This window comes from Amphiprion ocellaris, chromosome 8 (genome assembly GCF_022539595.1).
Source record: "Amphiprion ocellaris isolate individual 3 ecotype Okinawa chromosome 8, ASM2253959v1, whole genome shotgun sequence".
NCBI lineage: Eukaryota > Metazoa > Chordata > Actinopteri > Pomacentridae > Amphiprion > Amphiprion ocellaris.
This window is the reverse complement of record NC_072773.1, coordinates 7,886,134-8,030,312: the sequence shown is the minus strand read 5'-3', so window position 1 is coordinate 8,030,312 and position 144,179 is coordinate 7,886,134. Positions and strand designations below refer to the sequence as shown.

Below are 144,179 nucleotides of genomic sequence, written 5' to 3'. Positions count from 1 at the left end.
TAAAGAAAATAGGGTGCAGTGTTTTGGGAAATGTGTGCTATTTTTCAGGAACAGTGTCTTCTGCATTATAGAATTAATCTGCTGGTCAAACTTTATTTTTGAGTGAACAGATTCCTGGCGTGGGGATGTCAACGGATAGACAGTGGTCCTATATGGCTGCAGATGACTGTTGTTCTGTACAGGGGACCAAACACAATCACCTCTGTCTGATTTTCATTTAATTGAAGGTAGTTTTTGCCATCCAGCACATCACCTCCTGTATCCAATAATCAGATGGAGGATTGTGCTGGAAAATTTGTTCATTCTAAGTATAAACAACAAATAAAAAATTAAGAGACAAATGGGCAGTTTCTTTAAAACTTTGTTTGATTAGTTGAAAAGTAAGTTATGTTACAAAGAAACATAAGAAAGTTTTCTTTATGTAGAATATGTGGAAAGACAAATTTGTAGATGATTCTACAAAAAAGTTTCTCAGAGTTTTCTTTTTATTACATTGATCATTCTAATCACAAACTGTATTTCGTCAGGTAATTGCAGATATTTACAATCAACAACTTGGCTTCTCCTGTCTTGTTGCTTAGTGTTGCTTTATTTGTTGCTGTAATTAGTGGTTCGTAATGCAAAAATTAAAATTTCCTCAGAAATATTCAGACATGTTGAGGACAACAAAGTCTCTTGATTTTTCTGACAAGATTTACATACATTTACATCTGATATATCCCATTATTGCAGATAATATTTCAGGAAAATTTATCTTTTAACACTTTGGACATTAAGGGCATAAATTAAATGACGGTTAAAGTGTAACTGACAGGAAAAGTCAACCTGAATGATTTTGGTGGGATCAACTTTAAAACTTAGTCAATACTTAAAATACCGTTAAAAAGGACATTGGGAGAATAATTCAGGTGCATAAAGACTCTCTCCCTCTTACTAAAATGTATGGCTCTGCCTTTGATATCTGCCAGGATCCATATCCAAAATCAAATGTCCGATTAAGCACATGCAAACCTTTTCCACAGACAGCTAAGCAGACAAATTGGATCATTCTGTACTTAACTACAAAGAAATAACACATCCAGGCATCAGACAGAAACTGTTAAAGTAAGGTTTATTCATGTCATTTGACACATATACGATTGGAAATACCAAGTCAGAAATAAAGAACTTTAAATGTAACTTTAAGAAATAACAACAAAAGCTAAGATCTTTAAAATGTATAAAACTGTATGTCAAATAGTCAATAGCCTGATTTAAAGCACAATTACAGTATTACAGAAAAGAAGGTGCAAAATTAGGTTCTATCGTAATGTATCTACATTTCATTAGTATTTAAACCAGCTCTGTAAAATGATCATCTTCATGGTAATTTTTTTAAAACAGGTGATTGACTGCATATAATTAACATCCTGCACGATTTTAATTCATTAGAACTGGGCTCAGCAGCCATGAAAAGGTTAAAGTTGAATGGAATTTCAAACGAAACTAGAATTGTTCGGTAGAAGTGCATCTGTTTTTTTGCCATATTGCATGCCTTAAAGGTGAGGTAGCTTTAAGGCATGTTTTATATTTTTTGATGTCATTAGGCAAAAAAATCTACGATAAACTTCCTAAAACAATATTGGAAGCGTTTTCAGTTTGTAGGACTTTCGCACCCATCAGAGGCGCTTTCAGATCAGGTAACACAGAATAAAGAGCAACAAAGTCGACATCTGAACTAATTCAGCATTTTTTGTTTGGATTTTCCCTTTTCCTAGATTTTCAGCTATTGTTGCTTTATTTAAATGAAATCACACTGAATTCAAAAGATGGGCTTTAGCCCATTTGTTAAGGCACTAGCCTCAAGTAACATTTGACTCTTATGTACTGATTATTTCAATTTCTTTAGTAGCATTTAGGGATGCCCCGATCATTTTTCCCGGCAATCCAATCCAATGCATTAAATATTGAGCATTTGTAGATACTGCGTCCCAATCCAATCTGATATCATTTTCCTCAATAATACACATTTCAAGCACAGTAAAGTGATTCAAATCAAGTGTATGACGTGGTTTCAAAAGTTTCAGAAGATGGTGCTTCTCTACAACAGCAATGGCCTGCTCATCCAGTGAGACGAATTCAACTATCCTTCCTGTAATTCTTTCTGGTTTATTTTTGCAGCTCTTTAACTACTGCCTCTATATTTGGCTGTTGGATTTTTTTAATTGTGCTCTCACTCAACAGCAGCTTACATAAAAAGATGATCAGGCTTAATTCTAATTTGTGTTCAATAAAGCCGATAGTGATTTAATAATGCCTTGATCAACCCCAATACATATCTCTCAGATCAGATCAGGACATGCCTTGTAGCGACCTCACTGTCTGCCAGCCTTCTTTGCTGTTTTAAGTGTAATTCTGAATAGGCTCACTTATTTTAATGCGGAGCCAGTAAATAGACCAGCCAAAACTAGCGACACACAGAATCACAAGCACCGTCCAGATGGCATATATTGCTCCATGTTCCCTTGCATCCTCCCAAGTACAACCCTGTATAAAAGACAGAAATATCTACATTATTATTGAACTACAAACATGTTTTTGTCATGTAAAAGATCACATGCTCTCTTTGACCAACATATGTAACACGACACACTTTTCCCCCTCCCTATCTCCACAAAAAAGTTGCCAAAGTTTTCCTTACATTCTAAATTACAGTAATCCCCATCCATGCCCTTGGAAAATCTAGGTTGGACTTTTGTGATTACAACCTCACTACGGTCCTACAAAGAACTTAACTGACTTGAATTACTAAGTATTCATGATGTATGTATTTATGATGCAGTGTAGAGCAAGTACATGCCTGCTGCAGTCTAGAAACAGAAATTAACACAAAACATCATACTTTTGCAATGCCAAAATTAGATTATATTACATATACAGTTTATGTTTTAAATCCATGGTCATACAAGTATTTTTAAAAAGGCCATGAATGTGTTAAGACATCACATGCTGCTAAAACTAACAAGATCCAGAAGATTTTAAGCTAGTAGGAAATATGCATGATAATGTCTGGAGGATGGAAAAGGAAAGAAAGTTTAATCCATAATGATTTTTAGACTCACCGCCAGTATTCCAGTGATGGCAGCAAAGAACATGCCAATCAAGAAAAAGTGAATAAAGCGTCGCCAGGGGTACCTGCGTCCAACAAATGACCTAAGAGCAAAATGTACAGAAGAGACAGTTTTAGATCCCATTCATGCCTCATATCAAACACACATTAGAGCGCAGTGAACAGACAAAGGAGATGATTTAGAATTTGGGGACCCGTGTTGGGGACTATAGCCTGTTTATGGGTTGCCCATTCAGCCAGTTGGGCTATCTGGGGACCCACCAAACATTCGGTATGTTTCTAACCATGAGCTTTGACTCTTAGTTTTTTTGCAGCTGCTATTTTTTTAATGCAATTATGCCATCCTGTCCCTGTGCTCCTGAACAACTCACGTTCATTGACATGCCATCTTGCGGCCACTCTCTCTCCGTCCTTCTCCTGGTGTGGCACACTTGCCCTGTAGCTACCTCAAAGTCTACACAAGTATTACTTTCTTTCTGCTAAACTGGTGAATTCAGAAATTATAAGTGGCTTCTCAAATCCAAAGTGGTTCTAACTTGATCACGGCTCTGCCAACTGCTTCTAGTGACGATAAAACGCCACCATTCATCTCATTTCTGCACATATTCATTCACTGTCTGTTGTGCCATTGTTATATTTATTACATTCTTATGTGGTCACTATTGCCCTTACTACCTCTGCAGCAAACATTCAACCACTCAACAGCTGTTATATTACTGGCAGCAGACCTGCCAGACCACCTTTTTTGTGTTTTTTCTTTCTCTTGCTCTTTTTTAATGTGCCGCTTTTTGCCTACCTAATTGCACCTTGGGGATAAATAAAGTTTTTTCTGTTTCTGATTGTTGTCTTACTATTTGTAGCAATAGGTAACAAATGTTTTCGGTGTAATTAGCGTCAGCGTTGACATGCATTTCTTTGTTTGGGAATGGGAGTTCAATGAATTCAGAGTTCATGACTTCTGATTATGAAACTGATAAATATAAGAAGATTTAATCGTTTATTAATATTCAAGCTGAAAAATGAGTAGTGTCCAGAACATGTCTGGTGTTACTCATGATTTTGAAACAACTGCAAAAAGAGGTGCCCTAGAGACGTAGAAAAGGCGGTCTTACACTTTTCGGCAATGGGGACATCTTGCTTGTTTCTTATTGGTCAAGTCAGTCCACTGAAAAACAGAGAATTGTTAGTGTAAATCAGGTAAAAAAAACACACAACCCAAAGATCCAAGTGGGTTACGAGATTATAAGTATTCACAGTGACTTTTTCAACAGCTTCTGTAAAATACCTGGAAAGGCAGATTTGAATTCAACAAGTCAGTGACTATAGTTTGTGAATTTAATGGCATGTTTTAAGTGCCTTGCTGGGTTTTTCCCTACAGTCCTTTACTGCCGCTATTGCTCAATCCTACCAAAGTTTCCTTTATTTATGCAGGTGAGTTTTTATTTATTATCATGATTATTTTTATTATTATTATTGTTATTGGCATCATTTAAAATAATAACATAATCATTATAAACAAAACATAGTCCAACCACAACCATTAGCTCAGACTATCAATCTTTTGAAGTTCTGTCAGCTTTAATTTTAACTTCAATTTCAATTAATTTTAAATTAGCAAAATGAAAAGGTAAGAGAGCAGATGACAACTTAGGAGAGAAGAAAAACAGCAGCAGAGACTCTCACACTGCTAAAATGAAACGAGTGTATAGAACTTGGGACGACAAGATGAGATATATAAGTCCTCCAAGCGAATGACAAATAAAATAACTGGATTTTAAGTTCTTTGGGTTTGGGGAATGGCACATTCGCTTTTATGGTGTAGGTGGTCTCTATAAGTGTGAAGAAGGCTGATTCTGCAGCACACAACGGTCTGGATGCACCTCATTATCATCCCTCTATAGAGGCTAAAAATACTCACATGCTACAGGCGGTCAGTGGTTAGCACTGTTGCCTCAAAGCTGAAGATCCCTGGTTCACATCCTGGCCTGAGTTTTTTCTTTTTTTATTTATTTATTTCCTGTGTGGGGTTTGTATGTTCTCACTGTGCAGTGTTACTCTGACTTCCTCCCACAATCCAGAAACATACTGAGGTTAATTGGTAATTCTAAATAGTCCGTAGGTGTGAATGTGAGTGTGCTTGTTTGTCTCTATATAGCCCTGTGATAGATGGTGACCTGTCCAGGGTGTCCCCTGCCTTCACCCTAAGTCAACTGGGATAGATTCCAGCTCCCTATGATCTAATGAGGATTAAGCAGTGTATTGATAATGGATGGACAATCAGATAGGGGAATTGTTTTGGCAGAACACTTAAATGCAGGGAGGTGAACGCTGTCTTTAAAATGGCTAATTCACTGAAAACAACTAGAAGGGCTTTTTTACTGCATGATATAATGCTAAGCAAAGCATAATGAAGAGGATTTTGAAAACTTCCATTATTTATATGAGAGTGGTTATAAAAGAGAAAGCCATGTAAAATGCGTGGTCAATGACAGGATCATACAGTACCACAGCAGACATCTAATGAGTCAGACTAAACATGCACTAATGTGACTTCATTCTATGACAGCAACACCATACCCCCTTTATATCTTTACATTCCACACACTTGCTTGGTACTATATTAATAATATATTAATGTTCAAAATCTCATTTATAGAACCTTCAGCAATACCAGCTCAATTGTACTAAAAAGTACAAATGAGTAACAAGGGTGTTTAGTTAAACCCAAAGGCAGCCAATGTTCGTTGTGTCCCTTCATCTTGCTTAATATCCCATAAGCTTCCAACCAATGTGTTTAAGTAGCTAATTAATTGTCTACATGGTTGACTTAAAATAGTAAGAATTTTCCACCCCTTGGGCTAGTAGTTCTTAGTATTACTCTACAGTACAGTTCATGTGACTAATATTATTATGTTTAAGAGAAAATGGATGAGTTGTACCAGGAATATCTGACAGCAATGTCCACAGCTCACTCTTGACCCACATGGCTGCAGTTGAGCGCTGACAAGACTTGATCCAGATGCCCCTGCGCCAAGCTCGATAATTCGCTTACTGAGAGAGAGAAATCCAACAAAGTTACAACGGGGATTTTAGCCAACAATGTGAGTCAACATTCTGAAAACCACCCCTTTTTCAATACAATACCACAGGAAATCCTACAGATAATATTGAAGACAATTCTATGTAGCTGTTGCTACAGTTTTTCCGTCTTTCACATTCTGTGTTCGGAATGCCCCAATTCAGTGATCTCTTGAAGGTCATCTTAACCTTAACGCAACAGTTTTCTTAGCTAAACCAACTTTGATAATTCTGCAACCAGACAGCTCAAAAGAACTTGCTCACTCGTGTTTCCTCAGAACCCTGACAGTCCAAAAGTACAGCTACAGTACCTTTGCGACAATAATAGCACCCTGGATGTGAGATTGTTTCTATATGGGTCTGAGAACTCATAGCTAGAGTTAATTGGGATTAGCAACACTTTCATTTCTCTTCTGCTAATGTCAGATGACAAATTAGGCTCTAATTTAAGTTTCCCTGGATTATCAGTTCATGCAATCTCTCTTGCTGTTTTGGAGTCATTATTTTTAATGAAATGACAGTTATTAACAAGCAAAATCTGATTAAATAATATTTAAGAGAGCTGACCAAAAGCCTTTCTTGCTCAAACTGATTAAGACAAATAACAAAGGTTGTACAAGGGAAGTAGAGAACAAATTGAGCAAGATTTTTCTCTCAAATATGTGGAAACAATTCTCCTGTAATAAAACAGTATTTTTCTCAATTAACAACTTTACTCTAAAACGTGTGTGCATTGTAAGGCAAATACACAAAATTTTCTCTTCTTTTTCACCACCTCATCACCTTACCCTCTGCAATATGTTCCCAGCGTGTTCCTCAGTTCCTATTCTTTTTCCCTCCCTCTACTAAACACTACATTGTCAAACTGTCTCTCACCAGGAGGGACGGGGGCAGGCCACTCGCTGGGATGTTGCCTTGCAGATCAGGAGACAGTTGCAAGGACAGCGTATGTACTTCTTCCCCACAGGAGGGTTCCGAACAGGCTGTTAGTGCCATGGAGTTGTTGAACAGAGAGGACAAAAATTAGAGAGATTGTTCTGTAGTATCTTCCTGCAAGGTTTAATACAATAGCACAGACAAAACAAATAATTTTCTCATCAATTTTTCCTACTGTTTACTGTCGTTGGTTGTATCAGTTTGGGTCAGGGTTAGTTTTTGATCTGAGACAAAACAACATGTTTCAAAACTTTGCTACAGTGAAAACAGTAAAAAAAAAAAAGTAAAAAACACACACATACAGGTTTCTAATACACCATCTTAAGTTCTGTTTCTTTTTTTTCTTCTTAATATGTCTGTCTACAAACCTATGTGAAGATCTGCAAAAAGGTCTCAGCTACAAACAACATTTTGAGACAGATTTATTAAGCAAGAAAAATTTGAGTGAAGCCAAAATAGAAAAAAAGCACTGGGATGGGATTGGTCATTTGTGTTGCTGCTTCGTAACAATATGCACATTCTTATGCATGTCTTGCATGACAGCACCAACCAAGTAAAAACTGTCGAAGGAAATTTTTTTTGTGATAGAATCGGAGGTGTCAATGCAGGACTGTAACAATTTCATTAATACACTTCAAAACTGCAATGTCCAATCTGCTTGTACAAGGGAACTCTTAGGGGGAGTAGGACAGGTGTGTTCCAGAGAAATTAAATGATTACATGACCTAAGGAGACTCACATAGGACGTCACATTTGTTGTCTGTCATAGCACTGAATACTTACCAGCAGCCTACATTTATTCTGCTAAAGCCTTGCTTATACTCCTTTGTTGAGACGCACATGAAGAGCTGTGTACACCAAAAATACAAAGTGTTGCTATTAAACTACTTTTTGAAAAGTTTATTTAGTTTATTAAAAGGATTATTAAAGAGATTTTTGCCTTCTTGAAAAGAACAAGAATCCAAGAAGTGAAGGGATGCCAATAGGGATGTTAATGACTGATGGTCAATCAATCAATCAGTCAATTTCTGTGAATGATTTAACTGATTAAAAATATATTATTTAATAAGTACAGTAAAAAAAAAAAAAAAAAAAAGAAGACAGAGGATATACCTGGTTATTCAACCAGGTGGTGTATGTGACTGTTTCATACAGTAGTGACCCACAACAGACAGTTCTTATGTATCTAAGAGAAACCATTGATCAATTAAACTGGCATTTTCAAATCCCAGGAGCATTTGTAATACAACCACCTTTGCAATCCAAATCAGGTATCTGTTGACCAAAACAGCAATAAATGCACACAACTGTCCATTGTGCTTGATCTGTGTTAATTATTTAAAGATGTGATTGATATTTATTGACGAAGATTTCTGTGGTGCTTAATGGCCTCCACCAGAGCTCACCAGGCTGAAATGACAAGTAGCCCAATATCGCAGCCATCTTAAAGTCCAGTGACATCAAATGCCCATTACCAAAAACAGAAATATTGGTATAAAAGGGAAAATGTCAACTGTATTTCTTTTCTGTTAGTGATTAAATGATTAGTGTTTCAGAATGTTGAATTAAAAAGAACTTATGGGTCACTCATCCATCATCAGTAGGGTGGTGACTGGTTCATTTAGGTTCAGTTTTATTTTCAATATATTCTTTTCCTCTTCAAATTATCCATCAGCACAATGTATAATTTGATTTCTATACAGACAATACACATATATACCTTCCACTGAGAGCTGGTGACCGGTCAAGTCTAGGTGTTGCTTTAAACTGTCTCAGAGATGTCAATTGTTGAAATGCTGCAGAATATTTTTTTTTTTTTGAAACAGTTCAAAATTGGGAACCATTTTGTTCGGTCGCACAAACATTACTCTCAGCAATAATGACCTTGGTCCTTTGTCAACTAACATAAAACACACCACCAGAAATCTTGGAGTTCTTATTGTTTCCGATTTAACCTTTGAATCACACAACCAAAAAGTCATCCAGTCCGGCTTTAGAGTCTGCAGATGGTCCTTTACAGAAGGACCATCTGCAGACTCAAACCATTTATCTCACATTCAGATCTAGGAAAAAGTAATTTACATAATTTTGTCATGACTTGACTACTGCAACTCCTCCTCTTAGATGTCAATCACAATTCACTTTCAGGTCTCCAACTAGATCACAATACAGCAGTTAAGCAACATCACATTACCCCAATCCTAGCTTCTCTGTTCATTTTAAAATTGATCTAAAAATCTATTGATCACATTAAAAGATGGTCAGGGTCTGCCCCCACTCTATAATCAATGTTGACCCCATATGAGCCTGTTCACAGCCTTAGATCCTCAGGTGGGGCCCTTCTTAAATCTAAGGGTGACCATGCTTTTGCCATCAGGGCCCCTCAATTTTGGAATTACCTACTTCAAGAGGTATGGCTTGACAATTCGGGGTCTTCTTTAAAATCACTTCTTAAAACCTACTTTTATTGACTTAATTTTATGTGATGTCTATTTTATACATGTATTTTAGTCTCTTCTAAAGAAAAGTTTAATTACTTATATTATCATTATGATTATCCTTGTTTTTATGATTTTACCCTTATTTCTTTGTATCTATTGTTGTTTGTTGTACTGACTTAGCTCGTAAATCTTTCATTTTGTTTAACTCAATTCTTTTTGACCCAACTGGCATTCTGTTGTCTATTCCTGAGTGTTCCATTTTTGGCTTATCTTTGAAGCACTTCGTAAACTCTGCTTCTAAAAGGTACGACATACATAAAGGCATATTATTATTATTGTTCTTATTAATTATCAGGTAAGAAAACTGTTCAAAATTTGCATCTCTAGTTGCAAGATGTTTTTGTAAAGCTGGTATTGTGCGACTCCTTGTTGGAGGTTCCATGCTATCTTTTATTACCTCCAACAAATTAAGTATATTGCGTGTTGGCAATCAATATGTTCTGCTAACACCTTCCTCTGGGATTCCAAATAAACTAGCAGAAGGGAAGAGATTCCCTCTCTTCTACCACCTGCTCTCCATTCTTGGTGACACATTTGCTAGCAGCAAAAATGCCACCCATGTCAAGGCGTGCTTTTTTCCAATGAGCAATAAGATGACGGCAGCAAACTTAAGGAAATCACATGGTATGATTCATTCCTTAGTACTCTTCTCCCCAAACTTTGCAGTCTGATGGAGAAATTCCTATTAATACATATGCATAAAGCTAGCTGCAAAAATAACTGTGACCACACATTTCCCATGCATTTTTTTTGCTGAGAGCCTTTAGAAAATCCTTACAGTAGGTTTATACACTTTTTATTTCTATTTTTTAGCAGTAAGTGTTGGTTTAGTAAATGTGGCCCTCAATACTTTTGCTCGAGAGAAGTCTTGAGAAAAATCAGACGGCAAATTCTGGTGTCAAGATATATCATAGGGATTTAGGGTTTGAACAAAGGTTGTGCCGCACATTGGAACAAACGTGTAAAGATTTTAAGAAATTCATGCAGGAACTTAGACACAAATTGTTAGTGCCCACCGTTGCTTCATGGCAGGATGAACACTTCACAAGGTGCTGGTTGCTGTGTTTGTTCACGCTGATTTGACACCGGCACACTCCACAGTTCACCCATGAACAATCTGCTCCCAACACTGAGTAGGGCGGGGGCTCCTCCTGAAGTGGAGGAGCTGAGGCAATGGCTGAAAAGAAAGAAAACCAGGGCGAAAACATGGCTAAGTTGTTTTATCATCTTCATGGTAACTGTCAGAGTACAGTAGAGCGTCAAACCACCACATTCCATCTTATCAAATTAGTTTGTTGCTTTCAGCTGTTTAGGACCATTTCCTCTGAGTTAATTAAATATTTGGATTTCAGACAGAAGTGAGATCCATGAGCATCTCTAAAGAGAGAGAGTTACAGGTAATTTCATTAAATTCTTACATTATAAATGATCCCTGACATGGAGAATGGATCCATTAAGATTTAATGGCAGGTCACACTATGTACTTTTCTTTGCCATAAACAGGTGAATTGAATCAGAACTGTAGTTAAATATTTGGTTACATCGTGATCATCTCAGCTTGTTTACGAAATCAATCTAAACATTAACCCTAACCCCATACAGATGCTTTCATCTAGATCAAACAGCCATAATGTGTAATGTATAATTAAACATAACTGTGTTTGCAGTGATAGCAGTGATATTATTTTCTGCTGTTTCTTACATAATGACAGTAAACTGAATATCTTTGGGCTATGGACATAACATAAGATTTGTCATGTTGGTCTTTAAAAAAACCACGCATGGTTTTGGGCTACCTGGTTAATCCTGCCAGTAGTATATGCTTGTCTAAAAAAAAAAAAAAAAAAAAAAAAAAACCCTCTTTGAAAAAAAAAAACATTTTCGGACCCTTTCTCGAGCTAACAACTAATGGAGTAATCCAGCAAATAATCAACAGATAAAGAAACTAAAAATGATCGTTAGCTGTGTGTGTTTTGGTATATGTTTGGTCTGTATAATATCCTTCTCTAGACTGCAATCAACATGTTTTACAGACGGTTTGTATATAAAATAAAGACATGATCTATTTTGCAATTATCCTGTGGGCCATAATCTTTAAAATATAACCCTTGTGAATTAAATCTATTCATGTTGATGCCTTAGTAACATTTCACTCACAATGAAGGAGCGGCAACCAATTTTGGGAGGTTGGAAAAATGCGTTGTATGAGTTGAAATGGTCCTTTACAGCTTTTCCAACCAGTAACAACAACTGGATTTTGGCAAGACTTTTAACACGCAGTTTAACTTATTTTTAGCTACAATACTCATCGGCTGAATATGTAGGTGATCATTTGCACTTTTATCTAGTCATAAACGACTTGAGAAAAACTTTCAAAATTAGTATAAAAGACTTCAAAGTTCTTCGGCTTTGTGTCCACATCATACATTATATTCCAACCGTCGACACACATTGTAGAAGAAACAAAACTTATGTGCGTCACACTAACACGCTTCCTACTGCGCACGTCTGCTGTCTGTAAAAACAGGTAGTTTAATATCAGTTTATCAATTTATCGAGCGGCGACAGACCTGAAGTTGCGTTCACCTCTAAGCTACTTCCATCCGCCGCCACACCACAGAGAAGTGGGGTCTTCTCCTCTTCCGCCATGTCCGTAAAGCCACTAGCTCACATTCCGTATCAAAACACAACAATGACAAGGAAGTAAACTCAGACGATCATGTGAGCCTGACTCAGGACTCACCGCCTGGTTACATGTGCGCATGCTCCGCGCAGACCACGTTCACCAGGTTGAAGGAAAACGATAACTTCAAATCGCTACAATTTAAGTCAAAAAGACACTTTTGCTGCTGTCAAAAGCTGGCATAACTATGGGGGTGTTCCTGTAGCAAAACTATTTGTAAATGAGTATGGAGAGGTGTGTGTCTGTACCTCAATCTGTGTCTGCAGTGAGCTTTGTAAATGAAATCTGCAAATGTATTTTCAAAATTTCTTTCTGTAATTAGGTTTCCAAAAGTGTTAAATAAATAAATAAATCTGCTAATCTGTATAAAAATTTGTACCTGCTGTAAGATTTGTATGAAAGCCAGTTTCTGCCATTTGACAACAAGTCACATGCTGTCTCATGATTATGAGATAGCAAGTCATGATGACGTGACTTTTTTCAAGTAGCGGAAACGGGCTTCCGTAGCTTTGTCAAAGACGTTAATAGATAAAAAGTCTAAGTATCTGGCTACAAGTGCTGGAAATACAGACAAATCACTAGGTACATGTGTAGTGGCCTTCACAATCGGTTGTCTGTACATAGATTTGCATCTGTAACATCTAGGTTTCTGTGCCCTGAGCTCAGGCTCACAGGCTCATTCATCTTCCACTGCTCTGTACCTCAGTAGATATGCCACCTGCAGCCATCAGGGGGCGCTATCCCACAGAGTCTTTAAGGGGCGCAAGACACTGTGGGGCAGGCTGGTGCATGTGCCCTTGTACCAAAAGCTGAATTTAGCTCCTAAAAGCAATTGTCATCATGTCTGCATAATTTTACCTCCTCTGTGTTCTCCATGAACCAATTCATATTTGTTTTTTACCAGCTGAAATAGCTTTAAAGGATAACTTCAACTCAATTTGTCATTTTCCACTTACCAAGAAGTGACTGTACCACCTACACTGTGACTGACATGCTGATCATGCGTCAAAATAACCTGATTTGATTCATTATTTCCATTGTGGATTAATCTGTTGATTATTTTCTGGCTAAATTCATTCGTCCTTTGTTTACTAAAATCTCCCAAAATGGTAAAATAGGTCAAACAGAGTTTCTCAGAGCTCCGGATGACGTCCTCATATGTCTTGTTTTCTCCACAACCCAAAGAGATTCAGTTTACTGTCATAAAGAATCAAAGAAACTATACAATATTATCCACATTTAAAAGCTGAAATCAGAGAATTATGAATTTTTGCTCAAAAAATTACTCTAACCCATTAATCAATGATCAAATAGTTGGTGATAAATAGTTGACAAACTGACTGATTATTCATTGCCACTATAGTATAATCCTAGATATCAGGCCTGATTATAACTGCATCCGTTTCTTTGGTCACAATTATTCAGACACTACAACTCATGACCTTGAGGGTTAGAAAGTAGATGGACTGACAAATCAAGAGCTTTGCCTTGCTGCTCAGCTCCCTCTTCACCATGTCAGTTTGGTGCAATGTCCGCATTATTGGCCACTCCAATTCAACCAGTGATGCCAACTCCTCATTATGGAAAATCGCTACTGGCTGTCCGAAAAGTCGCTAGAAGTTGCTAAATGATGTCATTGCCTAATTTACATAATTTTTCCATTTGCATGTAATTGTAATAAACGGACAGAGCGCTCACATTAGTCTATTTTTCAATCAACATTGATATCTTATTTTAATACTTTGCTTTATTGTAAGAATGTGGTGCATGTTTTAAACAATATCTGGCAATGTAGTATAATGGGGTCCCAAATGAGGTTTTATGGACACTAACATTCTCATCTCATCTTTTTATGTTTTCTATGTTAATAACTGATCTTAAATGAAGAATTTTGATGGCATGAAGGCAGTAAGTAGAATTTGCCTGCTAAAATATGGTCAGCTGGTTTCTGTATGGCTGTTGTTTGCCTTGAAATGTGTTGGTCACAAAAACAATTCCAATCTCACAATTTAACTGCCAGTAACCCTTGAATACATCTTAACAGATGTATTGAAAGTGTTACTTTGATTTGCGCTACTTGAAAAAATCTCAGTGAACTGAGATTTGTGCCTTGTAAATGTATTCAATCCACAACTCAACAGTATCAGGATCAGCACTCCTGAGCTCCACCTCACTGGACACTGACTCCATCATTCTGGTGGTGAACATGAGTTTCAATTCAATTTTATTTATATAACACCAATTACAGGTCAGATTGTCTCAAGACGCTTTACAGAACCCTTTTCAGACTGACATCAGATCGAAATGGATCACAGCTTTATCTGGGTGTGGACTTCTACACTAGGTCTGGAAAATGAGCTCTTAGTAACACAGGCAAAAACCAAAGGCCCACAATTGAAACCAACTGCTGACCCCTGTACTGTTTGGTGAATTTCCACGATCTTGCTGTAGGAAGTTGATTTATGTCTGCATTTACATGTATTAGGAAAAATGACATAAATCTTTGGTTTGTCATACATTTTATTCTCTAATACACTGGGCATTGAACCTGTAGGACCCACCAGTTTCAACAAGTACAAATCACAGAACAGTTCATTAATTTTGTAAAAAAACCCCAAAGTCTTCTGGAATTGATACTTCTTAGCCATTACATGGAGACTGGAATTGAACAACTATGGCAATTCATGCAATGAATGCGTCATTGATTTTAAAATATAAAATATTAAGCCTTCTATAAATATATATTTGAATAAATGGGGTGTTCATTGTGGGACTACAATAAAAATACAAATGCAACTGTGAAAATAACAAAAGTAAGGGGGATTCTGACTCTAGTAGGTCTAATAATCATAATCATAGACATGTTGGCTTGAGTATATGGCTTTCAAACGCTTAGACAACACTCTAGGACCTGTGCATTCCTTTAATTTGTAGCCCATCTATAACAGAAACATACACAGAAGTAATAGCAATGAAAACCAAAAATTAACTAAATTATTTAAGTTATAATTCAAACAAGAAGTCATACACCCAAACTGTTTACCAGAAGCAAAACACCTTGTATAACAGGAAGGTGAAATTGTGCCTGTCTGAGTTCCAGCTAAATAGTCTGTGTTGTCAAGCAAACACAGCAGATACACTCAGCATACACGTGATTGGCATGTATGTTGCCAGCTCACTTTAGTAAATTAACCAGTGTTAATTCTGTACAATGGCCGCAAGGTACAAAAGTCTTAATTAACCAGCAGACAAATTCATATCTGAAGAAGGTAAAAATTCACTTGGTGTTCACTCTGGGCATGTGAACATTTGAAAAAAGTAAGTCAAACTTTCAAGTAAGTCTTTATCAGATAAGGTGCAAATTTTCATAACATTTTCAGAAACTGGCAAAGATGAATGTGTATTTTCATGTACTGGCAAAAAAACAGAACACAAAAATAACAATTAATTGAAAAGAAATGATGAAAATCTGCAATTTCTGTTTGTTTCATTCACCAATGTAAGGAGGGTCACAGTCTCCTCAAAAGTCTAGTCTTGATGCACTAAAAGAGTCAGCTCAGTCTTGCTGCCAAGTTGTCCCAGTGGTCTCTTGTGGAATTGCCAAGGAAAAATTCCCCTCCAGCTGGAAAAAGTAATGTCTCAACAGACCACCGTTATAATTTCATCGACATGGTATTATGTCAGAGACAACTTGGTTTGCTTGTGTTGATTTTAAGGAGGTTTTGTATTTGAGAGCTTTGAAAAATGTGTTTTATTTTCATGACTTTCATGACTATGCCAACATACAGTTTATGGACTGACTGACGCAGCAAGTGAAACACTGACGTGCATGTTTGGGGTGGATGTACTCATACACACACACATATATATATATATATATATATATATATATACACGTATACACTATATTGCCAAAAGTATTCGCTCACCTGCCTTGACTCGCATATGAACGTAAGTGACATCCCATTTCTAATCCATAGGGTTCAATATGACGTTGGTCCACCCTTTGCAGCTATAACAGCTTCAACTCTTCTGGAAAGGCTGTCCTCAAGGTTTAGGAGTGTGTTTATGGGAATTTTTGACCATTCTTCCAGAAGCACATTTGTGAGGTCACACACTGATGTTGGACCAGAAGGCCTGGCTCTCAGTCTCTGCTCTAATTCATCCCAAAGGTGTTCTATTGGGTTGAGGTCAGGACTCTGTGCAGGCCAGTCAAGTTCATCCACACCAGACTCTGTCATCCATGTCTTTATGGACCTTGCTTTGTGCACTGGTGCACAGTCATGTTGGAAGAGGAAGGGACCAGCTCCAAACTGTTCCCACAAAGTTGGGAGCATGGAATTGTCCAAAATGTCTTGGTATGCTGAAGCATTCAGAGTTCCTTTCACTGGAACTAAGGGGCCAAGCCCAGCTCCTGAAAAACAACCCCACACCATAATACCCCCTCTACCAAACTTTACACTTGGCATAATGCAGTCCGACAAGTATCGTTCTCCTGGCAACCGCCAAACCCAGACTCGTCCATCAGATTGCCAGATGGACAAGCGCAATTCGTCACTCCAGAGAACGTGTCTCCACTGCTCTAGAGTCCAGTGGTGGCGTGCTTTACACCATTGCATCCAACGCTTTGCATTGCACTTGGTGATGTATGGCTTGGATGCAGCTGCTCGACCATGGAAACCCATTCCATGAAACTCTCTGCTGAAGCACTGTTCTTGAGCTAATCTGAAAGCCACATGAAGTTTGAAGGTCTGTAGCGACTGACTCTGCAGAAAGTTGGTGACCTCTTGGCACTATGCGCCTCAGCATCTGCTGACCCCACTCCATCAGTTTACGTGGCCTACCACTTGGTGGCTGAGTTGCTGTCGTTCCCACACACTTCCACTTTCTTATAATACAGCTGTCACGACTGGATTTGTTGCACAGGTGGCATCCTATCACAGTTCCACGCTGGAATTCACTGAGCTCCTGAGAGCGACCCATTCTTTCACAAATGTTTGTAAAAGCAGTCTGCATGCCTAGGTGCTTGATTTTATACACCTGTGGCCATGGAAGTGATTGGAACACCTGATTCTGATTATTTGGATAGGTGAGCGAATACTTTTTTTAATATACACACACACACGCACACATATATGTGTGTGTGTATATATATATATATATATATATATATATATATATATATATATATATATATATATATATATGTATGTATATATATATATATATACATACATATATATATATATATATATACATATATATATATATATATATATGTATATATATATATATATACACACACACATATATGTGTGTGTGTGTATATATATATATATATACATATATATATATATATATATATATATATATATATGTATATATATATATATATATATATATATATATATATATATATATATATACTAAAAAAGACAAATAACCCAATGGTTTAATTTTTTTTTTTTAGTTTGGAATAACAAAGTTACTGCCAAATACATGCATACTAAATCTATCCTGTTTTTTATGCTGCAGCACAGCACTCTCAGTTTAGTCACTTGCTTCATTTTAGAAGTCAACTGGATGCCATTATTATCAATATGGTAAGCACTGAAAACAAACAAGTGTTGATGTCCTCTGTCAGGTTATGTGTCTTCATTTTTTTACAGTTTGTATTAAGACTAAACCTCATAATAATAATACTAATAATAATGTAATGTAGCAGCTTTCAAAGGTCTGGGTCATCACCCCTGAGGGTGCTAAACTCTTCGGGAGCTGAGTATTTGTCAGAACCTGCACCAGCAGACTGGCGGAAACTTGCTGCAATTTCATCAAAGGTGCGGCCCTTGGTTTCTGGCACCTTGAAGTAGGTAAAGACGAAGAAGCCAAGCAGCAGGACAATGAAGATGATGAAGACGTAAGGGCCACAGAGTTGCTGCATCAAAGACAAAGGTTCAGTTTCTTCACATTGTTTGCACAAGCTACACTATGTACAAGGCTTGAATAAAAGCCTTCAAGACAGTGTGCTGTGTACGTGATGAACGGTCACCTTTTTCACACAGTTTAAGAATGGAACATGTGTGTGACGTGCAAGCGGTAACTGTCATGAGTCAAGAAGTCACAAACACTGAACTATCAACAGTGATATACACCGATGAGGCATCCCATAGATGCTCAACGAGATTTGGATCTGGGGAGTGTGAAACCTGAGTGAACAGTTTACTCCTGAGCAGTTTTTGTGGTGTGTGGGGTGCATTGTCTTGCTGAGGGTGGCAACTGGCATCAAGGATTGCTATTGCCATGAGGGGTGGGGGGTTGCTTGACCTGCTATGTTTAGGTGGGTGGTACATGTCAAACATTCACATGAATGTCAGGACTCAAGGTTTCCCAGCAGAACATTACATTATAACAAGCTGATCGATGTTATTCACTTAACTAGTCAGTGGACATAATGTTGTGGCTGATTGGTGTATATGTCAAGTATCAAGTGTCACATTTCTTAAACTGTGTGAAAAAGGCAACTCTTCATCTTGAATTTTATTTTGGGGAAGAGGAAGAAGTCACAGGGAGCTAAATTTCTCTTGCCACCATTCACCTCGGAAGTTACTGTATAGTCATTGCCCAAATCAGACTTTCTGTGTTCACAGACTTACATCTCTAGAAAATGGAGACCAAAGCAATGAAAACAGATTTATATCAAAGTGGTCTTACCTCAACATACTGGAAGCACATCCCCACTAAAAAGTTGGCGGACCAATTTGAGAAACCAGCAACTGCAATGGCAGCAGGCCGAGGTCCCTGACTGAAGAGCTCAGCCACTATGAACCAGGGGATGGGGCCGGGGCCTATTTCAAAAAAGGCTACAAAACTGAAGATGGCTGCAATGCTGACATAGGACATCCATCTAAGCTGGTCCTGTAGAGCACAGTACATTGCAGAGGTTTTCATGCACTTTATTTGAAAAGCCTGATTCAGTGAAGGTGATTGCAAACACTTACCAACAATGCCATGGCAATGGTCAAAAAAACCGCTGAAACTGCCATTCCCATCAAACCGATGAGGTGAAGGGGTCTCCTGCCCATACGCTCCACCACAAACAACTGCACAGAAGCAGAGAAAATATTTCATTTCAAAATAATGTAATAGCACTTTTTTTTTTTTTTTTTTTTTTTTTAAATTAATTTTTTTCCCAATGGTTCTTTTGCAACTTACAGAAACTACTGTGAAGACAGTGTTGACCACTCCTGCACCTATGGTTGCATAGACAGGCTGGGACACACCTGCTCGCTCAAAGATCCCAGTCGAATAGTAAAACACCTACAGAGGATGACAAATACAGGGAAAAGTTACTTCAGTATCTACTGTGTTCCAATCAAATATCATTTTCTGATACCCACTTCAAGTACATCAAAGTTATCAAAATCAAAAAATGTCCAATGTATATGCTTGACATCGGAAATTGGCTGCACTGCGTTAAGTATTCAGTAATTTGGACTACGGGTTGTTTCGTGTTGGGGTGCATTGGGGTTTGACAAAGACCTCTGTGATGGTTCATGGACTCCAGCCAGAGCTCAAACCAGGATCAACTGGATTTCTATATTCCAATGGCATGTGTAACACAGTCACCTTTGCGGCACAAACCGGCACAGGACAACTGCCCACTGTACTTAATTTGTGTTAAAAAAAATATTTATTGATGTTATATTGTATCACATTATTTATGAAAATCTTAAATAAATTTAAGAAAATTTTAAAATATCATCGCTACACAAAGTGTGCTGTCCTTTTATGACACCTGTCAGACAGCGGATGTAAACAAGGATCGTACTTAGGTTTGTGCTGAAAAAGTCAATACTGATTGGCTGATTGGGCCAATCCTCATCACTGAGATTGAGTCAGAACATTGCGAGTCACAACAGTTTCCCTTTGATCTGTTGACTTACAGCATTGATACCAGAGAGCTGCTGTGACAGCTGCAGCATTATGGCAACGAAGATGGGATGGCGGTAGGTGGGGGAGCGAAACAAATCAGGGATTGTGACCTTCTTCTCCCTCATCATCTTCTGGCTCTCCTCCCTCATCTCCTGCATGTCCTCACTCACCTCTTCAGTGCCCCGTAGCTTCATTAAGACTGGAAGACAGTATTCCACGTTACAAACATCTATGATAGTTTATAAGCTGCCACATAGTCAAAATATCTGTGGATATGTGTGGTCAAAAGATGATGAACTTCTTTAACATTTTAACTACATGCCATGAAACAACAGCCAATTATTCAATGCTAGTGGAGTTGTCATTGTGGTAACAATGACAAGGGAGGAGAAGGTTGTTGCACAGAAAGAAATTGTATAACATCATAAACATTGTGAAAGGGTTTGTTTTTGCCCAAACTGTGCTATTTTCCTAAATCTGAAGTAGATTGATCTCCCAAATGCCACTGAAAATCAGAACAGAAAAGCAAGCACTTGAAAATTTAGTGAACAACAATGGTCCACCATGGGGAACAAACTCATTTCTTACTACTTCTTCAGCCTTTGAAGGAGGACTTTGTTGGTCTTTATACTACCAGACCAGCCCACATTTAAAAATGACACTAAGGGAGTAACCAGTGTGTCAGAAATACACACCACATTGTGATAAAGTGTTCATATGTGACGAGTTGGGATTGAGAATGTATTGACTGGTCTTACTTGAGTTGATAATAATATATTATTTTGAGCACAGTCAACAAACTGTTTGCTTATAACCCTGCCAGAATTATTTTGTTTTTGATGATGTGTGTGTCTGTGTGTGTTTCTGTGTGTCTGCATGGGTGTGTGTAATTTTGAAGAAACCTTAATTGCTTTCCAGTTTGCTGAACCTGTATGTGCACGAATGCCTGCACCTTTTATCAGCTCCATTCCTGTAAACCTGTTGCTTTTGAATCATATTAAAGTGAATATCATGTAACATTTCCGCCTGCCTGGACATATGCATTTGGTCTTTGTATTCCAACACCTTTCGACATTATGTGTATCTCACCACTACGGGCTTTGCTCTCTTCGTTGCAGTTGATGAGGAGGTATCGGGGGCTCTCAGGACAGAAGGGCAGCAGGGCACACTGCAGCACGGCTGGCAGCAGAGTAAAACCCAACAGCAGGGGCCACAGGGAGGCATTCCCCATAATAGACTCAATCCCAAAAATCTACACAACATAAACAATGCATTGTTTACAAATACTGCATACAGTGCATAAAGCACAAACACATAGGACATTATATTTGTCAAAAGTGATAACCAAACTAACAGGTAGGCTCTTTAATACTGCTGTAGTAACTTTATGTTTCTGCCAATAGTTTCAGCATTCACAGATTATGACATAATTTACAGCTGGTCATCGGCTTGAAATAGCAAAGATGAAACCAAGTAACTCCAAAATGAGCAAATGAGAATTGTTCTTAGATTGCTGTTCATTGTCCATCCATGCATCTATCCATTCTCTTCCACTTTACCAGTGATAAAAAAAATAGTACATCCCAATGTTAGATGTGATTCAGATTATTTACTCCGCCAAGGAACGGGCGGAGTTATGTGAGGATCGGCGTATGTTTGTCTGTGAATCTGTGTGTCTGTGTGAAACATTACTGAAAAACGGAGCAACAGATTTGGATGAAATTTTCAGAGAAGGTCAGAAATGACACAAGGACCAAGTGATTAGATTTTGCCAGTGATGCGGCTCATAGTCTGGATCTACAGCTTTGTTAAATAAAGGAGATATAGCAGCTGGCACGGTGTCACTGTAACCACGATGTGAACACTGTGTCAGTTACCCAGTGACGATCACGATTGCAATCCTACTACAAATTGACTGTGATTTATCAGTTGGAAATCATACAAGGAACAAATGATTAAACTGTGGGCTGTTTCTGGTCCCATCAATTCCTGCCGCCCGCTACATATTTAGGTCACGCAATGTAGCAAACCCCAGCCAGATACGTTAAGTTCAGCCGTCAGCCTTATTTTGAACACAAATTCACCTTTCTGTCCTTCACTCATTTCTTCACCATAAGAGCTTGTTCCCATTGCAGCTAAGTGCTTCTAAGTTTAGACACCTTTGCTAGACAGCAACAGCGTGTAACCGTTGTCTTTCATCTTTATGTGAATTTTCTGACTTTTCGGCAGCATCTTCGTCATGTCAAGAACCCGCTTCTTAGAGAATCACTTCCTGTGCTGCTAGAATGGTGACAAAATAAAAGCCCGCAACATTAGAAATACGTCTTCAAAATAAAAGCATGGAAGGAACGGTTATTTTAATGGTAGCAAAACAAAGGTTTGCCAAAAGTGATGAACTGATCAACAGACTTTTATAAGAGTAATTTACACGCAATTTTGTATTCATACATAACATGCACATGCATAACACATGCTTGTGCTCAGCGCAAGGTCATTTTTTATTAAAGATTTCATCTGTCGGAAATGATACGTCAACTGAACAGCCTTGGCGGAGAACTGCGCTCTCTGAGTGCTTTTCTAGTTCTTCGCGTTTTTTTTTCAGTCAAAAACAAATGTTTGAAATGTTTCATTTACACTAAAAATCTTAATTTTAAGAAACCTGCTTCTTTTTGCAAGTCATTAGTTATTAGTTTGTGTACTATGATCGTGGCCATCTACCCATGAGTATCAGTAAAATTAACAGCGTTTTACTCTAATGAGTGAAGTGATCTTCATGGTGGGGATCATGAGCATCACAAAAGCAGCAGTTAAAATGATTGTTCTTTTCTTCTTTTGCATTAACAAGCATAAAAGCATCTGTAAGCAGTATTGATCCTCAGTCAGATTCTACCTCATATCAACACCTGGTTTTCATGTGAGGCCTTGATTACTGTCAATCAAGTGATCAATTAATCAGCTCATCATTTCAGCTGGTCTCCTCAAGCTCAACGAGTGAGTAATTAAAAATAAAAAAACAATAAATATTAAAATATATTAAAATTTTGCAATAAAACAAACATTGTGTTTAACAAAGTCATTTGTGAGTGCAAAAACTTCAATTAGTAAAGTAGCTAAAGTTGTCATAAATATAGTGGAACGTAGAAAAAAGTATCATAAATTGGAAACACTGTAGAAAAATGCAACTACTTCGTAGAAAATTACAGATTAACACTATTTCAGTAAATGTTGTAGGTTACTTTCCAGCACTGGTTCTAAGTTAATAACTCCTGCAAGTGGTAAAATACAACAAGACAGGTTAGAATCACTGGCAAATTCTGAACATTGTAATGTTTTTCTAACCACATTATAAACCTGCATTAAATCTAAATGCTGACAGCTGCAGAGTGTTGTAAAAGTTGTCCTTTCTGATGTACTGAGACAACGTTTGGAATTGTTTTGGTTCATCAAACAGTCCGTGGACGATGATGACCGGTTTGTACCCATCAATGCAAACACCTGCTACCATCAGTAGCAGCAGCAGTGAACCTCAGAGAACCTGCAAGTGTCTTCATCATCTCTACCTGGCCTCAGCTGAGGCACACTGGAGGGACCAGAGGAGTTACCAGGGACAGACATTGCCCCGAGGAGAGCACTGTTGGGTAATTATCGACCTTCTACTGCTTGTTTGCAGATTTGAAAAACATGAGCACTCCTGCTTCTTTTTATACTGTATAGAAGCTGGTTTTGGGGTGTTGTTTAGGACCACTTCCTCTTTCTGTGTTAACTTTTGACATCCTCATCTCACTTAGTCACTGTGGTGGACATATGTAAATGAAGCTATGAGAAAAATTTACGTGACCTGTCACTTTATCGGGATGATGACACCACATGTTGCTTGTATTCTTTCACTTGTTTAATCATTCATTAATCATTTAATATCTGTAGGCACGCCTTAGTGTCTCTTTTTGACTTTTATTATTGATAACTTTCTGCCATTCCCTTGTTGTCTTACCTTTTCTTGTCTTCCAGATGACTCTGTAACATTTTGATAGCCCTTGTTCTTTTACCTTTTGTCATTAATTAGCACCTATATACAAACTAACCACTGATTACTATTGTACTTACATACTGTCCCCTCCCTACCCGTTAACAATCTGTATAAAATGTTGTACTCTGCCAATGGTCTGTGTTGACTTACCTTCAAAGACCCACACTCTGCGTTGGTAAGCCCACCGTATGCCAGAATCCCATAAAACACTTCACTAGAGCAAACTTTCCTAATTCCTAAATTTTGGACATTCTCTGCATCCCTCTCCCCAGCAACATTTTCAGTTTCTCCTGGAGGATCTCAAAGTATACCCAGGTCAGAAAGATATATATTCCCTGAGATATTTGGACTTCAGTTGCACATCTCAGGGGGTATATGGACTCTACCGGGCATCTTGCTCCTGAGGAACTTTCTGTCATATTCTGTTGTTTATTTTTTGTAATCTCTTGGATTTTGTTTTCTGTTTTCCTGGATTAGTAATCTTTTGGACTTTTAGTTTGTCTTTTGTCTCTAACCCTAACCCTAACCCTACCTGCTGTGTGAGAGTGGTCTGCATTTGGGATCTTATCTAATCATCCTCTTTACAATATGAACTGACCACTAAAATGGAGTCAGCAGATACTAGCAACAATCTAACAGTATCTCATGGAGGCAAAAGTTGCTGCAGAGAGTTTTTTATGTGTTTAAATGAAGGGCCACAGATATTAGGAGAAAATTAGGGGCCAAAACAGAACTAGAAATAAAAAATGTTTTCCACAAACCTGGCTTTCAGAGTGTTCCTGGAGTAGCTGAACTGTTTTTGGTGATGGATCTTAAAAAGACCATGCATGCATCCCTGAAATCCTCCGATTGTTCCCAAGCTAAGCTTAGATTGCGCCTGCAATTTAGTAACCAGTTGCAAAGTCTTTCACCCACCCACCCTCACCAACCTCTAGGTCAAGGTACCCAATGAGGTAGAGGCTCCTCTTCTTTCTCCTAGAACTTGCTCTAGGGCTAGACAGCCACTGTTCCACTAACCTTCAGCTTGTTGACCAAACACCCAGCGTTGAACCACCAACCTACCCACCTCAGAGGTGCCATCAGGATGGGGCTGAGCAGGCCTGTTGCCACCCCTGAAAAATCATTGGACTCCATGTGGCCACCCCATCTCTGATTGACCAAGTTCATATACTGAAACTATGTAATGTTGCATTCTGTAAATATAACTAAATTGTCAGAGTGCCAGTGAAAGCATCACTGTAGCAGTGAAAGCCCATGCATAGAGCACTGCCAGATGACAGTCTGCCTAATGGATGGCAGCAGGTGAATCAACCCTTGCGTTTCTCATGGCAGCTGCTGAGATGACCAGAGTACCAACAGGTCAGCAAGTCATTGACTTTTACTTTTACTTTCAGAAAAAAAAGTACATGTTCTGTAAACTTTGTGTCAAATCACCTAGCTGGCTGACTGTCAGGCCAGCAGCCTTTGCTTCTGCTCCCCCCCTCCCCCTTCTGGGCATGTTCACAAATGGAAGGGCAAAAGTTTGCTCCTTTTCCATAATGTTTCATTTCATATGCTTTTAAAACCTTGTGACTCTCAGGCTCTGCAGGAGGGGGGTCATGCTTGGTCAGATCATTCCAGAGCATCACTCGAGCAGAGTCACTGCCAAACACAAATGCATGTCATTCTAAAATTAATGGTTAAATCTGACAAAGTGTTCAGTTTAGGTCTGTGAATTAATTAATGCACTTCAGCCCTATTTTGTCCTCTGGAAATTTTTCCACAGAATAAAATTCGATCAGTGCAACAACAAAACATGTCATACATTCCTCTCTGCAATGTGCAAACATCTTCTCTGTTTAACTACATTCTTCTAATGAACTTTTATCACCTCCTGTTCTTATCTTGGGACTCAGATGAATCTGAGGGATCGTGTTTAATTTGCTCTGGCAGAAAACATCCTTGTACTCCTTCCATTCAAGCAGATTTGAACCCAGCATTACCTGTGCTAAGTCAGTTCCAATGGTTTGGAAAAATGGTCCACAGTGATAAAGTGCTTTTTTTTAAACTTTACATTTCAAAGCACTTTACAATGTGTGTCCATCACTACACACTTGCACACCAGTGGTGGCTTTCATCTAATATGGTGGAGGTTTGATGTGATGACTGTTTAGAGAAGCACTACTGAAGCACTCGCTATTGTTTGTCACTCTGATGTCTTTGTTACTCTTGCGGGTTTTCATCTGTGCAGGAAGAAATGGGGTTCCTAATGTTGCAGAAAAACAATTTAATTTGGCTATCTGTCAGTGTCCCTGTCTGACCCTGCCTTCTGTCTGTTTCTCTCTCTGCCTCTCTCCTCCTCTTTCTCCCTTTCCTTCTCTCCTCTCGCCTTCTCTCTCTGATCTGTCTCTCATCCTCTCGCTCTCATCATCCTCTTGCTCCCTCATCTGCCCGATCCGCCCCTCGAGTTTCTCTCTCTTCCTCCCTTTCTTCATTCTACCCCTGGTCATGCTTTTAATCCTAGCGCATGCGGCACACATGTGAAGACGGCGCACCTGCGTCTCATCTATCATTGGCTCCCAAAAAAGCCCAGCTCATCCCTGCACTCCAGGCCGGATCGTAAACTCAGCTTTCACATTCCGGCTGGTCCGCTCAGTTCTCAGCCTGCTCTGCCAGCTCCCCTGGACATCCAGAAAGGACTGGGATCCCAGCTTGGCCTGCACAGTCTGGAAGCCATTGCTTTCCACTGCACATCTCTGCTGTGTTGGTGTGCAGCTCCTGGTCCTCCGAACCTGCCTGCCTACTTCCCTCCCTGCTGAGAACTTTTAGTTGTGAGTTGAGACTTTTTGTTGAATTCGAGTATTAGTCCGTGCAGTTGGTTTGTTTAGATATTATCCGTTTGTTAGTTTGGAGTTCAGTCTGGTTTTTGTCAAATCCTTAGTTCATTATCTGTAGTTTGCTTTGCTTGGTTTCCTGCTTAGTTGGCACTGCTATGTTTGTATGATTTGTTGTTTTAGTTGTAAAATCCTTGGTAATTTGACCAGTCCTGCCTGTCCCTGTGTGTCTGAACATTGGGTTCAAACCTCAGCCCTGACGCTATCATTAAGACTTGTCCATTAAATGAATGCCAGCAATGGTAACTTGAATATTTTCATTTGAGCAGCCCTAAAATAGAATATCTATTTAGTGCGAAACTTTTAAAGTTGATTCTGTCATATTATTTATTTCTTACCTAAAACAACTAAATATGTGAAATGTTGGAGGGGATTCAGGGGTTAAGGATCTCACCTGTGCCATTAGAATGCCAATCACTACACCAAGCTGATGCAGAGTGCCCAATGCTCCCCGGACAGATGTGGGTGAGATTTCCTCAACATACATGGGCACAAAGCCAGTGGAGAGACCAGAGTAGAGACCCACAATGAAACGTCCAATGATGAGCATCTCAAAGGAAGCAGCCAGCTTGGAGAAGCCCATAAATGTGGCAGCAATGAAGGCCAAGACATTGGCCATGAGCATGGAGTTCCTCCTTTAGAGATCATATGAGTTGTAGCATTTAGGATCTATTTGTAATTTATGAGAAAATGTGTCATGATAACTACTGTTGTCACAAAAATCATACCTGCCAAACCGATTGACGAAGAGGCCAACTGAGAACGAGCCGAACATTCCTCCCACAGAGAAGATGGCCACGGAGAGTGACCACAGAGCTGTTAAAGTGGTTTGAGAAATGGGTTCTGAAAATCTGTTGCTCCATGTCTCATTGTAGAATCCCTCAATGATCTAAAACACAAAACAACACACAGTAGGTCTTGTGTGTAAGTTTAATACAGATAGATTAAATGTTATTTCAAATTTATGTAACTCTTGATATTGTTGGTCATGGTCAGTCAGCTAGACTGTCACTATATACCACTATAATACGGACTTTAGTGATCCACTCACATTTCCCATCATTGCAGTGTTCATTTGTCAACAAAAACTATGATGAAAATAGTGATTCACTGACAACCTATTTTTCATGACCATAAAAAACTAAAACTAAATAAACAGTAATACTTCATAATGGAAACTATGACAAATTGTTTCACACTTTATGTCCATGTTCACCAGCTACACAATAATGGTGAAGATGGAGTAATAGACAAGTGAACTAATCACTGATTTATTGCAAAAAAAAAAAAAAATCCCCTTGTTCAGTAAATTTCTGAGTTTGGCCTGATGTGCCACAATCAGTTAAGCTCCTTACAGTTGATAATTGTATGTGTCAGTGAATTATGTTATCTGGAGGCTATTGAAAGAAACAGACTTATGGAATAAACTAATCCTCCATGTCAATGTAAAGCAGCAACAAGGTTTTTGCAGTTTGTTTTGTTTTGATGTTTATTTCCAGGGAAACTAAAAATCATTACAAGAAATGAAGAGCATAAATTTGATAAATTCATGAAAGAACTCTGAATATAATCTTCTTTTACTTGACAAAGATTCTTTTAGAGAAAAAAAATCTTTCAGCCTACTTTGCAAATTTAGACAAACATTCAACTGGCACAAAATGGTGCGACACAACAGTTAATTATCATCCTCTTGTTGCTGATTGGCTGATGGCAGACAGTGAGGCCAGTGTGAGATGATAGCAATGTTTAGCAGATATATTAATATATCCCTAGAAAATAGTGAATGTGGCAGAGGGACACCAGTTCACTGTGGAATATTCTACACTGTCACCTTGTTTTTGATTTTCACTACACAGTCACCACACTTGTATACCTGGAAGCACAACATGTAACTGATAAGATAAGATAGAGCTGCTTAATCCTTAATCCTTCTAACAAACAGTTGCATTATCTCATTAACCTGCTACTCTCACTGCACGAATCTATCAGACCACCGTAAAACAAAACTGACAAGTTCAGAAGCTTATTAGCTGTCTTAGAGATTTAGCTTAATATGCACAAACACAAAGGCCCCAGGATAGACTCATATTGGCGACATCAAGCACTGTTACCATTATAAATCCCAAAAAGCAAGAATTCTCCTTTCACTCTTCTTTTAAAAGCATAATCTGGTTCCTGTCACTTTAATAGTAGATTATTCCTCTCCATTGTAAATGAATCATAAATGTGTTAGTAGTAATATGTAAGTGTTAATTTTCCTGTAATTAGTCACCACACAAAAAACATCTTTAATATCTTAAAAAAAAAAAAAAAAACTATTCTGCAAAGAAGACTGAGTCAAAATTCCTCCATGGCGATGTAAAAGACTGATCTGAAGCTATGGCAATAGTTTAACTGCAGTTGTTGCTAAGGGCAATTACTCTTTCACAGGGGTGATACAGGTTTTCAATAATTTTTAATAAATAATCATTCCAAAACTGCATTTTGTGGGTTATCTCTGTATAATATACAATAAGTCTAAATAATAGTTTGATGATCTGGAGCATTTAAGTGCGAGAAATATGCAAATAAAGGGGGGTGGGGTGGGGGTGGGGGGCGGTATTTTTTCATGGCCTGTAGCTAGTGTAATTGGCCCTCCGTGGTTTTTCAAAAATTCTGCCTTTGCCCTGATCACTTTTACAGTTACATTTGGATTCATTCACTAAACAAACACTAAACCAAATTGTTTAACCTCCAAATTTCACAGTTGGGTGAAGCTCTGAATAGATCAAACTTACTCTTTAAGTAAGTGTTATCTCCTACCTTTTGGTTTTGCTTTTTTGCTTTTCTCACATACAAACCAAGTACTTACATTCTGAGGAGCATTGATGACACCGGTGTTGTAACCAAACTGGAGAGAGCCAATTACAGCTGTCCCAACAGCCATCATGAGCTGGGGTGTCACCTGTTGTTATGACACAGAAAAGGATAAAACAACAAAAACAAACAAAAACAAAACATAAGTGGGTTCTTCAGTTCAAACACTGCTCGCTGGGAGAGGGTACAAACCACCTTTTGTCATGTTGGAGTTTAGTTGTTGTTTAGTTTTTTTGGTATAAAACGGACATGTTTCTCAGTCTCAGCTCTTGACATGTAAACTGGAGTCTGGTGGCTCACATCTCTGCTTGGGAGAAATTTGAAAAGTAAAAAATGTTTTTTTTTTGTACTTCAAATGAACTCTGCATCAACAGAGTTTTCAGTGTTGTATTAATGTTATCAGATTAATTAAAATAGATAGATGTATAAGCACATGTTCCTCAAGGTTCAGCTTTTGTCATCTTCAGGTTGAACTTTTTAACCTACTGCCACGTGGAAATATCATCAGAAGGCATCATATTCCATAGCTATGCTGATGACACGTTGCTTTACATCACCATGCTGCCTGATGACCCAGGGTCAATCAATGGCCTTTTTTTGAGACTGTATTTTAGATATGAAGCTATTTTTGGCAGAAAAAAATCTACAGCTCAAACAGGGGGAAGCTGATGTTTTGGTTATTTGTACTGAGTCTCACTTTTGAGCCTCAAATTAGAAACATAATTAAGAACGCATTTTATCATCTGAAAAACTCTGCCAGAGTCTGGTCATTTCTTTCACAAGCGAATACTGACACTCTTCTTCATGCTTTATTGTAATGCTTTGCAATCTGATCTCCTCAAGAGGAAGTATCTCAGGATCTTCAAAACTCAGTTGCACATGTGTTGACTAAGACGTGAAAGGGAGTAGAGATTACACCATGTTTAATGTCTCTGGTCTGACTACTGGTCTGTTTTAGATTTTAAGATCCTTTTATTGGTTCATAAAGCTCTTAATAGTCTTGGTTCTATCTATTTATTGGATTTGCTTTTATCCCATGAACTCACTTGAACCCTCAGGTCTTTGGGGAGTGGCTTTAAATTTAAATTAATTTAATTAAATTAAATTTCAACTTTAATTTAAACAAAGTCTGAACAAAAACCTATGGGAAGGCAGCAACTTGTTATTATGGTCCATTTATGTGGAACACCCTTTCTTAAGACCTTAGAGCAGCATTTTAAAAGCAAACTGAAGACCCACAGTCATGCACTAAAGTTTACATACACTTGTAAAGACCGTATGTATCATGGCAGTCTTATGTTTTCAATGACTCCTGTAACTCAGAATTTTTTTATGATGTAATCATTGAAATACATGAGTCTTTGCCAGGAACACCAATCACGTATTTTTGTTCTTCTGGAAAAATATACATACAACAATGTTAATATTTAGTGAAATATTCCTTTGGCTCTTTTTAACATCACTTAGGTGCTTATGGTAGCTGTCTGCAAGCTCCTAGTTCTATCTTTTACCACTGCTCTTGATAGAATTGCTACAATTAAACTAAATTTGTTGGTGTTTTGACACAGATTTATTTCTTCATCACACTATCATCACACTGTGCTGTGAAGCAATAACTGCTAAAGCTGTGACCAGCACCTGATTTTTATTTATATATATATATATGGTGGGACACGATTAAAAAATGTAATATAATTAATTACAGGCTTTGTAATTAATTAATCGCAATTAATTACAGTTTTGTCAAATAGCAATATCTGACACAATAAGTGAAGTTTTTCAATTCAAATAAAATTGTGGTTGACAGTTGAATCAATGAATAGACATATACGTGTTTATAATTTAAAATTTATTTTACAAAAGGAAAATGGGACATATAGAAAAAAGTGATTTTGATAACTTAAAGCCTGAATTTTGTTGTTTTTTCCACTGTATGGCACATAAAATCAGCATAAGTAGTTCAAGGAGCTTCAGAAAGTTGAAAATCCAGAGATTCATTCTGTTTTCATCTTTTCTGGGTCTGATAAATGGTGTAATTTTGATGGTTCTTTTTATAGAAATATGAATTTTTATTTATGTAATTTTTTTAATAAACAAAAGTTTATAATTAAGTTATTAAAAGAGATATTTTTGTTGTTTAGGTTATTCCTCCTTAACTTAAACCTGTCTGCTACAGTCACAGATTACTGCAAATCTAAGTGCAATTATAGCGATTTTATTCAACATTTTAAGACTTTCTGTAAACTCAAGCACTGTCTAGAAAAGTGGTCTATTATGGGATGGCTACACCGTTAGCCGTTAGCAGGACTCGTAGCTAACGTTAGCTCTGGTGCTAACAGCAACATGTTTTACATTGAGGTGATACCGTCGGCTTGAAGTGACGCGGTGATCAGAAAATTCTTTGTTGTACAATTTGCACACAACCAGGCTTTTATCCAAGCTGCCATCAGGAAGATTTTTAAAAGAAAACCTTCTGCCTACCAAGATCAATCTCGTCTTCCTTCACTGTTCACCAGTGCCTGACTTCACTCAGTGCTTCCTGTGCTTCTTCTTCATGGCTACAAACAGACTTTAGGCTCATTACCGCCACCTACTGGGCTGGAGTGTTCATCAGAGTTACTGGTGTGCCAGAAATGAGGGAACTGAGGAGGGTGCAATTAATCACGTTATTAATTTTAACGCGTTAGGGTGCGGTAATTAATCGATTAACCGAAATTAACGCATTAATATTAAGTAAGTAAAACATTTGCCTTTTCATTCTTGTTAGTCATCAGCTGTTGTAATTATTCACAATAAATAAGACACTATGCCACAAAGAAAATTGATGAACACAGCTTTGTCCATCACCAAAACTGATCATTCAAGTTTCTGTATGCATATTTTTGACACAGAAGAGCTATAATAAATTTATGAAAGATGTAAAATGCATGATTGAGTTTTTTGACAAAGATGCATGTGTTTCAATGATTCCATTATAAAAAAAATTAGTTATAGGAGTCATTGGAGACTCAGCACTGCCGTGATATACACATGGTGTTTACGAGTGCATGTAATTTTTAATTTTTTTCAAGACTGTAAAATAGCTAAAATTCACTCATAAATGCATCCGTATTACTCACATAGCACTGACTGGCAGCCTTCTGCTACATTTGTCTCTTTCAAATGTCTCTTATTTGCCAAATTTTAATATAAAGTAACATGCATACAACTTTTTTTTGTTTTTTGTTTTTTTGTTTTTGTACCACTGCAGGGTCACGTAGACTGAAAACGTTTGGTTTCCAACACTTACAAAATGCATTGCAGATGGTGAGAAACAGAGTCCCGAAACATCTTGAACAACATGATTCTACAATCTTTAGCAATTCGCTTTGTTTTTTCTTTGAGTATAAGTCATCATTGGTCATTTAAGGACTCTTGGCTATTTGCCTATATCTGACGGTGCTGGAAGTGTTTGCTGTCATAATTGAACAGAACTGCAAAACAAAGAAACACTCTTGGATTGCTTTTATAGTACGAATGAATCTGAATACTTTTAGAACATACTCCAGACTTTCCAATAGTGAAAAACTGTGTAACGACTGCTGTCCAAGGTGCTGAATGCTGGTCCATGTTATCAGAGCTAATTCACCCACTAAAGCCTGATCTACTATGCTGTCAGGTGCAGTTATCAGCAGTGTCTCCTGCCTCTTTTCCACAACTGATCATTTCCAGCATCACTACCTACTGATCACTCAGCAGTTACCTTGCCACCACATTCCATGCCGGCTCACAAACGGGAGATTTCACTTCCACACTGAAAAAATCTTGAATAATCCGTCGGGTAAATATAATCTACTTCCTAAAAAAAACTGTTGTCACGATGGTCTGTACACATCATTTAGCCCAGCATCAACGTAAACAAGTCTTTTCAGTTTCTCCCTCCATTCACCTGCTGCCGTAAGCAGCTTAGTGACGTTAGCACAAAGTTGATCCTATCAGAGGAGCAACGCAACCACTGCGCTGATTGGCTGACAGGAAAACAAAGCAAAACTAACACGTGTATAACCAACAGATTGTTATTCTTGGCTTCAGTACCTATTAGATAGTGATGAGACATAAGAAACGCTAAGAGCACATAGAATAGTTTTAATACTAGTAGGAAACACTGTATACGTTTATACTGTGAAGCAGATTTAACCCAGCTATAGCTATTTATGAAACCAGGTGAAATCAATCAGTCAAACTTCAGGCATGTATGAAAGACATCAAAGCCTGGATGACCTGTAATTTTCTTTATTTAAATTCAGATAAAATCGAGGTTATTGTATTTGGCCCGAAACACCTCCGAAACATACTTTTCAACCAGATAGTTACTCTGGATGACATTGCCTTACCCTCCAGTTCTACTGCAAAGAACCTGTGAGTTATTTTTGATCAGGATATGTCCTTCAACATGCATATAAAGCAAATCTGTAGGACAGTCTTCTTTCATCTACATAATATTGTCAAATCAGGAACATTCTGTATCAGAGTGATGCTGAAAAAGTAGTCCATGCATTTATAATTTCTAGGCTGGACTATTAAAATTCCTTATTATCTGGATGTACCAAAAATTCTCTTTAAAACCTCAAGCTGATACAAAAAGCTGCAGCCAGAGTTCTGACAGGAACCAGTAAGAGAGATCATATTTCTCGTGTATTAGCTTCTCTTTATTGGCTCCCTGTAAAATCCAGGCTAGAATTTAAAATTCCACTTCTCACATATATAACTCTTAATGACCAAGCTCCATCTTATCTTAAAGGCCTTATTGTACCACATCATCCTAACAGAGTCCTTCACTCTCAGACTGCAGCTTTACTTGTGGTTCACAGAGTTTCCAGAAGAAGAATGGGAGGCAGAGCCTTCAGTTATCAGTTCCTCCTGTTGTAGAATTAGTTCCCAGTTTGGGTTCAGGAGACACACCCTCTCTAGTTGATGATTAGGTTCAAAACTTTTCTCTTTGATAAAGTTTATACTTAGAGCTGCTCAGGATTCCCTGTTTGTTCTCTCTGCAGGGGTCTCTGGATCTGGAGCTACACATCTTTGCTTGTCTGTTCTCCATCAGCTGTCCTGCTATCCTCATCCCCACCCTCATCCCAACTGCTTGAGGCAGATGGCTGCCCCTCTCTGAGCCTGGTTCTGCTCGAGGGTTTTTGGCTTTCCTGGGAAGGGGGAGTTGTTTTGTTTTTTTTCCTTTCCACTGTCCCCAGGTGTTTGCTTAAAGGGACTTCAATGGTAACTGTTCCAGAGTCTGCTCCTGAGTCTGAGTTGACTATAGCAGAAACAGCTCCTGAATCAGCCAAAATCTACTCAGCCTGTGGGTCAACTAATGACAACACTTTTCCTGAGTCAGTCTACAGGCTTTGCTCTCTGCCTCTTGCCTGACCTTGTGAATAGTCAAAGCTTATATGCTTGTTTTTGACTCTTAGTTGAATGTTTTAGTCTACATTTGGATCTCTTCTTGATCAGTCTGTAACACAATCCATATAGTTCAGCGTCGTTGAATGAACATGATCTATAATCACCAAAAATTCTTCAAATTATTTATTATAAATTATATATTACTATTTCTTTAATTGTTTCTAACTAGAATAAAGATATCATTACTGTCATGTTTAACAGGTGTCATTTTGTGATTTACCGTAGATTAGTTCTGAAATAGTTCACTTTTTGATATTTTTTATTCACACCAGTGCTACATTTATACACATATGTGAGCAGATACTTCTTCATGGTGTCAGCCAAATCAGAGGCCTTTGACTCAATCCAAAAATTTGAATATACAAACTTACTAAAACTTTGTATATGTGTGTCTCATGTTGCTTCAGGTGAGCGACCGTTGCTCTCTCTTACTAATCCTTTGAGTGTGTCTATTTATACACTCAGTCAGTGGAGTCAGTGGAGATTGTCTCAGGGATGCCAACATGCTTGACATGTGACTTGATGCTGTCACCAAGTTAATGCAGATTGTAACTGCAAGGTGTCTCTTTCTCAAATGGACTTTACAGCAAATGGAAAAAAAATAAGCCATCCAATAGTTGTAGATGAAAAAGTAGGAGGAGACTATCATTAAATTAACGCATTTTCAGACAGGCTTTCCTTGGAGACATTTATAATGCTGCATTTGGTGTTTTCATGTCATGCAGAAGCTATGGAAGGCTGTAATTTGTTACACCTGTACTTTTAGATAAATGTTAACATCAACATAACATGCTTGCTATGACAGCGCTGAAATGCTCATGTTTTGAAAATAATATTAACCATAGTTAATACTTAGTGGCTAACTAAAATACCCACCGATCAAATATAAGGAAGTGAGAGTGGTGGAAAAGTCATTTGATTAACTAGTCCTGAGTGTGGCAATAGATGAAGCACTAGGGGATCACCAAAGTTACTGCTGTATCTTCATCATCTTGAATAATGGATACATACAATTAGGCTATTATTGATGCATAATTCCTCAATAGAGTGATTAATCACTAAATCACTTTATTACAGATTGTGGTTGGTCAGACAACTACAACTAAATATCTTGTTCAGGGCTGAGATCCCTGTAGACAGTGTCTACAAAGGTGATGAGATGCTCTGTATATGGCCCTATAATGGGAATATGCATTAGCACACCATTTTCAGCGATAGCAGCACCCATGGTTATGTTCCTGCCCCACTGGCCTGGCACATCACCTGTAGCTCTGTGGCCAATGATATTTCAACCCCACCTTCTGCATTTTGTTAGGTTGAAGCCAGCCTCATCCATGTAGATGAAGTTTTGCGGTGGTTCACTTGCTTCCAGTTTCATTATACGCTATATGTAGAAGGCACAAAATGAGTGTAATGTCTTCCTTGACAATAAGTTAAACCGCACCAACAAAGAACCAGGAGACGTTTGTAGAGAAGATTTTCTTTATCGGTGGGTGAAAACTGAAAACACATACACATACATAGTGTTAACAGAAAACCAACAAGTACACAAAAACAAGGGCTTATAAAATAATAAAAGTTCACAAAACTACCGAAATAATAGCAAAATACAGGGCTAAATAAAGATACTAAACAGTAGACAAACTTACGGCATTGCCTTGTTAATGTTTCGCTGTGGATGGCAACAGATTGAAGTGCTACACCTTGATTTCTCCTCAAGCATGTCCTCTCTCTTCCCCTAGGGAGCGGGACCGGAAGTAGCTTCGCAAAACAGGAAGTGACATCTATTATGATGATATTTTAACTTTTATAACAAATAACTATGAATTGCAGCTGTAAATAGTTTCTAAATTATTTTCTAACTTAATAGAACGTTTTTAATGCATTTTCAACACATGAAATAATATTTATTAATTTATTGGGATAACAAATGCCTTAGAGGCAACACAATGAGTTTGGTGAATTATATGCAATTTCATTTTGGACAAGACATAGTTATATCAAATGTATACAGCACATATTGCATCTTCTTTTCTACAGCCATAGCAAATGTGTAAAAGTTACACTTACTGTACTGTATATCGTTATACAATGTTGTAGTGTTTACTGTGAGATACAGTTACTTCATGCTCATACCTATGCATACTGGTAGTGCAGCTCCTTCACTCTTTCACCATTTCTTTCAAATGGAACAGTGTACAACTGCTTCATATTCAGTGGGTCTCTTTTCAGCACCGTGTCAGTGGTTGAGATGCTGACTGGATAATGGCACTCTTTATCTCACGTATGGCATTGTTTTCCACAACCATAGTGCAAATAGCCTCCTCCTGTTCAGGTGTGAAAAGGGGCCCTCTGCCACCCCTGTGAAATTGTCTTGCAGTCTTATGTGGAAAAAAATTAGTAGTCCAAAACACAAAATTGAGTAAGATAAAATGTCACTGTAGAAAATATACTTACTGCATATTGTAAAATGCAAGTGGAATACTGTAATATTGTATGAAGCATTACAGAAAGTATGCAATATTACAGCACAGTGCCTATTGTCAGATTACAGATCTGTTCTGTCGATGAAAAATCTGAATGACTGAGGACACAGTTGTTCTCCCAGCATTTGGCTACACCCTTCAACCAGCCTTGGCCATTGTAAGCCCATGATTGTGTGGTCTACAAATGTGGCTGTCATCTCATCAGGAACGTGTATATGTCCTCGGCCTCTTCTGCCTCTTCCTCTGTTTTGCCTCTCAACTCCTCCGACAGGCTGCCTCACTCCTTTCCTCTTCTTCTTCTCTCTGGCTATTGACCTTGTCCAATTCCTTGTCCTTCCATTCTAAGACATTGTAACATTGTGTTATGCTTTGGATATATACAGTATCTCACAAAAGTGAGTCCACCCCTTGCATTTCTCCAAATATTTAATGATATCTATTCATGGGACAACACTGACGAAATGAAACTTTCATACAATGTAAAGTAGTCACCGTACAGCTTGGATAACAGTGTACATTTTATCTTCCCATCAAAATAACTAAAACACAGCCATTAATGTCTAAACTGCTGGCAACAAAAGTGAGTACACCCTGAACTGAAAATGTCCAAATTGGGCCCAAGTGCACATTTTCCATCCCCAGTTTCATGTGACTTGTTAGCGTTAAAAGGTCTCAGGTGTGAAAGGTGAGCAGGTGTGTTTAATTTGGTAATATCACTCTCACACATCTCACATTGGTCACTGGAAGTTCAACATGGCACCTCATGGCAAAGAACTCTCTGAGGATCTGAGAAAAAGGATTGTTGCTCTACATAACGATGGCTTAGGCTATAAGAAGATTGCCATCACCCTGAAATTGAGCTGCAGCACGGTGGCCAAGAGCATCCAGCGGTTTAAGAGGACCGGTTCCACTCAGAACAGGCCTCGCCATGGTCGACCAAAGAAGTTGAGTGCACGTGCTCGGCGTCGAATCCACAGGTTGTCTTTGGGAAATAGGCGTAGGAGTGCTGCCAGCATTGCTGCAGAGGTTGGAGGGGTGGGGGGTCAGCCTGTCAGTGCTCAGACCATACGCCACACACTGCATCAAATTGGCCTCTATGGCTGTCGTCCCAGAAGAAAGCCTCTTCTAAAGATGATGCACAAGGAAGCCCGCAAACAGTTTGCTGAAGACAAGCAGACTAAGGATATGGATTACTGGAACCATGTCCTGTGGTCTGATGAGACCAAGATAAACTTATTTGGTTCAGATGGTGTCGAGCGTGTGTGGCGGCAGCCAGGTGAGGAGTACAAAGACAAGTGTGTCTTGCCTACAGTCAAGCATGGTGGTGGGAGTGTCATGGTCTGGGGCTGTATGAGTGCTGCCGGCACTGGAAAATTACAGTTTATTGAGGGAAGCATGAATGCCAAAATGTACTGTGACATACTGAAGCAGAGCATGATCCCCTCCCTTAAGAAGCTGGGCCGCAGGGCATTGTTCCAACATGATAATGACCCCAAACACACCTCCAAGATGACCACTGCCTTGCTAGAGAAGCTGAGAGTAAAGGTGATGGACTGGCCAAGCATGTCTCCAGACCTAAACCCAATTGAGCATCTGTGGGGCATCCTTAAACGGAAGGTGGAGGAGCGTAAGGTCTCTAACATCCACCAGCTCCGTGATGTCATCATGGAGGAGTGGGAGATGATTCCAGTGGCAACCTGTGAAGCTCTGGTGAACTCCATGCCCAGGAGGGTGAAGGCAGTGCTGGAAAATAATGGTGGCCACACAAAATATTGACACTTGGGCCCAATTTGGACATTTTCAGTTAGGGGTGTACTCACTTTTGTTGCCAGCAGTTTAGACATTAATGGCTGTCTTTTAGTTATTTTGATGGGAAGATAAAATGTACACTGTTATCCAAGCTGTGCGGTGACTACTTTACATTGTATGAAAGTTTCATTTCGTCAGTGTTGTCCCATGAATAGATATCATTAAATATTTGGAGAAATGCAAGGGGTGGACTCACTTTTGTGAGATACTGTATATATATATATATATATATATATATATATATATATATATATATATATATATATATATATATATATATATATATTAGGGCTGCCACAAACGACGCGTCGACGAATCGCCTGAGCACGATACGTCATCAAAAGCGGAAGTGAGCGCGCAATGCAACAGAAATCACCGTCCGAGTGGAGCGCGGAACACGCATGGACATCCGCGCTGTATCGTGCATATATAGTATATGCACGATGCAGCGCGGATGTCCGCGCTGTATCGTAAACGCGGATGTCCACGCTGTATTGTACATATATAATCTATGCATATACTATATATGCACGATACAGCGCGGATGTCCATGCGTGTTCCGCGCTCCACTCAGACGGTGATTTCTGTTGCATTGCGCGCTCACTTCCGCTTTTGATGACGTATCGTGCTCAGGCGATTAGTCGACGCGTCGTTTGTGGCAGCCCTAATATATATATATATATATATATGTATATATATATATGAATATGAATATATACTTGCCTATTGATGGTTCATGAAATGCACCTTTGAACGATTTCAGAAAACCCTGACCCTGCACACATGTCCCTTCGTTAGAGAAAGTCAGGATTCACCTGGGAGCAATTTACCAATTCAGGACAGATTTAGAAAAAAAACTCTAATGGAAATGTATAGAAATATCCTTGACATATTATGACAACCTGTTCAACCATTCTGTATGTAAAGACTTATGCCATGAACTAATGCCTAAATGTTGTGGGGGTGAGACTAATCAACAGAGACCCATAATACATTTTGATCAGCATGACATAAGAAATTGATAATGTAGGAAACAGCAGAGATTTGTACATAATCATTTGCATGGATGTTCCAAAGCATTTGCAACTTGTTCAAAAAAATGAGAAACTGCTTTTTTGATGTGCACAAGTGACACGATGTGAAGATTGAACAAGTAGCTTGGAGAATTTCAATTCTGATCTGAGAAATGTACCAAAGGGACTGAGAAAAACTGTAAGATGTATTCTAAATCCTGGTTTCAGACTAACCATTTCTGTAGAGATGATCGTATAATTGGCTTATAACAACTTTTTCAATTATTAAAAGGAAATAAATGAAATAAAAGGGAAGTTGGATATGGGTCTATAATTGGCTAAACAACTGGATCCAGAGTTAACTTTTTTTAGTGATTTTATTATAGCAACTTTAAATGCTTGCAGTATGTAACCTATTAGTAAAGAAAAGCTGATGGTATTTAATATGCTTCAGATGTGTGGTTGTTCTCCCACCTCCAGCTGCCCATGTCCACGGATCTACTCTGCATTGCCCTTACTATACTTGATTTGCTCATCTAGATATTTTTGAATTTACCACCAGCTATATATGTAGTATATTTAATGCCAGAGCCGTACACCATAGCAGTAAACTATAATTAGTTTCCATGTCAGTTGTACTTTGCATGTATCATCTGTCTTATCATGCATGTATTATACTGTGTGTTTTATGGTCCTTGTGTCCCCCCCCCACCTCTTTATCTCTACCTCTATCCCTCTACCTCTAACCCTCTATCTGTATCCCTCTATCTCTACCTCTACCCCTCCATCTCTATCCCTCTACCTCTCTATCTCTATCCCTCTACCTCTTCCCCTCTACCTCCATCCCTCTATCTCTACCTCTCTACCTCTTCTGTTCCTCTCAACCCGCCCAGCCAGCCAGCAGGCAGATGGGTCCCCCCACATTGGAGCCGGGTTCTGCTCGAGGTTTTTTTCCCTGTTAAAAGGGTGTTTTCCTTGCCACTGTCGCCTTTTGGCTTGCTCTGGGGGTCAGGCATATGGGTTCTGTAAAGTGTCTCGAGACAATTTGACTGTAATTGGCGCTATATAAATAAAACTGAATTGAATTGAAATTAATACTACAGTGTTAATTTAAGGAAAGATGCCCTTGAACAATCTAGTGGGGATGGGGTCTAAACAAACATGTTAGAAGAATTAACTATTGACATGAGCTCTGAGAGATTTACAGCAGAGAAACAGTCCAAGTCTTAGTCTGGTTCTATGGATGGTTCCAGAGCTGCTGCACCTAAAGACATGTTCAGGATTTTTAATTTAATATTCAGACCTTTATTTGTGAAGGAGGTCATGAAATGAGAGCAAAAGGAATACAAGGCTCCACAGAGCTGTGACTCTTTGTCAGTCTGTCTACAGTGCTGAAAAGAAACCTGAGGTTGTTCTTCTTTTCCTAAATTAAAGATGAATAATAAACAGTTCTTTTCCAACAAATTGCTTTTTAACTTTTGGAAAGGAGGACAGGTTATGTGAACATAACAGTTAATAAAGTTTCAAAATAATTTTTACAACTGGATTTCGATATGTGCACTGATAGACCCTTCTTTTAAAAAAAAGGTCAAATTTGAAGGATTTGGAGAATCTATTGGCTGAAATGGAATCAAATTTTTTTGTGTTTTTGCTGCCACAGAATGATTTTTATATAACAGGTTCTCTTCCACAGAGTTTGTCATGTCATGCCCCCATCTATCTACAGTAGGCCAGAGTGAACACAACAAACTCTGTGTCAGGTTGGCAGCTGCCAGGCCCAGATACCGCCCTCTCCCCCTCTCTTTCCTCCCCTTTCTTCCTTTTTAGGTTTTCCATGGAGTAATTGTAGCGGCAGGTGTTCATCATCACAATCATCAGCCAGTTCAGGAGCAGATGGAATGCAGCCAATCAAGCCTCACAAACTCTGCAATAAATCCAGATGCCACTCACCTCTCAGTGCCGGATCATGACACAGACTGTAACTGTTCACTCGTAGCACAGTTGTTTTGAAACTACTGATTCTCGTGCCTTTAGTAGTTGTCCTCCTTCGTCCTAGCTCCAGAGCCACCTGTTCCTGCTTGGACTCACCTGGGTTCTCCGTAGCTTCTCTCTCTTGGTTCCTTCTGCATCAGAGATTTACTCATCAGAGCCGACTCAACCCCCTGGTGTTCTCACCATAACCTACCAGCCGCTGCAATTGCCTTGGATCATATGCACCCTGAGGTTTCCAGTTAGAGCTCAGTCCGAACATCAGCTATTTGAATTGTTTTGAAATCTGTTTCTGATAGTTATAGAGTTGCTTCATATTGTTTCAAAAGCCTTAGTAGTTGAAATTATGGTGTGTATCATAGTAGCCTAAGTATTCACGAGCCTGTAGTTTCGTTATAGTTTTGAGTCACGAAATCTTAGAATTAGCCTTTCTTGCCTGGGTCTTACCCACCATGAGTTTGTGCCCTTAGTTTAGTATTTAGTCCTCCTCACCACTAGTTGTAGTGAAGCGCCTTTCTTGAGTTTTCCTAGGATTAATGCCAGTTGTTATTTTCCTACTTCGACTTGTAGTCAGCTATGTCCTGTAAATGAACACCTTAACATCACACCAGTGTGTCTGCTCGTTTCCTGCGCTTGAGCTCCCTTGCTTATTGTAACACTCTGACTCTAAAGAGAGCCTTTTGCAGTTTTAATGGCAACCATAGGTTCCCCTATGCATCTGGAAAGTGAGGTTAAGGCGAGGCGTATGCTGGTTGTACTCTGCAACTTCACCATGAGATGTCACTAAATCTTCCACAATACACGTCCTTTCCAAAGCATAAATTAAACACTATTGCCTTTGTATCTCTGATTGCTAGATGACTAGTACTTAAGTGAAATGAATGGAATACCACCCACCCATATTCATTAGATTAGGGATCTAATGCAGTTTTTGTAATTAGAAAAAATTAGATCTGCTCTGACCAAATCGACTGATAACTGATAAGACGTACAACCTTGATAGAAAATTTTAAGAATGTTTGTTTTCTGAACTTGAATGTTGCTGAAATGTACAGGAAGTTTTAGAGTTAAACAGTGGTGGAAAAAAATTTCGGACACCGTGCATTTATGAAATATTTCTTTTAGTACAGTCACAACCAAAATACTAAACAATTTTGTAACTACTAAAAAAGCAATTAAAATCTTAAAATTGATTGGTTCCATAAAAATAGATGACATTTTAAGTATTGGGTCATTTCGGTACCAGTGATCCACTAATAAAGGTCATGCTTTTCATTAAAAGACACAATTTTTGTTGCCGTGTTTCGTGTCTACATAAAGCTCCAGTGGTTCAGCTCCTACCTGACAGACAGGACTTTCTCTGTGATGCTTGATGATCACGCATCTCTGCCTGCCTCGCTGTCATCTGGGGTGCCACAAGGGTCCATCCTTGGACCAGTTCTGTTTTCATTATATATGCTGCCGCTTGGAGCCATCATCGCTAAGCATAGCCTATCTTTCCACCTATATGCTGATGACATCCAGCTCTATCTGCCTGTGCTCCCCAGTACTGCATCTGCTCTGGACTCTCTACATAGCTGCTTATCGGATATTAAACACTGGCTGGCCCAGAACTTTCTTCATCTGAACGAAAGTAAAACTGAATATATCCTCTTTGCCCCCTCCGATCTGCACCTCAACATACTGTCCGGTTCACCACTAAGTTTCCCCGTCAGTAATACAGTAAAAAACCTTGGAGTCATTTTCGATAGCGAGTTGAGATTTGACAGACAGATTGCTTCCGTTGTCAAGGCTAGCTTCTTCCAGCTACGTCTCCTCACCAAGGTCAAGTCCTTCCTTTCTAAGCATGACCTGGAGAAGGCCATTCATGCTTTTATCAGTTCTCGTATCGATTATTGTAATGCTCTCTATTTTGGTGTCACACAATCGTCACTCGACTACAACTGGTTCAGAATGCAGCTGCCCGTCTGTTAACCCGCACATCCAGACACACTCACATCACCCCCATCCTCTCCGCCCTCCATTGGCTCCCGGTTCATCATCGTATTGAGTTTAAAATTTTAACATTTGTTTTTAAAGCCCTTCATGGCCTAGCTCCTTTATACATATCGGAGCTTTTAACCATCAACCGCCCCAGTAGAGCCCTCCGGTCGTCCACACGATGGTGCTGGATGTGCCCAGGTCCCGGTATAAGCAGTGGGGTGATCGATGCTTTGCTGTAGCCGCCCCAAGACTCTGGAACGCACTCCCACTCAAGCTCCTGTTATTACCAACCTGCAGCTTTTTAAGTCTAGATTGAAAACCTACTTATTTAGACGTGCTTTCGAATCTTAGGACTGTTTTATGGTTTTTATGGTTTTATGGTTTTATGCTTTTCTTACTTTTGTGTTTTTATGGGTTTTATGGTTTTATCGTAATCAAAAACTGCATTGTTTTGTTTATTATTCTGTCTGGAAAGCACTTTGGTCTTCTTTTATGTTGTTGGAAAGTGCTCTACAAATAAATTTTTGATTGATTGATTGATTGATTGATTGATTGATTGATTGATTGATTGATTGATTGATTGATTGATTGATTGATAAAGCCAGCACATTTGAAAGTTTTTCAGAGACAACAATGGCTAAAGCAAGGAACATAACGAAGGAAACACACCTGAAGATATAGATTCTCAGACAGGAAGGGCACAGCGGCCACCAGATAGCTAGGAAGTGCAGATGCAGTCCTTTAGAAGTTGGATACACTCTGCAGAAATACAGATGAACCAACAGCTTGGAAGGTCATCCAAAGGTTTCTTCAGCAAGAAATGGCCACATCCTGATCTGTATGTGCAGGGGAAACCACTGATTGACATCACACGAGCTTCAGCAGCAGTGGTCAAACCAGACAGAGGTTAGCCTGGCATTGTTGGGCCCAAGTACACAATAACTGGACAGCCAGGAAATGGAAGAAGATTCTATGGTCAGATGAGTTCAGTTTCCAGCTTTATCTTGCTGCTAATGTGAGAGTATGTAGAAGGCCAGGCGAAGCATTATCTCCAGCATGAACAGTACCTACTGTCAAGCATGATGGAGGTAGTATCATGGTTTGGGGATGCATGAATGCTGTTGGTGTTGGTCATCTCACGGTCTTTTATGGTCCATTGAACTCTGCCAAGTATTGTGTCATTCTGCAAACCCACATGCTCCCTTCTGCACTTTCACGCTTCTGTTGAGGTCAAAACTGCATGTTTCAACAAGATAATACTCCTTGCCACACATCCAGGACCAGTAGAACTTGGCTGCAGAAGCACAGTATCCAGGTCTTAGAGTGGCCAGCTCAATCCCTGGACATGAGCCCCATTGAAAATCTGTGGTGGATTATCAAAATGTCTGTTTCAAAGCGTAAACCAAAGAATTTAAAAGAATTAAAAGCAGTAATTCAAGAAGAATGGGGCAAGATTACCCCTCAACAGTGTGAAAGGCTCGTGGGGAACATGCCAGCCAGGATTAGACCTCTACTGCGAGCTAATGGCAGGACTACTAAATATTAATTTGATGATGTGATGATTTTTTTGTTCAGTTTTTGAATACATTCTCTGTTATTTGTTGACTCTGATACTGACAATGTTGAGAACTGACATAGTGAAACTCTTTCAAGAATTTAGTTTTGTTAATTTTTCTTGTAAACAATAAACAAAAAATATATAATTTGTATTTGTTTGTGTCTGTCTAATGTAGGCACACCTTTAGAAACACAAAAAAGAATTTTCCATAAATATTTCATGACAATATTTTGAGATTGTGTAAAATTTTAAGGATGTCCGAAAACATTTTTCCACCTCTGTAAATCTGTTTCAAGGGGCAATCGGAAAAGATGTGATATCTGACTCATGTTTTCCTATTCCCATCCAATTGTACATTTTATTTCATAGTTTCTAAATAATTTATAGTCATTTTATTACTCTGCCAAGCAGCAGAGTTATGTGACAATCAGCGTTTGTTTGTCAGTCTGTTTGTCTATCTGTCAAACTACTCAAAGATGGATGGATTTGGATGAAATTTTCAGGTCAGAAATGACGCAATGACCAGTTGATTAGATTTTGGCAGTGATGCAGCTTATAGTCTGGATTCACAGATTTGTTAAATATTTTTATATCATTGCCAGATAGGATCACTGAATCACTGTAACTTTGACAACAAGTAAATGCTACAGCTGCCTGCTGATGATCACATGATTATGATCCTCCTACAAATCCACTGCTACGGACTTATCGGGACTTATTGGAAATAATACAAGGAACATTTGTCTAAATTGTGGGAGTGTTTCCCAGTCCCATCAATTCCTGCTGCCTGCTACATATTTAGGTCATGTGATTTGGTATCCTTCTATCAGATCTGCTCTGCCTGCTACCTGTTGATCACAGCTATTGGAGACAGCTACGGGGATGGGCTCACCTGCCTGTAATCACCCCACTCAATCAAAGCCTAGTTCAGTCATACACTCACCGCCAGACCGTTGACACTTATTCCCTCAGATTCCTGCCGGTCCCCAAGCTGTCTCCCATCTGTTGCCCCTGAGGCGCTGCTGTTTGGCAGATCTGCATCGGCGAAACACTCTATCCCGACCCTGCCCGCTATTTGTCCCACTCCGGCTTATCTCCGGCCCTGCTTCGGCAATATACTCGCCGGCCCGAAACTATGTTGCCATGATTTCTGCCATAAATTTTTTCAAGATTTCATCCATCGGAAATGATACAACAACTGAGCAGCCTTGGCGGAGTACTGCGCTCTCTGAGTGCTTTATTGTTTTATTTATATACTCGCTTGTTTTTTGTGGGTCGGGTAGGGTTTGGAGGCTAATTAAACTGTTTTGTCAGTTTGGTTGACAGGTTCAATGTTGCATCAGTTTTGCTATTTGAAATGTTGAATGATATTTTGGTGTCATGCTTTTCAAACAAACGTGTCAAACAAACAAACAAACAAACAAACAAACAAACATCACAGCACTTAATTTGCACTGGACGAACTCCCAAAGCTTAAACAGACCTTAAGCCAAAAATTGTTATTAAAATAACTGTCTGTGCTGCAGCAAAGTGATCAACTCGGTCTGTTTTATACTAAGTGGAAATTAATATGGTGATCATTCCAAATGTCAGACTAAATTTCTTAATCATGTTCACAGACTACAGAGTTACAACATTACCTGTTCACATTGTGACAGATGAGGATAATATCCCTTTCATTCTCAGTGTAGTCCCCTTTATGTACATTACACATGCTTCTAAAACTTGATTTAATGTCTGTTTTTTATTTATTTATTTGTTTTACTTCAATTGTATTCGATGTTTAATCCTTTTTTTTTCAGGCAAGAAAGCTTCCAGAGTTTTTCGATCTTCAACAGCAAGGAGAACGGTAGACAATAAATGTCGGAGGTTTAACAAGACAAGGTCCCTCCATAGGGAATTGCATGTCTTTCCCCTGCCTGCTTTTCTCACAAACACACACACACTCACACACACACACACACACACACACACACACACACACACACACACACACACACGCACACACACACGCACATATAAAAACAAACACAAACAATAACAGATGATGGTAATTACAGAAGAAACTACATTAAACCAGCTGCCTGCTTCATTTTGTGGAGTCAAATTGTGGAATTCTATTCAAAATGCTAAAATGCTGCTCTATTAAGATTTAGCTTAGCAAAAATATATATACAGAAAAAATACGTGGACAATAATAGCCTGATTAGTGATGTGTGTGTTTTAATGTGTTCATCTAGGCACACACTGAGTTGTTCAAAGCAGACCATATGTGTGTAACTATTTATTCTTCTTCCCACTCCTTCTTGATCATGAAATGTGTGCTGTGTTTTTTTACCCTACAGCTTATATTTCATCACATTTTGAATTGTTGAAGTGTTCAATAACGTGGTTGAAGAAAAGAATGAATGATTGAAGGTTTCCACATGCTGATGATCTCTGACTGAAAATACTCCATATATTGGCAAATACTTCAGTTGTGGTTATTGAGACAGGCTACTGTGCTGTTTGAGAGTGACAGATACTAAAACCTAAAAATACTAAAAATTTAGATCTGCTTTTTTTTTGTCTTGGATCAGTCTTTTCTTTCTCTGTCTTCTAAGTCCTCACAGTTACAGTGTGGAAATAACATTCTAAATCACTGAAGTACCCTTTTACTGTTCTATCGTTATAGGTTTGCTACATGCTGTTTGAACTTTTAGTTCATATCTACATTTGACCATGGTAAACTTAAAGTGCTCAACAATGTTTATGTTTTTTCTTTTACTGGAATGCAAGTATATAAGCACCACTGAATGTCTATGCTTGTAATAGGGTTTCTGGTTATTAAACATCCTGCAAGTGTAATGATTTGTTTAAAAAATTGTTTCAAGTTATTTAACAATTCTGCCATTTGCTGCTATTTGTGTCTTTAAAAAAAATTATATATATGTGTGTGTGTGTGTGTGTGTGTGTGTGTATGTATACTTATAAATTATATATACTTATACATATTGTTTCTCCAGGATTATATGCACTGCACTTACATGCTCCCTTTTGACACTGCCACACTTCGCATACAGACAGACCACACTAAAGAGATTTGTAAAAGATTTTATATGTGCAATCACAATGGTGGATACAACACCATGGGGGACACTGTTAGAGCAACAAGCCTCCTTACACAGATTTCACTTTGTGCAAATCAGCAAACATTCATTTAGTTGAAACTTTGGTCTTGTCTGGAAACAGCCCACCAAAATAGCTGTGGGAATGTGTGCGTCCTGAACCATCTGTTGTTTCAAACAGCTCCAATCAGCTGCAGAACTCAGCAGCTCACCTAAGACACTCCTCAGCAGTGCTGGATTATATATTTACCTTTCTGTGGAACATTTCTACATTGATCTAATTGAGCTAGCTTTTTCCAGTTTGCTTGTAGTGTAGAACTGCCCACCAGCAGTCAGGCTCTTACGCAACCTTTTGCTGATCACTTCACCATATTTCCACTGTTAACACAACTCAGAGTGGGAAGACGGCTCAAACATGGAAACAAATTCAATAGAGTCTGTGTGTATGAGCTGGTTGTGAAATTCCCCACAGAGCAATCCATCACCAGAGCCTAGAGACAGTCACAGTTATTTATTATTATTATTTTCATTTATTTTTTGGAAGGGAAGGGGAGTGCCTCTACATGTGACATCATAGGAAGCCTGAAACCTGAAACCCTCATTTTCAGCAGCCCTCCCTCCTCACTGCCTGTTCCCACATTTGCTCCCCTCTCCCCAACCTCTCCCTGAGACACTGTGTACTTCTCTGCTGGGCTCCAAAAACAGGCCAGCATTTACCATCTTCCAAGCCCAAACCACACCTCTGATCTCAGGAGTTCACACCACAAGTTCCCCTCTGCTTCAGTCAGCAGGGTCTTCTTCTGGAGGTAAGTCTTTCCTTTCTTCTGGCTGAGTTGAAACTACTCTGCTGCCACGTGGTTTGGCTGCTTGAGAAGGTGTGCTCAGGAAGAGTGAAGGAGCATGGGAGAAGAGACTCATAGCTCTGAGGATTTGAAAAGTGTATCAGACCCATTAAACTTGTTCTATGCACAGGTTGTGCAGTTACGTTCTAGATATAAATTAGCTTTGACAGTTCTTGACAGTTTTTGGTGGCCTTTTTCCCCCATAAATGTATTGAAAATAACTTAATTTACTAGAACTGAAGTTAAGCATGATTCTTTTTGAGATTAGAATATAAAATCAATCCATTTTCTTATTTATTAAACTATTTAACTTTGTTATTAATTATTGTTGTTATTATTACTGTGGATTTTGGGTGACTGAAATAGTTTGTGTGACATTAAAGTTTTCTCTGATTATATTTACATTCCTATATTTTTTATTTTAGGGATTTACTACTCATAATAACTGGTGGGTAAGTTGTAAACATTGTTCTGATATATCTGGAATAAGAATAAAATGAAGAAAAATGTAACAGGGAAATGATTTAAGGCACTTAGGACATTTGTTACCCACTACATATGAATATAAAAAATGACAGCTCTGACAACAAAACACCAAAACAATAACAGCCAAACAGATTTTCTGAAGTTAACGTAGATACGAGCCTCGGGTGACTGTCATAATGTTACTGTTTTGAAACTGTTATATAGATCTATGTAGATTCACTCCCTGAAAGGAGCACGTGTCAGAGTGTGTGGTCGCTGCTACTAGACAACAAATGTCAAACGTGAGCCTGAGGAGCAGAACTAATGCTAAAGGAGCAAGCCATTGCTAAATAAATAAAAATGGAAAATCAACTGTCATCAGTTTGTCTATTTAAAAAAAAAAACACAGTAATAAAGTAGATGCTGTGACAGCTAATAGTAAATAAAGAGAGTCCAAAATGTTTTCATATTAGGCAAACATTTGCATACAGTTTGAGTTCAATTTGTGTCATGTTTCCTCTTGTTGACTCAGGCTGAAGTGACAAACACAGCTCAGTTGCATACAGGGAAAGATTTAATGAATCACAGAGTGAGCAGCAGGCTCTGAAGGCCCCCTGATGAAAAACTAAAAACTGAACGTGCTGTCAACGGCCCCTGATAATAAAGGCCCACTGAGGACATCACTGAAATCACCATGTTGTATAAGCATGACAGAAAACAACTTTTAATCAAAAAAGGAGAAATGTTAATGCTAACCAATCCAGTTTGTGCTTAATAATGAAATAGAAATAGAATTTCAACTTTTATTTGTTGCTTTTAAATAACCAATGGTGATAAAATACATAATGGAACTGGGGATAATTACAAGGCGTAAAATTGAGCAGCGTAAATTTGAATTTAGAATTAGTTACAGTCAGTAAGCTGTTGTGAACACATTGTTGACTCCCTAGATGAAGAAAGTTAGGGTTAGGGTTAGTGACGCCACCACAGAAAACATATTGTTGTGAAAGAAAAGCAGAAAACTACTTAGGAAAAATTTTTTGGGGTTCCCAGCAATACACCCACCAAGTGTGAGGTAGATCGGATGAACAGCTGTCAGGCAAGGAACATACAATACACAGACTGAGACTCCTTCCTTTATTTTCACCCATTCAGACACATACTCATATACCAATGGTGGCAGAGCACCATGCAAGGTTCTAGTATGCTATCAGGAGGCACAACAATTTCTGTTCAGTTTGTGTACCGATTAAACAAAAAGTTGTAATGTGTTGTTAGGTGTATTATTAAACTTTAAGCTAAGTCAGCCAGTTTCATTTTACTTCCAGCCTTTGTGCTAAGCTAAGCACATCCTGACAGCTCTGTACTTAGCATACAGACATGAGACTGACATTCATTTGAATATCTCAGTCCTCCAAAAATGTCAAATTTCTTCAATGGGTTCTTTTTCTTTATTCATCATCTGTTCAGTTCAGTGAAATTATTCAAGTTTGTGTATCATATCAGCAAGTTTGGAATCTAAATCTGACAGCGGGTCAAACACAGTGCTATCTTTTTTGCACCAACTGGTTTCCAAGCTGGTTGAACTACATAGACATATGTATTGCAAGTTTTAATAATTGTAATATATGGGTTTGTCCTGGATTTTGTAACATAAATGGTGCTTAGATATTTGATCTGCAACCCATTGAAAGGACACTGCAACACGGTTGGCCTGATACACATGTTTCTGTTTACACTTGTAAATACCTTTTTGGCCAAAAAGCATTGGAAAGAAACTCTTGACTCTAATTGGTGAATGGGATGGGTGGGTGACTCTGCATCACATGAAGACCAATAGCGTCAGGTGCAGCAATCAAAGGAAACTGTTTGACTTTTATTCCTCTCCCATTACTGATAATTTTCCTAGTATTCACAATGGACATTTACAATACAGGATTATGGCTATGTAGTTAAACATATTCACATAAAAGAACAGAATTAAATTTAGAAATGTATAAGTAATCCTTTCGGTCACATAAAAATCAAATAACCAGAGTATAGAAACAACTTTGCAAAGGTACATGAGTACTAATTATAATCTTACATACATGATGCCATAATAAATATATTAACTTACCTTGAAAAACGTGGACAACATATATAGCTTCAACGGTGACAGTGAATGATTCAAAACAACATGAAATTGTATCTCTGTGTATGGAATGTATTTACAAATAGAATCCACGTGACTACTACTGTACAAAATGTCAATGTCTGAGGAACCAGCTCAGTCATGTTTGAGCAGAGAGGTCATTTTCAGCTGTTATCACTCTGTATGTCATTACTGAGGCCGACAGGGAAGAGATATCCAGAACTAAAGCAGTCTAGACTTGGCTTCACTCCAGCCTCTTATCTGAGCCACGTTGCCTTTCACCGGGGTTCAGGAAAAATTTTGGCCTGTCAATACAAAACCAATACATTCTGATATATCACTGTTCTGCCTAGAGATTCTGCTCAGCAAGTCAACTGTTTCATTTTTATTTTGCAACAAGGAATATACAGAAATATAAAGTACTCTAAATAACACTTTTATTCTTAAGGATTATTAAATGTAGGACCTTAGAAAAATAGTTAAAAGCTATAGTCAAATAGAAACCACATTCAAAAGGGCATCTTTTTGAAAGATTATTCAATTTTAACTTCTAATTTAATGAAGTGTTGTAAACTAAAATGCAACAGACAATATCTTTATATTACCAATGATTCAAATGACAATGAAAAAGCGAATGAATGGTTTCTGCTTGACCGATGCAAACTTGGAAAGTGGACAGTGAACACACATGCCAATCTTCGCACACTTCAGTAGGTACATGCTAGTTTGCTACACATACATTCACACTTCCCCTCATAGTGAACATAGAACAACACCTGGAGCATTACACTTTTTACAGGATAAAGCAATTAGTTACAGATCAGATTGTAGTACCATTTAAGTGATTAGTTGAGGCGTATCATGGTGTGTCACAGTGGGAGGACGTAGCACACAATTATTTGAGAATTTATAAGTTCCAACTGTGTTTGCAAACCGTGCACATGGTATGTACAAAGCAACTTACTATGTGACAGCGACTCCTTCAATTACAGCTTGTCTCAAACACTTGTTTTCCTGGCACATATGCAGTTGGTGAGCTTGCTGTCAGTTTGCATGGCCAGAGATGTGGACAGCACATAGACAACCACAGAGGGGTCTGCACAGACCCTTGTGGACTTCAGTGGATGATACAAATTAACATCACATGTACTTTTGGCACATGGAGGCAGAAAGCTTGAATTGGCCTTAAGTGTCACTCAGTCTCTTCCAGCTCAATTACTTTTACAGCTCACAGCGTAGCCATTTTGGATCACTTTCAGCAATCTCATCTGTCTGGTTTTCAGTCTGGTTTTCAGTACCATCAAGAAAATGTTTCCAGTAAGAGCTCTGAAGACTACTGAGTAAAAGGCAAAGAGCAAGAATACGTAATTAGAAACTAGGTGCTGAACATAGCAGATTTAGCTGCTAAAGGACCAGATATTTTTCTCAAGAGTTGTTGAACACCAAACTGAATGTAAAAAAGTGAATATCTGACATATATTCATCAGGTCAACACAAAAATGACTACATAAAATGCATTCTGTTACAGTCATTCATCTGAAATTTTGAAATTGCTCTAGCATACTTAAGTACTTCTTTGCAGTCTCGAGAGAAATATCAACTTTCCAAGATCAGCCTAAGTCAAGATTTCATATTGCTTATCTTGTTTGACCAGTGGTCTAAAATCGATTTATATTTAAGAAGACTAAAGAAAGTATTCACATCTGAAAAGCCTGATTTCTGCATTTCAGCAATGGACCATAAACACTGGAGTAGATGAACTGTGTGTTAAATTAAAAAGTAATATACAGTGATCAGTCATAACATTAATATTACTGCCAGGTGAAGTGAATAACACTGATTATCTCTTCATCATGGCATCTCTTAGTGGGTTGCCAGTGAACATTTTGTCCTCAAAGTTGATGTGTTAGAATCAGGAAAAATGGGGAAGCCTAAGGATTTGAGTGAGTTTGACAAGGACCAAATTGTGGTCCTTGTCAAACTCAACAGAACTGTTACTCTTTGTGAGCCTTGCTAAAGTGCTGAAAAGAAACCTGGGACTGCTGTTTTTGCCACAACTATTCACGGAAATTAGGTACAAACACAAATTGGAAACCAAAGTGTTTGGAAACAGGGCTAGCAACAGGCTAGCGGGCCAAAGCCTAAACAACTACTAGAAGTTGACCACACTTGCAACCTAATGAACACAACCAGAATCAGACTATTCAATGACAACTCTACTCTAACGAATACACCTTGAGGCTAGAATTACTGGTCCAGAAAACAGGAATCAATTAATGAGAAAACAGAGCAACCATCAGGGACTTGTGCCTAGACTATGCTTATTTAGCTGGCAGTGAGTATGAAGAGGTCTTGCTAGAGCAATCAGATTCTGAAGAGGCAGGGGCTAGTGTGTAGAGCTGGGAAGCCTGTGCTGTCAGGGATAACAGGGGTAGGCAGGTAATCAGTAGAAGTTGGTTCAGCTGCTGGTGGATGGCTGATGGAGGCAGATCAGCTGGAATATAATAAGATGAGATCAGAGGGAGGCAGGAAGAACGAGGCAGGATACCTACTAAGCGGAAACTGAAGCCAGGAAAACCTTGGCTACAACAAACTGACAGACAATACAGGGTTGCCTAAGCAAAGTGACTGTTCGGCTGAGGCAACAGTCTGGTGGAGGATAAAGGTGTGAGAGGGCTCCTAATTGAAGAGGGAAATGACTGTAGTCAGTAAAACCGGCCTCCTATGGAGCCGTCTATACTGGTACAAGTGGCACTCAGGCACATGCACAGCACAGAGAGAGCAAGAAAGGAAGAGTTACCAATAAAGCTACCAATAGAGCAGAGGTAGAGGCATTGGGACTGACACAATTAAAAATGAATAATATGCTCTTTTGTGTTTTTATGCTATCTTTTCACACTAAGTGGATTTTTTCAGAATTAGTGGAACACCCCTGCCTTTCCATGGATACATTCATTTTCAATACTCTGCTTTTTTTTGTGGGGGAATGCAGGGGAGCTGGAGACTATAGGGCAAAAAAGCAGAGTACACTGAGGGCAAGTCACCAGTCCATCACGAGCCAACAGAGACACAGACAACCAAGCATGTCATTAGACTGTGAGAGGAAGCCATAACACCCAGTGAAAACCATGCATTCACAGGAAGAACATGCAAACTCCACACAGAGACTCCATCTGACCCAGAGATTCGAAACAAGGACCTTCAAGTGGAACCTTTCAGGTGTGAGGTGACAGTGCAAGTCACTGCACTGCTGTGCCATCCCCATTGCCTTTTCACCTTTCACAATACTTTCTTTAAAGTGCAAATTTGTGAATTATAGCAACAAGCTTGTCTTCTCTGACTCAGTGACTTCTTTCTCAGAGGGGCAACACTGTCAAAAATTATACGCAGTGAGGCTGCAACACCATCAACAAGACTATTCACCTGTGTGCTAGTAACATTAGGGTAGCTCTGCACTGTATTGGCATTGATGTAAATTAGAATGGAATCTCTTCCCTAAATGTGGTTAATATCTACTTTATAATAGATTCTTGTGCCAAATGATGCCTAGTTCAACATTGTAGATTGAAACGTTATTTAAAAATAGTCAGAATGGGGTTTTAGAGGAAATACAATTAGATGTCAATTTCTATGTCACATCATTCAAGAGAGTGATTAAAACAGTGAGTGTGTTTAGTTACATTTTGAGAAAGAATTAAATGCATTGTTGAGGCAGTCACTGTTAACAGTTAAATACATATTCAAGTCACAGACACAGTCATTATGGGACACTGAGAAACAAATGTACTTTAATACTGGTAACATGGGCTTCAGTGTAGTTGATGAACTCACTTTTTCTCCCACCTGCACTGAATGCTGTTTCAGAAATCAGGCATAAAAGGAGAAGACACAGAGAGTAGCTTGTTTTTGTTATATTGATTGATTTCTTTCTTTTCGTGTCATGCACACTAGCATGCCCAACCCTCATGGGTTTACAAGATGCCAGGGGTCCGTTTCACAAAGCAGGTTTAACAAACTCTGAGTGTAACCCTGAACTCTGAGTTGATCTACTCTGAGATAGCAAACTCTGAGTTTTCGGTTCCAGAACGGCTGATTTGAGTTGGTTTAATCAACTGGGAGTAATTTCACCTGGAGTTAAGCGCGTGCACCACAACTCTAAAAAGCCATTATCAATGGAGCGCCGATTCGACGAGCCACCATGGCAACAGGGAAGCGGAGGGCTGCGTTTTTGAATTGGAAATCTTAATGCGCTTATATAGCGAGTTTGAACATGTTTTTAGAAAGAAGTGCAACACCTGCAGCTGCAAAAGAGAGGGAGACGGCGTGGGAGAACATTGCTGCCCAGGTCAATGCGCAAGTTTAAATCACAATAATATTACAGGGGAAAACTGTTTGAATGGTAGCCTATTAATTATTTCATTTAAGTGCAATCCTGCGGGGGAGAAGCGCACGTGGCAGGAGCTTAAGATGAAATATAAAAACACTTTTAAAACAGGTAAGAAGTCAGCATAATCTCATGGAGGTACCTCATTTTGATCATGTTTTACGTTGTAAATGTTTTGGGGGGAGCTGGAGAACCCAGGCACAGACACAGAGAGACTGGCAGACCAGTAAATTATGGGAAGAACTTTATTCAACCAGAAAACTAAAACAATACATAAATGGAGAACTGAACTGGGAGGAAACAAGGCTAAACCGAGCTACTACTAACAAACACTATGAATACAAAAACGGAAGATCACAAAACTGAACTAACAAAACTAAGCAAAGGAGGGGTACTTACAAAATGGGGGAACTGAACAGAAGGGGTAGGGAAGCAGGGTCAGGAAATCTGGGGTGAACAGAGACAAGACTGGAGCTACTGGCTGGAGACAAAAGCAGGGCTAGCGAGAATCTGAAAGAAGAACTGAGTCCAAGTGAGGGGAATCAAGTGCAAGGGAAAACAGAGTCCAAAAGCAGAGTCCATGAAGGCATGTGGGTCAATGATCCGGCAGGGAGTGAATGACAGGACAGAACTTAAATAGGTGGAGGTGAGGTGGAGAACAGGTGAATGGACTAATTACTGCAGGTGACACTCATTGCAGTAATCAGCTGATGGCAGAATGCAGGCAGGTGAAACAGGGAGAGCAGGAGGGAGAGAGACAGGGAGAGACAGAGACATGAGGGAGAGACAGGTCAAAGCAGAAACAAATCAGGACTCAAGGGAGAAAGGAGGAAAAATTAGGGTTGTGATGTGAAGGAGCTGTGATGGGGATGTGTGTGCCATCTATGCAGCCAATCACACTGAGAAATCCTAAAAGAAATTAAAATTACTAATCCCAGTCTGAGGTTGCAGCACGATGTCATTAACAGAATATAATTTAAAATTAATTTAACAGATCTCTACATCATTCACCTGCAATCCTGTGGAACTCCTCCTTGATGTCTCTGACAGGTTTATGTCCAGGGAAAACCACAAAGATGGGTAAAAGTCATTTCAGGACCAGACACACTTTTCTGACCGTCCTGCATACAGTTGTCTTACTGAAGTGCTCTGCATCTCCGACATTATATAAAAAACTTCCATTTGCAAAGAACCGCAGCACAACACACAATATCTGCTGGGATGTGAGAGCATGACTGTGGTTGGTAATGTTGCAGATGTAAGGACAAATTAGGTTGTGGATGTAGATTATGGACCATGACGTGAAACGGTACCGCTCAAAAAGAGAACTGTCCGGAAATGCGAGAACATCTATGCACGGTCTGATAACAATCTCCTGACGAATATTTAATTCTCTGCGCAGTAATGCTGCTCCTTCATTCGTTAATAAAAGGACATGACATTTACAGATGGCAGAACGAGGCTACGCTAAAACTCGCCAGCTGACTGAATGAATGAGGAAATCAAATAGTGTGTGACTGAAAGAGGGTGGAGACAGAGAGAAACTCGAGGTTTACTGAGATAAACCTGGTCCCGACCAGGTTAGAGTCATAGAGTCTGTTACTATGGTAACTGACCGAGAGTTTAAGTTACCTCTCTTTGTGAAACAGGCTAGAGTTACCCCTCTGTCTCTGGTTTGAGTTACCTCCCTTTGTGAAACGGAAAACTCAGAGTTTCCCTCATTTCAGGGTTAACAGACTCAGAGTTTTCACTAAACCTGCTTTGTGAAACGGACCCCAGTATACTAGCATTGCAGCAATACATCCACAACACACATTATTCTGCTGCTCAGGTCTAAAAACAAAGTATGTTGCCTTCTATCCTAGGTCTGGCAAAGAAAATCTGCCATGAAAAAGGTGCCCCATCTAAAACATAACTCAAGTTTTTCATAGTCATCCAACCAAAAGAAATCAAAATAAACAGAGCACATCTTCCTGAAAAATACCTCCCTGATATCTTCATATACAGGACAGTAAAACATAAAAGCAACCTCATTCTCAACTTCACCTAAATTACACAACAAACAAAGTCTGGCCTTCTCTGGAGTAGCTTTAAACCCCCCAGTCTCTAAGGCTAATGGTAATGTTCCTGAGCATAACTGTGCACACAGGGATCTCTGTGTTTTGCTTAAATTATTCTTCACATAAGGTTCTACACTGTATCTATTCTTCATAAGACAATAAGTTCATAATTTTGGTTTATATCAAATATCTACAGACCATTTTTCTCTACACCTAAGAAACATATTACTCATCATCTCCTGAATATCACAGAATAACCTGTAATGAAAAATAACTGAGTTGTTCAAATTAAATAAAGATTGAACTCATTTGCCCAGGGGTGATGATTGGAGATGTCCCAATTAAATATCTTGATTCTCTGATTGCATTGTATTGTAATAAGTAATAAATTTATCATTGTCTGTCATAGCTCTGGCATCTTGCTGTTAACCAGAAGCATTTTGATCAGTTAATATCAGGCATCTTCAGGAGAGATGAAGACAGAGAAAACTGTGTCTACACACGGCTTTACTTTAAACACTTAAAGCTGCAGCACCTGTATTTTTTTCTTTAATAGGGCAATGGGACAAGCGTTTAAACGGACAAATTATCACCTGTAAAGGTCTAACCATGTTAGCAGATAACTGCCTAAACATCGAAGAGACAATAGTGTAGTATTTTTTGTGTATGTGTCATCAATATGAAACTAGGTTGAAATTCCATTGTCTTTTTTAGGTTTTCGGTCTTCATCAACTCCTGAGAAAAAAAGCATCTGTTTCTTTGACAGCTAAATAAGCATTAACCAACTAACACAGCACTGTGTTGATTTTTTTTTTCTTTTTCAGATTTACTTTGCAATACGTTTTCAGTCATTTGACAATTTCCATCCATATGAAGAAGTCAGGATACTGAACCTGTCATAAGTATGGAACTGCAGAAGCTATCAAATGGAAATCACCACGACATTGGTGTGCCCGTGGAGGAAGGGTATGTTTCCTGTGTGTCCTGTTTGATGATAAAATACAAATTCATGGCAACTGAAGTATGTTCTTATATTTAAAGTGGAAAATGAGTAGTGCTTGCTTTTTTTATGTTTGTGACATTGCAGAGCCCCATCAGAGGAAGAAAGGTTCCTGCAGCACAAGGACAATGGTTTAAAAAGACCACAGTTCACAGATGTGAGTGAGAAAAAGAGGTCTGCTGGTCTGTTACAGTAAATATTTCAAGAATTTAAATATCTGTTTTGTTGTTGTTGTCGCTGTTTTTAAATTAACCCCCAAATCCACTAGTGGGTTTTAAAGGCTGGTGATCTTGAAAAAAATGAATAAATCACCAAAACCACAACATTTCTGGAAGCCAGTTCTGAATGTGTGCAGTTCTGCTGGGAAAATTAATAAAATCTAAAATTATTTTATTCAAGCTGATTCATCTAAAAATGTAACTTTTACATAAAGTCCTGTAAAAAACAGCAACAACAACAAAAGACTGTGCTCCTTAGCACAGTTGAGAAGCTATAACTGTCTCAGCTGTAACAGTCACGTTACAAAATCTAAGCACCTGTTCAGCTGAACTGCAGGCTTTGCTGACACAGAACAGAGAGAAAGTATGCAAACAAGTGAGAGAGATTGAGAGCAATATAAACCATAACTAACCACAAAATAAATAGTGTGGCTCAAAAATGGTATGCATCTGAACACGTTGTCAGCAAGTTGTTGGAAGTTACATTCAACATGGTGAAATATCTTTCCAGGGTTGATGAGTTAAAAAAAAGTCTCAAGTCTACCAGCAGCCATAGATATGCTACCATTCTGCTTGTTTTTTTTTGTTTGTTGTTTATTTAGTTCATCACCAAAAACAACATCTCTAAGAATAGTGCCCAGTGTCCTAGAAATCTCAAGTGTCAAGTCAACTTTATTGTCATCCCAAACTATGAAAGGACAGAACAGACATATCATTCAGACAGAACATGTACCATAAAAGAACCACTTAACATTCATACACAGCTGGTATGTGTTAGAGGCCATCTTTTTTTGACAAATGTAACACCAAAGGTCCGGTTTGTGACTCTGACAACAGAATCCTCAGTTCACCTGAATGGCTAGAAACAGCCCTGAGACAGGATGGGAACCAAGTAGGAAAACCTGTGCTGCACTACAGGACAATTGTCTTTTGATAACAATAATAAGATTTGCTAATTAATAAATGATATATTAGTTTAACTCAATTATATTCATTTTCACTTACCTTTGGTATGAGCCATGTCAAGAATACATATCAAATGATGTAGAATCTGTGTACCAGTTTAACTTTCAAAGATCACACATACACACAGGGCGGTGACAATGAAACTGAAAAATGCTGTCTTGTATGCCTTGTATGCATGAAACTATAATTTAGCTTCATGCACACAAGGCTATAATAGTAGACTCAAAGCTAGTACTGTAAGGATTTTCAATAAGTAATTATAATTTTTTAGAGATATGGTCACATGAGATAATGAAAATTATTGCAATGTACTGGATACAAAAGTAAAAATAATATTTCAATCATATCTTTTCCAGTTTGAAGGTAAAACCTCTTTTGGGATGTCAGTTTTCAACCTGAGCAATGCCATCATGGGCAGTGGCATCCTGGGACTGTCGTATGCCATGTCAAACACTGGCATCGTTCTTTTCCTGTGAGTACAAAAATCTACACACAGTTTGGTACATAGTACAACTGAATTCGATATACACACATTCACACACACACACACACACACACACACACACACACACACACACACACACACACACACACACACACACACACACACACACACACGTTCTTTCCCTCAGTGGTTGCCTGAAAATGACAGACAGTAAGCACACAGACACAGAGGAGGAGACAAATTAAATATTGCACAACAGTTGGCTACTGCATATGCCAAATGTAGTTTGTGTGTGTGTGTGTGTGTGTGTAAGTATATATATATATATATATATATATATATATATATATATATATAAATATATATATTGCTTGCTATATATAAATTGACAACTACCTCTAAGACTCAGATTCAGATTCACTTTACTGTCATTGCAACAAGTGCAACGAAAGGTAGAAAGGTAGGCTGACCCCTGGTGTACCTCTCCAAGAAGTGCAAGCAATCACTTCAGTTACTGTTTTTTCTTTCTACACAATGCAATGATGTCATCCTGTCACTGCACGATGTTTACAGTACTGTTTTAACTATTATCACTCCATTGCAGGTTCAGATAGGATTTAGGATTCGTGCTGTGTTACTTGAACTTTGTTAACTTGTGTTATTTGTGCTGGGATATTACTTATTACTGATGTCAGTTTGTGTTTCTGCTGTTTTCTCATGTCTGGCAGCTACAATCTGGGTCTCAAGATGAGATTTACTGAGAATATTGTTTTTGCCACTTTTTCCTCTGACAAAAAGACTGACAGTAGGATTAAATCCGCCTGTTTTGTATGTTTATTTGTTTTGTTATTAGCACTGGTCCTTTCTACATTTGAGTTTTTTTCCATCAGATCTTCAGAACTACACTTTTAATTAATTTGCAACATATCAAGATTGCATTGTCTGCAGCCAAAACAGGACGAAGGGAGCCACGGTCACCCTTAAAAAAATTTCTTTGTAGCCCTCTGTCCCATGTTGAGTATAACAAGCCATATAAATAAAAAACTTTTGATATCTCAAAAATGTGTTTTGTACATTAGTAATTCATTTTACACGTAGATTTACCTTATTTTTGGTAATGAATTAATTTAAGCAACAGAAAATCTGGCGAAAGAGCCAGCTCTTTTTAAATTATTAAATAGAAGTCCCACCACTAGCAAGAAAGAAAGGGGATGCAGTCAACACTCCTCACGTATACAAAAACATATAATACAGCCTTCACAAGCACTCTGTTCTGAACCTTCCACAAACACTGAATGAGAGTGCTCCTCTGCAGAGCAGCAGAGCATAGTGGCCTCTAATTGACTAATTGTTTGATTGCCTGTTCAGCCTGGTCCAGTCTTCCTTCATCACAATAATAATGTACAATTTAATTACTAATTAATTCATGCGAAAAAAAACAAAAAACAAAAAAACAATTTTCTACTTTTTTTTTTTAACAGTTTTCTGCCAGCATTCCTGTCTTGCATCATTTGCACTAGCAGCACTTTTTGCTGTCATACTTTTTTTATATTCCTCATAGTTCTCCATTATAACAACCTGTTGACTGAAGTGGGTGGCACATGATTGGTCCATTTTTTGCGGAAGAAGATTCACCAGATAGGTTAAACGTTTCCATTTATGTGAACGCTCACAGAGTATAAAGCAGAAAATCTGAGTAACAAAGAAAGTTGATAACCACTGTCATGATACCCCTCATCCTCCACTGGGCTTTTAGGTTTTACCGAGTTGATTTGACCAAGGAAAGCCTGACCAAGTCAAATTTGCTTAAAAATGATTTGCCTCCACTGAGTGAAATCCAGCAGGCTATAACTGTGGACATTTTCACTGATGTACAGAGTGACTGGACATGTTTGTTATCACAGAAGTACGTAGATGATCAAATTTATTGCAAATTGTTCCTCTCACTGGAACAGCAGCACCTGCCTATCTTGGACACTGCAGCCTTCAGTGTTGATAAACTCTTACTTGCGTAACCAATCAACCAAAACCTTAACCATGCTGTTTAGATAGTAACATTGGGTATGTTAATGATATATGGCCTTACTTTAATTTTAGAAATCTGGTCATTTTAGGCCACATAATGTTAGCTGCAATACCTGTATGAGTAGTTAAGTCATGTAACGTTGAGTTAGCAATTAACAGTGACATTAGCTGATGATGTTTGCAGCTATTTCATTAGAACGAAATTATGTGAAATGAAATTGCACGGCTCAGCAGAAGATGAATAAAACTTAATTACCTCATACGTGAATATGATTTGTGCTTGAGTCATGTCAGACACATTTTTATGGTTTGAAGACAACTCCCATGATCCCACACTGCTTTGCAACATGGTCAAACTGCATCTTTTGTTAATGGTTATGACTGAGAGACCCTAGAAGCAGAAATCACACACTGTGCAGATAAGTTGCCACATACAAATGGTGATGTATGGAGGAGGTCATGGTCTGCAGTTACAAAAACACATTACAGCTGTCCTCTAAAATCTAGGAAAGAAGACTCACACATTGGGCAGGAGAGCTGGAGTCTATCCCAGCTGACTCAAGGTGAAGGCAGGAGACACCCTGCACAAGTCACCATCTACCGCAGGGCTACATAGAAACAAACAACCAAGCACACTCATTTTCACACCTACACACCCACACAGAAAGACCTCTGGCCAAGATTTGATCCCAGGACCGATGAGCTATGAGGTTTACCACTTGCACTACAAGTGCTGCCTCCACTCTTGAAGTATGACAATAAATAATGTAACCTGTAAATATGAGTGTGGGAGAAAAACAAATGCATGTCTGTCATGTTACTGCAAGGCCTTTATTTTATTTATTTATTTTACCTTTGTTACACCCATCTAGTTTGTGCTGCACTAATTACTTTCTGAATTAAAAAAAGAGGCAGCAATTCTGAATGAGCTTCTAATGCTCTGCAGTACACAATATACAACAAGATTAATCATCTTGTAAGAAATGACTAACAAATGACTTTGTGCCTGTGTTCTACAGGATCTTGCTGACATGTATTGCCTGCCTGTCTTGTTATTCGGTCCATCTTCTACTACGTAGTGCTGGAGTTGTGGGTAAGGCCTTGTAAAATGTAGAACCCATCTCTCTGTCTCTTCATTTTTATGTTTCCTCAAATAATACTGATCCAATCCTGTCAATGCATTCAGTGACATTCAGACACTGACTTAATTGTATGCTGTCTTTTCAGGTATCCGTGCTTATGAGCAGCTTGGCTTCAGGGCTTTTGGTCATCCAGGGAAGATTCTAGCAGCGGTCGTCATAACACTACATAACATTGGGGGTAAGACACTGGTGTATATTGCAGGTATGGTGTTTGAAAACTTTATCTCATATACAGTGGTGGAAACAGTTTTCTGGCACCTTTAAAATTTTACACAATTTCAAATATTGTCAGGAAATATTTGTGGAAAAATCTTTTCTGTTTCAAAAGGTGTGGCTGCATTAGACAGACACAAACAAATACAAATTATATGTTTTTGTTTATTGTCTACAAGAAAAACTAACAAAAATAAATTCTTGACAGTTTCAACATGTCAGTTCTCAACATGGTTTGTATCAACAAATAATAGTGAATGTATTCAAAACTAAACAAAAAATAAATAAACTATCACATCATCAAATTAATATTTAGTAGTCCTGCCATTAGCACACAGTAGAGCTCTAATCCTGGCTGACATGTTCCCCACGAGCCTTTCACACTGTTGAAGGGTTAATCTTGTCCCATTCTTCTTGAATTACTGCTTTTAATTCTTCTAAATTCTTTGATTTACGCTTTGAAACTGTGCTCCTGCAGCCAAGTTCTACTGGTCCTGGATGTGTCGCAAGGGGTATCATCTTGTTGAAACATGCAGTTTTGACCTCAACAGAACAGTGCAAGTGCAGAAGGGAACATGTGGGTTTGGAGAATGGCACAATACATGGCAGAGTTCAATGTGCCATAAAAGACCATGAGATGACCAACACCAGCAGCATTCATGTATCCCCAAACCATGATACTGCCTCCACCATGCTTGACAGTAGGTACTGTTCATGCTGGAGATAATGCTTCACCTGGGCTTCTGCGTACCCTCACATTTGCAGGAGGAAGATAAAGCTGGAAACTGGACTCATCTGACCACAGAATCTTCTTCCAATTTCTGGCTGTCCAGTTATTGTGTGCTTGGGCCAACGACGCCAGGCTAACCTCTGTCTCTCACTGAGAGGCAACCTTGTAGGACTTTAAGTCATGATCTAAAAGTCAACCACGTACAGTGCGGGTGGAACACTGGACACCAGTTTGATTTGACCACTGCTGTTGAAGCTCCTGTGATGTCAATCGATGGTTTTCCCTGCACATACAGATCAGGACGCAATCATTTCTTGCTGAAGAAACCCTTGGACGCCCAGATCTTGGTTTGTCTTCCAAGTTGTTGGTTCGTCTGTATTTCTGGAATGTATCCAGCTGCTGAAGGACTGCATCTGCACTTCCTGGCTATCTGGCTGCAGCTGTACCCTTACTGGCTGAGAGTTTGTATCTTCAGGCATGTTTCCTGTGTTAAGTTTCTTGTTTTCTCTATTTTTATATTTGAATAATTTTCAAAAGTGTTGGCTTTATATAGACATGAAGCACATCAACAAAAATTGTGTCTTTTAATAAAAAGCACAACCTTCATTAGTGGTTCACTGCTACCAAAATGCCCAGTACTCAAAATTTCTTATGAATTTTTATGGAACCAATCAATTTTAAGTTTTTAATTGCTTTTTTAGGATTTGCTTAGATTTTCTTATTTTGGCTGTGATTGTGCTAAAATAAATAGCATTTGAAGACCTAAGAGTGATTCTTAATGCGATATTTCACAATGCATAGGGTGTCCAAAAACTTTTTTTCCACCACTGAAAGTATTTGGTAATGCTGCAAGGGAACCAAATATTCCAACATCATTGTTGAACATGTCAGTTCACGTAGCCATGTACTGTACATGTATAAACACAGTGTCTTCAGGATGTTTATGTTTTCCTTCCCTGCAGCCATGTCCAGCTACCTGTTCATAGTAAAATATGAGTTACCACTGGTCATTCAAGCCTTTCTTGGCCAGACATCCAGTTCTGAGTGAGTACTGCTAACAACTATGAAATTCAGTTCAGTTTTATTTATTTATATACTGCCAAATCACAACACAAGTCATCTCAATGCATTTTACACAGTAGGGTCAAGACCTCATAGTACTAAAGAGAGAAACCCTGCAGTTCCACCTGCTTAAGGTGGACTGCAGCTTGGCCACTGTGAGGAGAAAAGTTGTGGGAATGAAAACTAGATTTAATCTATGTCTATAGTTGTTGAAATCATGAAAATTAAATATAACGTTTCTATTCCATTACAGGTCAACGATAAGAGTTAAGACAAAAACAGTATCTCTTTATGCTCTCTGACATTTCTTTCTTGCCTTTGGCTCTAAACTCCAAGTCATTAGTTGAACAGCACATTATACACATTGATAAGTTTCCATTTGCTAAATTTGATTTGACATTTTTTTTTTTTTTTTGGCAAGGGAGGAGCTTATCCCAGCTGACTTAGGGTGAAGGCAGGGGACACCCTGGACAGACCATCAGTCTATCACAGGGTTACACATAGAGACAAACAGACACACTCACATTCACACCTACAGACAATTTAGAATCACCAATTAACCTCAGCATGCTTTTGGTTTTCGGACTAGGGGAAGAAACCAGAAAACTGGGTGAAAATTCAGGCTGCACAGGGAGAACATGCAAACTCCATGCAGAAAGATCCCAGGCCCAAGCATTCTTCTTACCTGAGTCTAGGGAATACAAACTAGCATATTTACCAACATGTCATTGTTCCAAAATGAATGTTATTTTGTTGATTTATCCAGCTTGATGATATATCCAGTCAAGGTCAATATTTACTGACTGTGGGTGCCAGAAATTTTCCTTCAGTTCTCAAAGTAATGTCTGACTTTCCCATTACACTCACTACAAAAATGATCTGATTCTGCAGAAATGGAAAGAGAAAGACTGTCGCTTGGTGTTTAGACACTGATGAGTTTTTATTGCAGCAATGTGCAGAAGGACATGATCAGACTACAAATTGCAGTTCAGTTTAGGACACACTTGTATTATACTGGCTTCTTTGTGTGAACAGCATGGATTACATTCCATAAGAGAGTTGTCTGTGTGTCTTCTTAGAAATTAATGCTTTGTACCTAAAACATATAACTCAGCTTATAAACAGTGGTATATCATGATGTGAGGTAATCCTGCAGGAGATTCTTGCCAAACCACAGCAGCGGTAGTGGCAAATATGTAACTAGAAGAGCAATCAGAGAGCGCAGTACTCTGCCAAGGCTGTTCATTCCCCCATATGGCATTGTCAGAAATGCAGCCTTTTGTTTGTTTTTTTTTGTTTTTTTAGAAATGCAGCATTTGCTCATTAGTTATTGATGATCAGAAATCACGGCAACATCAGATGTGGCCATTAAATATAGATGTACCCACAAACAAAATGACTTTGCGCAGAGCACAGGTGTGTGTTATGCATGTGTACATTATGTATGGATACCGAATCGCCTGACCTAAATATGTAGCGGACAGGGGAATTGATGGGACTCAGAAACACCCCCACAGTCAATTTAATCAATTGTTCCTTGTATCATTTCGGACGGATAAGTCCCGATAAGTCTGCAGGATGATTTGTAGTAGGATCGCAATCATACGATTGTCAGCAGGCAGCTGACGTAGTGTTCACTTGTTGTCATAGTTACAGTGACGCTGTGCCACTATCTCACAATGATAAAGAAATCTTTAACAAATCCATGGATCCAGACTATAAGCCGCATCACTGCCAAAATCAAATCACTTGGCCCATGTGTTATTTGTGACTTTCCTTGAAAATTTCAACCAAATCTGTTAGTCTGTTTTTGAGCAATGTTGCCAACAGACAGAGAGACAAAGCACAGTGATTGTCACATAACTCCATTGCTTTCCATGGCAGCGCAATAAATGACTGTACAATTTGGTAAAAAGAAAATGCATTACAAGGCTGTATTTAAACTTCTGGCCAATGGACATACCAGAAACTGTCATTTCAGAATAGAACTGAAAAAAACCCACAATTCTATCCAATTTATGTCTGTGACTTATGTGTCTGTGATGTTTTGTGTTCTCCATCTAGACAGTGGTTTATGAATGGAAACTACCTCATTATCATTGTCACTGCCTGCATCATCCTCCCACTGGCCATGATGAAACACCTGGGTATGTTCCTTCCCCTCAACTACATATGAGTCAGCACCATCTCAGAGTAATGATTTTCACAGTTTGTGTACAAGACCTTTAATTAAGAATTCATCCCCAGTGTTTCTAAATCCAATTATATTTACACAAGATCTGATTCAGCACAGTAACACTTAGAGTCTACTATCATGTCTGTATATATTTAGGTGATTTGTCTAAGGGTTGTGTTCTTGCATCCTGCAGGGTATCTTGGTTATACAAGTGGCTTCTCTCTCTCCTGCATGGTGTTCTTCCTTTCTGCGGTGAGTTAGTAAAATGCATAAATTTATGGCAATCTAGTTGTGCTTAAATGTTGCATGAGCTACAGGAATGAATGACTGTTTAAAATGAGAAAACAGAAACAGCTACATCTGCCTCTTTAGTCAGAAAATTCTCAACTATGAATATCCCGACTAAAGAGGCAGATGCTTTTTTTCAGGTGGTTGTGGAGATGACAATAGAGCTGGAAAACATACTGTCACCTCTCTAAATAATATTTATGATATGTGACTGATGTGTAATGACATGACTAAATGATGCGATAACATTTCAATATGTTAACTTAGGTCAATTTGAAGTGAAAAGAAAGCCCTTATGTGCAATATTCTTACCTGACTAAAGTCTCAGTTGTTCTGATAGAATTGTTTTTTATTTGTACAAATGGTGTAGTCTCGGTGTCACTTTTAGTTTGCCCTTATTAGTGTTTCCAGGTTTAATCCTTCCAGTGTTGGCTGGATTGGCATTTATGATTTACTCTCATGTACACTATAGTGTGTTGTTTCTTTCCTGGGAAGAGTGTATGTAGATGACAGGGGAGAGGTAAGATAGCAAGTAAACTTGTTTTGTGAATGTACCAAAAATTACACAAAAGTACATCATTTTGTTACCGAAGGCAGCAAGGGTGGGATCTACATTCAGACTGTCTTTCTCTTTGACAACAGGTTATCTACAAGAGATTTAACATTGCTTGCCCTCTGGAAGTGTTTGGCAACTACTCTCTGAACACAGCCATCCCAGAGGACACATGCACCGCCAAATTTTTCACCATCAACCAAGAGGTCAGAGATGAATTTCTGGAATTTCAAGCAAACTTAAAAACTTTATTTGAATGTTTCATGATGGTTCCTTCATGACCAAAGTGTGCTCTGAATACATCCGTGGTCAGGAAGTATTTATGGGTGCATCAATATTATACAGTAGACATAACTGAACATGTTTCCAGTCAATGTTTTTTTCTGAAAAACCACCTAGTGAAATTACTCTGTTGCTTGATTGCAGACGGCATATACCATTCCCATCCTGGCATTTGCTTTTGTATGTCATCCTGAAGTGCTTCCTATTTACACTGAACTAAGCAAGTAAGATGCACACAATATCAAGTTGCTATATGCTTTACATTCAAAGTCCACTTCCATAGTACATATACAAAAAACTTTTTTTTTTTGCTATAAATGTTATTACATATTGTGTTTAATTTTTGTGTTTTTGGTTAAGCAAAAGAAGGCAGGCAGGTCCAGAAACACAAGCTGTCAAACAATCAGACATGTTCGAAACAAATGAACACATTATTCAGATTATCTAAACCACTTTATTTGGACATCTGACATAAATGAAGTTAAAGTTAAAGTTAGTTTATTTATATAGCACATTTCAACAACAAGGTGATTCAAAGTGCTTCACAAGGACATTAAAACAGCAGATGAAAACACAATTATAAAAAGAAAGAAAACATTTATAAAATCATTAAAAGGTCATTAAAAAAAATACATAGTATCTAAAATGTGTGACTTGGAGGTTAGTCTGTAAGCTGTCCATTTTACCAAACATAAAACTGTTAAAGCAGCTATGTTCACATTTAGCATTATAGCAATGTTGGTGCATGTATTAAAAGCTAAGCCATATTTTTCGCTGTTTAAACATCTTTTATGGTCTTCTCCTAAAGCCCAACCAAGAGAAGAATGCAGAATATTGGCAACGTTTCCATCTTGGGCATGTTTACCATGTACTTCTTCACTGCCATATTTGGGTATCTGACCTTCTACGGTGAGAGCAACAATTCTTTAAGTCAGCTGCAACACTCAGTTAAGTTTAATGACAGTGAGGTGTCCCAGGTTCTACATCTGTATGTGTGTGTGTTTGTGTGTGTTTGTGTTCTTTATGGTGTTGGCACATACATCTTTCTGTACATTCACATATTGGGGACAGATTGGTTTAGGATTAAGGTATGGGTTTTTGGGAATAGAAATTTGAATTAGTATTGCAAAAGAAAAACATTTCTGCCCAGATTAGCATTTTAGGACTGACTCAGAAATAATCTTTGTGTATACACAACTGAAAACGTATCCTACCATCCCATGGGTCTGTTTACATACACTGGACTCTGTGCCAACATAAACATGAAGATGGGTGCTGGTTGTTTCATTGCAGAAAATATTGTGGAGGTAGAACAGCAATGGTATGAAGTAACAACAGAAATTTTATTAACTGCACAACAGCTGCTAGCAGAAGTGGCAAAGTCAAAAACATCTGCAGTTCATTGTCTATGTAGAATTAACCACTGGTAGTCAAGGCTTGTCATGTGAAAGGTGCATGACAAATCAGGGAATGACACATAGTGACAGTTACGGTCCAATCAGGAAGCAAACATGCAATTCAATTCAATTCCATTCAATTCAATTCAATTTTATCTATAGAGCTCAGAACCCATATGCCTGAACCCCTAGAGCAAGCCCTAAGGTTACAGTGACAAGAAAAAAACTCCCTTTTAATGGGAAGAAACCTTGAGCAGAACCCAGCTCATATGGGACCCATCTGAGTGTGGCAGGCTGGGTTGAGAGGGACAGAAGAGGGAGAGGGACGGGAGAAGAGGAGGGTGGGGGACAAGTAAACATATAACACACATTGGCATACATGCTATCTGCACTATCACCTCCAAAAGCCCATTTCCTTAAACACCGTTGGCTCTGTAAATGTAGCAGACAATACACGTTTTAAAATGAAAACATATCAGTGTGGATGTAGCTTAAGTCGATGTAACATCTTCTAAAGTAACAGAACTCTCTCTCTCTCTCTGTGTCTGCTTGTGTGTCTGTGTTTCTGTGTGTGTCTGTGTGCAGAAAATACTGAAGCTGAGCTCCTCCACACCTACAATAAGGTTGATCCCTTGGACACTCTGATCCTCTGTGTTCGGCTGGCTGTCTTGGTGGCCGTTACTCTGACTGTACCTGTGGTCTTGTTTCCTGTAAGAACGTGTAGCAAAATGTTTTATTTCTAATGAATTATAAGTGCAAAAAATGAAACAGTCTTTAAGTGTTATAGTCCTAGGTAAAAGAAAAGGTGAAAAACTATAATCCTAGATTTCAGACAGAAACTTCCCGTCAGATCATTAAACTCTGAGGTATGGTGAAGTTAGAAACTCTTAGAAACTCAACAACTGAAATAGGTTACTTATTTTGGATTACATCGTTGTGCATGAAAACATGAACCGTGTATACATATCAAACATTTCCCCTGTTCCTCTGCTGTGATTCCTTTTATATAGGTCTTCTGCATTTTGGTGATACCTGAGCAGCATCACATGTCCCTGTGTCTGTGTTTCTGTCAGATCCGTCGTGCCCTCTTGCAGCTGCTGTTCCCAGGAAAGCCCTTCCACTGGCTCCGGCACATCGCCATTGCTGTTTGTCTGCTGTTTGCTGTCAACCTGCTGGTCATCCTCGTTCCTAATATTCGAGACATTTTTGGCATTACAGGTGAGATATTATACATAGAAACTTTAAGACAACCTGAGCAAAAGAAAGCATTTGGGTCATTCCATCTCAAACATCAGAGGCCTTTTGCTTGACCATCTCTGATTTGCCTGAAAGAGTTTTTTTTAACACATACTATAGATATTTAAAATGATATATGTATAAATTCAGATTAATTTATTGAATACTTTCAGAGATAATAAAAATAAAATAGCTACCCGCTGACTCCCATCAACATATTTTTTGCACATTAAAATTTGATGACAACCTGTACCACAAAAACAACTGTAATAACTACATTAATAAATAAATGTTTTGTATTATTGTGACATTCTACTGCATGTTGTCCAGAAAATATCACTAGCTGCCTTCTGCATTATCCAGTTTTTGGATATTGGGTGCTAAACGACTTCTCATTACAGCTTAACTTTTTTACTATATTTCAGCTCACCACCAGTAATCAGAGCTTATTTGATACTAGTTTTCCAATATTGCAGACACTAAATTAACAGTGAAAATTTCAGGCTTTTATCTTAAATAGCTCCTGAGATGTTGTTGTTCAAACATCGCTTCAGATTTCAATTTATGAAAAATCATCCTAAAAGTGGGTTGATGGTCAGTTTTTAAAAAAATATTTGATATGTCACAATAAATTTACACAAATATCTTTGTCCCAGCAAAATTCTGTGCGCCTTGCTATTTCAATGGCAAAATCACAGATGAGTGGGTTAAGCCAAGTCTCTGTTATAAGTAGAATGCAACAGTCCTGGGTGGGTTTGTCTGAGGAGATTTGTAGTTTTACTTTACGTCCATTTTAGTTTAACTTTACATCCATTTTGTTGGTGATGGATCTGGCATTTGTGAGAAAGATGCTTAGTAGCATCAGTTTTGTGGTTGTTTCCTTAGCCTGGTGGCACCCTTCTGCTTCTTGTGTTGACTTTGTCTCCAGTGCCTTGCTAGCACCAATAGCAATCCACAGAGTCCTCAGGGATATAGTGTGAGTGCAGAAATTCACTCATATTGGCCTGATTACACTGTACACCTTTGATCAGAAGATTGTGTAGGCTGTAGGTGGTATTCGCACAACTAAGCTTGAAATTGGGCACTGGAAAGAGAGAGCATTGAGATGTTGCATCTGTGCACATCGCCATCTTCTTTACCTCTGGGAACCACAAGTAAACCTGCAGACTGAGAGTGAAGGGCTCTGTTAAGACAATATGGCACAATAAGGTCTTTAAGACAAGATGGAGCTTGGTCATTAAGAGTTTTATGTGTGAGAAGCAGGATTTCAAATTCTATCCTAGATTTCACAGGGAGCCAATGAAGAGAAGTTAATACAGGAGCAATATGATGTCTTTTACTGGTTCCTGTCAGAACTCTGGCTGCAGCATTTTGTATTAGCTAAACTTTTTAAAAGACTTATTGGGAGTTTCTGACAATAAGGAATAACAGTTGTTGAGCCTAGAGGTTAATAATGCATTGACTAGTTTTCAGCATCACTCTGAGACAAGATATTATTAATTATGACAGTATTGCAGACGTGCTTTATGTATGAATTAAAAGACACATCGTGATCAAAAATAACTCTATGGTTACTTACATTCAAACTGGAGGATGCAAAAGCAGTGTTGAGATCCAAACAAGTATAGAGAAGAGTCTACGATCTGAAGCTATGAGAGGATCATTGATGACTTTTCTGTATTATAATGCATTCTAAATCCTGGTTTCAAACAAACCATTTCAGTGCAGATGGTCACCGAATTGACTTGCAACAGCTTTTTCATGAATTTTAGAAATAAAAGGGAGGTTGGATATGGGTCGGTAGTTGGCTAAAACACCTGGATCCAAAGCAGTGGTTGATGACAACAACTTTAACAGCCTGTGGTATGTAACCTGTTAATAAAGAGATGTTGATGATTTCTAATACTGGAATGTTAATTAAAGGAAAGATGTCCTTGAACAGTTTAGTTGTGATAGGATCTAACAGATATGTTGCTGATTCTGAAGAATTTACTATTGACATGAGCTCTGAGAGAAGAAGTCCAAATATATCTCTGGTCCTGTGGATACCTCCAGAGCCACTGCACCTAAAGTTATGTTTATGATTTTTTTTCTGATAGTCAGACCTTTACCTGGAAGGAAGGTCATGAAGTCATCACTACTAAGTTCCAAAGGAACAAAAAGCTCCACAGAGCTGTGACTCTTTGTCTGCCTGCCTACAGTGCTGAAACAAAACCTGGGGGTTGTTCTTGTTTTCCTCTATTTGAGATGAATAGTAAGCAATTCTTGTTCTACGGAGTGCTTTCTTATATGTCAATGAACTATCTCTCCAGGCTAAGTGAAATTCAAATTTGTACCATAATTAAACTCTAGATTGTATAGAGAATCAGACAGGTAAACATTAGGTAGATGAAACAACAAACGGACAAGACAAAGGGAAAGTCAAGACAATTTATACACATAATTGATAGGGGAGACAAGATACAGATGTGTCATGAGACACAGGTAAAATGAGGACAATCAAAAGACAAGGGAAACAGAGACAAAGAGAAGAAGTTAAAACACAAATGACACACAAGGTCACAATATTTTTTGGGAAACAGCTGGGTTGCTTAGAATACTTTAGGTCACATCAGATGCGATAAGGAAGACTAAATTATTCTGTGTACATGTGTCATAAACCTGAAGAAGCAGCATTTTCTTTTACTGTGCGTACATCTGTAACAAACTCTCAGACAACGTAAGTAAGAGTGTTGCAGCAAAAACTTTAAGTGTACAGGCTAAAGCACAAGTGTGTTTGCAGTACCGGAGTTTCAGCAAAGTACAGATCTTTAATTTGTTTCAACTTATTTGTTTCGCCTAGCAGTTTCTTCTGAGAAAATATGTTGTTATACAGTTAGAATAGTTGTGTGTCTCTTCTTTGTGTACAGGGGCAACCACAGCTCCCACTTTGATCTTCATCCTTCCTGGACTGTTCTACATTCGCATCATCCCTATGGACCAGGAGCCCATGAACTGCAGATCAAAGATCCAGGTAGGTTCATATATCTGCCTAACTGAAGGGGAACGCACTTAGATATCAGCTATTGATAACAGAGTTAAAGAAAGTAAAAAGGCAATAAATATTACGGCTCGAAGTGCAAAGGGTCGTGATGCTAAACTGACATATTTTTGTTGGATTTTTAGGCTGCATGTTTCACCGCACTGGGTTTCATATTCATGACCATGAGCCTGACATTCATTGGACTTGACTGGATGAGCGGAGAAAAGCGGAGTCTTGGCGGCCATTAAAGTGCATTTCCCTAGTAAGAGCAGCCCATTATTATGCTTCGAATCCAAATTCCTGGATGGAAAGTAAGATTCAACCTACTGCTGAAAGGCTAAGGCTTGGAGGGACTTTTTTTTCCAATAATCATAAGGATATCCGTTGCTCCAGAGTGATGAGGAGGTCAGTTTAGTCCTGTCAAGAACCCAGGCCCACATACACCACCTGGAATCATCACAGGTAGCGTTCCTCAGTTCAGCTAGATCAGCTAGAAGATCTCATGAACATGTTGACCATGAAAGCTCCTCAATCACTGAACGCTATATACCCTACAGAGGCTGTATGTGGTGCATAATAATAACAATATTAAAAGCAAATTGGGCATATGCCCCCCTCCAAAATAAATAAATTTATAAATTGTTGTTTAATTATGAGAAAAGTTTAAGGGAGATAATGTACTTAGTCTGTGCTTGTAAAAAAAATGCCATTATAATAAACCCCATCATGGTGCTAACATTGTAATATGATTTTTTGTCCTTATCAGAGAGTCATATTGAATGAGGTAACCGAAAAATGGCTTTCAGATAATTCAGGTCATTTGATGCATTTTGTATTGTATTCTACAGTGCATGGTATGGCAATAAGGAAGAAAGCTTGGCTTTTATCAGCCAAAATTTAGTTTACACAACTGTGAACTAGTAATTTGGTATAATTCATTTGTGAATTTATTCTGGACAGCATGTGTTCATTGTATAATAAAAACTCACAAACCATGAAGTTTGTATTTTTTAAGTAATGTGTATGATGTAATGACTACTGTAACAACCAAATACTCATTATAGAGGCAGTATGCAATAAAATCATGATTGTTTTCATTATCTTTAAACAGTAAACTTCACATCACATTGCTCATACTGCTCTGTCTGCTGGATAGAGAGCTACTGTTTGCCTAACAAGATGCTAAGCCAAGTGTATATTGGCACTGTGATGCAGTACCTTTTTTTGTTTGTTTTGTTTTTATTGCTTCCTAGTGCATAAAATCTGCTCAATGCAGTTTTAAGATCAAAATTGTCTGGAGTAAACCACACATTAAAGATCTAAAAATCACAAGTCCCCCAGAGTGTCTTTCAATTTTCCATCGCAAAATACTGCAAAGATGGTTCATTTTAAAATCGCTGTATAACCCCTGGTGTCATGACTGTCACTGCTCTTTCCAGAATAGACAGTGTGGGGCAAAATAGTGAATTGTATGACTGCTGACAACAGGAAAATGGGACTTTCTATTGCTTCCAGTTATTGCTTTGATCAATCATTTGACATAGAAACATCGGCATATTGACAACACATCCATTGTTTATAACTTACATGTATGGTGAATTTGTCAGACAATATTGCAGTCATAAAATTGGTAGTTTAGCAGTTGTTGAACCTAAAGTCCTCATTTAATGTTTGCTGTAATGGGGCGTATTAGTATTCTGGTGTATGGTGGCTTGCTAACAAAGAGCATAAGTCTGGGAAAGCAATCCAACACAGAACATTTACAAAGTACAACATTTTATACAGTTGGTCAGGCAGTTGGGACGGAACAGTATGTAAATACAAATGATAATTGGGGTTGGATTACATATGGTTGGTAATCAATTACAGAGGGTAAGAAAACAAAGGCTTTTTCAGACAGTTATATATAGCAAAGGGTGATTTAATCAAGGGATCTGGTAGACAACACAAAGTCAGAAAGTAATCAGTGACAAAGGTGATGGAGTCAACAGATCTGGTACAACTAAAGGTAAGGGAGTTATAAATAACAATGGATGATGGAATAAAAGAGTGACACTAGGGGTGTCTTCAGACTTTTCCTGCTCGTTGGAAAATACATGTAACCACACCATGTACTATTTTCTTCAATACAGTGCAGAGCCACAGGTTGGCAACAAGTTTTGATTTAACTGCTTGTTAACAAATAGGTTTAATGTACTCTGTTCTTTGACTACAGAAACAGAAAAATATGTAAATGACAACAGCTTTATTGGAAATTTGGCTGTAAAATGCCGTTTATGTGCACACAGAGAGCAGGAAAGATGCAAATAGATGTAAACATTAGTCAAGTTTAGGTTACACTAACACACAGTGGATTGCATGAAACTACAGTAACCAACACAGTCCCTGTTTATTGGTTTCCGGTCAGTCCTAAATTTTCCCCCATCTCTGAATGTCAGAGTTCTAACCTAATGGCATATAATTAAAGTTAATGGTAACATTAGCAACATTACCCATACATGCACGAACACCAAGGATTCACCTACTGTTGGTGGTGATATTAGCATCAAAAATAAAACGGGCTGAGTTCCTCAGATACTTGTGCTTACCCTTGCAGCCAACAGCATAACATTTGGTGAGGTTTGTTCATGGCTAAGAGACATTTTAGAGTTAGCAGAAGCTGCCTGTACCTCAAGCGGGCACAAGCCAATGTCCTCCATGTGCTGGTCCCAAGCCTGGATAAATGCAAAGGGTGGTGTCAAGAAGGGCATCCGATGTAAAATCTATGCCAAACCAAATATGCAAATCAATCCTACATCTTCCATACCGGATTGGTCAAGGACCGGATAAGGATAAACAACAACCGCCGTAGGTACTGTTGACTCACAGGGTGTCGCTGGAAATTGGGCTACTGCTGGTCGAGGAAGGAAAGGAGGAAGAAGTAGACAGAGAGAGAAGCGAAAAGTCGAGAGTCTAGGACTGAGAGTAGGGACTTTGAATGCTGGGACTATGACAGGAAAATCTAGAGAGTTGGTTGACATGATGCAGAGGAGGAAGGTAGATATACTGTGTGTTCAGGAGAGCAGGTGGAAAAGTAGCAAGGCTAGAACTTTAGGAGCAGGTTTCAAGCTGTTTTATCATGGTATGGGTAGGAAAAGAAATGGAGTAGGAGTTATCGTGAAGGAGGAGTTTGATAGAAATGCTCTGGAGGTAAAAAAGAGTGTTATAGTGATGAGTCTGAAGCTCAAAATTGAAGGTGTGATGATCAATGTCGTCAGTGTTTATCAAAGGTTATTTTTTGTCACTGTTATAAAAACAAAGAGAAGCACAGCATTTCCAGCACCGCAATAAATAACCTGTTATGCTCATCAGGTAGGATGTGAGCAAGAACAGAAGGAGAAAAAAAGTATCACCAGGAGTGAGATAATGGTGATACTTCAATAGACATGTTGGTGCAGGCAACAGAGGTGACGAGGAAGTGGTGGGCAGGTTTGGTATCCAGGATCAGAACTCAGAAGGGCAGATGGAGGTAGACCTTGCAAAAAGGATGGAAATGGCTGTAGTGAATACTTTTTTCCAGAAGAGGCAGGAACATAGGGTGACTTATAAGAGCAAAGGTAGGAGCACACAGGTAGATTACATCTTGTCTAGACGGTGAAATCTAAAGGAGATTGGTGACTAGAAAGTGGATGAGAGTGTAGCCAGACAGCATAGGATGGTGGTGTGTAAGATGACTCTGGTGGTGAGGAAGATGAGGCAAAGGCAGAGCGGAGGATGAAATGGTAGAAGGTGAAAAAGGAAGAGTGTTGTGTGGTTTTCAGGGAGGAGTTGAGACAGCCTCTGGGTGGTCAGAAGGTTCTTCTAGATGACTGGATAACTACAGCTAATGTGATCAGGGAGACAAGTTGGAGAGTAACTGATGTGTCATCTGGAAGGAAAGTAGATAAGGAGACTTGCTGGTAGAATGAGGACGTGCAGACATATACTGTATACATAAAAAGAGGTTAGCTAAGAAGAAGTGGGACACTGAGAGGACATGCAGCGTAAGGTGATTATTACTTCAATAAACCATAATTTAAAAATGGCATTTTCTATTTTGTGGGTTATCTCTATCTTTATCTTCTATAAATATTAGTTTGATGAAGTGGAACATTTAAATGTAAGAAACATGCAAATACAAAAGATTTCTGTAGGCGGGCAGATACCTTTGTATGACACTGTATATACTAAAAAAATAAAAGAAATATGAGTAAGTTTGGGGACCGTTTGGTAATTCAAGTTAAGTCAAGTGTCAAGTTCATCCTGCATAGTGCTAGCCTTACAACAGAAATGTATCACCACAGTCCCCCTCTCCCCCTCCCCACTGATAGAGGACTACTATTTCTAGTCAAGGACACACATTCAAAATAGCCCGTTTGTGTAACTGTTATCATGGAGACACCTGGCTCCAGTCCCCACTCAGGGAAATATAGCAGTAAAGATAGAAGACTTATGAAAATTTTGGCTAGCATATTTAGCCTCAAAAATTGCTGTCACAGATGTTTTGATGAGTTCTGAAATGTAGATATGGCATATAACTCACTATCACAACCACTGAGTCCTTTCATTTTGTCAATTTTAAATGCTGAACCTCAATGCATTGCTTGAGGAAGGAGCATGTGATGCATCGCACAGGGCCAGTAGTGAGCACAGCACCCAGAGTCACCCCACAGTGGCCAGAACCTTAAAGCATCACAGGCTGCAGCCCCTAGTAGACTGTCTGAACATTGTTGGGTTTCGTGGCCTGCTGCCAACAAGAAGTCAGTGTGGCATCAGTTTGAATAGGAGGGGGATGTAGCCCTTAAACCAACATCATTGTGGACAAGAGAGTTCTGGCAACGAGCACCTTCATAATCAGCATCACTTTCGAGTTGTTTGACATCAGGGATCAACAGTCTCCCAAGAGTACCAGCAGATCTCACCTGAACCAATGGCAGGACAAGGTCGCTCAGCTCAGGAAAGAGCTGAAGATATTCAGAGCAAGCAAGGAAGAAAAGGCAGTCCTGGCAGAGCTTTGAGATGCAATAAGGGAAACGTTAATCACCCTTTGGCACACTGAAAGGCACAAGACGAAGTGAGGTGACAATGTTAGCCACTGCAATACTGTGCTGCTCTTTGAGATGAAACAGTGTCATCAAATAACATTCTGGTCTAATTTTGACCAAATTGGTAAATGCTATTTGAAAGGGTTTTGTCAGGCAATAGAGATAGAGATGAGAACAAGAATGAAAAACCAAATAAAAAGAAATAAAAATTACAACTGGGGTGGCATTACAATCACTATGAAGTCAAATCTAAGAATACAGAGTCAGTTTATAAGTCCAGAGAGAGCATCTCTGCCCAGGTGCTGCTGTCAGTGTTCCTCTATTGTTTCCTATTTATAGATGTCTCTCTTAATCGCTCTCTCTTTCGGTCACTCCTCCCTCTATTAGCCTTGGATTTTGTGGGATGGGTCAGGAAGTTTTACAGTGCCACACTCTTCCAACAATAAAGACGGAGGCAGTCTTGTATTTGAGTGCAGTGGTGTGTCAGAGGCAGGAAAAGAGCAGCAGCCATGGATGACGTATATAAAGCAGCGGTGAGTACTGATAAGGCCAAGTATGATATGCTGTTTTGTTCTTCTATCTTATGAAATTTCACTTTGAGGCATGTCCTTCCAAAACATGTAATTATTAGAAAATCACAGAACAAAGGTAATCTGTTTCATGCAGAAGTACAGTATGTGATAACAATTAGAGGTCAGTGTGACAGCTGTTAACAGGAACTCTGCTCTTTTAATGCCAAAATCAGCTTGGTGATCTTTTAAAATCATAGTTTTTGCTGTATTGCTTTCGACTACGAAATCAGGAATTTCTCTTATTTTGTTGCACTGGCCAAGACAGCAATCATTTCATGTATGACAAACTAAAACCAGAGATATAGATTGCAAAATAGAGTTTGTCACATTTTGATGTTATTAACCTTTGGACTTAGATGATGTAAATACAGTATATTTTGTAGTACTTATTATAATGATTGTATATAGCAGATCCAGATTGTATTGAAATATACAATTTTAACAGCAACTTAATCAACTTCTAAAACAGAAAATGATTTAAATTTTTGCTTGCTGCCAGGGTCATTACTACCACTGAGGACACAGAGGTCATGTCCTTGGTATTTTATGAGGTATTTTGGGCTTCCAGAATTTCAAAATATATTCATGGAGTGTTTTATAGAATGTTTCTACCACTTTTAGAATAAAAGAAATGAAACTGCTTTTTAAAACAATACAATACCAAGACATTTTTAATTATTTCTGCCGTACAGTTCTATTTCATTAGTGTGAAGACATCTTTGAAACAGCATTAAGAATATACACTGAAACAGTTAACTAAATTAATAAGGTATCAAAAATGAAAATGCTGCTTCTGTCAGGTGTCCTGCATCTGTAAATCACTGCAATTCATTTCTCTCTAAAAATAATTTGAAAAAATCATAATTGACAGTATAAATACAGGCATTTAACTGAAAAATATAGGCGTGTTTAGCCGAGACAGATCACAAAGAGGCTGCTTTGATTAGCTCATATGCCTGACAATAGAACAAAGAACAGCTGGACAGCTCAGGGGGAAGAAGAGAGAGGACAGCCAGTTCCCTCAACCCCCCACCCCCAACAAACAAGAATAGTAAGTGACAAAAGCAGTGTCACATTGCAGACCAAATTCGCTACTGAGTGTAGCACAGACTGGAGGGCTGAAGCTCGAGTCGCAAAAATAAGTGAACCACTGTGACAGAGACAATGATATGTAGCATTCATATTGCTTTTTGTTTTTGTTTCCCTTCAGGTTGAAAACTTGACAGAGGAGCAGAAAAATGGTGAGGAAACTACACAGCTATTGTTAATACAAGCATTTTTATATTTATGCACCTGACAAAACTCATAACACACATATATAAGTATGAATACTACTGTAACAGCAAATAATTATGTTTTACTGATCTTTTTAAAGCTCTGAAAAAAAAAATAATAAAATGAAATCTGCACATACAGTCACCATGATGTATTATTGACTACATACAAATAGACCAAATCAATAAATCATGAAGGCAACCAATGTTGCTTTTAAAGGTTAAATCAGTGAGCGATTTATACATCCATAAAGGCCTTTAAAGGCATGAAGCCACCCAAGAGAGACAATATTGTTGAATATTTTCATCGCCTTGCTCTAAGACTGCAGAAATATTTCCAAAAAACAGAAACTTTTCCACAAACCTTATAGGAGCTCAACAACTATCCATCTATCCATTATCCACACATCGCTTAATCCTCATTAGGGTTGCAGAGGGGCTGGAGTCTATCCCAGCTGACTTAGAGTGAAGGCAGGGGATCTATCACAGGGCTACACGTAGTGACAAATAATCACACTCACATTCACACCTATGGACAATTCAGAGTCACCAATTAACCTCAGCATATTTTTGGACTGTGGGAGGAAGCTGGAGTACCCAGAGAAAACCCACACTGCACAGGGAGAACATGCAAATTCCATGCAGGTGGGGACACAAACTGGGGATCTTCTGGCTGCAAGGGAAAGGCACTAACCACCAAGCCACTGTGCAGCGCTCAACAGCTGTACTTGGTTTCAACTGAAAGCCATAAAATGTCTCTGCTCTGCAGCATTAAGTACCATTCATCCATCCATTATCTAAATATTGTTTAATCCTCAACCATCCAGGCCATATGTGTTTTGTTGACTTGGAGAAGACCCTGATTATGTCTCAAACAGAACCATATGGAGGGTACTGCAGGAGGGTACCACAGTCTTTGTTATAAGCCAATGGACCAGTATGAAACACCTGGGATGAGAGTCAGCACCTCAAGTCTAAGGTCGTGGTACTATGCCAGAATATGGTGGATTCCTCCCTCTAGGTTTGGATGGAGCTGCTTCCCCAAGCAATGAAGTTTAAGTATCCTGGGACCTTGTTATCAAGTAGCAGTAAAATGGAGCGTGACTCGCCATTTACCAGTTGATCTATGTTCTAACCTTCACTTATGGTGATAAGCTCTGGGTAGTGACCAAAAAAATAAGAGTGCAGATAAAATGGTCAAAATGAGTAGCAGTTACTGCCCCTTCTTGGCTAAAGGAAATGGCTAAGGTGGTTTAAATCTGATTTGGATGCCTTCAGAGGTTTTCTGGAAACATCCAACTGGACTGGCTGAGGGGATTACATATTTCATTTGGCCAGGGAAAGCCTTGGGAGAGCCCTGGAAAAACTGGAAAATGTTGCTGTGAGAGGGGCATGTAGAATGCTCTACTTAGCCTGCTGCCAGTGTGACCTGACAATGGATAAGCGGAAGATCATGGTTGGAAATGGATCTTTTTAAGTTCCGAATATGGTGCTCTTGTAGTGAACAGTGTTAAAATTTGCAAACCCTATTCACAATGTGAAACCTCAGCTGACTTAGCCTTCATATTTCTCCTTGCCTTTCTCCTAAACATCACTGTTCTGGCCATTTGCTGCCCTTTTTTGCTCAAAAACTGCTCTCGTCCAGCTCCCACACCACAGCTTTTCAGGTTACAGACATTATGACTCGATATAATAACTAGCAATTCCATGTAACACAAGACAGTATAAGTTGTTCTCTACTTTTACACAAAACAAGTGCAGCTGCTTCTGTGTCTATTCATAGGTATTTATAGAATCTATTTCTACTGAAGTAAGCAGGTTACTAAGCAGATCACATAATGTGCAACACTGGTAAATATTCAGTTTTATCTATGATCACTTGCTTTGACTCATATGAGAGGATAACTTGATATATCCTAAGGGCTAAATGCAGAATAAAATATCCAAAAATAAATCAAGATTTAAAAAAAAAAAAATGTTATCTAATTAGGCTATGCTTTCAATTAAATTTCATATTTTATCTGTGATTAGAATAAAACTACAGTTCTTTCTGAGGAATTACTAATCTATTTAACAGTGCACTACCAATTCATTATGACGTTTGTGGGCCCAGAATGATTTTACAAGCCCTTCTCTTTAAATTATTTGTATGTCCTATTTGTTAAATATTTTTGACATGAAATGTTTGTTTTTGTGACTTTAACATCTATCTCAGTAACAGCTGCTGTATCTCTTCCAGAGTTCAAGGCTGCATTTGACATCTTCATTCAGGATGCTGAGGATGGCTGTATCAGCACTAAAGAGTTGGGGAAGGTGATGAGAATGCTGGGGCAGAATCCCACACCTGAAGAGTTACAGGAGATGATTGATGAGGTAGATGAGGATGGTATGTCAGCATCATTCACACTGTTGGATCCCTTCTCTGTAGCCATAAAAAGCATGTTTGTTTCATGGCATAAGGGAGAAATTAGATCATTAGAGATTAAAAAGTTGAAGATGTGATACCAAGGTGTAAAATGTCTTTATATTATCATGCTGTGTGTTCACAGGCAGTGGCACAGTAGACTTTGATGAGTTCTTGGTTATGATGGTTCGCTGCATGAAGGAGGAGAGCAAAGGAAAATCAGAGGAGGAGTTGGCCGAACTTTTCCGCATGTTTGATAAGTAGGTTTTTCTTTCTGTTTTTGCTCACTTACTAAATATTTCAAAGGAAACACCGTCATGTTAATATAAGAAATTACTGTCCTGCTGTCCCACTTGTAGATTGACAGATGATGTTTTATATATCAGAAAAGTCAAATAGAACTCTCTTTGTGACATCGATCAAGACATTCAACTTAACAATGCAGCAGACCATGTTGGACAAAGATTTTGTGGTCTACCAGAGTACATATAAATCAGCTTAGTGTTAGCACAGTACAACTCAAAAGGTGTCCCATATGAGTATAAGACTGATTTCTTTGTCTTGTATTGAGGAATGGAGATGGTTACATAGACTTAGAAGAACTCAAGAGTATGCTGGAGTCCACTGGAGAGGCCATCACTGAAGATGACATTGAAGAGCTGATGAAGGATGGAGACAAAAACAATGATGGCAAAATTGATTATGATGGTATGTAAGCCAGTCAGTTTATAGCCAAACAGGAACTAAGATACACCAACTTTGTGCCACAAAAACTATTTCCATATGCAAATATTTTGGATTTGTAACTTAAATTTGCAGAAAGCTGAATGTTACAGGTTTGTATATCACTGGATAATATTTATCAACAGACTGAATAGCTTATCACTCATTCTCTGTGACTCTTTTTCCTACAATAATTTAAGCATAGGGGTACTATAGGGTTCATTCCAAAACCAGTTGTAACAATGGGACATTGCAAATTCCTTTACCAAAATATGCTGTTTAATATACAAGACCATAAATGTGTTGTTTCATTGTACTAAATATCTTAATTTTATTATTTCAGTATATAGGAAATAACTTGTATTTTTTTGTAGTTGTTACATGTGAAGTATGATCTGGGTTTTACTGAATAATAGAACTTCAGTTAGAATGGCTTAAAGTTAAAAATGGCCCACTGATTTTCCTTACCCTAGTTCAGCTTCACTTTTGCTTTATTGATGTTTACATACTGACTTGTTTGTTGTCTCTAACAGAATTCCTGGAGTTCATGAAAGGTGTTGAATAAAGGATTCTACTGGCACCCCCACATTACAGCATTTGTCTTCACTTGGCGTTGATGTTATCATCCAAGGCCATTCCTGAAGCTATGTCTCCACCTTTTGTCTGCTTCAAGCAGTGCAAGGCACTGCCAGTCTTTCTTAAATCGCCCACTGAGGTCTTGACAAGTTTGCCAGGCTTTCTCATTGAGTACAAATACCTTTTTTTCTGATAGAGATGATAAATCAGTGTCAAATAAAGAGACTATTTTCAATAAAATCCATAATTGTGTATTTTGTCTGTCATATGTCACAGAATGTGTTCATGAAAGCATGTTTTACAGTTTCAGGAAAATAAGTTTTTCTTCAACAAATTTGTAAAAAGGGAGTTTTTAGAGTGCAGAAACATGGAGGGTATCATAGACAACTCAGTATTGTTGTTTTAGTTGCACTTTTACTCCGCCAAGGAAGGGGCAGAGTTATGTGACAATCAGCGTACGTTTGTCTGTGAATCTGTCTGTGTGAAACATTACTGAAAAACGGAGCAACAAATTTGGATGAAATTTTCAGAGAAGGTCAGAAATGACACAAGGACCAAGTGATTAGATTTTGGCAGTGATGCGGCTTATAGTCTGGATCTACAGCTTTGTTAAAGATTTCCCATTGGGAGGTATATCAGCCGGCACAGCGTCGCTGTAACCACCGATGTGAACACTGTGTCAGTTACCCAGTGACGATCACATGATTGCAATCCTACTACAAATTGACTGTGATTTATCAGTTGGAAATCATACAAGGAACAAATGATTAAACTGTGGGCTGTTTCTGAGTCCCATCAATTCCTGCCGTCCGCTACATATTTAGGTCACGCAATGTAGCAAACCCCAGCCAGACACGTTGAGTTCAGCTGTCAGCCTTATTTTGAACACAAATTCACCTTTTTGTCCTTCACTCATTCCTTCACAGTAAGAGCTTGTTCCCATTGCAGCTAAGTGCTTTTAAGTTTAGACACATCCTTTGCTAGACAGCAACAGCTGGAACCGTTGTCTTTCATCTTTATTTGAATTTTCTGACTTTTTGGCAGCGTCTTCGTCATGTCAAGAAACCGCTTCTTAGAGAATCACTTCCTGTGCCGCTGGAATGATGACAAAATAAAAGCCCGCAACATTAAAAATACGTCTTCAAAATAAAAGCATGGAAGGAACGGTTATTTTAATGGTAGCAAAACAAAGATTTGCCAAAAGCGATGAACTGATCAACAGACTTTTATAAGAGTAATTTACACGCAATTTGGTATTCATACATAACATGCACATGCATAACACATGCTTGTGCTCAGCAGAACAGAATGACAGAGGTTTTAATAAGCAGAGCACGCTGGGCCCAGGTGTACCGGCTTATGATCCTCTACATGCACAGTAACCACTTAGAGGGAGAGTCAGTTTCCAAATGGTGTACTAACGACGTCCCATTGTGATATGGCAGGTAGCTAGGGTGTCTATAAGATGTATGAATCCAGTCCATGGTCCTGTGCTGCAGGTCCTTCCCCAATTCTTCTCCCCACTGTTGCTCTCTCACTGCTGTCCTGTCAATAAAGCCAAAGAAGGCCATAAAAATAACTTCAAAAAAAATTCCATGTGTACTAGCTTGCAGGTAAACCTAATCAACTCAAGCTGTTAAATCTGCGCATGGGTACCCCATCTAGCCATGGGACAGCCTTTTGAATAGCTAATTATTGATCATGTGGGTCCAATGTCCTCGTCCAAATCGGAACACTGTTTTCTGTTGACTGTCCTGTCAGGTGACTAAGTATCCAGCTTGCCTTTCCAATGAGCACTACCACAGGCTTACCATTTTAGGGTGCAAGCTGGTCTTCTAATGTTCCTGTCTCTGTTTACTGACCACATAGTTTTTGTATAAACCTCCTTTTAACAGAGGATGCAGTGTTGTGGCACATGCATTGTCACGCTTATCAAGATGTACTGTTTGTGACACTTTTTGCTCTATGTGGAAAAATAAGAACTCATTAACAAAAAGTGGAGAATTTATTCACTGCCTCCCTTCTTGTGTTTTCCCCTCCTCTTTCCTTACTTCTCTCCTCCTGTGCTTTCAGGTGCTCCTGTTCCCAGTGATTGGTGGAGGTTCTGAACAAGGCCAATTTAAAGGAGGCTGGAGGAAGAGGACACTCTCTCTCCCTGACAAAGCAGTCCTCCTGCAGCCTCAGTCCGTCACCTAATTTAGCTCATAGAATGGTTTTTTATTAGAACTTGGCTTTTTTTAAAATTAAGTAATTTGATTTAAATTGTTAGATCTCAGGTGTGACATTCTTTGTATATGTTACTGGTCAGTGGGTTGAGCCAGCTTTGTGTGTCCATAATATACTGTATAGTAAAGGGCCAGGTCCTTTGATTTAAACTGCACTAGGCTGGTTTCAATCATATTTTTACAATTTTTTCCAGTTTTTTCATGACATTAAGGCCCTTCCCCTTTTATGTGTTGCAGTGCAGCTTGATTTGACCTTTGTCTGAGACAAATTCCTCCCACGGGAGACAATAACGTAAACTTGACTTGACCAGAGTTAGTTATAGAATTCCACAGGATTCTATGTGAGATTTGACATTACTGACTTTGGATATGCAAGGATATTTTAAGGAAACACTGCATACATTTCCTTTGTTATGCAGATGACACAGCTATATTTATATATAAAGCCAGTGTAATGAAGGTCAGTGTCATGACCTGTGTCATGGTCATGACCCACCTCTCTTTTGTCACCACATTTGTTCCAGCCAAAAGAGTCTGCATGGGCTGGAACATCTTTTTAAAGGTTCCGGGAAGAACCAAGTGTAGATGAGGAGGGGGTGAGAAGAAATCTCTTCAGGTGATAGAATAAATATATTGCTTGATGAGAATGTTGGTAGTCATTTTTAGGAAATAGATATCCAGTTTTAATGTTTGTTATCATAGTTAAAATTAAAGACATATTGTATTTTTGTGAAATTCTTGTGTTTAATTATTTTCAGTTAACCCTTATGTTGGTAGGCTTGAGGGGCTGATTAAGGGGATGCCTATAAAAGACTGGCAATTGAGTGAGAGGGAGGGACAGAGGAAAGGATCGCCACAACACACCAGTTAACCACCGCTGCTGTTTGTGTTCTTTTAATGTGAATGCTGGTGAATAAATGCCAGGTTGGTCTGCATCTTATCTCGCCTCAAGCCTCCTGTTTTATCTAACTGCAAAATGGTCATCCTAACAACCAAATGAAACTTAACCAAACTTGAAGTATGTCTAAAGGACAAAAAGACTTGGATGGCCTGTAGTTTTCTTTCCCTAAATTCAAACAAAACTATTTATGGGATATGACCCTGAACACCATCTATGTCATTCCCTCCACCTCTGGCTCCAGGCAGTGGCAGGTTTCTCCCGTCACCCTCCCTTCCCTTCACATACCCCCTTCTCTGCTTTCTGTGTCAGCTAATTTCCCCGCTTAATAACCGAGACAGTCTTAGTATTGCTTTCCTATTTTGTGTGGTTAATTCTAGTCTCGCTGAATTGTTGTTTAGCCTTTTTTGATCTTGTTCACTGTAGTTTCACTTCCCTGCCTAAGTCTTACCTTATGTGGGTTAGCTAATTCTCTGTATATTTTGCGTACACTCTGGTTTCTGCAATTCCGCCTGCCCTCTAGCGGGCTCATTAATCTGAGTCAGTTCCATTAAGTATTCTGTTCCGTTTCCTTAGGGACATTTCCTGTTGTCATCCTTAGACTTCAGTTGTAGTTCTTGATTCTATCCTGTTTTTGTAAATATTGTATTATTTTTCCATACGCCTGTTGTTGTGTCTCTTACACTGCATGCAAGTCTCAGTTGGTGGATTCAAAACAATCTAACCTGTTAGTTATTCTTGATGGCATTGCCATGGTCAGCAGTTCAACTGTGAGGAACCTTGGCGTTATTTTTGATTTGTTGTTAAACTCACTCACAGACAAGTCTCTAGAACCGCTTTCTTTCACCTATGCAATATTGTAAAAATTTCAGGAACATTCTGTCTCAAAGTGATGCTGAAGAAGTGGTCCATGCATTTGTAATTTCTAGGCTGGACTGTTGTAATTCCTTATTACTGGGATATCCCAATAATTCTCTTTAAAAACCTCCAGCTGATACAAAATGCTGCAGCCAGAGTTCTGAAATGAACCAGTAAAAGGGCATGTTTTTCCTATATTAGCTTCTCATCAGTGGCTACCTGTAAAATTCAGGAAAGAATTTAAAATTATAAATGGTCTGCACTTAAATAGAACCTTTCTATCTTAGGGGTACTCAAAGCACCTTAAGAATATTTCCTGTTCACACACACACATTCACAGAGCTGCCATGCAAGGTGCCTGCATGCCACTGGGAGCAAGTTGGGGTTTAGGGTCTTGCTCAAGGACACTTTAGCATTCAGAGGGGCCTGGTATCGAACCACTCTACCGCCTGAGCCACAGCTGCCTCAAAATCCCGCAAGTTACATTACTCTTAATGACCAAGCTCTATCTTATCTTAAAGACCTTACTGTATACCATATTATCCTAATGGAGCCCTTTGCTCTCTTTACTTGTGGTTCCCAGAATTTCCAGAAGCAGAATGGGAGGCAGAGTCTTCAGTTATCAGCTCCTCTGTTGTGGAATCAGCTCCTAGTTTGGATTCAGGAGACAGACACCCTGTCTGTCTACTTCTTGTATACATCAACATAAGGTGGAGACGGGAAATTCATTCCAACTGTATCTCCTCCATCTTTCTTGTCAGCTTATTTTCACCAACCAATTAGTTCTGTTTAAGTGTACCTCCACTGGGTGATAAGTACAATGTTGCTTCAAACCACACAAAATGCCCAACTAGTTTGACAAATGGGAAATTGCATTAAGAGAATGCAACTCATTGTCTGATGAAAATTGCTCTGGAATTCCTAACCCTGCAATTATTTCCTGCAACAATGTTTTTGCTGTTCACTTCGTATTAGCATATTTATGAGGAAAAGTCTCTGAAAAATCCAATTTGGAAAACTTTCTAAAGTACTGAAACAGTATTTGTAGCCTCTGGCTGGATTTAGTACCATAACATGTTGAAATGAATTATCATGAATGGAAAATACTGACTGTGTAATGTTGTGTAACTTACCTTTACTGTATGGAGCACACACCAAGCTTTTCTAGCCAAAATGTTCCACAATGATGTATTACATCATTACAATATTTTGATTACAGTTTTATATCATGATTCATCCTTTCAGATTTTCTGAAGTAGCGGATTATTCTTTAAAAAGAAAAAACAACAAAGTTCAGTCTTAAACTTAACTTTATGTCTAAGTTAAGTCTCAACCTATGCACATAAAATAAAACAGAATGTTTCTTAGGTATATCAAATTAATGCATTTTGTGAAATTGACTCAAAGCATTTAAAAAAAAAATTTTTCTTTGCAGTGTGTGTCTAAATTAGATTAAAATCATCAGAAGGAAACCTTCCTACAAATTCTTCACCGTACATTCTGGACAGCAACATCTGGATAAACGACAGTCCATTTCATGAACAAATGCTGTTGATAGATTAACTTTAAAAAAAAATTAAAATGCAGCTCTTTTGTCTCAATCACCAAAGGTATGATGGGAGGAAAAAAAGGAGCAGTATTTAATGAAAACACAAAGTTAATCACAGAGTTAATCACAAAAGTAAAAAATATTAATCTTTAGCGATGTGTGGCAGTTATTGGCACAGGAAACATTACATGGATAGAAGGAAGAATGTGTTTCACTAAATATCAGGAACTTCTAGATACAAATATCATACAATTGTTTATGAAAGTAAAAGTGAAACAAGGCAGGTTTCTTAAACAGCACAACTATCCTAATTAGACATCAAATCTATTACAAATGTGTTCAAATAGAAAGACAAGCTGAAGTACATTATCAGTTTTTCACTACACACTTCACAACAAAATGTGTAATTTATCCAGAAGTACTCAAATTTTTGCATGCAACTGTTTGCAAAGTTTCCAGATATTATTGCCAGATTCTTTCATTGTCTCTGGGAATTAAATAGTACAATATTAGTCCAAATCTGACAAGCCAAATAAGATCAAATGACCAAGACACCAAGCAAAACTAAAAATGGGTAATTTATACAAAAAGAGGAAGATTGCATGTCTTGACAGTTACAAGGGTTAATCAAAATGTCCCAGGATTGTGCATGGACCTGTCATCAAAACATGATGCAATACTGTCAACATTGGGACCTGTGCAGACATTGTTGTGACCACTGGTAGGTGTGCATTTGCTCCTTCTCCAATGAAGCCTAAGCTGGAGCAGAGGAAAAAACATCACATTCAGCAGCTGGTATCCAACCTTCTTGTAAAAGACCATTATGATGATAGGTCCATAGTTAAAACTGAGAGAAGAAACAGCAGTTTTCACAGCGGTCAGGAACAAAGCAGAAGCATATGTTTTGTTTTGTTTTTTTTACATTCATGTGATTGTCAGGACTTAATCACACAGGGTCAGGCTGTCAAGGCAGAGTTCTGCTGTTACATTCCAAGGTGTCTGATGAAGATCATTGACCGCAAACGACCTGATCTGTGCTCCAATGAGCTGAGTGCCCAGTTGTTTTTTTTGTTGTTTCTTTTCCACAACAACTGACCCACCCCACTTGCAAGATATGATGCCCTGTGATTTCTTTCTCTTTGCCAAAATGAAATACAAGTTGAAGAGTCAACATTGCGACACAGTTAAAGAGATTCAGCGCTCATCACAGATGGCGCTTGACATATGTGTCCTGCTATTGATAGTGCAGTGTCACGTGACATCCTGACTCTTGACAGTTACTGCTTGCACATGTTGCCTGCATGCTCCATGCACAGGCTTGGAACATTTGATCAACCTTCCATAAAACAATGCTGTTTCTATAAGCACCTGTGAATTTGTGTGGGTCTGTTAAAAGATTTGTTCTGAAGTCGTTTATACTAATTGTGTTTTTGCATGCGCTCTGTTGTTTCTGTTGCCTGTGAAGGGCAGCAGATGTTGAATACTTAGACCAAAGATCATTTTAAATTTTGGATGCATTCTTCTGTATCACTTCAAGTGTTTGCAGCCTTGTCCTGGATCACTGAGTGGATCTTTCTTAGGTTCTGTCGCACTCTAACAAACTCCATCAACTGGGATTCCCCACGTACTTGTTCATCTTGTTCTCTCTCCCTCTAAGAGAAAAAAAGTAGCATTGACAAGTATTGACCTGTGTATAGATGACAAAGTCTTACTTCAAGACATGAACAATGATTAATTTCATTTCACAGTAAGTGCAATGACAACAAGAAAAGCATTCAGAGAGCACAGTATTCTGCCAAGGCTGCTCAGTCGTTGTATCATTTCCAATGGATAAGTCCCAAAAAGTCCACAGCAGTCAATTTGTAGTAGGATTGCATGTAACCGTCAGCAGGAAGCTGACATACTGTTCACTTGTTGTCATGGTTACAGTGACGGTGTGCCGTTATCTTGCAATACTATGGAATCTTTAACAAATCTGTGGATCCAGACTATAAGCTGCATCACTGCCAAAATTTAATCACTTGGTCCTTGTGTCATTGCTGACCTTCCCTGAAAATTTCATTAAGTCCGTTATTTCGTTTTGGAGTAATGTTGCAAACGGACAGACAGACAGACGGACAAACAGAAGGGCAAACGTACGCTAATCGTCACATAACTCTGTCGCATTCCTTGGCAGAGTAATAAAATGAATTCTATTCTATTCTATTCTATTCTATTCTATTCTATTCTATTCTATTCTATTCTATTCTATGATGAGTATGGTTTTCTAAAATGTTTAATGTCCATAGAATGATCTCTCTTTGGACATTTACTGTAGTTTTCAAATGCTTTCCATGCAGACACTTGTCTAGTATGACTGTGGTTAACTATATTTTTACTACGTATTGTTTTGTGGTGCATCATGTCAACTAATACAATAAACTGTTTCTGAAGCCACACTGCGCAGAGAGTGAGAATTATTCCTAAAAAAAAACAACAAGTAAATACAGACAACCATCCATGTCTACATGACAGCAATGTGTAGTGGATAATGCATCTATTCTTTGGGCTTTAAAAAAAAGACTTTAGCATGTTGCAATTTCAGCGATCAGGTGAGACTACCAATGTTTGTGTATAAATTAAAGTAAACAGTGAAGTTTTTCTTTTACTTGACACTTGTGTGCTTGCTTTGAGCACAACCCATGCTTCTGGTTATGGGTAGAGGACTAAAATATAACATGTCATATATCATTTTATATCCCGTTCCTCAATAACTTCAGACCCTTAAGTCTACCTAAAGCTGTTTGCTTTTATGTTTTATTTCATTCCTTAAGGAAGCTAATTTTATAATTAAAAGTGTCAGTTTGAATTATAAGATTAAATGAAGTACCATCCTGTTGCTGAACCTCAAATAAAATGTTTATATACACTTTATCACCTCAAGTTGTTTCTGCTGACGTCTGAGAAGCACATCCTCCAGAGGAGTCCTGCTCTGTCCCTCCTCATCCCGATCACTCTGGACTCTTTTCCTCCTCTCCAGCACCTGCTGAAGTTCTGACCTGCTGCTTAGTGCCAGACCCCTTTATTCATAAATGAAGAAGAGCTGGTATTAGATGGGATGGAAAAGCCAAAAGACTTTTATAGACAGTATGACAGGGTCTATCTTTCCTAAATTTGAAATACAAATGAAGTTATTTTCCCCACACCCACTAATTGAATTACTTTTTTTTGGAACAGTACAATGCCGATATGGTGCCTCTTTGTCTCTACATCTTCATCCTATTTCTACTGAGCAACACAGTTACAGTCAGATTTCCATCAGGCACAATCGACTAGACAAAGCAGAACAGAACTTGTATAAATGCTAATACATTCAACACAGATGATTGTAATGTGCATGATTGACTATGTTCTGAAACATATTACATTTGCTTAGAGAAATCTCTCATACAGGCACACACATACTTACTTGGTACTGAGGGCCACTCCAAGTCATGAGAACTTTTTGTGAGAACAAAAGCTGTTGTGTCTAAGAACAAGTTGGTGCGTCAACTAGAAGCTGTGATAATATTATATGACTGTGGCGGAAGTCAGCAGTTACTGGTGAAGGGAAAATACAGAAAAAGATATGTGAATCATATAGGGAGGGTCTGTTTAACAGTGCATGACATCGACTGATTGGAGGAATCATGGGCCAAGAGGCTGAGGACATGCCTGTCTACCAACGTGGAGAGGCTTAAGTCTAAACCACGGCTCATTTTCATCTGTTTTTTGACCAATAAGATTGTAACACATTTCTTAAAATACTCTGCACTTTATCCATTTCTGGGAATTCGTCTACAGATTACCACTTTGCTGACTGTGGTCCTCTGATCAGTAATGGTCCTTGATATCAAGCTTAATTTTCCATCGCAGAAAAAACAACTTTAGCTGAGAGAAGTTGCCTGTCTTCTATCTCAAAGCGAACACACTCAACAAAGTCATATTCCATTTTTTCTCCAGCATCATAACCATGGTTCTTTTACCCAAGGTGACTTAACCCTCTCACATTTACCCCTTTTTACCTAAAATGACTAAATGCTTTGAAATATTTTCTTTGTTTAATTTTTAGACTGCAAATTGAGAGTAGCACGAAGTAACTCGATATGTGTGTCTACATATGAACAACAAAGAAGGCAATAAAAGCCCCATTTTGCTGAAATTGCTCAAATCATTTTCATAGTTCAAAATACAAAGCTGTATGGTTTCAAACAATATATCATTTGTTAAATTTGACTGTGAAGTAACCAGAGATATTCACAGTACAGCAATAGGATGTGACTTAGTCATATCAACCTTGTAGATAAATATTTATGCAATATTAAGAATGTGACAAGCTTACTAGCCCTAACATGTCTGCAACAGAATGATAAATGGTGGAAGTGTATTAGTGAACCCAACATATTTGTGCAGTGACAAGAGTGTACCCTCCTTCACATGAAAGAAAGCATGTGAATTTCACATGTGCAAAAACATGCATGCGACTACATGTACATGTGATGTTGTACATGTGGGATTTAATGTTTAAAAACATGTATGTTAAAATCACATGAGGCCTAATTTTCATACAGAAAATGTGTTTTTGGAACACTTTCATGGTGCATATGTGTGAAACCCATGTGTATTCCTATGTGGAACCTATGGGATTAGATGTGGAAATTATCCAAACAGAGTCCTTCACTCTCAGACTGCAGGTTTATTTGTGGCTCCCAAAGTTTCCAGAAGTAGAATGGGAGGTAGAGCCTTCAGTTATCAGCTCCTCTGTTGTGGAATCAGCTCCCAGTTTGGGTTCAGGAGGTGGACATCCTCTCTACTTTTAAGATTAGGCTTAAAACGTTCCTCTTTAATAAGGCTTACATTTAGGACTGCTCATTAGCAGTTTGAGATTTTGCCTAAATGAAAAGTGCATTACAAATAAAAAGTATTATTATTATTATTATTATTATTATTATTATTATTATTATTATTATTATTATTATCGTCATCATCATCATCATCATCATCATCATCATCATCATCATCATCATCATCATCATCATCATCATCATCATTATTATTATTATTATTATTCATGATCACCTGAACCATCCCTTAGTTATGCTTATTTATGCTGCCTTAAGTTTAGACTGCTTAGCCTCACTGCTAGATGGCACTAAAATCCACACAGTGGACATTCACAGAAAATGTTATTGCTTTGACAAACCAGAAAAAACAAATACTGGCACAATGGCCACCATTGTCCATGTCTCTGTGGGGCATATCAACTCAGGCAAAATGACCATCCTACATAAATTTTACTAATCCTTTTCCCCAGATCTTTTTTCAGCCAACTACCTGAAATTATTTTGTCCCAAAACCTCTACTTAACAAGGAGCACCTTCAAAAAAATCAAAGGTAACGGCAGTCTGGCTCTTCCAAAAAAAATAAATAAAATTGTTCTTGTAGCTTGCCTACATGAACATGAATCTGAGCAATAAAGCCAAACATTCTGTTGTTCTAAGACAAACATTTTCAGGTATCTTGTAATAGTCTTTATGGGTGTAATCAATTGTTCAGCTCTCTCTTACCAACAGACACAAACATTGTTGATCTGGTCCTTTCTTTAAATTCATCCCATAAAAGGCTCATCTCAGCCCTCTATGGTTTGGTGTCAGTGTAAAGTGTGTCCTAATGCACAGGCTCAGATATAGATAGATAGATAGATAGATAGATAGATAGATAGATAGATAGATAGATAGATAGATAGATAGATAGATAGATAGACAGACAGACAGACAGACAGACAGACAGACAGACAGACAGACAGACAGACAGACAGATAGACAGATAGATAGATAGATAGACAGACAGACAGACAGACAGACGGATAGACAGATAGATAGATAGATAGATAGACAGACAGACAGACAGTCAGACAGACAGATAGATAGATCACCACACATTTCCACAAATAGCAGTAACCTTAAAACTTACCAATTCAACCCTTCTATGTACTTGCCATTGTTTGATTCATAGCGTGATTCATAGTGGTACGTGGAGCTCATGTTTTAATGGTCAAACTGTCTTCCATGTATCCTGAAGTTAGTCCCTATTACCTCCTTACGGTGCCTCTAAAAACGAGTCACGCCACTTGGAAGTTTTTCACTTTTATTGCTTTTCAACATTGAATCATGGTCAATGTCACTCTTTTGATGAGGACTCTTTTGACAAGGATTTACAAATAAAGAATATTCCATGTCAAAGTGAAAACAGATTTCTACACAGTACTGTTAAATAATTAATGGTGGCTCCATATAACTCTGGCTCAGACCATCATTCAGCACCTGATCACGATCTAGACAACAGTCAGTTCTGCACAGGTCAGTTTTCTCCTTTTCTTTTGCTTGCTCCTTGCCAGTTGCTAACTTTTATTTGCTGTGCCATAGTGCCTGGACCAGTTCCCCTGCACTGTCTCATGCTCACCCCCCAGGAGATACATCGGATCATCATTAGTCTGAAGTTTTGTAAGTGTCATTTTCCATCATTAACTCTATCAGTGCTTGTTATTACCTCTCTCAATATCATGTTATACAGGTGCCTCTCACATAACTAGAATATGGTGGAAACTGTCAAATATTTTTCATCAAACATTACACAAAGTGAAAATTATATATATTCTAGAGTCAGTACACATAAGCTAAAATATTTCAAGTAGGGCTGGGACTTTAACGTGTTAATTTCGATTAATTAACTACAGGAAAAAAATAACGTGTTAAAAAAATAACACATTTAATCGCACCTTTCTCAGTTCTCTAATTGGTGGCACACTGGTAACACTGATGAACACTCCAGCCCAGTAGGTGCTAGTAATGAACCTAAAGTCTGTTTGCCAACCATGAAGAAGATGCATAGGACGCACTGAGTGACGTCAGCACACAGGAAAGTTTGGTGAACAGTGATGGAAGATGAGACCTTGAGAGCTTGTGGGAAGAAATTTTTCTTTTAAAAATTTTCCTGATGGTGGCTTGGATAAAAACGTGGTTGCGTGCAAATTGTGCAACAAAGAGTTTTCTTATCACTGCAGCATTTAAAGCCGAAGGTATCACATCAATGGAAAACATGTTGCTGATGTTGCACCAGAGCTAATGTTAGCTACGACAGTCCTGGTACCGGCAAACAGTGTAGGCGTCCCATAAGAGACCATTTTTCAAGATACTGAAAGTGCTTTAGTTTACAAAAAGTCTCAAAATGTTGAATATAATTGCTGTAGTTGCACTTTCAGTTTACAGTGATCTGTGAATGTAGTAGACAGATGAAAAATGCACAGACAAATATAAGTGAAACAAACATCTGTGTTTTTTAAGTTATTACTCTGACAAGGAGGCGAAGCCTCAGTGAAGTTATGTGACAATCGGCTTTGGTTTGTTTGTCTGTCTGTCTTTTAATAATTTAAATATAAACTTTTAGATTATAAAAAAATACTTATTTTTTAAAAAATAAAAATGTATATTTTCCTAAATAAAGAACCATCAAAATTACACCATTTATTATATCCAGAAACTGTGAAAACAGAATGAAACCATGGATTTTCAACCTTATGTGCCATACAGTGGGAAAACCTAACTAAATCTAGGCTTTAAATCATCAAAATCACTTTTTTCTGTGTCCCATTCCAATATTTTATAAATTTTACATTATTAACATGTATATGTCTATTCATTAATTCATCTGTCAACCAAAATTAATTTGAATTGAAAAAACTTTCCTTATTGTGTCAAATATCGCTATTTGACAAAAATGTGATTAATCACGATTAATTAATTACAAAGCCTCTAATTAATTTGACAGTTTTTTAAAATCCCATCGCACCACTAATTTCAAGCCTTTATTTGTTTTAACTTTGATTATAGTGGTGTGTTGCTCATGAATCCTTGCCAAAATCTATCTCAAAATATTATAATATTCCACAGGGAAGGCCACAGAGATGTCAATCAAGGACCCCTAGCCATTTCCACACACTCCTAAGAATAGTTCTAATCAGCTAATTAACTCAAAAAAATCTGCAAAGAACCGTTAAATTATGATTGTGATAGTAGTTGAATATACACAACCACAATCGTGAAATTAACATGTTGAAGTCCCAGCCCTACTTTAAATATTTTAGTTTATGTGTACTGAGTCTAGAATATATATAATTTTCACTTTGTGTAATGTTTGATGAAAAATATTTGACAATTTCCTACTGTCAAGCCACTCCTGGACACCCAACAAAATCACAAGTATCTTACCTGGATTAAGCAGAGAAAGAACTGGACCGTTTCTATATGGTCCAAATCCAAAGCCCTCTTTTCAGATTAAATTAAATGTAGCACCATTTATGTTTCTTTATGCTGTGATGCGTTACCTAATGCTGTACCACTGGTGTCCAATCATGGAGTGAGGTTGAGTATTTAAGCTGCAGCCATCGCCCTGTTTCTTCCTCTGTGCTCCCATCTGCATCACTTCCGTGTGCAGATCTGTCTCCAACAGAGCGACTGGTGTGTCCTCGGCTTGTGCGCCCTTAGTTTGTGTGTGTGCACACGCCCCTCACTTTTTTTTGTTGTATTACTTTGCTTGTTTTCTCCCCATTAATTTGTTTTATTATTTTCAGTTGCTGAAGGCTGGTGGTGGTGGTGGTGATCCGGGTGCTGGTATCCTTATCCTTTGTGTGTGCTGTGCTCCCCTAGGAATTGGTTTACTTCACCACGAGTGTGTGTCTGCTATGTGTGGGTGATTTTGCTTTATTTTGGTGGATTCCTCTCCCCTTCACTAGCCCCTGTCCAACCGGTAAGCCTCAGCATCTGGCCTGGACCTGGCATCTGTCCAAGCTGCCAAGACCACTCAGAAATGGTCCATAGACCATGGCGTTACAGTGTTAGATTGGCCAGTCAACTCACCAGATCTGAACACCATAGACAATCTGTGGCATGTTGTTTAAAGGAGTATGGGATGACCCAGACCCATCGGTAAAGAAGAGCTGAAGGCGGCTATCGAGGCAACTTGGGCATCCATTACACCTAAACAGTGCCACAGGTTGATGACCTCCATGCCATGCCACACTACTGCAGTAATACAAGCAAAGACAGCCCCAACGAAGTATTGACAGAGCATACATGAACATACTTTTCAGAGTTTTAATATTTATGCACTATAATTCTTTTTCTTAATTGATCTTTGTGGATCTTTTAAAATATTCTAATCATCAAAATGAAGTTGGTTTTGGTTAGTCCTGTCTCTTTGTTCTGCCAGTGATTAATGTCTCAGTAATGATTCTCAAGGTACTTGTCCACTATGCGACTTTCCTGCATGTAAACATGCCGCATCTGAAAATCGCATGGATCGTGGGCGGTCATTAAAGGGCCACAACATTGTCACATGACAGCGCTCGAGCTTCAGCGGGCCACTACGTGGTCACGTGACTGCGCTTTCAGCTTGACAGTCCTGCAGACGTGCCAGAAAAACACAGCGGCTCAGCCACAAACTTTCCCTTTATTTTGAAAACACTTCAGCGAAAAGTTGAGGAAAGTTTCACAATGCGTGGGATCTCTGCACACTGCATCGAATTTGCTTAAAGTAGAAGTCAAGTCTGCTTTATGCAAATGACCTCCGGGTAAACACACCAGATCGCAGCTGGAAACGCAGTGCAACCGGACCAGCATGCAACAATGCAATGTGTTTCCAGCTGGAATCTAGTGTGTTTACCCGGAGCTCATTTGCATAAAGCAGACTTGACTTCTACTTTATGCAAATTTGATGCGGCGTGCAGAGATTCCACGCATTGTGAAACTTTCCTCAAACATCTAAACTAGCCATCAGTTAACTAAAATGAGGACAGATTCAGCTACTGCACAGCTTATTTCTAGCCTCAAATGCTTTCAGAAATACTTTTCGCTGAAATGTTTTCAAAATAAAAGGGAAAGCTTCCACCATGTGTGGAATTTTCAGATGCTGCGCGTTTACATGCGGGAAAAACGCATCTAGTGGACACGCGGCTTAAGTGTTCAGTGTTTATCGCTAGTTTCCTGAGAGTCCTATAGTCAGCCTAGCCTTTTGTTTAGAAGTGTGCCTGTTCACCCTTCCTAGTTCACTTCCCTGGTTAGTTTGATTTGTCCGGTTTCAATCACTGTACATAGTAGTTCATCGTATTTTTTTTTCACTTGCAAAAAAACACATTCTTCACTGATTGTCTGGTCTCCTAATGATTCATCATCTCTGCCTTGGTTCCCCATAAAATCATGGCATATCTCTGTAGTGATGACAACCAGGTGCCTAGGCTTTCACATCACTGGTGACACTCATATTGAGCAGACAGTAAAGAAAGCCTCTAAATGGCTCTTCTTTCTACTGTATTAGTCAGACACAGCTGGACCTTATTTTGGTAGGGTGCAATAAAAGACCAGCTTCATTGCACCTGACCACTGCTGCCCATCTCTTTCAGAAGAGAGATGATTTACTCACAACATCCATGTCATCACTTGCTGCAACAGACAAGAGTGAACATGGCAAACAGACTGCTACAGAGGGGAACACTATTACACAAATCTGGCACGGAACAAATAGGATTGCTCACAGCAATCACACTGTACACCACAGAATCTTTTGGGGTCTTCTGTGTTTAAATTAGACAAATTGTGTTCAGGTAAAAACTATGCTAGATTTTAATGTTGTAAACTAGAGCAGACTAACATGCTGGAGAACAACACAAAGATCCAGTGCTTTCACTGGTGCAGCTGGTGTTATCCAGACAAGCCAGTGGTTGAGCTTGGTCAGTCCTCTTAACACACATATCACTTTACAGTGTTTCATGCTTTCAGTGGCCAAAAGGAGCAGCATGGAGACAAGGTGTATGATTGCAAGTTTGTGAGGGGAAGAAAGAGACTCATGTATTCTTAATGAAAGCTGCTTTAGAGTAGAATGAGTCGAGTGAAAGGCAAAAGATGCATTTTGATGAAAAGAAAATAAATCTAAAAAGGTAATTTCAGATAGTTTAACAGCCCTTAATGTTTTCATCATGCAAAGAGTATTTCTTTGTAACTAAATTATAGTGTAACTTACCTGTTCATATTCACGTTCATATTTTAGATTTGATCATTTTGTTTCTGTATAGTTCTTACTTTTTGTGAGCTAGTAGCAGTTCCTTGTGAAGTTCATTGTGAGTCCTGGACACCTTGGTGGGGTTTGAGTGACCTGTGGAGGCTCCAGGCTTGACTCCATTATCTGTCAAAGAACATGTCAAACAAATCAGAACAGCACTGACTCCCACAAAAATTTAAAGAGCAAATTCACCAGGCTGTGTAGCAGGGAAAATGAAAAGATTGTGTTGGGCTGTTTGTCATGTTTTGCACAAGATACCTGTGAAATTAAATGGCTGCCTGTACAGTTTATGAAGAAACTAAAGTAATGGTGGTGAATCATGAGCAACAGGATGGATACACTATTGTGTCAAGAAATAGTTCCAGCATGTAACACACCTGAAATCCACAAATTTGAGCACATGTGCTCATGTGCAGATTAAATCAACAAGACAAGCATTTTGTCCCTTTTAAAAGAGCCAGGTGTTTCCAGTCTTGTTGATAACATGAGAGTGATACTGATCTTCTCATCTCACTCTTAGGTCTAGGAAAACAAATCTTAACAGAAACGTGTCTGAGGCATATCTGGAATTGAGATATATGATCTTCAATATTACAAGCCATTACAGTAGTGCATCAGTGTAGTCATGTAGAGCACAAAGGATTGTACAAGATGAACTAACCTCTTAAAAGATTGCTGCTCTGTGAATGAGTGATGTTTATCATCCTGCCTCTAGAGGGCAAGTTGATCTCTACATGTGTGTGATTTCTGTGGATAGGGAATAAAGCACTGGACATGGGACATGGTGGACTTAGGTCAAGGAGTGTTCGTTTGGAATAAGAAGGCTGAACTGGGTGTGGAATGGTTTGGCAGTGATTGGAGACAGAAGCAAGGGGCAGAAGAGATGGTTATCAATGAATGGAAAGGCATGATGCAGGGTAGTACCGATGGACCTAGAGAGGAACTCCAGCTCCTGCTGCATGGTAGGTAGCTGCTGGATGGGGAGTAAGCAGTGTCATGAGAGGAGAAATTGAAATCAGAGAGCAGCGCAGACAGTAGTGTGGAAACAGATAGCCAAAGTAGAGATGTATAATTTATGCTGTCCCTGAGGGGGTGTTTACATGTAGGACTTATCCCTGCAAATAAGCAATATCAAAAATGATGAAGATTTAATGCCAAAACTACTATCTAGTTCACTGAACTACAACAGACAGCAGCATAAGAAAAGAAGTGGTGTAGGATTAAAGCAATAGAAAATGTATAACTTGACAAAAGGCTTGTTGCAAGATGAATGATATAGACCAATGCAAAAAAACAAAAAAAAAACACAAATATGTACACATTATGAATTGTATGAATTTCCATCCAGCACTAAAGTTGTGCTCTTGTGTGCAGCTTAATTTATTTGGAAAAAAAAAACAGTGCTAAATTCTGACTTGCAAGAATACTGAATAGTATAATGAAACATATAACATATAAAATGCAAAATTTAGTCTTCCAAACATGATGCAGACACTACGCATCTCTCATTATTCTGTAATTATGTGTCTTAAGAGGTTGTTTAAATTTAAAAATGCCACTCAACAGGGGCTGCAACAAATTATAAACAGTGCCAGCTGCATGTAGCTTTACATAGTCCATATAGATCTATCAAATCTAAAGGAACATGTATACAGGCTTTAGCCCTACCTGTGCTGTACTGGTCCTTCATGAGAGGTTGTTGTCTGAGAACTTTAGTCATCATGTGGCGCTGACAGTGATACTACTGAGAGTAGTGTTACTTGAGAGCCCTGAGTGCGGCCCTCACTTAGCATTCGGCCCCTGCTGTTCACTAACATTGTTTAGCATGTAGAACTAAGCACTGCAATACAACAAAGACAGAACTTTTACCTGTTTCTCTTACTTATACAACACTCATTATCAGTGAAATCTGCTGAACAGATTATGCTGCTACTGAATGTTTCATGTGTGGAATACCATGGTATTTATATATTATTAAAAACCAGTTACATAAAGAAGCTTACATGAAAAAAGTGTAATTTCTTTTACAAGTCAGTATTTAGTACATGCACAAAACTGGGTACACCATAGTGCAATATAACGAAAATGACAAATGATTCAAAATGAGGACAATAGTTCTACCATTTTTAGGTTGATATATATATTGCTTTTTTTGTATAATTAAAAACAAACAGCTTAGACAGACTGCATTGAAAATGCAGGTACCAAAATATAACCTCTGTGCAGCAAAACTTAGTTTTACCACTACAGCAAAGTAATTAGACATTACCTAATTAAGGCTAATTGCAAAAACAAAGGTTCCAAAGCTATCTGTGAATACATCCCCTTTTTGATAATTGGTCTGGGTTGTGTTGAAGGCAACACGGCTAAACATGATAGGGAACAGTGCAAATAAATAAGAAATCTGATTGTGAATCTTCATTCGATGGCACGTGTGTATACCAGAACACTGAATAAAAAGAAGACTGCCAGCCTCAAAAAGCTTTGCAGGAAAACATTTTCATGATAAAAATCATGATAATAATCCCAAAATCTCAAACACACAGCAACAATAATTTTTTGTTTGTTTGTTTGTTTGTTTTTCTTTAGTATAGTGCAGTTGAGGAGAGACAGGAAAGGTGTGGGAAAAGACAGAGGGTTGAGCTCCTGACGTGCCTCCAAATAATGAAAAAAAAATGCTGGTTAAGTGTGTAAAAAATGGCAAAAAAGTATCATTTTCAATGTAGCCCACGTAACCATTTGTTTTTAACTATACACAGAATCAAATATGTTACACTTCAATTTCAAATACAAATATTGTAAGATTAAATGTAAAATACAATTACACACAGAGTTTCACATTTTGGTGATACAGCACATGTGAGCATGTGTGTTCTCAGGTTTGTAGGATGTAAAACACATTTGACTGTGTATGTATTTGTATACATTCATATCCACATACTTGAACACCTTTTATCATCTGTCTCTCTCATTTTTTTTTTTTTAATTATCTGAGGTAATCTCATGTATGTGCATTTTTTGGGCCTCTACACAATACAACAGTCTCTTGGAGTCAGTGATGGGTCACTTTTAAATAAAGAAAGACTATGGTTATTTTCTGGGCTATTTTTCATATTGTTTGATGACAATCTCTAAAACATCAGCTTTTTTCTTAGCTCAGAAATTAGCCTGTTTTCAACCTAGTGGCAATTTATTTTCTAGCTTACTCAATAGAGTTTAAAATAGCGTATTCAGATTAAAGAGGACAGTCCTCTCAGTCCATACATGCACACTTCATCTTTCACCTCTTCGCAGACATTCAAATTCAACCCATTTACAGTTTGAGTTTGTTAGTGTTGCTAACTAGCTAATGTCAATATTGTACGGCCTAACCAATATTTTTTTTTTCCAGGTCATGGTCCTCTCTCAGCCTGAGATACAAAATCCACCTGTAACTCTATCTTATGAAACAGCAGGAGTCTCCTTTTAATGCAACAAGGTACGACAGCAAATCTGCAGCCTGCTTTCTGAAATGCATTTCTGTCATATTTTTTGCCTTATTCTGCCTTATTGGTAAATATTAGTGGTGGGACGTGATTAAAAAAAATGTATCTAATTAATTGTAATTAATTAATCGCAATTAATTTCAGTTTTGTCAAATAGCAATATTTGACACTAAGTGAGGTTTTTCAATTCAAATAAAATTGTAGTTGACAGTTGAATCAATGAATAGACATATACGTGTTTATAATTTAAAATTTATTTAATTCAATTCAATTCAATTCAATTTTATTTATATAGCGCCAATTACAGTCAAATTGTCTCGAGACGCTTTACAGAACCCATATGCCTGAACTCCAGAGCAAGCCAAAAGACGTTCTGTTTTCATCTTTTCTGGGTCTGATAAATGGTGTAATTTTGATGGTTCTTTTAATAGGAATATCAATTTTTAATTATGTATTTTTTTTTATAAACAAAAGGTTTATAATGAAGTTATCAAAAGAGATATTTTTGTTGTTTAGGTTATTCCTCCTCCAAGCAGGCAGAGCCTCAATGGAGTAAAAACTTAAACCACAAAAATGTTTCATTTCTATTTATCTGCATTTTTCATCTGCCTGCTACATTCACAGATTACTGCAAATCTAAGTGCAATTATAGCCATTTTATTTTACATTTTAATACTTTCTGTAAACTCAAGCATTGTCTAGAAAAGTGGTCTATTATGGGATGGCTACACCGTTAGCCATTAGCATGACTCGTAGCTAACGTTAGCTCTGGTGCTAACAGCAACATGTTTTACATTGAGGTGATACCGTCGGCTTGAAGTGATGCAGTGATCAGAAAATTCTTTGTTGTACAATTTGCACACAACCAGGCTTTTATCCAAGCTGCCATCGGGAAGATTTTTAAAAGAAAACCTTCTGCCCAACAAGCTCAATCTCGTCTTCAATTCAATTCAATTCAATTAAATTTTATTTATATAGTGCCAATTACAGTCAAATTGTCTCGAGACGCTTTACAGAACCCATATGCCTGACCCCCAGAGCAAGCCAAAAGGTGACAGTGGCAAGGAAAACACCCTTTTAACAGGGAAAAAAACCTCAAGCAGAACCCGGCTCTTTATGTGGGGGGACCCATCTGCCTGCTGGCCGGGCGGGTTGAGAGGGACAGAAGAGATAAGATATACTTTATTGTCCCCGTAGCGAAATTTGTCTTGGAGTTGTGCCGAAGTGCCCTAAAAAAAAAAAAAAAAAAAGTAATACATATTCCATACATCATACATCACATAGAATACAAAAGTTATCAAACATGCAACACCATAGTGACTCTCTGGCGTCCCTGTTTAAAAGCATTACCGATTTTGGCAAGAAGGAGTTTTTAAATCTCTTCAAACCCATATGTACCCTGTATCTCTTCCCAGAGGGTAGCAGGTCATATTCTGGATAGAGGTAGAGGGTTACAGGTAGAGGGTTACAGTAGGTGGGAGAACAACCACACATGTGAAGCATCCAGCTCTGGGACCAGGGACACTCGGAGAAAGGACATAGGGAGAAACAGAGTGAATGTAATGCAATAATGGTATATATAGTAAATACATAGGTAGTTAGAGAAGGGCTCAGTGCATCAAGAGAGGTTCCCCAGCAGTCTAGGCCTATAGCAGCATAACTAGGGGCAGACTAAAGGGACGTCAAGAGGGGAAGTCAGTTGTGCAAATCCTTCACTGTTCACCAGTGCCTGATTTCACTGCTTCCTGTGTTTCTTCTTCACGGCTACAAACAGACTTCAGGTTCATTACTGCCACCTACTGGGCTGGAGTGTTCATCAGAGTTACCAGTGTGCCAGAAATGAGGGAACTGAGGGTGCAATTAATTGCGTTATTATTTTTAACACGTTATTTTCACTGTAATTAGTTAATCGAAATTAACGCGTTAAAGTCCCAGCCCTAGTAAATATATTTTAAATCAATAAAATTATTAATGGTGATGAATCGATTACAGTTAATCAGTAACATCAGTAACAGACACACAGAATGCTAACATTTAAGCTACTCAGCAAGAAATCATCAGTTTCTATGTGTAATGTTTCTTCTACTTGCTGCACTTACTATAATTTTTCGTGCACTCTGAAAAAAGGGGAAAAATGAGAGAGCTGGCAGTAAAATACTTACACCAACACTGAGTCTGAATCTGATCAATGACAAAGAAGCAGAAAAAAACGTAAACAAAGGACGGGTCATCAATAAAGGAAAATACCACATAATTTGTTTGCAAGGTATAAATAGTTTTTTGAAGATCACTTTTTTTTATATTTAAGAAGTTATGTTTGACACTATTGGCACAAACCTAATTCCATATCTATAACCTCAGCCAGTAGTCAAGTAAGTGTTCTCTTCAGCTGGGTAATGTTGCGAAGAAGTTAGCTAAAGTACGGTGGCCGAGAGGTGCAAACCAAATTTACATAATGCAAAACACTTTTACAACCTCCAAGACAAATTTACAAGCAACAAAACACTTTTACAAGTCCAAAAACACTTTTACAAATCCAAAAACACTTTTACATAATGTAAAACACTTTTACAACCTCCAAGACAAATTTACAAGCGACAAAACACTTTTACAAGTTCGAAAACACTTTTACAAGTCCGAAAACACTTTTACAAATCCAAATGTAACCGGAAAGGGAATGTCCCAACTCAGGGGTTGAAGCGGAAGTCACGACGAGGAGCGGCTAATGCAACGGACAACGAGCGGGTGATGTTTTGCCAGTTTTGTGGGGAACATATGAACCGATTGACGCGGTTTTGTTTTTCGTGTGGTCGGTCTTTAGAGTGTTTAAATGGCGCAGATCAGATCGACAGAGTGCATTAGCCGCTCCTCGTCATCACTTCCGCTTCAGCCCCGGAGTTGGGACATTCCCTTTCCGGTTACATTTGGATTTGTAAAAGTGTTTTCGGACTTGTAAAAGTGTTTTCGAACTTGTAAAAGTGTTTTCGAACTTGTAAAAGTGTTTTGTCGCTTGTAAATTTGTCTTGGAGGTTGTAAAAGTGTTTTACATTATGTAAAAGTGTTTTTGGATTTGTAAAAGTGTTTTTGGACTTGTAAAAGTGTTTTGTTGCTTGTAAATTTGTCTTGGAGGTTGTAAAAGTGTTTTGCATTATGTAAATTTGGTTTGCACCTCTCGGCCACCGTACTAAAGGCATTGCAGAACGAACTGTCACAGAAGTGCCACTTTCACTATTTAAAAGACATGGGGGTCTTAATACACCGGGGGCATAGCCCAGCACAGAAAACATCGTTTTTTCTAATAATTACCACTTTGAAGTTACTTTGGAATACAATATATATATGAAATGTCTCAAAATGCTCCATATAGTGATGAGTATAGCCACCCTCCCCACCAGCTCACTTCTTATTCCTGTTCTGATACTTAAATCCCTTTGTTCCCAAAGAAGCCATATTTACAGCTTTCCACTCTAGAACCAAATGTGTCATGACGATCTTAACACTTCCTGGCTCTTCCACTTCACACTTAAATATGTTTAACAATAAATCAGTCACTGAATTGCTTACAGCCCCAACTCCACAAAGCCTCCTCTTACAGTCTAAGGGTGACTCAGTTTAACCTATAGAAAGCCCAATCTGTGATGCTATGCTAATTGCTCAGGTGTGCCATCATCCTTAAAGTTTTTTCAGAACATTTAAAACCAGTTGATCCTCTCCACACTAATGCAAATACAAATGACGCATCGAGTATGGGTAAATGAGAAAGCTACTTAAATAAATTCCTGAAATGCCAGACTGTGACTAAATATGGTACCACACCCAGGTAGCAAAATCCTGGTCTAGTCAGCTATTGTTTGTATCTCATCTCTTTGTGCACTGCTGAAAGTGTCCAAAATCTTTAGTGAAACAATCATTATTTCAGAACAAAACAAGCAAAATTATCTTACCAGGTTTTCTGAAAATTAAAATGGACTGAGACTGAGAAACTGTTTTTAAGTATTCCTTGTGAAATTAAAAATCCACTGAAAAACGGGGACAAAACTATATTCCCTAATATACTGTTTTTGCAAGGTACAGATTCCTATTCAGAATACAACTAGACAGAATAATAAAATAATGAAAAGTGGAAGATGACAAGCACCTTGATTTTTTTGTGACAAAATGATGCTTTTTATTGAAAATCGTTATAAAGTTAGATCAGTGAGTTTCTCATTTATCACATACAATTCAGTTGAACACAAACCAAAGAAGGAAGAAGAAAATTAAATCAAACCACAGCCCTTGTTCGTTTTCAGCCCAGATGCCTCACATTTCCTCCCAGTTTAAATATGGAAATTCTTAGAATTAATACAGTTCACAGAGTTTTAAAATGTATAGATGCAACGGGGCACTACAAAAAAAAAAAAAACAAAAAAAAAAAACTAAAAGCAATCAGGGAGTGTCAATTGAAAGTTGAGTCCTTATCTTTCATAGGGATTCTTGGACTGAGAGGTTACATCTCGTGAGAACTCTGTCAAAAAGTACATCCATGCCACTGATGGACTAGCCGTGAATATTAATGAGAATAGTACGATGGAATGTTAAAGCATCAAAACAATGGCAATCAAAAGCTGACACCAGCCAATAGTTTTCTAATTAACTGTGTACAAATTACATCATTATCATTGTCAATATTATTTTCATTTATATATATATTTTTTGCTGTAGACCAAAGAAGAGTTCCACTACACTGAGCATAATGACATCAGTAAAAAAGTAGTAAGAAATTGGCACTATATTGATGGCATTAAAGGGACATTTGGGAATGAATGGCTGGAAGAATTCAGCGGAAGGGTCACAATTTACGGAAAGTTTAAAGAACCTCCTCATCTTTAAAAGGTATTTTTCATACAGAAAAGAAATGACAGTGTACGTGAGCGTGTAAAGCGCAGAGTAGCTTTACAGTATTTAAGTATTTCGTAGGTGAGCTCGTGGCCTAGAGCTGCAGCAGGTAGGGGAGGCTGGGTGGAGAAAGAGGCAGGAACTTTATAGATTGCCACATTCCAGAGGAAGCGATTCACCTAAGTTATTTTGGAATAGTTATAATTTTAACAATCCACCAAACGATCATCACATTAACACTGTAAATTTCAAAGAGAGGAATATAACTGAAATCAAATAAAGTTAATACTGAAACCCAACAATAACTCTACCTTGACTAAGAAACTTGTTTCAAATCACCAAGTAAGTGCAGTTGCGTAAATCTTAGCTAAAACATTTATCCGATTACAATATACAAGCTCAACAAGCTTGATTTCAAAACAAGTAAAGACCACCACAGGACGTAAGCTCAGTCATTCAACGCTGGTTTCAATACATTTCATAACCATGGTAAGCAGAAGTACTTCATGTCTTTTGAGAAGACATGAACATAGTATTTGATATGAGAGGAACCACAGTAGGAACATCCCCAGCTTTACGACCTGTGGCTGACTACAGTGGACTGACACACTGTACACAGTAGTGTAAGCTTTGATACACAATATGTGGAACTGGTGTAACTGCTATAATGGAACATTAGACAACCTTCGCATTAATCCAGGTCAGAGTGCACACAGTAGGAAGATTTCTTAAAAAAACAAACAAAAAAACACAACAAAGTGAAAGCCTTACTTGCATAGTTTTGGGTACGCTTCTATCAGGAATGAAACCATTTTACTTATTATCTTTTTAACCTTATAATCTTGATTGTCAATGGTCCAGTAGCTTTCTGATTTTGTTCTATCCTGTACACTTGCCATATACTGCAAGTCCATTAATCCTGGAAGAAGGATCCCTCCTCTGTTTCTCTTCCTGAAGTTTGGTCCATTTTTTCCTATAAAAGCACTTTTCTTTGTGGAATTTTTCCATATCTGATTTGAGCATGTAAAGGTAGAGGAGTAATAAGCTGTGAAGACTGCAATGCCTCTGAGGCAAATTTGTGATGTAGACTATTTAAATAAATTGGCTTGACTTCATTGCTGAGTTCTAGGAGATAATGTATGAAATGCTGGCAGGGATGGATGACAGATGTTATAAGAATCATTCATTCATGTAGCTCAGACTGCTCTGTTGTCTGACCTCCTTGAACAGCACTTAGAGTAGATCTGACATACACACTGATTCGTACACAGCATTAGTACAGCACACAGTGAAGGGTCATCAGTAGCAGTTACTTGAAAGCTGACTGCAGTTCTTTGAAAGCAGCTCTTCTTTGTTTCTGCTCTTCAACCTGCTTCTTCTTCTCCTCCTGCTCCTGGCGGATCTCTGCCTCAAACCGGTTGGACTCATTGATAGCCTGAACCTGTTCAAGAGGAAAACACACAGCTGTGAGGTGATGCCACAGTGGAGATCTTTAGCCAAAAACTGGGAATCAAAAATAAAAATAAATAGTAGTAGCAAGTTTTGAAAAGAATCTGCATCCTGGAAGTACAACAATGTGTGTTATACAAAAAGTACTGCAGGTAGGTGCATAATGTTATGAGATATTTCCTTATTTAAATCAACAATGTATGTTTAAAAATGTTATATAACATACTAACCTTTTGCCAAGGCATTAAAATAAGGCATGCCATATGTTGACAGTGGTAAGGCGACACAGACTGCCAAAAGTTTTACATACACTACCAGTCAAAAGTAGAGACACACTTTCTCATTCAGCTGAATGAGAAAGTATGTTCAAAATTTTGACTGGTCAGTGGAGGCCAGCAGAAATCCAGGCAAACCCAAAAATCTCCCAAAGCTTGCTGGCCTTCCAGAGATATGGTGACAACTTGGGTTGATCTCGGACAAACCAGCACAAAGGAGCGAAATTCAACTGAATGAGAAAGTGTGTCTAAACTTATGACTGGTAGTGTATTTCAAAACTGCTTGGTATTTTGCCTGTATCCCAGCAGGGATTCAAGAAAGTTGTAACTCAAAAACAGCTAATGCTAATTTGGATTGTGGACAGAAATTTAACATTACTAAGAAAAATCAACTTCTGAAAAAGAGCTGAGACCATTTTTATTTACCGGAAACACAATCTGTGATTCCACACATGCATTTAAGTCAGTAAATAAGACTATGCATGAAAATTATTAAAAGTTAATTTAGTCTTGTTGATAAAAATTCTCAGAGAAAGTGGGGTTAATGAAACAATATTTTGTCTTTCTGCAATATACACTATGATATTACAATGCAGCAATCCTCACCAGATAACTTTATTAACTATTTGGAAAGAGTTAAAGAATCATTTTATAATGGTTGGGGCGATATTGTAGGAGAGTACATCTGCATCCAAAAAGAAAAAAATGTATCAAATTAAAGGAGAACCATGACGTTACTGTGGAGACTTGTTGGGAATAAAGGCATCTGAGACTTTTCACATATGGTGTGACACTGATAAAGACATCTTCATTCATCCTAATTATTCATAGATTTTAGTGAAAATATTTTCATCAATATTAGTGGATCTTGGTCATTTCATTTTGTGAAGCCAAAGTAATGATCATGATTAGTATTATAGAAAGTGTGCAGCCCTACAGCTGACGTTGCACTTCTTTTCTACAACCAAATCTTCCCTTTTCATTGTTTCTTTCCTGTTTCTCACTCATTTTTCTGAATATATGTGGAGCTTGCATGTCAGTAAACTGAGCACACAAATACTTAAAATCAGTTCATCCAAGACCACTTCAGTTGGAGTAAGTGATGTTCTATCAAATCTTTTGTAGATTAGTCAGTGTGCATTGTCTTTTTCCATTAAGCAGTTTAAAAGGTTTAGCATGATGTCCTACAGTTAATTTGCCTTACTATTGTGTATTGCAGTAGTTGATGCTAAACAACATATCATGCAGTCGTAGTAGATGTAAGGCCTTGAATGGGAAGGGAAAGAATTCTCTGCAACGGCAGTGGTGGGTAGCAACAGACAGTTATCTAAGGAGGGACAAGCTGAACTGGTGACAGTGATCTACCTGTGTTCTACCCTGGTTCTCCGACTTTCTCCCACAGTCCAAAAACATGCTAAGGTTAATTGGTGATTCTAAATTCTCCGTAGGTGTGAATGTGAGTGTGCTTGTTTGTCTCTATATGTAGCCCTGTGATAGACTGGCGACCTGTCCAGGTGAACCCTGCCTTCATCATAAGTCAGCTGGGATAGACTCCAGCCTCCCGCAACCCTACAGAGAATTAAGCAGTGTACAGATAATTAATGGATGGAGTTGTATAAAAAAAATGGACTCAACTTACCTTAGCTTCAAAAAATGTCTTGGCTCCTTTAACCCCTTCTGAGGAGACATCAATTTCTGAGAGACGTGCAAGGACACTAAGACCACTGTCCTCTGCAAGCTCTCCTGCTGCTGCTTTCCTGAAGATCAGCAGGAACTGTGAAGGACAGAAAGAACAGAGAGGCATGGATATAGCTAAAGGACCATCTGATCATCTGACTAATTCTGACTAGGTTTACTTGTTTCACCTCTCTGAAGCTGAGCTTGTTGTCCAGGTCTTCATCCACCTCCTTGATCATATTCTTCAAGCCAAGATGTGTCTGTGGAGCTCCAAGTTTCTCCATCATCAGTTTCAGCTCCATTAAGTCAATGTAGTTGTCTTTCCCAGCATCATACCTTAACAAAATTGAATAGAAAATTCTTTTGTTACAGTTGAGAAAAACAAAAAATCCACATCTTTCATCATGTGTATGCTGTGCCACTCTGTGTTGCAGAATGTTCTGGTTTAATTTATTCAGGCTGTCTATTTAAGATATCAGGTTCCTGTGTCTGGTGATACTTCAAATGGATAAAATGATTTGTAAATGTAATAACCAGAGGAGAGCTGTATAGTCTAAGTAAAGAATTTGCTCTCTGGATTATCAAAAGTTACAGACGCTGTTTCTAAAACAGATGTTGCTGATAAATAATACTCATTTAATGTCATTTTACAATAGCAAACTTAACAAAAACAAAATTATTACTGTACTTGTGTGAAGAAATGAACACATAAGTAGGTAGAGGACTGGTGAACTGATGAATCCTGGCACAAAGTGAAAAACAGCTTATCTTTACACCTAATATGATTGCGATCCTACTACAAATTGACTGCTGCAGACCACAAATTTTTTTAAAAGATTTCATCCATCGGAAATCATACAAGGACTGAGCAGGCTTGGCGGAGTACTGCACTCTCTGAGTGCTTTTCTTGTTTGTACTGTTGTATTATATTTTCTGTTTATTTTATCAGTCATGTATGACCAGGATTGCTGCTATAGTCTTTAAATCATTTCAGTCATGTCAATATGTCCATAATTACCTTAACTGTATACTACTACAGTAATGAAGGCAATACATGTCACAACCAACATCATGACACAGTAGTGACATAGATATTAAATGATGACTGAAATGTTGAAATATTAATTAGTCTTTTATCTAATATAATACAACATAACATATGTTAGGTAAATATATTTTCATCTGAAGTAATAAAAAAAATCTCTAGAATAATTGATACTTCAGTCACTGTATTTATCAACTAATTGAGAAAAACAATCCTTACATTATTCAATAAAAAAAAAAAACTGGTAGGTATAGTACTAGATTATGTTACAGTATAGTGTTAATGTTCTCTCTCAGAGCTGAAATGTGAACATTTTAATAGCCTAATGAAGTCAGTGTCCAGGGTGCAGTACTTTGAATGAGGCTGTGGTTGATGACACTAAAAAAAGCAGCAATACTGGAGGCAAAGCGATCAGCCTGTGTCAATCAGGAACGTTTCAAAGCAGCTTGACCCATATAGGAGTATTTCCGATTATCTGTAAATACTTTCTTTCTTTCTTCCTTCCAATCACAAAAATATGATGCAATTGACTCCAGGTTAAATTTCTAAAACTTTAACTATTACTCAACCAAATGCTGATCCTGCTTTATTTGCACAGATCACATATATTTTATTGTTGGCTGAAATTCAGATTAGTGCTCAAAGCTACAACATGGGGGCTGGGTTTATATGCAGAAAATGTGTCAGTTTTTTCACTGTTTTACTAGATGAAATGACTGCAGAGCTTTGTGACAGAGCGTGATTAGTCTGGTAATTACACGAATAACTGTCTCGGTCTCACACTGTAAATGCCTCTGACCCTCTGAAGATGGATGTACAAAGTGTATAATAATAAAACAATTCATTTAAAATGCCAGGGCAAGACTGGTCATGAAAGGAACCTGAAGAATGTGGGCTGGAGCATTGCACAGAGAAAGCCCTCAGTCATGAACATGTAAAAACAAAACATCAGAGTCAATCTGAGGATATTCCCTCACTGAAGGTGAAAGCTCTTCAGCTCATAGTATCTGCACATTTTTTTTAGGTAAAAAGCAACAAAATCAAAACAAAGGTCTTTAAGACCTTTCTAAATGACAGTCTAAATGATTACAGACCAGTTGCAGTTTTGCCTGTGATCGTGAAGTGCTTTGAGAAAATGGTCTTACAGCACATCATGACTAGCCTGCCCCCCACCTTCAGCCCACATCAGTTTGGGAAAACTGATCCACTGCAGATGCTATCACACAGCTCTTCACACCACGCTGAGCCTCCTGGAACACCAGGAAAGCTATGAAAGGATGTTATTCATAGACTTTAGCTCAGCCTTCAATACAATCCCAGACATACTAGTTGAGAAATTTTCTCATTTAGGCCTCTCCATCCCCATTTGCGGCTGGATTAAAGACTTTCTGATGGACTGCCCACAGTCTAACAGACTCGGGCCCACCTGGTCTCCACCCTCATACTCAGCATTGATTCTCCACAAGGAAGTGTACTGAGTCCACTGTTGTACTCGCTGTAGACACACAACTGCACTCCGACCATCTCTTAAACTCCATTATGAAGCTTGCTGATGACACCAGCATTTTCAGGCTCATCTCAGGAGGAGATGGGTCTGCTTATAGAGATGAGGTCAAGAGACTGTCAGCATGGTGTTCAGTGAAGAACCTCACACTGAACACCACAAAAACAAAGGAAAAAATTATGGACTTTAGGAAGGGAAGTGCCAAGTGGAGAGGATCCACTCGTTCAGATTTCTGGGCATGCAAATCTGAGATGATCTTTCCTGGTCTGTCAACACCACAGCAGTGGTGAAGAAGGCCCAGCAGCAACTTCGCTTCCTGAGAGTGCTACAGGTCACTCAAAGCATGGACAAACAGACTCAGGGACAGTTCCTCTCCAAAAACTCTCACCACACCGAACAATCGCAAACAGAACATATAACCACTATGCATATCTTAGATTTACTGCAAACACACAGTAAAACAGGCAATGTCATCTACGTAACAGGTCTACGTCATAAGTACAAAATGTAGACTATGCCTCAGCCTTTCAATCATTTTTTGATAATAAAATCTGATGTAATGGAACTTCCTGGAGTAATATCAAAGATCAAGTATATATGTTTTTTGAGCCACTGGTTGCAGAGGTGGTTGAGTAGACTGACTGACTAATTGCAGGGTTGGTTGTCCCACCATGTGCCCCTCAAAGTGTTGTGCTTGATAATAAGCAAACATCTCACATAGCAACTCTACTGCCATTGATGTGTGACCGTGTGTGCGAATAAGTGAATGACATACATATTGTAAGGCACTTTCTACAACCTAGCTAAGCTAAAAGGCAGGTTATTTCCATTTATGTTCACACCGTATATTTTTATCAATGGTTTACATTCATGATTATCTTTAAGTAATTTTCTCCCACTTGCTTGTAACTAATTACATTTTCACTCTTAAATCATACCTGCTTACAGCCCATACAGTAAGAATTTATTTGTTCCAACCTCCATCAAATTCCTGAACAATGCGGCTTAGGCCGAAGATTGTGCAGTCATTTTTTATAGTGTTTTTACTTTGGTGTATATATGTGTTATATGTAATGTTTGGGATATGTGCAATACTGTTTTGTAGTTTTTGAGATGGCATTGATGGCACAGCTTTTGAGTCCAAGATAAATTTCCCCAAGTGGGACAATAAAGTATATTTAATTGAATTAAATTGAATTGTGAACATTTGACATACACTTGTAAAGACCATGGATATCATGGCAGTTTAGAATTTCCAAAGACTCCTATAATCCTTGATTTTCTATGATGGAATGATTAGTAATCTGCAACCCCCAACATCATTGGACAAGGGCTCTCCCTCCTCCTAAATCTCAATTCATGAAGCAGTAGTTGTTATCTTCACAACCCTCAGTGCATATGTGAAAGAAGAAGTGCAGTACAGGGATTGACTGATGGCTTTATTGCAATAAAGTATAGTTTAACCCTCACACAAATAATAACATCCATGCCATTTGACTATGTCCTGCTGACAGACATTTTTCACCGTCTACTTCGAAGTTGCCTCCCAATATTGCTCATGTCACAAGATCCCATGATCACTACGGCACAGGACAAAACAAAAACAGCTTATGCTGAGTCCTCTTTCCATCATTTCAAGGGACATACTCTGACTTAAGATTCATTTCCTGGAGACTATACAACTGTTTTCACTACTTGGCAAATCCAAACTGTGATTGCCTTTGTGTTGTGAAGACTCACTTCTTGTATTAAAAGTAATGTGTGTGTGGAATTATATTTCAAACAGATATATAACAGTTCTTTTTAAACTCCAGTTTAGGTCCTGGACATTTTTAAACTCATAATTAGGTCCAGTACAGACAGTTGAGAACACAAAGCAATTTTCTGTACTGAGTGAGAGTTATCTGACTTCCTTATCACTGACTTGCATAATATCCCCACTTTGCAATCAGTCATGCTCCGGAAATACATGAATGCATTACATTTACATTGACTACAACTGCAACAGTGATTACTCTCTTATTTTTTTGTTTTATTTATTAACCATTTATTCCTTAAAGTGTAACGCCCAAATCTCCAATTCCTGTAAGACTAATAATTGGACTAAAATAAGTCGACTTCCTGGTATGAACAAGCCTGTTCTGTGTCTACTTCCCTGACTGACTCAAATGGGGAACCTCTGGCTGAGATATAAAAGATAAAGATGAGGCCTTCAGTCGTCCAGGACTGTGTCCAGACTGTCACACTCACGTTTTGAACATCCTCTCCATGTCTTTGATCTGCTTCCGGGAGAACTCCTTGAACTCGGTGTAGGGGTTGAAGACCTTCATGCTGGGCTGGACGTGCTCTCCATGCCCCTCGTTCAGCTCTCCTCGCCGCAGCAGCTTAGCTCCCAGCTCCGAATCTGCGTTGGCCGTACTCGCTTTGTCCTCCGACCCGTTCTGCTGTTCGGGGACGTCAACAGCAACAGGCTCCTCGGTTCCGTCTTCTATCTGCAGCCGACGACTGAGCTTGGACGTGAGCTCATCTGTGGCCATTTTCAAACTGGGTGGTTTATGATTAAAAGACAGCATGAGACCACAGACATCTAGAGAGCCCTCTGGCGGCTGTTAAAATACAAGGCCAGTGTTAGATTCGGGAAACAAGCATACCTACCTGTCTAGCGGATTGTTCTATTCTTCCTGGATCCAAATCCAAACTCAGATCAAACCTCCTCTCCAGGATGTTGTGTATTGGCTTGTCAGCTACATACCATTCTGTAGTCCATTCGGCCGTCACCACGCCTTTTAAAGAGCCACAGCAAGTCCTTATCTTCCTGACGGGCCTGTCTCCAGCCTGCTGTCAGCAGACAGACAGACAGACAGGCAGACAGACAGACAGGCAGGCAGGCAGCAGTCTGAAGTCATTACCGCTGACAGGAGATGGCTTAACACAATGCAGTGCACTTTATTAGTACCAATGCAAAGTGAAAATAATGTTGTGCAAGAACTGCACTCCCGCCAGTTGATGGCGCTGTACATCTGTGGGTTGAGACCAACAATAATAAAGCAGGAATAAATAAAAAGACATGTAGCTCACGTTTCAGTCTGTCTCTGGATAGATAGATAGATAGATAGATAGATAGATAGATAGATAGATAGATAGATAGATAGATAGATAGATAGATAGATAGATAGATAGATAGATAGATAGATAGATAGATAGATCCAAATGAAACATATCGTCTCCTTTGAATTTCTTAAAGCAAACTTTTATCTGTTTCAAACTGTTTATCATCCATATTGATCACGTCTGCAGTGCTTCTAAAATAAACACTTTATTTTAAAAATAATAACGTAGTGCAAGTGTAAGTTCAAGCTGACCGTCAGTGAGAGCAGACCAAGTGTGACACATTCTTTTTCCATTGAATTTCTTCACACAAACTGAGCAGAATAAGGTTTAGTGCGTCTCAGTCGTATTCAGGCTATGGTCCCAGTACATACTATGTCAATTGCAGAGCCCTTAAAAGAGAGTCGCCTAAACTCCAAAGGACTGTTTTTTGCAGCAATGGTGGATCATGGAGCGTCTCGATAGTTCCTGGAAGTTAGCAGCAAGTACGAGCAGCGCAGTGGAGTTGTAACAGAGGAGACTTTTTGATGCACTTTTACAAGGTAAGACATTTTTTAAAATATGATTTATTATTATCAGCACATCCAAATTCAATGAACATGTGTATTAAAGCCTATCAGTGGATTATTCCTCAGTAAGTTTATATAATTAGGGATGGTAACAGATAACAGATTTGGCTCTGATGTTGGTTTAAGTTAGTATGATAATATAACTTCATCCAAAGTTGTGGAATTAGAGAAAAATGTGGTTTATTTTCATTTTTGAGGGTGCAGTGAGTTAAACATTATTTAAATATTAAACTGAGGTGTAATTGCAGAGAGGGAATAAATAATTAATACTTCTAAACAGTAAATTCAAATGAGTTGACTGGTTTTGGCTTTGTGATTGTGTTGACCAGAATTTGAATCTATTATACTGCAGCTCAGCTGATTCTGAAATAATGGCAAAGAAAAAGGGTCAAAACACAAGGTCAATTTAGAAAAAAACAATCATAATACATTAATTTGGAAATCTTACTGAATATTGAAAATATTAGTATTACTTCTGAATTATTAAAGCAATCTAGCAAAACATGTATTATATCAGTGTTATTTATATATATATATATATATATATATATATATATATATATATATGTATATATATATATATATATATATATATATATATATATATATATATATATATATATATATATATAAAGTCTAGTTCAATCAATCTGTGTCTTTATTGCATTGCATATTTTTTAATACCTGTGAAGAACTTTGTCAGCTTGTTTTTTTTAAAGTGCTAACAGACTGAAACGTCTGTACAGATGTTATTTTAACAATCCTTACATTCATTAGCAGAAATGTTAGTGTTGCTAAATACTTAAAGAATTAAGTCAGCCCAGTATTCATAGACAAAATTACATATTGTCTGCAGTTTATGATATTAAAATGTGTTCAGACTATCTGGCTGATAAACATCAATCATACAAGTAGAATAAACCTTCAAAATCAACATATGCAACTGAAATAACTGTAAGTCAAGTTTATCTCAAACGTCATATTGCTCAGTCAACATTGAAACCAATCAGCTGTTAGACGAGGCTGGAGCCAAATGTTTCCCATCATGCATTGAGGCTGTGCAGTCGCTGGAGAGCAGCTGCGTCGTCTGGGTCTCTATGCTCTAAACCATATCTGGTCTATGCTCTAATCTACAGCCATCTTGATCTCACGACATTAGCGTTGGTTACGTTGGCCAGACGTCAGAGCGAGTCGGACAGAAACGTCAAAAAAAAAACAAAAAACGTCTCATTATGCGTAAAAGGGCTGCATTGTGCGGCGATCTCTGGTGATCCAATCTGCGCGGGTCTGCCTTATCTGGAATGAGCCTTACATAGTCAGCTAGTTCCGTAAGTTCAAAGTGATTTGAATGTGTAAATATGAAAGACAGAACTGCGATTTTGGTCATTAGAAATCAACAAATGAACTGATTTACAATATTTATATAGCACATCCACATGTACATGTGGCGAATTACATCAGTGTTTTGTTTTTTTTAAATAAGTGAACTTCGCCAGCATTAGTTGACATATTTTAACTAACACGATTAAAGCTGCTGTTTATCGCTTTGATTTGTTTAAAAGTCAAGAGCAATCACATCCTGATGTTTAGTAATAGATTCAGAGGAAAGGAAGGGGAAGAAATGTTGGGATTAAATGTATGATATATGTGATGCCTCAGGAAATTCATTACAGATAAATGAAATTAAATTTAGTTTGATATTTAACATTCTTAACCACCTATGCACTTATTATTGTAAACACTGAAACATAATATACTCAAATTCATAACACCTTTATTGCCCACTTTTGCATGTGGCAAAAATGTTTTACATTGAAACACATGACATCCAGACAGGACAGGATACATAGAACACATCTTTATATATGCTTATTCACATGCAAACATATATATTTTGTGTATCTCCTTTCATGGGCTCTGATACCGCAGAGAGCACGCTGATGATGACAGCTAATTTTATTATAGACTGTGATGGTCAAAGTTTAAGTATTACTATGATAAAGTCATTTGTCCCATTTGTAAGCGTGCAACAGTACATACTTTTTGAGGGCAGCTGTGGTACTTAAAGTAAAAAAGAGAAAGTTTGTGATCTGGAACACGATTGGTAGGATGCTGGACTAATGAAAGGAGACACACATATTGGAGCCAGAGGAAATGTGTGATGAATGTGATGATATGGGGCTGCATAAGTGCTATAGATATTGGGTAGAATACATTTATAGATGGCACCATGGATGCAGGCAAATATAACAAAGTACTGTCTGACCAGTGTTACTATTACAGACTCTTTGGAAATAACAGTGCCTTTGAAACATTCTGTGAAAACTGCACGATACAGAAATTAAGACAGACCTAAAAAACATGAACAGATTCATAGTTGGGTTAACTATACCATCTATCTCAGAAGAATCCAGATGGCAACTAGATTAAGAAATTACCAAAGAAGAATTTGGAAGTGCAACTACATTTTTTGCAATGACTATAATAACCTGCTGCATTCTAAAATGATCTCCATCATGTACAGTACAGGCACTTTTTATCCTTCTGCTCTGTTACATTTTATCTTGCTGCTATTTTTAGACACACATGCATGATTTTAATTGTCACTGTTTTTATTTATTTATCTGAATGTTTTGTTGTTGTTTTTATTTTTTAGTTTTAAGTGCTTGTTCTGGAGAGGTGTTTTTTTTTCATTTTTACTATGTATGCAAATACTTAGGAAAATGACATTAAATGAATCTTGATCTTGAATTGACTGTATGAAACCTGGACCAGATGGTTTACCAATAGATTTGCATAAAAAATGTATACCCAAATTATTAACACCACTGCTGGAAATGTTTCTAGGAACATTTCAGAATGAGACTCTTCCACCTTCTACGACTGGAGCTCTATTTATATTACTCCCAAAACCAAGGAATCCCCAACAACTAAAGATACTCTATAATTGACAGAAATTGAAACTCTGAGTCTGAGACTCCCTCTTCTCATGTACCTGTACTCAGACACAGTGATCTAGTAGCTAAACATCTGATTAAAATCTGGTACGATGTAAGAAAATATCTAAAAGAACCAGATTTTTTGTCACAATACAGTCCAATATGGGGCAACCAGTTCTTCACACCAGGAAAGCTGATGCTACATTTAAAACCTGGTCCTCTAAAGGACTCAAAAAGATCCAAGATCTGTATCCATCAAATTCTGACATTATGATGTCTTTGAATAACTGGCACATATATTTAATCTGAACAGAAAACTTTTTCATTTTTTTTTTTAGATTCCTACAACTTAGAAGCTTTGTAAAAGCAAATTAAAACAATAGAATTACTAAACCCCAACAGTCACTTGTCAAAACATTGATAACAAAGAACAGTTTAAAATAAGGCATCCTGTCTGAATTCTATAATATGTTTACATCCTTCTCTTCAGAGAGCTCACAACATAAGCTCCTTGGTTGGCAGGAAGATCTGGAAACAGAAACTTCAGCAGAGGAGTGGAAATTCGCCTGTGCTCCAACTTATACTCAGACAAACATAGCTCAGACTAATTCATTATAACTGGCTAATATGAACACATGTAACTCTTGCAAAGCTAAATCAGTTCAATAAAAAAATACCAAATGTATTCACAAAATGCACAGAGGTTAAAGAAACAGTATTCACTGTCTCTGGCAGTGCAGAGAGATTAGAGCATTTTGGGATGAGGGTTTGGGAAATTGTTTGTATTTGGTCTGCATTGAAAAGAACATCATTATAATAAAAATGAAAAAATATTATTGAACATCAGCTTCTTGAATGCCAAAATGGCAATAGCTCTGTATTGAAAAGAGGCCCACAAACCAACTGTTGGACTTTGGACAAAACAAATGTCGTCAAACCTTCCATTAGAGAGGGTGGCTTATGTGATGAAGGTCAAACAGAGGGAATATGGGGAGGTTTGGGGACCCTTTGTGGAGTTTGTAAGGGACATGGATTTGGTCAACTGAAAATTGGCTTTGTTGTGAGGGGATTGGTTCATCATTTGTTTGCTGATGTGTTTTGTCTTGATGTCCTATTTTTAACTAACATGGTTGTTTTCTCTCCCCTTTGTATATCTGTTTGTTGAATAATAAAAATGTGGAGGAAAAAAAACTTTCTGACAAGATGACTAGCAGTCTGTAGAAGTTTGGCAGGAAAATAATATTCCGCAGCATGACAATGTCCCAGAACACACTGCCAAAATCACACATGCATTTTTAAAGAAGATAAAGAAAACTATGTCCAGAACAAGTCTGTCATTTGACTTGTACCCAATCCTTTTGTGGTATTTCAAAGAGGAGATAGAGCAACACAGCCCCTCCTTCAAAAAGCAGCTGAGAAAAATGTATTTCTGACGAATGGCAGAATATCTCTCTAGACATTTGTGCAACACGAGTATCCTGCATGCTGAACATTTCAGTCTCATAGTGACAAATACCTACTTTTACTGAATTGAGTTTCCACTAAACTGTTTTCATTTGATATTCAGGTCAAATTACACGGGGGTAAAATCATTAGTCATCATACCAGAATAAAGTGGTAATAAGAGACTAATGACCCTTTCTGCAAAAGATATAGTTATCCAGAGAAACCAATTTGTTCCTCATATATACACATCCTTATTTCTTTCTGTCGTCTTTCTCTACTTCACGTGATTCATTTGCTCATTGTTTTTAGCAAAATTTTACTTTATGAAAATAAAATTCGTGAAGAAGTTACCACCTTACATTGACTGGACGTCCAAAATTCTCATGCTTTCACATTTAAAAACGACACAATTAAAAACAAGTAAAACCTCTTTTTTCGGCTTTGTTTCTTTCTCTATATTGTGATACTCTCATTTAAGATGTATACTATGATCGCATTATAAATTTTCAATCAAAGCTAAAAAAAAAAAAAAAAAAAAGAAGAAGGAAAAAATCAATGAATGTGGCTTTAAGACGAAGGAAAAACGCAGAAGAAACTGTGGCACCGGAACTGAACTGTAAAGTGAACCGGAAATTCTTTCATTTTAGCTTACAACGACAACTGTTTGCTTATTTTCCCCATGGTGTCTTTCTGAGGACCAAGACCAACTCTTATTTCTGGCCTGAAAGAAACGCCGCAACACATGAAGAGACCGGAAACCTATGTGTTGAACATTCATCGTGTAGTCGACTGAAACCATTAAACGAAGCTAAACGTGGTTTCTGTCCTGAAAGAGGCTTTGCCATTAGACACTGGGAAGCTAACATAGCGTTAGCCGCATACCGAACTTTGATAGTATCGTTCTCGTCAGGAATATCTGAAAGGTAGAAGGTAATGTAAATATATCGCTTGACAATGACGTGTATCTTTTGTCAAATTGATAGTTTTTGTTTTACGTGTCTCTTTTAGGTACGTTAGTTTGGCTAACGGTAACACAGCAGAAATGAACTGAATCTAGCAATAACCGTTTACAACAACTACGCAAGTCAGCAGTATAGGTGTAATATTATGCACAATTTTACACGACCATGGCAAATTCTTGACCATTGGGTCGCTACAGACATAAAGAGGACTGGAAATCAGTTCCTCCATTTTCTCATTAGCAACTACTAGTCAACAACTTGCATTTTGTATTTTCTACTTCATTGTCAATAGCTTTCTAGCTAACTTTCGTCAGGTGCCACCTAGTTGTTAGCTTGTAATCTGTTGTTATACACAGCTGAACATGTTAGGGAGTCTGTGACTGTTCGATCTGCAGTATTAAAGAGTTGATTTGTACACAATCTGCCCCTAAACCTTACTCATGTTAGCTAAACTAGCCTTAGCCTTGCATAGCCAGACTTGTAGCCTTTGCTCAAGTTGTGGCAGTTGCAGTTCAAACGGTCCTGGGAGTGATTAATAACAGTGATTTCTTGTGTTTAGAATATCTTTTTCTGTAGTTGTTAAGACAGTGATGTCTTAAAGTCTTCTCCCTGTACACATTTTGGTTTGCATGAAAATCACATTGACGAGGGCTCTCCTCTGTTCAAGTGACATTTTGACTGTGAGCTTTCATTGACTTTAGACCCTCTGACTTAACTAATTAGGAGGAACAGAGTTATCATTAATTTGATTTGTTCGTTTGATGTTTTGTGCGGACATTTATGATGTTTACTTTGAAAGATGCAGACAACCAGCAACAATGTCAGCAACACAGTTTGGCAAGGTTTAATAGATAATCAGATAAAACAAAACCTGGGCAGCACCTGTTCCCTAATCTCAAACTAACTGCTGTGTACCGTTAAAAGTAAATACTACTTGACAGTTGTCTGAAACCACGATCAGTTTCCTGTTCACTACTATATCTGTCCTGTTTTATTGGAGTATGTGTAATGGAATGAGAAAAAAAAGTCTCCATGGAATGCACATTTACTTCTGGTAAAAAGCACACAATGCACTGCTTCTCACTGTCAGGCCATCATTGATGACACAAAAAGGATGACGGTTTACAAATCTGAAATCTCAGTTTATGACAAATACTTACGATTAAATGATCAGTAATTTAGTTAAGCTGGTCTACATTTCTGCCATTTTGATGTTTGTCATGAAAGTTCAGTTGCTCCTAAAAAGCTAGTCCTGGCACAGCCTGTCTAAGGTTTCCTTAACTGCAGACCAACTCAGTGTTATTCCGCTACCTCTTCAGTAACTGTCGCGTCACATCGAGAACCTCCAACTGTACTGTCTTGGATTGCAATTTTTGTGACTGTAGTCCTTGTTATACTCTCTGGGAGGTCCACTGTGGAGCCTGTCCACTGGATAAGAGGCATGGTGCAACAGTGATGGGCAAGTGCTTCAGACTTGACACAGGGGTTATCAATAGAAGGTGGCGTTTCAGTGGCCGCTCACAGTGTGCAAAGAACTTTGCATAATCCCAACTGCTGTGAACAAAAACCTTGCATGCTCCTCAGCACAAAACTGCAAGACAAAACTTTGTTAAAGAAAATGAAAAGAAGCCTAATGATTATTCAGACCACACACAGATGAGACCAAGATAAATTTGTCTGATTCACAGAGAGGTTCAGCATTTCTTGGGTCAACCTGGCCAGGACCACTACAGTAAATGCATAGACTTGACAGTGATAGACCTGACAGTGAAGCATTGAGATGACAATGCAATGATGAAGAGCTGCATGAGTGCAAAAAGGTGTTGGGGAGATGATATTCATAGAAGATGCCACGAATTACTGTTGATCTACCAAAATGCTGGCTGACAAGATGACTTCCAGGCTGTTACAACTTGGCAGAAGAGGAATATTCCATCATGATACTTATACTTGAGTTAGAGCACACTGCCAAAATCACACAAAAGTTTACCAACAAAGAAAAAGGTGAAAATTATGACTTTGACAACTATGCCACCTGGATGAAGCCCAATAGATCACCTTTGGGGAATGTTAAAGTGAAATGAAAAGTAACACAACCCCTCCAGCAAAGAGCAGCTGGGAAAAATATTCTGAAAATTGCCAGCACGCTGCTCCAGAAATTCGCCCAACACCTTTATCTTTCTGTCATCCAAAATACAGGTGGAAATATGAAGTACTGAAAATGAAAGATTTGAATCTCATTAATGAAAGGTTGTGACTGACATCCGTTGCATTTCTTCTGAGTTCCAACTGTGGGGCCTATATTTTTAATAGTTAAACCGTTTATAAATTTACATGACAGCAAATACCCAAGTGTTCAACTTAGAAGTCATTCAATTAATGAAAGGTGATACAATTGAATCATTTGACATTTAGGTTGTACTTACTTCTGTTGTATACTGTTCACCAGTTACTGACTTGGTTAACTGAGTTTCAGAGTTATAGTGTTCAGTGTAAGGGCTGATTTCTAAAATGATGTTGTATATTTCTGAAAGTTCAAAACTTTTACAATGCCAGACAATATAAAGTTGCTGTGAGTGTTAAGCTATTTTAGTATTGTGATATTGCAGGTAAAATATAAAACATTTAACCTCAGTTTTAATGCACAAGTCTGACTATAATTGTGTGTTCTAAAGTACTAGTGTCAAACTCATTTCAGCTACTGCAGCTACCTAGTTTGTCACATTTATGCAAAAAGCATGCAAACATGTTTTTATGGTCCTGCTCACTGATTTAAAAATTGCCCACAATGACCTTATACATCCAGAGATATGAATTGTGGGCTTTGTGTTTTTTTTTTCTCTTAATGTTGTACTTGAATTGCTTTCACTGTGATAGCCTGTAGGTACTGTGTAGTTGGTTTTATATTAAGGATTATATTCACTAAAACTTTTTCAGAAATGACTTTGTCACATATATATATACATATATATGTTTGATCCTCCCCTCTCCCTAGCTCATCAGTTGGAGAAAAGGAAGACAGCTGGAGTTGCAGGGATTCTAGCATCCCTTGTCACCATCGCACCTGAGATGACCTCACAACAACCACAGCTCCCCAATGCTGTTATTCCTCCCCAGCTTGCTCAGAACTCATCTGCTCAGCATGCCCGGCCTCACATTCAGGCTAACCAGCTGGACTCAAGTCAGAGCAGTGCAAATGCTGGGCCTCTTGAACAGAGAGCTCTGGCAGGCAGACCAGGCTGCTCCGGTGTGGCAGCCACCAGTGGGGCATTGGCCAACAGGAACATTTCTGCTTCCTCCACTAACTCCAGCTTTTCCAGAAGAGATGGGGGCTTTGAGCCATGGCCTGAGGAAGCAGTGGACAACTCCCATGGGCTGTACTCACTCCACCGCATGTTTGACATAGTTGGAGCCCAGCTAACACATCGGGATGTCAGGGTACTGTCATTCCTTTTTGTTGATGTGATTGATGAGTATGAGCGTGGTGGCATCAGGAGCGGAAGAGATTTCCTGCTGGCCCTAGAGCGCCAAGGTCGCTGTGATGAGACCAACTTCCGACACGTTCTCCAGCTTCTGAGGATTATCACCCGGCATGACCTTTTGCCTTATGTCACACTCAGGAAACGGCAGGCAGGTGAGTAAAGCAGTGTTTTCGCTGTGAACGCATCAGGCTTTAACTCACAGTTTAGTTGTGAGTGGCACAGTGGAGCAGTGGTTAGCACTGTCAGCAAGTCCTGTAAGGTCCTGAGTTTGAATCTCCTTGTTGGCTGGGGCCATTCTGTGTGGAGTTTGCATGTTCTCCCTGTGCATATATGAGTTTTCTGTGGGTGCTCTGGCAACCTCCAACAGTCCAAAGACATGCTGAGGTTAACTGGAGACTCACTTGACTGTAGGTGTGGGTGTGAGCATGCATGGTTGTCTGTATGTCAGCTGGGATGGGCTCCAGCCCTCTTGCAACTTTCTGCAGGGTAGAGCCAGTGTAGATGATACATGGGCAGATTTTGGAGTGAATGACTTTGCCTTTGTCTGTCTCCCTGTGTGGCCCTGTGATGGACTGCTGACCTGACCAGGGTGTGTCCTGCCTTCACCCTAAGCCAGTTGGAGTAGTCTCCATTGTCTCCGCATACCTGCAAAGGACAAAGCGGTTTAATGAAAATGGATAGATGTTTCTTTTCAATGTATGGCAATCTCACTATTCATTTTAACTTTTAATCCCCAACACTGGCTGTATTTTGTGACAACTGTCTTTCTTTGTTTCATTTTGGTTGGCAAATAATGAAGTGATGCACTACTGGCACATAGAGCTTTATTGTGTCTTTGGTTTCTCTAAGCTTCCCTTCAGAACCTTTGTTTCCACATTGTTGCTTGGAACAGCGATATGGTGTTATTTACAGCCATCACATCTGGAAAGTGGTCAGAGCCTAGCACTTAAAAAAGAAAAAAAAGCATGCTGGTGTGTTTGACTAAGGTGATGAGACTACCTAACAGTGCATAAATCTTGAATGTTGCAGCACTTTCTCCTCATTTTGTGAGATGTATTCCACAAGTTAGAAGATGCATGGCATTGCAATTCAGAGTCACATCAGAAATCGAATGTTGTTTTCAGTGTGCCCAGATCCTGTGGACAAGTACCTGGAGGAGACATCAGTACGCTACATTTCACCAAGAGGAACAGTGCAGAGCAAGGACACTGCACCTCACAGAAGAACAGGTGAGTGGGTATGTGTGTGAGTCTGTGTGTTTAAGTTCTTTTTTTACAATATGCCTTTTTATTTGAATATTTAACTTGAAAACTAATGTCCCTCTCTAGGTCCACAGCCAGTTATTTGTTGTTCCCCATCAGGATCACATGTTGGCCCAGCTCGAACAAAGCCAGCTCCTTCTGTAACAAACCGCAAACGGAAGAGAAGTCATTCCTCGGCGGACTGCAGAGAGAAGCAAACATGTGGTAAAAATGCTCACTACATAATGAGGGATTTTGGCTTGTCTCAAATTGTATCAAACTCAAGAAAACATCATAACATGCCCTAAGTAACAAGGTGACAGTTTTATTTTAGAAAGAAACTTGGTGTCAATAAACAGGAAACAGTTTAGAGAAACCTTGTTTCCCCTGGGATGTTTTTATGAGAACATGGATTTCTCTGCAATATATATGCTACCAACATTTTACAGTAATACTATGCAGAGCAAAGACTCTGGAACAGGTCGATACAAAGAGAGTTCTTGTTCCCTGGCAGTACCTGTATTTTAGGGTTTCTTCACATCAGTAGTAGAGCTAGGAGTAGTAGAGCTTATTTGCATTTAAGCATTCATCCATCCATTATCTATACAGCGCTTAATCCTCATTAGGGTCATTGGGGGCTGGGCTGGGCTGGAGTCTAGAGTCAATCAATCAATCTCATGAACTTACTTTTCACTAGCTGCTGAATATCTCCCACCCATTTGACAGGTGCCAGTGTAATGATATGAAATAGATAATCTATGTTATTCTTTTGACTGGTCAGTGTTTTGAATGTTGTGACTAATGTGTACTGGGAATTGAAGCATATACAGGATAACCATAAGAAATACAGTAAGATTTCAAAAATGGTTAAATTATTTAGTTTTAAAAATACATGTTATAGTTTGTGCTGGTTTCATGCATTTTTTTCCAAAAATTACACTGTACCATCAAACAGCAAAGTAATATGGCTAAGTAAAAGAATACAAATATGCATGGTAATTATTGACAAGGAGGTTCAAGAGTCTTTTGACAATTTTATTTGAAAACAGAATTGAAAAATAGAATGTGGGCTTTTCCAGTTTATTTATTTATTTTTTTTGGTCTATTCTTTTAGATATTCGCCTCCGAGTTCGGGCTGAGTATTGCCAGCACGAGTCTGCGCTTCAAGGAAATGTTTTCTCCAACAAGCAAGAGGCAGTGGAGCGCCAGTTTGAGCGCTTCAACCAGGCCAACACTATCCTGAAATCCAGAGATTTGGGCTCCATCATTTGTGACATCAAGTTCTCTGAGCTTACCTACTTGGATGCCTTCTGGAGAGACTACATTAATGGATCATTGCTAGAGGCCCTTAAAGGGGTCTTTATCACAGATTCCCTAAAACAGGCTGTGGGCCATGAGGCAATAAAACTCTTGGTCAATGTTGATGAGGAGGACTACCAGGCTGGTCGACGCAAACTTCTTCGTAATTTGGTCACAAATGGAGGGAGCCCAGCAGTGGGCAACAAAGACTCTATACCTTAGACACACCCTCCACGTGGTAGCATATAGGAGGAACACTGCTGTGCCTCCACCACAGGGAATAGGCTGAGATGTGGTTGTGTTATTTGAGGTGCCTGAGGTGTGTGCCTAAAAGGAACTGATTAATTTGCAGCCACCCCATTAATTCCCTGAGAGCTGAGATCATATAATACCTACATGGCACCCTTAAGCATAGCATGCAAGGAGATTTGGAACTATGTTAGCGGAAAAGACAATGCATACAGATTGGCATTATTCTGACTGTTAAGCGGTTCACTGTCTTGAAGGTAAGGGTAATGCAGATCTTATGTGTGCATTAAATTTAGCTCATTGAAACACTTTGGTTAACTCTAATGATCCTCTTCACTCCTGTTCTGAAGTTATTTTAAATACAGGAAAACACACTGACAAGTTACTCCCAGTGGGAGTTGAACCTTATCATCAAACTAGCTAATCCCTTTTCACAGTTTTTCAGGTACATTACAGATTGAATTAGCCAATAACAGAATGTTCTGTATTTTTTGGCAGACGCAAACCGCCGTCGACTTGCAGTTTCCCTCTCTATGTCTTTCAGCTCTTTTCAGCTCCTTGTTGGCAGAGGTGAACTCTTTATGTCAACATCATTGTGTCTTGGCTCTATATCCTCACGTTTCAGTACCAGCAACTGTGATTTCTACCATAATTAGAAATTTCAATTGTTCAGTCACTGCCAATATTTAAAACCTGTATTTTGTGGATCATTCTGATGTGTTGTATCATAATCAGTGAAACACCAACTCTTCCACTGGTATCTTAGATCTGTTTGGATTTGAAACTACATGCCACTTTCATTGTAAGCCTGTCCTTCACGTACCCTGTCACTCATAATTCAACACTGCAACATTGAACTTTTTAAAAATAAAATTAATAAAGTGAAATATATATATATATATATAGCTATAGCTATGGGTTATATCATGTCGTCTGTTGAACGACTATGTAATCGTATCCGTATTCTCTAATGTTGGTACAAGCAGGTTTTGGAACCTGTTAAACATGGGAAATGACCAAGTGTCTCCCTAGAACAGACAGGCATCCCCAGTTACAAACAGGAATTTATAAACCAACCAGGCATTCATTTTTCAGGTTTTTAAAACTGTTGTTGATCATATAAAATGTAGGGTGCAAAACTAACATTGATGAGCTTCTAGTGGCAGAATACCAATTTCACAGTGTAGCCTGAAATGCTAATTTACCAAAATGTGAATTTATGTTCATTTCCGTATGGTAGATCAACAGAACATATAGGTTAGGTGTCGGTGAGAAGCCCATGTCGAGAGTATTACTGATAATTTCGTTTTGTGTACACTCAATGGCTACTTGGATAGGAATGCCCTTCTTGTTCTGGGAACTCCCCTAGTACAACCTGAAATCTTCATGACATTAACATTACAGGCTTCTGTGTTTTGTTTGTTTTCCCATAATACTTTGTGGATTAGGAATACAGAATACTATTGTCTATGCTATTTCTTTTCACACAGGCTCACGCAGAACTTCCATGTATTTTTGCGGAAAACTCTTTATATGCTGAGGTATCTGTACTGGATTCGAAATGCTTTTAACAAAAAATATGTGAATCAACAGACTTATGTCAATGTTGCATAACCCTCCAATATTCTGCATTATGTTTGACAGTAGCCTTCGCATTGTTGGTTCCTACAAAGATTGTGGTTACATTTAGTAAAAAGTCAGGTCAACTGCAGGTGTGAGAGACAAAGAAGTCAAGACGAGCATACGCATTCGTTATACTAACCACACCCTTACTTTTGAGTAGCTGCATAAAAAGTGCTACTTCCAACATTGACAGTTAACTTTGGTACACACAGAATCATCTACATGAACACAATTCAAATGGATACTAGGCAGGAACTGACACCAGTGTCAATAAGGTGCCATTGCAAACTCAAAGTAGTTTCGAAATGTTTAATATGAGTGATATACAGGAATGTCAAACATGAAGTATTAGCATAATGCTGTTTTGTGATGAGATTATTTTGATTTTGTAGCAGAAATAGAGCGTGAATGTCGCTTCTTTAAGAACTGTCATTTGAAACACCAGTCTCTAATGCTAATACTTTATATATTTCCTTTTTTTTGTTACTCGGCACACATCCAAAACGTGCAGGTTCATATTCAGTAGAAGAAAAAATATACTCAATCAGCAACGTATGGTTTTGAAGCAGTTCCTTACTTTCCATCATACTGTTTTGAGGTTTTTTTGCATTACAAATATGCATCCCTCTTTGCCAAACCTGTGTAATCAAATTTTAATTTTGAATTTATTCTAAAATGTACTTAAAATTTTGTCTAGTTTTCCATCTGTTTAATGGTGAGCTGAAATTCAGCATTTTGGTTTATATACCCTATTAAACATTCTGTGTATGTTTTTACCAAATATGTTCTTCCCGCTAAAAAGAAAAAGCTCCATCTTATCTCTGCTGTCATACCAATCATTTGGTACATATCAGAACATGCAAGTCACGTTTGACAGGCCACTGTGAATGATATAGAGTAGGCCTACATTTTCTATTTTTACGCGAGTGGAATTTCATGTAAAGGTTGCAAGTTAGTATCTATTATATAGGTTGGTGTATGTTATGTTGATTGTATGTTATATTAGTTGTTAAATGCAGCTTTTACGCAAATTGCATGTAACCTGTTATGATGAAATGTCTCAACTCACAGTGCTACCATTTTGTAAATAACTACTGGGTGTCAGGTTTTCTTACTTCAATTTTGCATTTCTTTCAGAAAACAGACAAGTAGGACTGTTAATAAATGAACTGGATGGATTTTGTAGATTTCTCAATCCGAATGATCTTTTCATGTCACATGACAGCGTATATTTTTAAAAAGAGACAATATAGAGGACATACTAAAACATACAGCTTCTTTACAGATCTAACGCTTATTATGGCATACACAATATAAAAAATTGGCAGAAAAATATTGCTCTGATACACAAGTCCAGTGTGCTGGTGAATTTTTGAACTCCTTCCCACTGTTTATGAACATTTAGACTGGTCCTGGTTGTGTCTCATTTTTCTGATACATCTGTCCTCATTCCTTTCACTCACTTGATTCTTAGCTCATCCCAGTCTGAGGGAGACATAGGGAAGACATAACGAAGAAGAAATCCAGGTAACACATTTTGTCTGATGAACTACAAAAACCAAGTTTATTCTGGTCTCCATTAATGTTCTTGCAGAGACTTGAATATGATGTGTTAACCATTCTTTCTACCAGTATGATGGTATTGCTTTAAACACATCCACTGACTGAAATTATAAAAGATTAGACCTGTCGATGTGTTAACCAATAAAACAAAACTTTTCTGTGTTTCTATATGTCATGAATACTCCGCAATCAGTTAATTTGATTCTCAAACTGGGCTTTAACTAACCGCTGCTACAGCATTCCTGCTGCCAGTCAATATGATCTAACTTTGCACAAAATAGATTAAACAAATTTATCAATATATGCTGGATAGTCTTGTGTACTTGTTGACATAAATGGTGTTTTCATGAATGTTTTTAACAGATTTTACAGTGACTTCATTTGCTCATACTGGACATAGTGCTGCAACAGATATTTGTGGGGCAGTCAGCATGTTTTGGGTTTCTATGAAACAGATACAGTTAAAAAAACAGTTGAGGCATTTTATACATTCCAGTGTTTCGTTGTTAAACTCAAGGCTATATACAACTTTCAAAGCACCAGTGTTGTGTGAACACTTGACAGTCAATAAAGAAAAACAAGGCAAAAACTCAACCAAGGTTCTATTTTGCAACTGTAATAGAATGTTTAACTACTTAATGAACTGTAGACACAATCAGGTTGAGTCATCTTGAGTGTAGATTTGCAACCAGTGTGCCAGTAACTGTCAGTTGTAAATTTAATGTCTTTACCACCAAGTTGAAAATAGATATAAGTGAGGAATGACTTATCACAAGGTATTTAGTTTGATTTGGACCACAGGCAATGTGGTTGATGGTGTGTTGACCTATTACCCCAACCTGCCTAACATAAACCCCAACTGGGTTTCTGGATTTTTGTTGTCTTTACAGTATGATTTGTAAATAAATAGGAATCTGTGAGAACTAAAGTAGTGCAAATAAGTAGCTTCTCTTTGTCCTTAACAAAGGGACTTGGTTTTTGTCCGTGTCAGATTTGGCTTTTGATGAACCACTAATCAGCATCATGAGAAAACAGGACTTCATTAATATTCTGGAGGACATCAGGCAGTAGTGAGGATATTGGGCAGCAGTGTACCAACAATGAAGACAGTGACAATCACCCAAAACACCTAAAGCGTACAGCCAAGTTGGTTAAGAAAGGGTTAGCAGAAAACAATAACAAAGACCTGAAACAGAGAATCTGTGAAAGGGAACTAAAGACCAGAATTATGGCAAGCCTTCCAAATTCAAAGACCTGGAGATGATAGGAAAAGAGAAGCAGTCCAAAATCCCAGTGGAGATACACATAAAGCTTGTTAGCAGTTATAAGAACCATTTGAATGCTGTGGTAGCAATTAAAACTTTTGCAGGTGATTGCTGAGATGGTTATGAATAATTTGTACCTTTTTGTTAAAAAAAAAAAAAAAAAATCCCAAAATTTCTTATAAATATCTCAAACATAATAGAGTTGCTTGAGATGAACTGTGCCTTTCCAGGAATGAGGTCAAGAGCAGGCAGCAGCTGTGAGAGTGAATCCAAAAAGCTGTATTAAAGTCAGTTCTTATCATCCTTCAGTCTGTACATGGAGTTACAGAAGCACACATACAGGCAGTACTTCATTTTAAATTCATGGTTCAACCTCCATTTTACATGAATGATGAGTTCACTCTCAGTATTGTTCATATCTAAATTAGCTGAGTAAGCCTATCCCTCTCAAACTACATAAATACACTGAACACATTATTACATTGTCAAAAAAGGAAAAATGAACACAAAATTACTTTCATGACTGATTTGTCAGATATTCAGACTCACTGGGATTTACATCTGCACGTTATTTTTAGATTTCTCACATCCAACTTATTACGAGTATTGATGTTAAATAATTCAACAATTTATTCAGTCCAATGTTGATAATATACTGTGAGCGTAAACTATGATTTGGGTGCAATTTACAGTGTTCAATATGAATGTAGCCTATTCTGCCCTCCCTGACTAATATTTGTCATGAACCATGTAACTTGTATTCTGCTCGCAAACCTTCAGAGTCTAAATTTCTCCAATTTTAAAGAAATTACATTTCTATCAAATGTCAAATTGTTCAACAAACATCTAAACAGTTAAGTGTTAGATCAGGGGCCCGTTTCATGAAGCAGGTTTAGTGAAAACTCTGAGTTTGTTAACCCTGAAATGAGGGAAACTCAGAGTTTTCCGTTTCACAAAGGGAGGTAACTCAAACCAGAGACAGAGGGGTAACTCTAGCCTGTTTCACAAAGAGGGGTAACTTAACCCTTATGCACTGTAAGGGGGTCATTGCTGGTCTTTTCCTTGTTATGGGGTTGAGTCTGGCCCCCCTCCGGGGTTATTGGGAACTGGAGGTTCTTATGGGGGTTGATCTCATCCCCCCGCCGTTACATAATTTGAAACTAGGGGTTGAGTCTGAGGTTGTGTGTGTGTGTGGGTGTGTGTGTGTGTGTGTGTGTGTGTGTGTGTGTGTCTTTGTGTGTGTGTTGGGGGTGGGGGGGGTGGGGGGGTTGATCTGGATCTGGGTCGGTCCAGAGGACGAGGAGGAGGAGGAGGAGAAGGAGGAGAAGAAAGGGGGGGGTCGGCTGGGGTCTTCGTTCCTTACCAGGGGTTGACCTGGACCGTCACCGCGGTCGGTCAGAGGAGGAGAAGGAAGGAAGGAAGGACGGAAGGAAGGAAGGAAAGAAAGAAGGAAGGAAGGAAGGAAGGGGGCGGGGGGGTCAGCCAGCATCTTTGTTTCTTAGGGGATGGGGGGTTGTTCTGGACCCCCGGGGGGGTCGGTCAGAGGAGGAGGAGGAGGAGGAGAAGGAAGGAAGGAAAGGGGTCAACCAGGGTCTTTGTTTCTTAGGGGGTGGGGGTTGTTCTGGACCCCGCGGGGGGGAAAGTGGGGTTAGCTTCTTTGCTGTCGCTGTTGCCGCTTCCGCCGCCGCTGCTTCTTGCGGTATAGCGGTGGCACAAGCGGGACAGTAGCAAATCATGCAGCCAGAACACACGTGAATCAGACACCGGTGGCATACCATGTTTGTCTCGACATCTTTGCTCCTGGGGCAGACCAGACATTGTTTCCTTTTTTTCCTGAGACTGACCAGAAGACCCACGCGGTCGTCTCCGCGGCGGTCTCCGCTGTGTCCCGCGTGCTCTGGCGGTGGCGGCGGCAGCCTGGCAGCGGCGGCAGCAAACCTGTTGTGGTGGGCCTTGGGCGCCCTGGGAACGGTAGACGGTCTCGTCGTGCCCGACACGGGCTCAATCAGGGCTCTGCCCAGCAAGCATTGGTTTGTTTTTGTTTTTTCTTTTGTTTTTTGTTTTTTTTTTTAACCCTTGTGCGCGCTGGGGTGGGGGCGTAATTGCCCCCCAGGTTTCTAGAGTACCAGACATCTACTCCTTTAGAACGTTTGTTTTTTTTATTAGTATTATTTATGAGTCGCGTACATGTACGAGAGAGAGAGAGAAAGAGAGACGGGGTGGAGGCCAGGGAGGGAATATAGTCAGCCTCACAGCAGCCAGAGAGTCTGCCAGTAACCCAAGGGAGGGGGGAAAAAAAAAACACAACAACAACAACAACAAAAAAGATGCCTTCTGGGAGTGGCGGAAGAGCAGATAGCCAGTTTTCGGAGATGCCAGGGTACGCAGTCACGGCCAAGCCAGTGCGACCAGACAGCGAGGACGAGGACAGTGACGACGAGGACAGCGATGACGAGGACAGCCATGAAAGCGGCTACGACGAAAGCAATAGCGACCAGCAATCAGGAGGAGGAAGAGCAACAGCGACAGGAGCAACAAGAGAAACGGATACCAATCCCCAACGCCGCTGCGGAGCTGCCGATGTTCCACAAAGTGGCCTGGACATGCGACTGGGGGGCTCAGTTCTCGATCGTCTGCAAGGTAATGGTGTCGAGCTGGGACAAGCTAAGAGCTTCGCTCGCGGTGAGAGGAGACAACGTTCGGGTCAAGGCCACAGCGTTCGAGATGCTCACGTCTCCCTTGCTGCACTCGCAGTATTACACAGATTTGGTGAAGCTGAAGAACCTGTGCTTCCACGCCAGGAGCGCTCTAGGCACGGCCGTGGGGGAACCCCGGCCAGAGCCTTTCGACCAGTCACTGCTCATGGGCCTGACCGAAGAGCAGCTGGACCTGTGTTTCTTGGGGGAGATCACAGGCGACTTCGAGCTCAAAGTCAAGGTCAAAGCCCAGGAGTGCTGCCCGGAGGGAACCAGGCGCGCTCTGGATCGGGATGTCGTGGACATGAGCCAGATAGGCAAAGCTAAGCAAAATCACATATGGTACATGCTCACGACGATGACTGAGAGCAGATTTGACCCGTTTGACGGAGATGAGGAAAGCGGAGACGAGAGCGACTTAGACCCAGAAGGAGGAGGAGCCTGTCGGTTGGACTACATGAAAAAAAAATACAACCAAACCGCTACCAAAAAAAAAAAAAAAGACGGGACCCGGTCGGTCGAGTAGGAAGAAAGCCAGGTGTTCGGGAGCGGTCGGTCGGGCTGAACGAAAAGAATAAAAGAACATGATGGTCCCCCTCCACCACCTACCCCACCACCAATTCCTACACCCCCCCCCCCCACCACCACCACCACCACCACCACCACCACCACCACCCTTATTCGCGACCATGGGCCTCTCCTCAAACCCGGATAGCGGGCCACCGACAGAGGATGTGACGAGAAGGAGACGGGGATTGAGGACTAGCAGGAGGAAGAGAATAATATGCTCCTTGTGCTCGGACCCCGCTCTCAGGACCCGGGAACTCGTCGGGACCCGGGGAGACCCCGAGGCCGCTGCTGCTGCCGCTGCCGCTGCCGCTGCACAACAACAACGACAACAAAAAAAATCTCGAAAACCCGTTGGGAACGGGGGAAACGAGACGACGACTGCTGCCGCTGCTGCTGCTGCCGCCGCCGGTGCTGTTGTTGCTGCTGCACAACAACAGCACCGCCGCCGCCAACGACGACAACGACAGAAAAAAACTCGAAACCTCATCAGGAATGGGGGAAACGAGACTGCTGCTGCTGCTGCCGCTGCCGCTACTGCACAACAGCAACAGCACCACCAACAAGGACAAGAACGAGAACGAGAACGAGAACGAGAACAAGAACCGCCTCAGAGTCCTACGACCGAAACGGCCTCCTCCGGCCCTCCAGAGTCAGACAAAGGAACCGGCGACTTGCGATGGATGCCGCTCCGGCAGCTCGATCCACAGGAAGAGGAGGAGGAGGAGGAGGAGGACGGTGGTCTTCGCCTCCACCCAGCTCCGGGACCCACGGCCTTTGCCAAAGACGCGGCCAAAGACATAGTCTCCATGTTCCTGGCGTTCATCCACCCGGACATCCAGGACACGGTGATAGAAATGACCAACCTCGAGGTGGAGGGTAGGGCGCGAGCCCCGGACGGATGGAGAAGGATGGACAGGACGAGCGTACCTGGGCTCGCTCATTCTGTCCGGTGTCTACAGGTCCAGAGGCGAGGCCTGCGAGAGCCTCTGGGGATCCCAACACCGGACGACTGCTGTTGCGATCCGACATGTCACTAAAGACGTTCAGAGCACACTCCAGCGTGTTACGGTTCGACGACCGAAGGACTAGAGAGTCCAGGCGATGCCTCAGATCGGACAAGCTGGCCGCCGCGAGACACGTGTGGGACCTGTGGCGAACCTGGTTGCCGGAAATGTACGTCCCGGGCCCCGATGTCATCATAGAGAAGAGGCTGGTCCCATTCAGATGTAATGTGTTTTATTTTTATTTTTTTTTCTTAAAAAAAAAGAAAAAACAAAAACAAACCAATGTTTGGTGTGCGTGCGTGCGTGCGTGTCACAGTTGCCTCTTTGGTAGCTCATAATGAACTTAATAATAATAATAACAGTAATAATAATAACAATACTACTACTACTACTACTAGTAATAATAATAATAATAATAATAATAATAATAATAATAATAATAACTCTTTTTCTTATTTTCTTTTCTCTCCTCTCCTCTTCTCTCCTTGTGTGTATGTTTGTGTATATGTATGTGTGTGTATATGTATGCGTGTGTGTGTGTAGGGGTGTGTGTGTGTGTGTGTGTGTGTGTGTGTGTGTGTGTGTGTGTGTGTGTGTGTGTGTGTGTATTTTAATCCAGAGGAAGGCTTGTAAGATTTGAAATCAGTCAAAAAATGTTCGGAGATTGAGTAAAAACACAAAAGGACCATAGATTCATTGCTTTTTTATTTCATTCAAAACAATTCAATCACTTCTAAGACTGTGACAACTGACATCAAAGCAGCAGAGATATAATTAATTGCACAGGTGTGTCTTTGAAAATGATCTTCCTGTGTAAGCTTTTGTCGAACCTTTTCTTATGTCCTCTCACAGAGACACATCATCCGTTCAACAAAGGAGATTTGTGTGCAGGCACATTCTTGCTATTTTTGTTAATACATCTGCAAATCCACCTGAATGAAGTGAAGGCTGCTTGACTTTTTACGTTTGCACACATAACATGGGGCTTTCTTTTGACAGCAAAGCCATCAGTCAGCTCTAAAGGGACTAAAAGCAGTAAATTGCGGTCACAGTTCTATGACAGACAAGAGGAGTGTGTCCCCCTCTAGTGATGATGTAACGACACTGCACCTCAAAACTTGAAATCAGATCTACAGGGGTGGGAAAAAGGCATTTATTCATTCATTGTCAATTAAGACCAGCAAGGCTTGTGCTCCAATAGGATGCAAGCCAATCTGGGTTAAGAGAAATTACTGCAACACAATAGCAGAGTTATGCTTTCAAGGTACACAATATTCACAGACTTGTTCATGGAAAATACTTCACATCCTTATCACATGCTGGTTTGTTGTCTTACCTTAGGTTTTATCTGAGAATCCCTGTCACAGTCTAAGACAATCTAAGTCTTTATGAAGGTTATGTTTCTGAGACACCGTGAGAAAAATGCTGGTTCAGCAGTGTGGTCACTTAAGGTTGCAGGTGGTGTGTTATACTGCAGTGATTCTAATATCCCACTGTCTGAGTGTAGAAGAGCTCCTGTTTATAATGAAAGTGATTATTTTGTGCAACTTGAAAGTAGTAAAATACATGTCTCTGCTTACCATTATCACCCCAGTCAGTGTTCCAGGAGTTGACACAGAGCCAGTAGGAAACACCATCCTCCTCTCCCCAGCCAGGATCTTGATGGCATGTCTACCCACAGCAGAGCCTGAAACGTGCTGATACACACCTGGAGACAGGAAGAGGACGCAAGAAACACAAGTGGGAACCACGAGGTCCCAAGCAACACTGTACACACTGTATCACTGAGCAGAATATGCAGTTAGGGTTCACCCTGTACTCAATATTCAGTGTAATGCGTGTTTGCATTACATCTCTTACTGCTGCATGTGTTCTTGCCAGACTTGTACAATACAAAGTCTTCATAGACTTTAAATGCTCCCTCTACTGGGTCGTTCTTGTATATCTCAGTCTGAATCTGGATCACATTTGATAATGTGATAATGCCCGAGGACCAACCATCCTGTCTCACATTCTTTCAACCATTAAACCTAAATGCAAATGCACTGTTTTATATAATATATATGTATAAGTTTTATGGATGACAATTTTCATTTATTCACATGGGAATGCAAATAAACGTAAGTTACCCAGACATAAACAGGTCCTAAAATCAATACTTCTCATATCGGGAGGGCCCAGTTACATAAAGAAAAAACCTCCAGGAAGCTTATAAATATCATAATAGGTTCATTTTTAACATGACTTGGTATAGACACTGAAATGTTGTCTGTCAACTATCAAATTCAAAACAGATAACCAGTTCACATACAGCTCAATGAGCTCCAGTTGATGAGGAGCATCATCAGGGTCCACAGAGAAAGGAGAAGAAAAAAGCAACATCTCATTTTCAATAGCTGACAGTTGGTAAACTGATTGTTTATGTATTAATATTGTCCTGTGGAAAACTGTTCATTACCTCCTGTAGAGCTGAGAAATGTGCAGTGTCAGGCTCAGTTTGTGACAAGTGTTTTTGGAAAAGTTGTAGCTTGGTTCCAAAGGTTTTGATGTGTGCAGACA

The 144,179-nt window shown here is 38.8% G+C and overlaps 7 protein-coding genes and 1 long non-coding RNA gene across 10 annotated transcripts; 4 read left to right on the top strand and 4 right to left on the bottom strand.

The window, feature by feature from the left end:
- Window positions 1-1,094: 1,094 nt before the first annotated feature.
- Window positions 1,095-12,355, bottom strand: LOC111576584 (type 1 phosphatidylinositol 4,5-bisphosphate 4-phosphatase-like). The gene is made up of 7 exons (XM_023282323.3): window positions 12,195-12,355; window positions 10,641-10,801; window positions 7,064-7,170; window positions 6,049-6,160; window positions 4,222-4,274; window positions 3,102-3,192; window positions 1,095-2,526 (listed from the first exon to the last, which is right to left on the bottom strand). Exons 1-7 carry the CDS (start codon window positions 12,271-12,273, stop codon window positions 2,383-2,385), a joined length of 747 nt encoding a protein of 248 aa, XP_023138091.2. The 5' UTR covers window positions 12,274-12,355; the 3' UTR covers window positions 1,095-2,382.
- Window positions 12,356-17,725: 5,370 nt separating this feature from the next.
- On the bottom strand, window positions 17,726-33,906 carry LOC111576582 (solute carrier family 2, facilitated glucose transporter member 1-like). Its single transcript, XM_023282321.3, has 10 exons — window positions 33,738-33,906; window positions 29,991-30,083; window positions 27,868-28,028; window positions 27,534-27,774; window positions 21,329-21,491; window positions 20,251-20,438; window positions 19,520-19,624; window positions 19,306-19,407; window positions 19,019-19,222; window positions 17,726-18,242 (listed from the first exon to the last, which is right to left on the bottom strand). Exons 1-10 carry the CDS (start codon window positions 33,753-33,755, stop codon window positions 18,036-18,038), a joined length of 1,482 nt encoding a protein of 493 aa, XP_023138089.2. The 5' UTR covers window positions 33,756-33,906; the 3' UTR covers window positions 17,726-18,035.
- LOC129349398 (uncharacterized) lies at window positions 26,776-35,632 on the top strand. The gene is made up of 2 exons (XR_008602384.1): window positions 26,776-27,076; window positions 35,029-35,632. It is a non-coding gene; the product is annotated as an uncharacterized LOC129349398 (long non-coding RNA).
- Window positions 35,633-49,998: 14,366 nt separating this feature from the next.
- LOC111578731 (sodium-coupled neutral amino acid transporter 3-like) lies at window positions 49,999-77,351 on the top strand. The gene is made up of 16 exons (XM_023285667.3): window positions 49,999-50,185; window positions 60,089-60,230; window positions 60,352-60,421; window positions 61,805-61,920; window positions 64,938-65,011; window positions 65,146-65,238; window positions 66,966-67,047; window positions 69,130-69,212; window positions 69,435-69,493; window positions 70,172-70,288; window positions 70,509-70,588; window positions 71,173-71,273; window positions 72,347-72,471; window positions 72,835-72,979; window positions 75,907-76,010; window positions 76,163-77,351. The coding sequence occupies exons 2-16, from the start codon at window positions 60,169-60,171 to the stop codon at window positions 76,265-76,267; spliced, it is 1,416 nt and encodes a 471-aa protein (XP_023141435.1). The 5' UTR covers window positions 49,999-50,185; window positions 60,089-60,168; the 3' UTR covers window positions 76,268-77,351.
- Window positions 77,352-81,485: 4,134 nt separating this feature from the next.
- On the top strand, window positions 81,486-86,883 carry tnnc1b (troponin C type 1b (slow)). Its single transcript, XM_023291652.3, has 6 exons — window positions 81,486-81,615; window positions 82,865-82,895; window positions 85,168-85,314; window positions 85,478-85,592; window positions 85,904-86,040; window positions 86,589-86,883. The coding sequence occupies exons 1-6, from the start codon at window positions 81,592-81,594 to the stop codon at window positions 86,618-86,620; spliced, it is 486 nt and encodes a 161-aa protein (XP_023147420.1). The 5' UTR covers window positions 81,486-81,591; the 3' UTR covers window positions 86,621-86,883.
- A 5,058-nt stretch (window positions 86,884-91,941) lies between these two features.
- si:ch211-218o21.4 (actin-associated protein FAM107A) lies at window positions 91,942-105,000 on the bottom strand. Its single transcript, XM_035957861.2, has 4 exons — window positions 104,960-105,000; window positions 103,312-103,414; window positions 95,079-95,220; window positions 91,942-93,813 (listed from the first exon to the last, which is right to left on the bottom strand). The coding sequence occupies exons 1-4, from the start codon at window positions 104,979-104,981 to the stop codon at window positions 93,694-93,696; spliced, it is 387 nt and encodes a 128-aa protein (XP_035813754.1). The 5' UTR covers window positions 104,982-105,000; the 3' UTR covers window positions 91,942-93,693.
- A 5,915-nt stretch (window positions 105,001-110,915) lies between these two features.
- efhd2 (EF-hand domain family, member D2) lies at window positions 110,916-120,417 on the bottom strand. The gene is made up of 5 exons (XM_023291657.3): window positions 120,260-120,417; window positions 119,855-120,148; window positions 115,244-115,391; window positions 115,018-115,152; window positions 110,916-113,095 (listed from the first exon to the last, which is right to left on the bottom strand). Exons 2-5 carry the CDS (start codon window positions 120,139-120,141, stop codon window positions 112,964-112,966), a joined length of 702 nt encoding a protein of 233 aa, XP_023147425.1. The 5' UTR covers window positions 120,142-120,148; window positions 120,260-120,417; the 3' UTR covers window positions 110,916-112,963.
- A 377-nt stretch (window positions 120,418-120,794) lies between these two features.
- Window positions 120,795-135,700, top strand: dedd (death effector domain containing). 3 transcript variants are annotated; one of them, XM_023291656.3, is made up of 5 exons: window positions 120,795-121,254; window positions 129,624-130,262; window positions 131,235-131,339; window positions 131,439-131,576; window positions 132,466-135,700. In XM_023291656.3, the coding sequence occupies exons 2-5, from the start codon at window positions 129,698-129,700 to the stop codon at window positions 132,870-132,872; spliced, it is 1,215 nt and encodes a 404-aa protein (XP_023147424.1). In that variant the 5' UTR covers window positions 120,795-121,254; window positions 129,624-129,697; the 3' UTR covers window positions 132,873-135,700. The 3 variants fall into 3 exon arrangements, with proteins under 3 accessions (XP_023147424.1, XP_023147423.1, XP_023147422.1); XM_023291655.3 differs by lacking the exon at window positions 120,795-121,254 and adding an exon at window positions 126,230-126,589; XM_023291654.3 differs by lacking the exon at window positions 120,795-121,254 and adding an exon at window positions 126,235-126,596.
- The last annotated feature ends 8,479 nt before the right edge of the window (window positions 135,701-144,179 follow it).

What these genes read in the sequence shown, in the direction of transcription:
- LOC111578731 (XM_023285667.3), top strand. Translation starts at nt 60,169, where the DNA reads ATGGAACTGCAGAAGCTATCAAATGGAAATCACCACGACATTGGTGTG. An exon ending in GGCCATGATGAAACACCTGG is followed by an intron (nt 69,213 to 69,434) that starts GTATGTTCCTTC and finishes TGCATCCTGCAG; the next exon opens with GGTATCTTGGTTATACAAGT. An exon ending in ACTGCAGATCAAAGATCCAG is followed by an intron (nt 76,011 to 76,162) that starts GTAGGTTCATAT and finishes TTGGATTTTTAG; the next exon opens with GCTGCATGTTTCACCGCACT.
- LOC111576584 (XM_023282323.3), bottom strand. Translation starts at nt 12,273, where the DNA reads ATGGCGGAAGAGGAGAAGACCCCACTTCTCTGTGGTGTGGCGGCGGAT. An exon ending in AGAGGTGAACGCAACTTCAG is followed by an intron (nt 10,802 to 12,194) that starts GTCTGTCGCCGC and finishes CTTTCTTTTCAG; the next exon opens with CCATTGCCTCAGCTCCTCCA. An exon ending in CCATCACTGGAATACTGGCG is followed by an intron (nt 2,527 to 3,101) that starts GTGAGTCTAAAA and finishes TCTTTTATACAG; the next exon opens with GGTTGTACTTGGGAGGATGC.
- tnnc1b (XM_023291652.3), top strand. Translation starts at nt 81,592, where the DNA reads ATGGATGACGTATATAAAGCAGCG. An exon ending in ATGACGTATATAAAGCAGCG is followed by an intron (nt 81,616 to 82,864) that starts GTGAGTACTGAT and finishes GTTTCCCTTCAG; the next exon opens with GTTGAAAACTTGACAGAGGA. An exon ending in TGGCAAAATTGATTATGATG is followed by an intron (nt 86,041 to 86,588) that starts GTATGTAAGCCA and finishes TGTCTCTAACAG; the next exon opens with AATTCCTGGAGTTCATGAAA.
- dedd (XM_023291656.3), top strand. Translation starts at nt 129,698, where the DNA reads ATGACCTCACAACAACCACAGCTCCCCAATGCTGTTATTCCTCCCCAG. An exon ending in TGCACCTCACAGAAGAACAG is followed by an intron (nt 131,340 to 131,438) that starts GTGAGTGGGTAT and finishes GTCCCTCTCTAG; the next exon opens with GTCCACAGCCAGTTATTTGT. An exon ending in CAGAGAGAAGCAAACATGTG is followed by an intron (nt 131,577 to 132,465) that starts GTAAAAATGCTC and finishes CTATTCTTTTAG; the next exon opens with ATATTCGCCTCCGAGTTCGG.
- LOC111576582 (XM_023282321.3), bottom strand. An exon ending in CCATTGCCATGGCATTGTTG is followed by an intron (nt 19,223 to 19,305) that starts GTAAGTGTTTGC and finishes TGTGCTCTACAG; the next exon opens with GACCAGCTTAGATGGATGTC. An exon ending in TGTGCTTCCAGTATGTTGAG is followed by an intron (nt 18,243 to 19,018) that starts GTAAGACCACTT and finishes TCTTTGATGCAG; the next exon opens with CAACTCTGTGGCCCTTACGT.
- si:ch211-218o21.4 (XM_035957861.2), bottom strand. Translation starts at nt 104,981, where the DNA reads ATGAAGGACCAGTACAGCACAG. An exon ending in GAAGGACCAGTACAGCACAG is followed by an intron (nt 103,415 to 104,959) that starts GTAGGGCTAAAG and finishes GTTCTTTGACAG; the next exon opens with ATAATGGAGTCAAGCCTGGA. An exon ending in CTGCTACTAGCTCACAAAAA is followed by an intron (nt 95,221 to 103,311) that starts GTAAGAACTATA and finishes TTATGAATAAAG; the next exon opens with GGGTCTGGCACTAAGCAGCA.
- efhd2 (XM_023291657.3), bottom strand. Translation starts at nt 120,141, where the DNA reads ATGGCCACAGATGAGCTCACGTCCAAGCTCAGTCGTCGGCTGCAGATA. An exon ending in ACAAGCTCAGCTTCAGAGAG is followed by an intron (nt 115,153 to 115,243) that starts GTGAAACAAGTA and finishes TGTCCTTCACAG; the next exon opens with TTCCTGCTGATCTTCAGGAA. An exon ending in AGACATTTTTTGAAGCTAAG is followed by an intron (nt 113,096 to 115,017) that starts GTAAGTTGAGTC and finishes CCTCTTGAACAG; the next exon opens with GTTCAGGCTATCAATGAGTC.